The sequence below is a fragment of the Sorex araneus genome, chromosome 2 (genome assembly GCF_027595985.1).
Source record: "Sorex araneus isolate mSorAra2 chromosome 2, mSorAra2.pri, whole genome shotgun sequence".
Lineage (NCBI taxonomy): Eukaryota > Metazoa > Chordata > Mammalia > Eulipotyphla > Soricidae > Sorex > Sorex araneus.
This window is the reverse complement of record NC_073303.1, coordinates 21,970,676-22,114,854: the sequence shown is the minus strand read 5'-3', so window position 1 is coordinate 22,114,854 and position 144,179 is coordinate 21,970,676. Positions and strand designations below refer to the sequence as shown.

Sequence of the window (144,179 nt, the reverse complement as noted above, 5' to 3'; positions counted from 1 at the left end):
TCCTGCATGCAAAGCATGTTCACTGGCCCCTAGAGCCATTTCCCTGTGCCACGGAGAGCTTTTCATTAAGGCAAATCCAGGCACAAAACTAAAAAGAATTGGGGTTGGAGTGATAGCACAGCAGGTAGGGTGTTTGCCTTGCATGAGGCCGACCTGGGTTCAATTCCCAGCATCCCATATGGTCCCCTGAGCATCGCCAGGAGTAATTCCTGAGTGCAGAGCCAGGAGAAACCCCTGTGCATCGCCGGGTGTGACCCCAAAAAAGCAGACAAACAAACAAAAAAATTAAACGAATTGAGATAAAGGGTCTGTTGCCATTGAGTGGAAATCTTGAGACCAAATTCTCCACAAACTGAGTTATTTTATTCATCATAATCAGGGAATGTCAGAAGGGATGTTTAGTGTGTGTGTGAGCCTCAGAGAGCCCTGCTACAAGGATCATCCAAATGGTCTCTTTGCCCCTTTGATTGAACAAACATGGCTCACCAACCACCTGGAACCTATATGGACTCCGATAGGAAGGCCTTGACCATGTCTTCATAACCATTTGAGATTAAAAAAAAAGTCTTGCTATGTTCCCAAGTGACTTTGAGTCTGGTACTTGTTTAGTTGTCATGGAAACTTCTAGCCTTTTAGCACCAGCTCTGCCTTGATTTCCCTTTTGGGTGATTGAATGGTTTAAGGGGGCATCAATTATTTTGTGACGAGCTGTTTGTTAATAACAGCTGTTGGGCTTTTTTGTTTGTTTTGTTTTTGGGTCAATCTACCAGGGTTCAGATATTACTCCTGGCTTTGTGCTCAGGCATTATACAAGTAATGTACTCCTGGCGGGGCTCCAGGAACCATATGGGGCGGTTGGCCACATGCAAGTACCCTACCCTATGTACTATCACTCGGGCCCTATAACAGCCAGTTCTATCTGCTTTGTGCCAGCAATCTGTGTAGCCCTTGTTCATTGATAGATTGATTTTTGAGTTTTGGAGCCACCCCTGGGTATGTTCAGGGGTTACTTCTGGCTCTGTGCTCAGTGATGTGTCTGGGAGACCATGTGGTGCCAGGGATTAAACCAGGGTCAGGGTGCAATGCAAGGCAAGTGCCTTGTCTCTTTTCCTCAGTAGTTTTTTAAATTATGAATCCAAATTTGGATTGACAAATTATGCTACAATGGCTTTAGCCAAAACATATGCTAGAGCTAAAGTACTTAGAATTGTGTAGTCAAGGGGCTGGAGCAATAGCACAGCGGGTAGGGCATTTGCCTTGCATGCGGCCGACCTGTGTTCGAATCCCAGCATCCCATATGGTCCCCTGAGCACCACCAGGGGTGATTCCTGAGTGCATGAGCCAGGAGTGACCCCTGTGCATTGCCGGGTGTGACCCAAAAAAAAAAAGAATTGTGTAGTCAAATGGTGCCTGAATGAAACTGTCCTTGGCCAATAAAGAAAAACACAGGAGTGGTGGGTTGTTTTTTAATTTTTTAAAATTTATTTTGTTTTACTAGTTTAGTTTTTATTGAATCCTTGTGGACCAGAGAGTTTTACTGGTGATTTCTACCAAACATTTAAAAAAGAATTGCATTCTTGATATTGGGTTTTCACTGTGGGTTTTGTTACAGAGAATATAATGCACAACAGACTTTGGGAGAGGTGTGCTTCCAGTGTGCCCCTCTACGTCCAAAGAAAGACCTGGTTGAGCCCCAATGAAACCAGTGAAAGCACCACTGCCAAATCTTGCCAACAAATGATGGGCTAATATCCCGAAGCCTGTGACTGTTCATAGGGTTGAGGCCAGAAAAACACCATGACCCACCAGAAGGGCCAACGTCTGGGCTTCGCTAAGTGCAAAGGGACTGACAATGCCTGGACGCCTGAGAAGGTAATCTGATTGAGGACCGTGGGAACTCTGCTCAGGGGATACTGTGAATCAGGTTCAGAGAGATAGTGCACCAGGCAAGCACTTGCCAAGCACCACCAGGAGTGATCCCTGAGCAGAGAACCAGGACTAAGCCCTGAGCATAGCTGGGAGTGGTCCCCAAACCAAAATAAATACTTGTATCACTAGTATCACTTTGTCATCTCGTTGCTCATTGATTTGCTCGACCGGGCGCCAGTAACGTCTTCATTCGTCCCTGTCACATACCAGTGCAGCCCAATGACGTCTGCTCGCTCCAGGAACACAAACAGCCTCAAACCATTCGTTCAGGGTCTTGATGAAGAAGTCTGACCATCTTGTAGGTGGGCGGCCAGGCAGTCTTTTGATGTCCTGTAGAATCCAGTCGGTAACAGCTTTAGTCCAGTGGTATTCTTCAAATTGCATTACATATCCGGCCCATCTGATTTTTGACATCTTGGCAAACGAGACAGCATCCCTGATACTTGATCATTGATGAAGGTTGGAACTCTGGATTCCTTCTCTCACTTGAGTGAAACATGATATTCCAAGCATAGCTCTTTCGATTCCTCTCTGGGAGACCCGAATAGCATTCTCATCCTGTTTTCATAGGGCCCAGGTCTGAGGTGTATGTTAGTGCAGGAAAAATGGTGGAGTTGAAAATATGTGCTTCTTCGATGCTCTTGAAGGCGTTCTACGCTGCTCTCTTCCTCCTGTGCAGCTCAGGTGCCAAGTCATTTGTCATGTTGAGTTCTCGACCTAGGTAGACATAACTGCTGCATTCAGAGATGTTTGTTCCATTGAGAGCAAATGGAATGTCAGGAAATAGTTCACTTCTCATGAACATTGTCTTCATGAGATTCAGCTGCAGTCTGACCTTTCCACACTCACGGTCGAAGTCGGCCAGCATTCATGTTGCTTCGCTAATGTTTGGTGTTATTAGAACGATGTCATTAGCGAAGCGGAGGTGGTGTAGTTGTCGACTGCCTATCTTCACTCCCATTCCTTCCCATTCCAGTCATCGCATGATGTTGTTGAGGGTGGCACTGAAGAGTTTTGGTGAAATGGTATCGCCCTGATAAGCCTCTCTTTTACGTCGATGATCCCTTCCTTGTGGAATGGTGAGATCCTGGTGGTGAATCTAATACAGCTCATGGAGGATCATGATGTACTGAGTTTGAACGCCTTGGTTGGCTAGGGCTTCGATGACTACTTCAGACTTAACAGAATCAAAGGCCTTCTTTAAATCAATGAATGTTAGACAGAGCAGCATCTTTTTTTTAAAAAATTTTTTATTTTTTAAGTTTTTATTTTATTGAATCACCATGAAAAAAATTACAAAGCTTTCAAGTTTAAGTCTCAGTCATATACTGATTAAACCCCCATCCCTTCACCAGTTCACATGTTCTACCACCAAGAACCCCAATATACCCCCCTCCTGCCCACCCCCATCTAAGTAGCTAATGATCTTAACTTTATTCTCTCTATACTTTGAATACATTCAATATTTCAATAGAGAACTCACTAGTATTGTCTGCAATTTCCCCCCAACAATCAGACCTGCTGAAAAGGCATCATTTAATAATTTCTTTTCATTGCTGAGAATGAAGACTCTATGAGCTTGTGCAGCCACTGTCACGGCCACAAGATTTCTGATATTTTAGCTCAGTTCACAGTCTAGATGCATTTCTGTAAGAAGCGGCAGAGCAGCATCTTGAACTCTCTCGAAACCTTAATGAGCTTGGTCACTGTGTGGATATGGTCAATCATGCTGAATCTTTTTTGGAACCTGGCTTGCTCGAGTGATTATCCTTTGTCTAGTGTTCTGCCAATCCTAATCAGGATGATTCAAGCGAATAACTTGTAGATGATGGACAACAGGCAGATTGTGTGATAGTTGCCAATGTCATGGATGTCTCCTTTCTTGTACAACAGAATGGTCCTGCTGGTCTTCCATTGGGATTGAACCTTGCATTCAGACATGTAGGGTGTGAAGAGCCGAGCCAGTGTATTGATGAGTATTGGCGGCAGATTCTTCAGGTGTTCGGGTCAAATAACAACTGAAATAAATAAAATTTCATAAAATAAGATGCTGTGAATCCAAGGAGATTGACCACCATATGTACTTCAAAGTAAAGGAAAATTGTTCAAAATTGTGCAATACTCATAGAACACATCTACAGGCTGAAGGTGGACCAGGTTCACAGAAGGTTCTGACTGACGTAAAGACAGACCCAAGGAAGCGGAAGTCATCAAGAATCTGTTTGTATCTTGGCTGTTGTATTAAGAGTGCTGATGAACAGAGGTATGCATATATCCCTTTGATTTAATGTTTTTGTGTTTTAGGAATTATGTGCATAAGAAACCATTATTAGTAGCATTGCTAACCACAGAGTTTTAAGAAATAATAATTAGAAACCCATTTCTAATAGCATCATTAACTACAGAATCTCATTAAGTAATAAGAAGAAAATAAAAGCGAAAAAGAAGAAAAATCATTTAAAGAAGACAAAAAAAAATGAGTCTGTCTAAGGAGGAAGAAACCAAGAAGACACCCCTCTCTTGTTCGTAGAAAGCGGCTTGGAGAGTCTCTTGACTCCTCATTGAATAAAACAAGACTTTGCCCAAACGAAGAAAAAATAATAAAACAAAGAAGAATTAACACCAATACTACTTAAAGTCTTCCAAAAATTTGAGGAGGTAATAACACTCACAATCTCAATATACACAAAGGCCGAAACCAAACTCAACTTATAAGACCAAGCCACTTACAATTTACAAACTTATTTACAAGGCAACACCATCTACTTCCACCCACTCCTGGGGCAGAGACCAAGTAGAGAGGAGATTCACTGCCCAGTACCACATGCTGGTGGTGAGTGGACTGTAGCCAGTTCCCCTCCCAGCGACTGACCCGTATCAGGTTGCTCCACATCCTTCTCCAATTGTAGGGCACCAAATTCTGTCAAATATGCCAATGTTTTGCCAAATGGTTCATCCCATTTGTCTGAGTCTGGCACTTAGGCAACCTGAAGCAAGGGACTGCAGGGGTCTCTGACATGTTTTATTTCACAGGGCTCACGCTAGACCCTCTCTCCTTAGATCTGCTCTCTGCAGTCACCCTGGAAGTTCCTCTACACAGTCTGAGGGAGGAGGGTCTCTTTCAGAAAGCAGAACAAAGCCAGCGCAGTGCCCAAGGTCACGTAACACCCCTGAGATACAAAGAAAGTGAGCAGTCACATAGGCAGTGCCCAAAGTCTTATTCCCTCCTTGAGATCAGGTTATGCCGATACACTGAGCCAAAGGCCGACTGCAGTGGGAGAAGCCTAAAGTATATTTCCTACACATGGCCTTGAATTGGAAGGATTAAAATTGTTAAAATGTTTATGCTACCAAAACCATTCATTTAAGTCTTTTTTTTTTTTGCTTTTTTTTTTGGGGGGGAGTCACACCTGGTGATGTACAGGAGTTACTCCTGGCTCTGCACTCAGGAATTACTCCTGGTGGTGCTTAGGGGACCGTATGGGATGCTGGGAATCAAACCCAGGTTGGCCACGTGTACAATGCAAACAACCTACCCGCTGTGCTACTGCTCCAGCCACTTGTTTAAGTCTTTTTTTTTTTTTTTTGCGAATCAAATCCAGAGTTTCACATATGAAGGCCAACTCTCTATCCCTGAGCCAGATCCCTGACTACTACTACTTCTTCTTCTTCTTCTTCTTCTTTTTCTTCTTCTTCTTCTTCTTCTTCTTCTTCTTCTTCTTCTTCTTCTTCTTCTTCTTCTTCTTCTTCTTCTTCTTCTTCTTCTTCTTCTTCTTCTTCTTCTTCTTCTTCTTCTTCTTCTTCTTCTTCTTCTTCTTCTTCTTCTTCTTCTTCTTCTTCTTCTTCTTCTTCTTCTTCTTCTTCTTCTTCTTCTTCTTCTTCTCCTCCTCCTCCTCCTCCTCCTCCTCCTCCTCCTCCTCCTCCTCCTCCTCCTCCTCCTCTTCTTCTTCTTCTTCTTCTTCTTCTTCTTCTTCTTCTTCTTCTTCTTCTTCTTCTTCTTCTTCTTCTCTTCTTCTTCTTCTTCTTCTTCTTCTTCTTCTCTTCTTCTTCTTCTTCTTCTTCTTCTTCTTCTTCTTCTTCTTATTATTATTATTATTATTATTTTCAAGAGAGTCTCTTGCCCATGCACCTAGCTGTCTTTCCCGGGTCTCCTCGGAGGAGATGGGCTCCAGCTTCCCTCCCCGCCCCGACCAGAGCTCCCGATGGCCGAAGACCTTCGGAACCTGGCCACAGCCATGCTCAAGACCCCTCTCCACATGTTTGGACAAGCCTCACGCATGAAGGTACCGGTGGCAGAGGAACCCAGGTGTGTATAATCCCATCAACGGTCAACATCCAGAGACTTAAAAGCAAGCTCCCAGAAGGTATATGGAAGACAAGGTTGGCAAACCCCTCCACAACATTGAAGCTAAAGGTTTACTTTCACTTACAACCTACTTCTCCCTCTGGGAGAAACTGGCAAGTTACTGAGAGTTTCCTGCCCACATGGGAGAGCCTCACAGGCTTCCCATGGTGTATTCATATGCTAAAACCAGTAACAAGCTGGGTCTCATTCCCCTGACCCTGAAAGAGCCTCCAATGCGGCATTATTGGGAAGGCCGAGTAGAGAGAGGCTTCTAAAATCTCAGGGATAGGACAAATGGAGAGGTTACTGAGACCGCTCCAGAAATTCAATGATCAATGGGATGATGATGATGATGATGATAATTATTTTCAGTACTGGGGCTTGAATGCAGGGCCTCACACACACAGGTATGTACTCTACGACTGAGCTTCATCTGCACCCTATAGACAGATTCAATATAATCCCTATCAAAATTGCAATGACATCTTTTCATATACATAGAAGAAACGGGCCTGAAATGTGTGTGGAACCACAAAGGACAACAAAGAATCAAAACAATCTTTAGCAAAAAGAGTGAAAATGGAAGCATCATATATTCTGATTTTAAACACTACTACAAGGCTATAGTACTGTGTGGTACAGACCCCACACCAGGCTGGCTGTCTTCACCGGGGTACCTTGGAGGGGGGTGGGTTGAGTTTCCTTCCCCACCCCAAGCAGAATCCCAGTAGCTGAAAACCTCCAGAACCCAACCACTGCCATGCTCAAGGCCACCCTCCACACGCTCAGGCGAGCCTCACCCAAGTGGGAACTGGCAGAAAAACCCAGGTATGTGGCCCCGTGCCTGAGATCTCCAAGCCAAAATCAGTCACTGCCAAGACCAGTGTCAGGGAGATTTTTGCTGTTTATTCCGACTCTTAAGGGTTCAGATTTTACATTTAATAGGCTAATTGCATTTTGAGATAAAATTTGTAAGTTGTATAAGAAAGAGATCTAGTGTCACTCCCTTGCAAATGAAATTACTTTCTTTTCCCCATTGACTATTCTTGGCTGCCTTGTCAAAAATTAATTGATATTGTGTGATTGGGTTTATTTCTAGGCTCCCATTTCTGTCCCATTGGTCTGTGTGTCTGGTGGGATTTTTAAAAAATAGTTCATATTTATTCTTATTTTGTGATGGGATATAGAATTCACTGGTGGCTGTGACTGTGAATGGGAGTCTCATGAGATCAGGACACATTATATGTCCAAAGGGTATGAGAGAATGTATGTTGCCCTGCAGTCTTGGAGGAACACTTTACAACCATCCTGTCTTCAAATTCATCAACATTCCACTTGGCAAAGCCTCACTTCTGGGGAGATGTGGCTCTCTTGGCACCAGGCCCTTCTGACTTGGCCCTGAGTAATTAATTACATAGTCCATTTTTTTTTTCTTTCTACACCATGATGCAATTAGACATTGTGACTTAGCCAGTTTCGGGTGCTGACCACAGGCTATGGGACTTTCCAAGGAAATCTGGCATCTATCTAAAGACTTGGATCAAGGGAAGAGCATAAAGTCAGAGGTAAAGGTGCACCAGAGAGGGCTTTCTCCAAGGTCACATAGGGGAACCCACACAACAATAGGCTACATATGGCACCAAGAAGGATGCTGTTTGCAACCATCACGTACTGGGTCCCGTAGAGGGAAGAACCCAGTTGACTAAATTGCCTGCAAGTACTTGTGGTGTCTTTTTTTTTTTTCAATTTTTAGGTATTTTATTTTCATAAAGTAGTTCACAATAGATCATTGCAGACAATATTCAAACACCAACCCCACCACCGAGCACCTTCCCACCACAAGAGGGAAGTGTGTAAAGGTTATTGTATTTCATTCTGGAGCTATTTAAGCCCATATAAAAGAGAATACAGCAAATTTGTCAAAACCAAACAAATATGTGCTACTTTGGGTACGTGAGCGGGCTAAGTATAAGTATAAGCACATTGGCTATGAGGTCAAAAGCACAAGCAATAAAAGCAATAGAACACGAGTAACCGCGGAAAACGGTAGGCGAGGTCATATATATGATAATATTAAGTGCCTGGCTTATCATTGTCCGGGTGAAAATGTTAACTTGATATTCCTTTATATTTCCAAGTCCATTGGATTCCTCTCATCCGTTGACTGAGCTTCAGAATCGCTTTTCTGACAATGATACCTCTGATACCGATTCCTTTGGGCACACGTGACTAGGAATACCTTCGGCTACAAATACCATGACGCTGGCGGAAAGTAGCTCAAGTAATAAAGTATTTAATTATCTCAAACAACAAGAAATTCAGGACTGGGCAATCCCAAATTTCATACAGAAGTTCAATAGTGTCTTTTTGTTTGTTTGTTTGTTAGTTTGGGGGCCGCACCTGGCACTGCTTGGAGTTCCTTCCTGGCTGTGCTCAGGGGACCATGTGTGGTGTTGGGAGTTGAACTGTGTTGGCCACCTGCAAGGCAAGTGTCCTAGCTGCTGTACTGTCTCTCCAGCCCTCACTAGTGCCTTCACTCTTTGCCATCAACTTCCTGCCCTCAACTTCCTCAATAGCTCTCAACTTCCTGCCATCCCTTGCTCTGCTTTCTTCTACCTGTGGCTTTTTCGGGCTACGCTACATTGCTCCCACTGGCAGGTCAGAGTCCCCAACAGCTGCAGACGTTGTGACTACACCTGAAAGTCAAAAACAGATGGTGCAGGGCACGGATGGACAGGGAGCAAAGGTCTTTGTTTTATGAGTAGTTCATTATCAGGGAGATAAAATATATCTCCTATAATTCCTGCTCCCCCAAGGAGATTTCTCTTACACACCTTTGACCACAACTGGATTGTTCAACTACCCTCACTGCGAGGTAGGTGGATGAAGCATGTTTCTGAGGTCACTGGGGGTAGCTGCATTCTTTAACCTTTACCCATGTGCACTGGGGAAAATAGGAGAAATATTTTGTCAATTCACAGAAGTGCTTGTCCTTTTTGACCTACAGCAAGGTGGTCCCAGAATCAGTGGCACCAGCAAAACCACTGCTATATGATTAGGGGAAATTTTACCAGTCTTCCAAGATATTTCTATGTACCAGGAACAGGTCAGCAAACATCAGGTTGAAGAACAAGGCTCTCAAGTTTGACTTCAGTAAGGGACAAGTAGGCAGTGAGCAATTCTGAATGAGTTAACAAAGCAACAGAGTACTGCTTACAAAGAGATATGGGACAGAGTTCCAGCTTGGAGATTATGTGCTGTTTTTCAACTAAATGCTTGGGGGGAAATTCCCTTTTTCTTCTACTATTTTAAATTCTCATCCATGATTCAGACTTGCAAATAAATCTTGGAAGAGATCAACAAGCTTCAGTGTTCCCTGATTCTCTCCCTGCCTCTTGTTTCTCCCACCCAAGCCCCGGCCAACCTTCTCTCCCCAGGAGTCTCTCTGCTCCCCCACTTTCTGGAATCATCGCTGCTTCCATTTCTCACACCCCAGGGCCAGGCAGGGCTGGAGGAGGAGAAGAGTCTGGTCCTGTCCGGTCGCTGTTCTGGGTCACTGCCAAGCCCTGGAGTCCAGAGCTTCTCAAACATGGTGCCTCTAATGCCTTGCTCAAACATAGGTGTTGGGGGGTAGTTTTTCCCCAAGGTGCCCGGACACATTGTGCACCGGGTCCAGGAAGACAGTGGGTGAAGGATGACGGGCACATGGAGAAAACAACCTCCAGGAGCAGCTGGTGACTGTTTACTTTATTGCCAAATATACACATGTTTTATAGCGGGTCTCTGCTTTATAGGAAGGTCCAATCACATAGAGTTGAGCATATTGGCCTATTACCTTTCCAACTCCGCTTTGCCTCGGTCCAATCCCAATCAAGGTTAGATGTTGCAGTTAGGAGGACTTGCTAACAGTTTCTGTGTTTTGAACTCAGGTGAGTAGGAGGTCGAGGCTCAAGGCTGGACACCTGGTACTGACACCCCGTTCTGGCCATTTTTCCCCAGATACTCCCTTCTGCAGAGCCTCCCGTCTAGGCTGCTTTGCGAGGTCGGGTCTTATCTGCTCCAGTGCCCGTAGCCATGCTCCACACATAGAAAATTCTAAGTGTAAAATTCGGATTCTAACCTAGCAGTTATGTTACAACTTGAAAAGGCCCAGAAACAGAGAAATGAAAGAGCTGGCAGAAAGAATGTTCACTTATGAGTCAGACCTGTAACAGGACAATACTGACCTGACACAGGACAGCAAATAGTTGTGAGACTTAAAAAAGATTCACTGTTAGTGGCTTCAGAAAAGAATCACTGGATCAGAAAGGCAGTATAGGAGTAAGTTGCCTGCTTTGCATGAGGCTGACTGGGGTTTGATTCGTTTTTTTTTTTTTTTGGGGGGGGGAGCGGGGAGACACCTGGCGATGCACAGGAGTTACTCCTGGCCCTGCACTCAGAAATTACTCCTGGCGGTGATCAGGGGACCACATGGGATGCTGTGAATGGAACCCGGGTCCATGTGCAAGACAAACGCCCTACCTGCTGTATTATCACTCCAGCCCCTGGAGGTTGATTCTTGATTCCTGACACCACATATAGTTCCCTGAGCATGACTAGGGTGATCCTTGAGAATCACAGGGTGTAGGGTTGTGGGTCCCACCCACCACCCTCCTTCAAAACACTCCAAACTAAAACCTATAGACCCAAAAGAATCACTGTAGTATGGAAGAGAGAAAGAAATGGATTTTTTAGTCAAAATATAAGGGCATAAGGGATGCTTGAAGGAAGAGTGAGAGAGTGAATGAGTGAGTGAGTGAGTGAAAAAGAGAGAGATCAGCCTTTTCCTTTGTCTCTTCTCTTCTACCAAAGATTCCAACTTACATAGAGTTGGAAGAAGCTAAGTATTGCTAATAGAGAAGAAAACTCCACAAAAACTGGACATTCAAGTGCTCCTGTCACGGTGCAGAAACAGTTGAGTTAAGTGTCGTGTGATACTTGGCTGACGTCTGGGCAGAACAGGAAATGAATCCTTGCACTCGGGTCACAGTCTCTGGAGCAGATGCAGGTAAGTGTGAGTAAATGCAAACTAAGGCAAACGTCAGCCAAAGATTCTCTCTTGGTCTTGTGAACACCTAACTTAGGTCTTCAAGGCTGCTTGGTAGCTCTCTTCATGCTGCCCCACCTCCTCTGTGTGTGTGTGTGTGTGTGTGTGTGTGTGTGTATGTTGCAAGCAGGGGAGGGGGAGGTGATTGATGTAGCTGGTCAAGGAGCTCTGAGACACATCCTGTACCACTCAAGCCTCTAGTTCGTGTCCCTGAACCGGTTTTGGATACATCTCACAGCTTAATTAGGAGACTAGATGATCTTTTCTTCTTTTTTTAAACAAATTATCCAATTTCCCAATTAGCCTGATATAGTGCTCTGCTTTTGTAATTACTTTGTGCAGTTGTTGTGGTTTTGCTCTAAAGCATCAAAACGTATGCTTGGCAGCAATGGATCAGAATCTGATATTTCTTTAAAATCACATAAGCTGAGACTAACACCCACGGACAGTAGAGACAAGGGCGAGGAAGACTGCTCCACAGTTGGAAGCCTGTCTTATGAGCTGGGGGAGAAAGCACCTGGAATAGAGAAGGGATCACTAAGTCAATGATGGTTGGAGGGATTGCTCGGGATGGGAGATGTGTGCTGAAAGTAGACTAAGGACCAAACATGATGGCCTCTCAGTATCTGTACTGCAAACCACAATGCCCAAAAGCAGAGAGAGAGAGAGTAAAAAAGAAGCTGTCTGCCATAGAGGTGGGGGTGATATCGGGTGGGAGTGGTAGGAGGGATACTGGGGAGAGTGATGGATGTTTGATCATTGTATGATTAAAACTCAATCATGAAAACTTTGTAACTGGATCCTACAGTAATTCAATTAAAAAAAAACCCTGATATTCCTTAAATCAAGGATTGCTGAAAGTGAAAGAAAAACATGCACAAATTCATACACTAGCCTAGTGACAGAGAACATTGTGATCTTTAATATTCCATCAACAACAGTATTTGCATCATTCTTATTATAAATGAAGAAGGTGATTAATTAGAAAATATGAAAATGTAAACGGAAAAAACCTTTGGAGTGTCACCATTCTAATAGTCCTTTTAATGCTGGTAATAGGCTATTTCATTTTTCATTGAGAAGCCTTACTAACACGTTTGAATATATAATTTTATATCTTTGCACTTACCCAAAACGTTGCACTATAAGGACCTCATTTTATAGTCTCAACACTTCCTTTTATTAAATGGCTACATAATCTTTTATTGAGAATGGAAGTTTATTTAACTATTCCTCTGTTAACCACTCAGGTTTTCCAGTTTCCAGTTTTCTGCTATCACAATAGAATTGTAATGAACATCTTCATGAATAAAGATTTTCTTTATTTAAGATTATTGTTCTGAAGAATAGAAACACATGCAATGCTGTTGTCATAAAACTCCCCAGGACATTATTTGGTTTACATATAAACTATCACTTTAAACTTTTTTGGTTGTTGTTTCTGGGTCACACCTGATGATGCACAGGGGCTAATCCTGGCTCATGTACTCAGGAATTACTCCTGGCGGTGCTCAGGGGACCATATAGGATGCTGGGATTCGAACCAGGGTCAGCCTCATGCAAGGTAAGCACCCTACCTGCTGTGCTATTGCTCCAGCCCCAAATTTAAACTTTAAAATGACCAATACACTTAAAATTAAAATCTTAATCTGTGGGAATTTGTTCCCCTAACTAAAATGCAAACCCAAGGATAGGATATCCTCCTAAATAAAACAGTTTAGATCTTTGTCAAGAAAGCAAAGGGTTTGCAAAAGTGCACCCAGGAAAGAGTAGAATAGATAATAGGATAAGCAAAATTGTGTTCAGGAAGGAATGGACAATTTAGGGTCTCTTAGATTCCTGCTGATTTGCTCTGTGAAATCCCGCAGCGTCTGATCTTCATGTACCTCTTGAATGCCGTTGTGCTCACTAATTGCCTTCAAAGTCTCTGTCAGCAATGATTTACCTTTTTGGAATCTGGTGGAGTGGTGGGGGAGCAATAGCACAGGACCTGTGCGCCGCTGATAGCTGCCTAGGACAGGCTCAAGCTTGGGCAGCCCACGTGTTTGTCTTCCTAAATTTGTCTCCTATACTTGTCTCATTCTCTGCGACCTACCCCTGATGGATGCGGATCAAAAGTGCCAATCCAATGGCTTTAGACATTCATTTATTTATTGGGCTTATTTACATTTAAAATAAAATCAAGGAAGGATTTTTAAAAGAAATAATCAATATGCAAAGGATGTAAATATTTTTGCAAGATGCTGAGTTGCATAGAACTGAAAGATGAAATTAGTCCATAACGTCATTTCTTAGAGTAGTTGTTGTCCATAGTTTATTGTATGTTCTCCCAGATGTTCTGACATGTGTACATTGTTGGTGGCTGCCATTGTTAGAAGCCATTCTTCTGATGCTGCTAGTATTAGAAGCAAGCATAGACTTCTGCATCTTGCTTATTTTCACTGATTGATACATGCTAAATATCTTGTCACGTGGCACGCACAGATCAACTTCATCTTTTAATAACTGCATGATATGAACACAAGACAATTTCTTGATCCTGTCTCCTTTGACAGACATTTGGGCTCGTTTCAAGTTTTCTTCTCCTCTTACTAACAATGCTGCAGTGAAAGTTCTTGTATCCAGAGTTTATTTTTAGTGAGCGTTTATAACTGTGAAAAATGGGAGTTGAAAATAATGGTTGACAAGAACATTCTCTCTCAGTGTGTGGCAACATACAATATTTAAACACCATTTAAAATTTAATTTTGAATTGAGTCATTTCCATTAAAACCAGGTTAAAATCACAACAATCTTTATACTGGATATAAGAAAAGAAGCATCTTGCTCCAGATGGCACATAAAGCTCCTTAGAATGAAATTCATTGTTCTGGGGCTCTGATGGCCCTCAGCAGATGGAAGAACAATCTCATTTCGATGGTTCTGTGCTTCACTGGTTCTCTCAGAGCCCTTCAGACAGTAGCAGACAGAAGGCGGACAGAGGAGGCTCAGGGGCAACGCCAGTGAGAAGCTATCGGCTCACACTGCTTCTTTCTTTGTGTTTACTTATTTGCTAGTGTCAATAAGCCCGGAATCTGAGAGCTGAACACTACAGCGTGGTCTGGGCTAATCTCGGGATCTTGGAAGTCAAACATCTGGATGCCAGTTGGAATTGAGATGGCTTCTAGTTAAGGGAACTTGGGAGATCATTGCACTTTAAGAGAGGGGTTGGGCCTGGACCAGCAGTAATTGAGGACTTCCCTGGCTGGCTCTGAGCTGGCTGTTCTCAGGGAACCATGTGATGTTAGAGGTTGAGCCATGGTTGGCTGCATGCCAGGCAAGTGCCTTAATGCTTCTACTACCTTTCAGATTCCGATTACATCTTCTGAAGGAATCACTTCCACCAGTAGGCTAAGTAATGTGACTCATAAAAAGGTATGATATTAATTTGAATTTATAGATATTTACTGGTCACTGTCAAGACCTGTTCTAGGGGTTATGACTAAGTCCTAAGAAGCATGCACACACACACACACACACACACACACACACACACACACTGATGATAATATACTTTTTCCCCTTCAAAGGTGATGTTATATCTTCCTTAGCTGGAATAGTCAAGTGATCTACTTGAGTCTGGTCAACATACACCATGAAAGTTTGGTCTTTGTGCATTACATTTTCTTAGTAATGCAAGTTTATATGGTGCCAAACTTATTGGTCAAATCAAGTGACCTAGTCTGAATTTATTGATTCAGTTTATACCATTTCTCCTGCCTTCATCCTTCTTTCTTCCCCTTTCTACCTCCCTCCATCCCCCTTCCTTCCTCTCTTCTTTCCTCCCTCCTTTCTTTTCTCCTTCCCTCCCTCCCTTCTTCCCTCCATCCTTCTCTTCTTCCCTCCCTCCCTTCCTTCTTTCCTTATTACTCTAAAGGCACTCAGAGCACCTTGAGAGTAGGTGCAAAGTAAACTTTTGACTGGATATATTCATTGTCCAAACATTAGGCACTAGGAATAACTTTGGAATATTCAAGGATAAAGAAAATAAAACTAATCAGTGACTAGGCATATGAACTACATGTGAGATGAATGATTTCACATGTATTAGGTGCATTATACCATGTCAGCCTCCTCTGTCCACCCCGAACTAAGATTGCCATAGCCTATTTCCCTGTTCTGTTTTCCAATCCCTCATAATTTTTAAATTTGCCCCAAATCAGCAGACCAAGAAAGAGAAAAAAAAGATTGGGAAGGGCTAATCAGAGAGACTTGATTTTTGATCCTATTCAGGAATGTGTTTGGAGATAGCACTGGTAAATGTTTTATATTTATTTGCAGAGCTGGTATAAATATTTTAGGACACAATTGAGATATTCTCATTAAAACCTATTCTCCTCTCTCTGTACCAAGGGTTTCTAACTGTGGAGAGAAGGTACTAAAATATTTTAATAGAATTGTGAAGCTTTCAATTCCATGCCAACCATGGCAAATAGACCATTGCCACAATACGTCTTGATGAGCTTATTTTTTAAGTTTTTTTAATTAGTGAGTCACCGTGAGGTACAGTTACAAATTTACCCATCTTCATGCTTGTGTTTCCCTCATACAATGTTCGAGAACCCATCTCTCCACCAGTGTCCATTCTCCACCACCAATGAATCCAGTATCCCTCCCACCCTCCAATCCTGTCCCCCTACCTCACCCCACCCCGCCTCTGTTGCAGGGTATTTTGTTTTGTTCTCTCTCTCCTTTTGGGTGTTGTGGTTTGCGATAGGGGTACTGAGTGGCCATTGTGTTCAGTCTCTAGTCTACTTTCAGCACGCATCTCCCTTCCCGTGCGGGATCTTGATGAGCTTATTTTTACTTAGAACAATGAAAGTACTTTGTTATTAAAAATTACCTAAGAGTAGTGTAATCCCTGTGTGTTTCTTTTTACAACTTTTCCCATTTAAAGCTTGGAGTGAACTAGAACCAATTTGTCTTGCAAACCAATAACATCATCTATGAATCACTGCTCTGAGATGGGTTTGATGATACTTATTTTAGGGATGCTAGAAATATTAGACCCCTCTTCTTCTATCTCTGCCTATTCGGAAAACAAATAGATTTGTAACAAATGTCTTTTGGTCCTTCCTGGAGAATTAATTGCATTTACTCAGCGGTCCTGGAGGTGAGGAATTTCCTTTTCCCTTGGGCCACTTTTAATGTCTGCCGATAGATGGCAGCAAGTGACCACTCTCGTACTGCTGCGGTCCTCTGCTTAAGCCCAGGCAAAGGGAGACAAGACATCACAGCTGGGAGGACACTTAATTCCCCAGTAGGACTCTTCAGAGCCAGGAACTTTGCTCTGGGTCATTTTCCCTTCTCTGAGTCGTTTCTCCCCTCCCCTCCCCTCCCCTCCCCTCCCCTCCCCTCCCCTCCCCTCCCCTCCCCTCCCCTCCCCTCCCCTCCCCTCCCCTCCCCTCCCCTCCCCTCCCCTCCCCTCCCCTCCCCTCCCCTCCCCTCCCCTCCCCTCCCCTTCCCTTCCCTTCCCTTCCCTTCCCTTCCCTTCCCTTCCCTTCCCTTCCCTTCCCTTCCCTTCCCTTCCCTTCCCTTCCCTTCCCTTCCCTTCCCTTCCCTTCCCTTCCCTTCCCTTCCCTTCCCTTCCCTTCCCTTCCCTTCCCTTCCCTTCCCTTCCCTTCCCTTCCCTTCCCTTCCCTTCCCTTCCCTTCCCTTCCCTTCCCTAAGACAATCCTGTATGCATTAAATCGGTAGGCACATTTTACCCAAACAGCCTGTGCTCTCTTCCTTTCATTGTGCCACATTTTGTCAATTCTCACAATATTTTAATTTTGGGCGGGGGTACACCGGGGCTATTGGGGAATCATGAGATGCTGGGAATATAACTCGAGGCTCCTGCGTGGCATATATGCGTTCCAGTGCTTTGTGACACCTCCTTGGCACAATACTTTACATTTGCTATGATTTATTGTTTCTGTTCTGGTGAGGTGTGATAGTGATCTTGCACGTTACTTTGAAACTGTGTCAGGGGCCACACATATGCCCCGATAAGATGATGAGCTAAAACTGGAATAATGTATTTTGCCATCCTTCGGCTCCTCGCCACCTCTAATTTCTCCTCTTCTCAGGATTCCCTATTCCCCAAGACCAGGTGATATTGAAATGAGGGGAGTGAGAACCCCTACAATGCCTCTAAGTGTCCAAGTGAAAGAATGACTGGCATGTAGCAGCACTTGAAACAGAAAGCTTAGCGAGGAAAGCATGTCAAAAGCGAAGACAGGCTGAAGGCTGCGGCTCATGTGCCAAAGGAAGCCAAGCTCTTCATGGAAAGGAAAAGTTTCTGAGGGCAATGATACAGTTACTTCAGGAGACACAGACGTGAAAAGGGAGTGAAACAGCCTTATTGCCGACAAGGAGCATGTTTCGGTGGTCTGGGTAAAAGATAAAATCAGCGATCACATTCCCTCAAACCCAAACCTAATCTGAGTCCTATTGTTTCCCAGTTTTGTGAAGGCTCAGACAAATGAGGAAGATGCAGAAGTCAAATCCCAATGAGCCCAGATGGCTCCAGATGTTTAATGAAGAAGCTGGTGTCGAACATCAAAGGGGCAGTGAAAGAGCAAGTGCTGGTGGAGAAGCTGGAGCCATGGTCAGAAGACCTAGCTAAGCCAGTCGCACAGGAGGCCGCCCTGAATAACAGCTTCTCAGTTCAGACAAAACTGCCTTCTACTGGAAGAAGATGCTCTCTAAGGCTTGGATAGTTAGAGAGAAGGCAACGCCTGGCTTCAGAGCTTCAGTGCCCAGACCGACACTCTTGTTAGGGGCCAACACAGCTGGTGACTTAAATGTTGAAGCCAATAATCAACTTTCTAATTGGACAACCCTGGGACCCGGAAGAATTATGTTAAATCTACCTTTCCTGTGCTCTATAAAGGGAACCACAAAGCCTGAAAGATAGCGTATCTGTTTATACCATGATTTAGTGAGTGCTTTAAACCCACTCTTGAGACCTGATTTTTAGAAAAAAATATTGTTAAAAAATATATATATATACATATATATATATATATATTTTTTTTTTTGCTGACTGACGATGCATCTGAAAGTGGCCTGGAGCATGGCAACGGTTGGGTAGTGGAAGTCGGCTGCCAGGACTGGGTCCCTTGGGGCAGGGAGGGTTCTCACCCACCCCCTCTGGGGGTCCCCGAGTGAAAACAGCCTGGCGCGGAGTCCTGTGGCATGGCTATGGGGGTCTCATTTTTATAGTCCCATCTGGGAGGAGCAGCTGATGAGATCTGGAGGGTGGCCAATGAGGAGGCAGGGTGTGGCAGGGTGGGGCTTATGGGGGTGATCCCTGGGTTACTGGAGATTGGGGGATAGCAGGCAGAGGATCTCTGCTTCTGGGTCCCGTTGAGTCCAGAGTCCAAGGTCACAAAGTTCCGCATTATCTGAGTTCCATGGGACTTCATTCATGTGTGAGGCTTGGCCAGAGTGTCCAGACTCCCCGCCAGGCTGTTTTAACTTGGGGTGCCCCAGAGCGGGGTGGGTGAGAACCCTCCCTGCCCCAAGGAACCCAGCCCGGGCACTGACCTCCACTACCCAATTGCTGCCACGCTCCAGGCCACTTTATAAGACACTTCCGACCCATTTTTCATAATTAGCATACCACAGTTCAGAAGTAGGCAACAAATCATAGAGAGGAATATATATCTGCATACACACACACACGCACACACACACACACACACACACACACACACACACACACACACCCCTCTTGGAGAGCCTGGCAAGCTACCAAGAGCACCCTGCCCACACAGGCAGAGCCTGACAAGCTACCCATGGTGTATTCGATATGCCAAGAACAGTAATGATAGGTCTCATCCTCTGACCTTGGAAGGGCCTCCAATTGTTGGGAAAGATAAATCTAAAGATAAAGCTAAAATCTCAGGGCTGGGAGGAGTAGAGATGTTACTGGTGCCCGCTCAAGTAAATCGATGGACAACGGGATGACAGTGATACAGTGATACAGTGACGATGCATCTGGTCACCTAACAGCTCCAGTGGAGATGTACAGAGATGAACACAGGTCTCATGCCTACCACACAGCGTTCATTCTGCACCCTGTGGGTGAAAGAGTCATTGCACTTGCAATTCTTATTAGTTCCAATACATTTAATCAAGTCGCAGCTGCCAAGGATGGTGATTCCTATGGCAGTGCTGAGTAATTTCAACTATATACATTTTGGGCTGTAGTCACCTTTCTAGATGTCATTAAGGACATTCATGATTCATGGGAGAAACCCTCATTCACAGGAGTTTGGAGGAAGTCGACTTTAAGGAGGAAGTCACTGCAGATGTGGTGGAAGCAGAGAGAGAGAGAGAGAGAGAGAGAGAGAGAGACAGAGACAGAGACAGAGACAGAGACAGAGACAGAGACAGAGACAGAGACAGAGAGAGAATTATATCTGTAGCCTGATGATGTGACCAAATCACTACAATCCCATGACCAAACTGGAATGGATGAGGAGTTGCTTTTTTATGGATGAGCTAAGAAAGTGGTTTGGGGTTGCAGTCTGTTTGAGATGGGATCTACTGGTGAAGAAGCTGTAAATTTGCTGAACTGATAAGGATTTATATTATTATATAACCTCTGTTGATAAAGCAGTGAAGGGTTTGAGAGGAACTATCAAACAGCATCACTGTCTATAGAGAAATCTTTTATGAATGGAAGAGTCAGTATGGCCAACAAAACAAAACAAAACAAAACAAAACAAAACCGGTTTGCTTTGTTTTTGGGCTAATCCAGCGGAGTTTAGGCTTACTCCTGGCTCTGTGTTCAGAAATCACTCCTGGTGGGCTCAGGGGACTACACAGGAGTACTGGGGACCTCACCTGGGTCAGCCTAGTGCAGGGCAAGTGCCTTACCCATTGTGTTATTGCTCCAGCCCCCATGGCTCTTATTTTGTTTGAAGAAACTGCCACCTCAGCCTCAGTGACCACCTCCCTGTTCAGTTAGCAGCTGGTAATACTGAGACAGCACCTTTCTCCAACACAATGCTATGGCGTGTTGAAGGCTAAGAGGATGGTTGGTGTTTTCTAGTGCCAGCAATTATTTTAAATTGAAGTACCTAAGTATTTATTAGTATATGCACACTTTGGGCTACGTTAAAGTATAAATGTTGTTTCCATCAGAGCTTAGGGCTAACTCCTGGCTTTATGCTTAGGGATTACTCTTGACAGGGCTAGGGGATGCTGTGAGAACTAGACATGGGTCAGCCACATGCAAGGCCTTACCTGCTGCACTGCACTATCTCTCTAACTCTGTGTAAGTGTAACTTTTTTTGGAGTTTTTTTCTTTTTTCTTTTTTTCTTTTTTTGGGGGGGTTTTTGGGTCACACCCAGTAATGTGAGTACTTCTGGCTCTGCACTCATAATTTACTCCTGGTGGTGCTCAGGGATGCTGGGGATCAAATCTGGGTTGGCTGTGTGCAAAGCTACCCACTGTACTATCACTCCGGCCCCTAAATGTAACTCTTATGTGTCCTCCAGAAATCAAAAAGTTCATGTGACTTATTTCATAGTGATTCTCACTTTATTTCTGAGTTTTGGGGCATCCCCAATATTTCTGAGTTGAGTCTATAAATCTCATTTGACTAATGAGGAAATAGAAGTGAACTAACTTCATGAAACCAAATCCAGGGTGGGGGGTGAGGGAGGGAAATTGGGGACACTGGTGCTGGGAAATGTACACTGGTGGAGGGATACAGTTGGAGCTGTATGTATGACTGAAACCTAATCATGAACAGTTTTGTCAGGCTCTATCTCCCAGTGATTCAATAAAAATAAATAAATAAATAAAATAAATTTTAAAAAAGAAGTAAAATTAATTAAGGAAAAAAAAAAGAAACCAAATCCAAGTTTAAGGCGACTCCTTCTAGGAACATAATAAGATTTCTTTCTTTTTTTTCTCTTTTTGGGTCATACCCATTGATACACAGCGGTCACTCCTGGCTCTGCACTCAGGAATTACCCCTGACAGTGCTCAGGGGACCATATGGGATGCTGGGAATTGAACCCAGGTCGGCCGCGTGCAAGGAAAATGCCCTACCTGTTGTGCTATCACTCCAGCCCCCATAATAAGATTTCTTAGTGTGAAAAGAGTACTTCCATGTGTGGTATGAAAGATACAAATGCCCCAAACCCTGAAGATTTTTACAGAGTAGACAATACTCCCATAAAAGACATCCTGGGAGAAGAATTTCAGAATGCTTAAATTATTGACATTGGGATTTTTGGAAGACAAACAGTGGAAGAATTTTCCTAGAAATAAGAGGCCTAAGTAGAAATGAAATCGGAACAGAGGCTTTTTCAAACTCGAAACATGTTCTAGTCTTTCTGTTTCCCTTGATTAGACCTAGTATGGAAAGTAGCTAAGGTCTGCCCCATGTAAGGGCCACAGTCTGTGAACTGGGTCCTCAGAATCTCAGGAAACAAGAGTCTGGGTCTGCACTTAGACCATCTCTGGTAAGTGTGAGGTGTTCTGAAGCATAAGCAGTATTTGCAGGACTCCATAGCTGACCAGAGGTCAACAAGCGCAAGATAAGATACTCAACCCCATTAGTTATTAGGGAAATGGAAATCAAAGCCATGGTGAGGTACCACCACACACAGGCAAGGACGGCCAGAATGAAGAAGTGGGAAAATAACCCATGCTAGTGGTGATGTGGAGAATTTAGAGTTTTCATAGGGTAATGGTTGAGACTGGAAATGATGTTGCAGCTTTGGAAAAATCTGGTGGTTCTTTAATGATAAAGCATGAAATTATGTAGGGAGGACTTGGCAACCCCACCCCAATACTTACACACATGAGAGCTGAGACGCATGACCATAGTAAAAATGTGTGCAGGACTCATTTGTGGAGTATAAAATAACATAACACAAGACTACCACCCAAGGACAGTAGATATAAGGGTCAGGAAGATTGCTCCACAGTTGGAAGCCTGCCTCATGAGTGGGCAGGGAGAGGACAGCTGGAATAGAGAAGGGATCACTAAGAAAATGATGGTTGGATGAATCAGTCAGGATGGGAGTGTGTGCCGAAAGTAGATAAAGGGCCAAACAAGATAACCTCTTAGTATCTGCATTGCAAACCATAATGCCCCAAAGTAGAGAGAGAGAAGGGGGAATATTGTCTGCTATGGAGGCAGGGGAAGGGTGGAAAAGGTGGGGGTACACTGGGGAGATTGGTGGTGGGGAATGTGCACTGGTGGAGGGATGGGTGATTGTAACTCAGACATGAAAGCTTGTAACTATATCTCACGGTGAATCAATAAATTTTTAAAAAATATGTGTGTAGGAATGTGGATTACAACACTGCTCATGGTAACCAAAATGTGGAAACAACCAACGAATGGGTCTAGTCATACAATGAAATATTATTCAGAAATGACAAAGGATGAAGCACTGTTTTGTGCTCCAACCCAGATAAACCTTGAGAACACTAAGCTAATTGAAACACAACAGAGCACAGAGTCTGTGATCCACTTACATGAGATGAGCAGAGGGGGTCCCTTCATAGAAGCTAAAGGTAGATTTACGGTGCTGAAGGCTGCTGGTATTAGAGGATAAGGGCAATAATCAAAGAATATGGATTTTCTTTTTTGCTGTATGTGATAAAACATTCTAAAATGCATTCTAGTGATGCTTGAATAATTCTACAAGTATGCAGAATTCTAGACACAGAATCAGTGGATTGTTCATATGTGAATTGTTAAAAAGCTGTTTAAAAAGTGCATAGTTTGCTACTGGTCCCACATAGCACTTACTTGCCAGGTTCTGCATGAGCACTTTACATATTAGTTTTCAACCTTTACAACAAAGTCATGAAGGAGACCATTCAGTCTTCCCTATTTTGAAGGTCAGAAAAATCTCACTGTCCACCTTGGGGATGTCAGATTTTGTCCAAGGTTACCTGGCATGGGGTTGCACCAGCATCTCAAGGTAAAGCCAGGAGAGCTGAAATCTTTGCTCTTAACCATGGGCCCTACTGCTGCTGGGAGAGGAAGCCTCTGTGTGGAATCGTCCTCTCTCAGCTCAACCCTGTCTTATCTTATATCTGGGACTAAAGGGCTGACTTGGGGGTTGGGGGTGGCTGACATAGAAGTCAGGTCTCCTGCTTCCTGGCTGGGACTGGCCACCAAGTCACACTACCCAGGTGCCAGAGGGTTAGCAGGGACAAAGTGTGGACCCCCTGTGGCATCAAACTAGAAAGCTTCTCTTATATTTTATTATGATCATGTTTGGAGACTATGCTGCCCACACGGCAGAGCCTGGTAAGCTCCCCATGGCATATTCGATATGCCCAAAACAGTCACAAGAAGTCTTACAATGGAGACATTACTGGTGCCCGCTCGAGTAAATCAATGAACAATGGGACGACAGTGCTACAGTGCTACTTGTTTGGATATGGAGTGAAGAAAAGGCAGGTCAAAAAGTGTTGATGGTGATGGAAGGATATCTAAAAGAGTACAATAAAACTACAGGCCATAAAATTGCTTGGGGATTAGGGAGATTCTGAGAGGTAAAGTAAAATACCATGCAAGTGTGTTGATGAAATATTGCCCATTTCGTTCTTCATTATGTATTATCAGAAGATTTCAATGAGCTTTGCAGGAAGATCTTGCCTGAAGTTAGAATGATTCTTTTGTAGATGAGAAACGATTAGGGATTCCATATTTCACTTCTGCGCCGCTGTTGAATCTAGTGAGGGGGTGGGTGGATAACAGCAGTCAAGGGAGAAAGGTGGGGGAAGCAGACGCAAACCTTGATGCTCTACTAAATGGCTCAGAGTTGCAGAATATTAAAGAAAGTCTTCCGGATTAGTCTGTGATCAAATTCCTCACGGTTGTTTCTCCTTCTATTTATCTCTCATGCATCATTGGCCTCCCTACAGAAAGCAGCCTGCTAAAAAGAGTTCTAGAACAGCTTTTGCGCCCCGCCTGTCTCTTTACAGGATTGGCAGCCCGTCTGGTCCACAGTCGGTGGAGTTTTCTTTGAGGCTGAACTACCTTTCTGTTGCCTGGCATGGTAGCCCCGCATCTGAAACTGCTCCTGGCTCTGCGCAGCCTCACCGCCCCCTCACCCTCCTCCACGCACACACACCTGCTCCTCCTGCTGCTGGGTCTTGGGCAGATCCTAGGGGAGCACAGCCTCAAAGCACAGTCTGGTATTTGTAGCCTTACGTTGGATGTATAACCTTGAAGCTTTCCCAAGGGGAGGGGTGTTATCTGTGAGATTGCACCGGTTCCAAAGAACATTGCAGCGGATGGATGTGTGAATGCAAGGCACGAAGGGAAAGCGCAATGCATGTAAAAATAAAGGAAATACATTTGAAAGGAGGAAGAACAATAGGGGGAGTAAGACTACATGAGGCATGTTACAAAGCAGAGAGACCTTAGAAAGGGTAGCTTGGGACTGGAGCCACAGCACAGCGGGTAGGGCGTTTGCCTTGCATGCGGCCGACCTGGGTTCGATTCCCAGCATCCCATTCCTTGAGCACTGCCAGGGGTAATTCCTGAGTGCAGAGCCAGGAGTAACCCCTGTGCATTGCTGGGTGTGACCCAAAAAGAAAAAAGAAAAAGAAAGGTCAGCTTTCCCGAGGCCAGTGAGAAAGATTGGGTGCCTCGGGCTGAGTGAAGCTATGGGTATGAAGAGTTTGGGAGAAGCTTCCCTTGAGTAGGATAAGCCTCCTGCTCTATACAAGCCCCTATATAATTTAGCAATTAACATGAGAAGAGTAAATAGTCTTTCCACTTAATATGAGTAAACTTAAGATCAACAATTTTGGTAATGGTATAAACACATGGAGGACCATAACAAAGCCAGCAACAGCTTGAATTCCGGAGACAGACTTTGTTCTCTTGATTCACCCTGTTTGCCTCAGCATCCCTCTGGTTCAGCGACTACAACAGTAACAACAACAACAGCAATAATGACAGTGAGAAGGTTGGGGTGGGTGGGGGCTCATGCATCCCTTTGTCCACTCCTATCAGGACAGATTTATGCTTTATGTTTTAATTTAATTTAATTTAGTTGTATTAGTGAATCACTTTGAGACAAAGTTACAGACTTACAGGTTTTCATGCTTACGTTTTAGTCATACAATGTTCAAGAGCCCATCCCTCCACCAGTGCCCATTTTCCGCCGCCAATGGTCCCAGCATCCCTCCCACCACCCCCACCCTGTCCCCTTCACCCCACCCTGCCTCTCTGGCAGGGCATTCCCATTTGCTCACTCTCTTTTTGGGTGTTATGGTTTGCTACAGAGGTATTAAGTAGGCATCTTGTTCGGTCTATAGTCTATTTTCAGCCCGTATCTCCCAGATTTATGCTTTAAAGAGGCTTCTCAATGTTCAACTAACTGGAGGGGTCTGCGGGTCTTGGTAGGCTGTGGCAGCTCACCAGGAATCTTTTCTCCCTTTTTCTACTCTCAGCACCCCAGTTCTCCCTCCACCTTGCATTGTATATGACATGGACTCCTGCCAGTGACAACTGAAAACATCTGTTGATGGCCAGGCAGAGTAGAGAGGGGGAAAGTTCTTGCCTTGCGTACAGTCCACGGGTTTGATCCCTGACACCACAGTCTCTGAGCCCGGCGAGAAATGATCCCTGAACACAGAGCCAGGATTAAGGTGTCTTAATCACCCAGGTGTCTTTATCACCCACCCACCTCTGCCCCCTCTTGCTTTTCCTTTGACAGCACGTGGTCCAGAGAGGAGCATGTGACGTATTCTTCCAGAAGCCTTTCCAGCTGAGACAATCTGGGGGACACGTGCCTCTGATTAGGTGCAGGCTGATATAGCAGACCTTCAACACGTCCTTTCTTCCCAAAGGAGGACATGGTGTCTGATCCCACCAGCTATTCTGCCACAATGGGAGGGAGTTCTGGGACTGGCAGGAGGGAGCACAGACACTCAAGAGCCTTTTCTTGCAGATTTTTGAGCTGCAGGAATTGATTTCTCTTAGTCCTGGCTTCTTTGTACATGTGTGTCTTTGTTTGTTTGTAGGGGTCACCTCTGACAGTGCTCAGAGCTTAGTGCTGGTTTTGCTTGCAGGGATCACTCCTCGAAAGACTCAGGGGACCCTATGGAGTGCCGGGGATCAAACCGGGGTTGGCCATGTGCAAGGTAAGTGACCTCCCTCCCCACTGTACTATTTCTCTCCAGCTCTGGCTTCTTAAACTGCAGAACTTCACCCCATATGGGGTTGAATAACCGAGTGAGGGAATGGCGGGAAATGTGGCCACTGGTTTCTGAACAAGAGCGATGACCAAACCCTTAATTTAAAGTGAACCCCAGACACTTCTGGCAGCTCTCACCTGTGTTCCACAAGGGGGTTGAGACTGCAAAAAGTTGAAGCCCTGGGCTTACCGGCTTACTACCTGCAGTGTAAGAAGGTGCCTTGTTTTCTCTTACTTTCTTTTTTAAAAATTGAATCACCTGGAGATGCAGTTACAAAGCTTTCATGTTTGAATTTCAATCATACAATGATCAAAAACCCATCCCACCATCAGTGCACATTCTCCACCACCAGTGTCCCCAGTAGACCCCCCTTTCCAAACCTCCCCCTGCCTCCATGGCAGACAATTTCTCCCATACTCTCTACTTTGGGGCATTATGGTTTGCAATCCAGATACTGAGCAGTTATCACGTTTGGTCTTTTATCTACTTTCAGCACATATCTCCTATCCCAAACTATCCCTCCAACCATCATTGTCTTAGTGATCCCTTCTCTATTCCAGCTGCCTTCTCCCCCAGCTCCTGAGGTAGGCTTCCAACTGTGGAGCAATATTCCTGGAAGGTGCCTTGTTTTTGTGAAAGAAATGTCCATTATTTGGAGCTGTTCACTCAGTTTCACTTGCTTGGGGTTGAAAACATCCTTCCTGAAATGAATGGCTGCGACTGAGTCTCACCTCCAGGCCCTCAGTATTCATGTATTGAAACCTGGTGTCCGGTGTGATGGAGGTGGGGCTTTAGAGGAGAAAGAACTGTGGTCCTGAGCATGGAGTCCTTAGGGAGGGGACTGACACTCTCATAAAAGTGCTAAGAGAGAGCCCTGTCATTCCTGCCTTGTGAGATTGGAACAAGACCATTTTGAGGAATTGGACCCTCTAGCACTTCACCTCTCAGCCCCCTAGCGAGGCAAGGAAGAAGCATGTGTGGAGTAAGACCCTACCTAGCGCATGGTCCTTTTGTGAAGACAACTTCATGACAAAGGTACTTGAATAATGGAACATTTTGCAGCCACCAGCAAGAAGCAGCTATGACGTCCATGCCCATTTGGGATATTGGGATATGTCCACTTGGGATATGTCCACTTAGGACACACCTGCCCTCCCCCCCACCAATTTTCCCTCCCTCACCCCCCACCCTGAAGCTTTCTTTCTACTCTCTGGCATTTCAATCTCCTCCATCATCTGATTTTTCTGAGAGGACAACAACAGCAAATAAATAAAAAGTTTGCTTAAACAAATCACTGTATCACCGTCATCCCGTTGCTCATCGAGTTCCTCGAGCGGGCACCAGTAACGTCTCCATTGTGAGACTTGTTGTTACTGTTTTTGGCATATCGAATAGATCCCATAAAGTCCAGGCGGCAGGAATCAAGGTGTTTGGGTCACACTCGGCAGCTGTGAAGCCCAGGAACGAGCAAACTTCCAACCAAAGAGGCCCAGAGGAAGGGAAGCCGAGGGGACAGTGCGGAAGGAACGCCTTGGGGCCGGGAAGAACACCCTTGGGGCCAGGGCACAAGCTGCTTCTCAGGGCACAGCTAACAAATTGGCCCCTTTTCTGCCCAGCCTTCATCTCCAACCCCACAACCAGCCACCACCTCCCGCACAAGGCAAGCCTTTGATGTGCACTCCTGTCCGACAGCTAAACAGCGGGTCACAGCGATGATTCGGATGGAAGCTTCCCCCAGGCAGGAACTTCTATAGCGGATGAAATAGTTCATTAATTAGCTCAACAAGCAGATTGAAGCACAAGGACACGGCCTTGCTCTGGAAGGGCAGGGACTGCACTGGGGACTACGTGTGGTTCTGACACCAAGCTTGGTGGGTCTGGAGAGCTGGTTCCTGACATGTTTCCAATATAGCTGCCTTTTCATTGAGCGGGAAGTGGGAAGTTATTCAGAAGGGGCTCATGTCAGGTGACTTGGATGATACGAGGTGGGAGAAATTCTCTCCCACCAAAAGGATGAGGGGTTGCTTCACCAAGGAATGGTGTCTGAGTGGATGGCATTTGAACTTGGGGAGAGTTGGGGGGCCAACGGGCTTTCAGTATAGGTCCCTATGGAAGGACTTCACACTGCATTGAGCTAGCACCTCCCGCAATGTAGAAAGCATGAGAATGAGAGAAGGAAGCTCGTGACAGCTCCCTGGAAGCCAGGAGTAGGGGAGGCTGCCATTCTGGCCGCCACAGATATGCGGAGTGCCGAGGAGCAGGACAGGGCTCGTTCAGAGCTGTACTATGGGAAAATCCGGGCGCATCTATGAGTGTGAAGGGACTGAAGGAGTTGGAGACTGGAGAACACAGTGCTTATCGCTGGCTATCAGAAAAAGATGAAATCATGCAATTTGCTGCTACATGAATGCATCAACAGAGTATCACGCGGAGTGAGGTGAGTCAGAAGACAAGGGACAGACACAGAGTAGTTATTCTCATTGGTGGAATCTAGAGGAACATCTAAGGAAATAACAAATGGCCAAGGTCAGCAGAAGCTGAGAACAGGTCTACTGAACTGAGCTTAACACAGTGGGGACACGGTGGAGGGGGGACACTGGCAGAAGGTGTGGTGCAGGAACGTTGTGTGCATGAAACCTTATCATAATAGTTAAATCTCCGTGCCTAAAATTGGGGCTGGAGCAATAGCACAGCGGGTAGGGCGTTTGCCTTGTACTCGGCCGACCCGGGTTTGATTCCCAGCATCCCATATGGTCCCCTGAGCACCACCAGGAGTGATTCCTGAGTGCATGAGCCAGGAGTAACCCCTGTGCATCGCCAGGTGTGACCCAAAAAGAAAAAAAAAGTAAAATTTAAAAATTTTTAAAAAATAGTCTATTCTGGTGGCTGGAGCCAAAGTACAGTGGGTAGAGCACTTGCCTTGCATGCAGGTGACCCAGATTCAATCTTTGGCATCCCATATGGTCTTGCCAGGAGTAATTTATTTATTTATTTATTATTTATAAATAACTCTTATATTTATATAAATTTTAATATACTATATAATATAACAGTATATAATATTATTTATATATTTATTATTTATAACCAATATTTATATCTATATAAATAAATTGATATATTTATAAATTTATTTTTAAAATTGAATCACTGTGAGATAGACCCTTACAAAACTGTTCATGATTAGGTTTCCCTATCCCATCCCTTCACCCATCCCTTCACCATTGTACATTTTCCAGCACCAGTGTTTCCAGTTTCCTTCCCACCCCCCTACCCCACTCTCAGCCTACCTCTATAGAAGGCACCCCCTCCCTCTTCCTCTCTCTCTCTCTCTCTCTCTTCTCTCTCTCTCTCTCTCTCTCTCTCTCTCTCTCTCTCTCTCTCTTTCACATTTGGGGTATTGTAGTTTGCAATACAGATACTGAAAAGTTGTCATGTTATTTCCCTTTACCTATTTTTTTTAACACAGCTCTTGTCTAGCCTGATCATTGACAACTATTATTGTCATACTCGTCCCTTCTCTCTCTGTCTTACCTATCCGAGGAGTAATTTCTGAGCATAGGGCCAGGAGTAAACCCTAGCATTGTTGGGTGTGGTTCAAAAACCAAAAAACAAACAAACAAACAAACAAAACAAAAAAATCAAAACCCTAAGAAAAATTAAGAGTCTTTTGTGATATTTCAGGGATAGTGTAGTAACAGCCTTACTAGGTAAGGGAAGTGAGCGGCAGGGGAGATTTAAAATATGCAGTTAGAGGCTGGCACGGACAGAAAGTGGCGAGTGGCCAGAAGCTAGCGGATAACATTCACCCAGGATTTCCTGTATAATAATTTCTAAAGAGTCTCCTCCTAGCTTAGGGATTCTGTTTTCATTCCAATTAAATGGCCCTAATGAATGTCTTTTCTGTTAGACGAGTTAACTGAAGCCCCTTGTGAGTCCATGAGCCCCACACAAGAGGCAGCTTCGGAGGATGCCTGGCTCCAGGCCTCTCCCTGACAGGCTGTCGCCGGCGAGGCTACTCACGGCCCTGGGCTCGGGGGCCCAGGATGACCGTCACGGACGCCTGGTTGGGACCGGTGGGGCTCTTCCCTCCATCACACTCCGTTGTTAATCTCCTTCCGCTTCCATGTTTGCTAAGTCCACTTGAAGGTGTGCTTGGAACCAATCCCAGAGGTCACGGAAGAAGGGGTGCAGGTAAGCGTGTGTGTGTTTGCTCGCAGAAGCCAGGCACGAGCGTTTGTGGTCACCTAGAATCACCCAGCTCCTTGACCCCAAGGACACGGGTCCCCCTGCAGTCTGTGAATTTTATCATGGCAGTGTCAGAGGGAATGATAGCATCAAGGTGGGAACAGAGACAGGCTCCGTGAGGTCCTATTTGCTAGGAAAACCTCTTTTCTAGGCCAGGTTTTGTTACTCGGGCTCTAACTTTATGACAGAAGGTGAAAACATTTCCATACATGGGCCTGTACAGTCTGGTCCTGGCGACTGTCTCAATATCGCTTCCGGCCACTAGCTCAGAATTCTGGCTCAGTGAAATTGAGGCTCCAACCTCGACGCACTGACTCAGCGTCTCAGCTCCCGGAATCTGTTACCTGCGGTGACCTTTGTGGCCCCGGCAGTCCCTGGGAAAATTCTCTCGTGGGTGGCTCTCTGGACACAAAGCCCAATCTGCAGGCTACTCTGAGAAACTCATCAAGTGTGACTGGTCATCAGCCTCCCCTGGCCGGGCTCCAGACTGAGGGGGCGGGCCCCTGCTGCATCTCTTGATCTTCAGCCTTGCCCAGAGGTTGGACCTGTAAGGAAGGCGGCAGGAAAGAAGAAAGATCTCTGCATTGCTGAATGTTCCTGAACATTAGCCGTTGGGGCAGTAGGTTAGCCTCTGAGTCAGTGAATATTCTTTATCTTGGTGTATCTGCTCCAACTGTCACAAAGCTGGGGCTCCTCTCTCTGTTAGAGGGGAACTGCTAGGCATACTCCGAGCCTTTATCCAGTTCCTTTACTAACTAAGATTCCTGCCTAGGTTCTGTGATTACCCCTTTCTTGGGAGGGAAAATCTCTTCAGCCGAGATCAAGGCAAATAGGACCAAGATTCTTCTAAAGGTATGACCACTTTATAGCCGCCCAGAGCAGAAAACTTAGCTATGGTCACTCCCTGGGGACCAGAAGCTGAATCACAGAAATCATTCCTTCAAAGCCCCCTCTAAGTGCTGGCTGCTCAAGTCCCACGATTCTAGGGCCTGGGGCGTCTGCAGGAGGAGACAGGTAAATCTAGAAGCTTGATTCTGGAGAAAGGGTGTGGACAATATACATACATGCAAATTTCTGAGTTTCTGGAGTGATGATGTCTGAAAGTAGTAAAAGAGGGTGATAAGTTCATGAGAAACTGGGGGCTGTTTCAGACTGGGGGTGAAGGTCAGGAAAGTGTTCTTTTGAATGGAAGGCACTAGAAAAGGAGACAGAAGACACCAGGGAGTTTGATCTGGGGAAAGAACATTCCAGGTTAGGAAACACCAGAGCACGGGCTGAGACAGGAAGGCAGTTGATGCTATCACAGAACTGAAGGAGGCGGGCGAAGCTGCCCTTTATGGCTCCCGGGGCCAGAGCAATTCTTGTTGGCCTGACTGTTGACTATGTTCCTCTCCAGGACTCAGTGGCCACCACACTCAGCTCTCAGCCACGCCACTCCCAGTCACAGGCCTCCATTCAGTCATCCCAGAGAGAGAATTGAATAGGCCCAGCTCTGTTCCTGACCCAGAATCCTCCTGGCAGGCCAGCGAGCTTGTGGGGGAGGGTCTTCTTGGCACTTTCTCCTGGCTTGTGTCCTAAGGAACCTCTTGGCAAAGACTTCTCTCTTTCTCCTCCCAATGCCTCTTTAATCTTTGCGATTCTTTCCCATCTCCATTGCTACCACGACCCCCTGCCAATACCCCAGTATGTAACTCAACACAACCTCTTACTTCATCTGTGGAACTAGAGAAATCCAGGTTTCTTGTCATGTCCTAATTCTTCCATAAGAGTGTGATCTTCAAGCGTTTGCTAAAGGGAAACGATGGGACACCCCCTCCCCTGCCACACACACACACACACACACACACACACACACACACTTTGGTGGTGGTGGTGAGCATGTTTGAAGCTTGGGGATTTTCAGACCCTGCCCTCTTTGGGGAATTTGGTAGCACCTGAGGAATTGTTAAGGAGGGTATTACTGATTGGAGGGTTTGGCTGTGTGCGTGGATGTAGCTGTATTAGGAAGCATCCCTCTAACCCAATATTTGGGACTCAGTGTCAGTTTCAGCTTGTTAATATGACGTTGGTCCAGATCTAACTTTCGTTCTTTCTTTCCCTCAACCTACCCAGGTCTGACTCCACTGATTGCAGGGCGGCACCACCCAATACTGGCCACTGCTGATCTGCTGATGCCTAGAGATCTAGCTGGTTCTACAAGAACCCAAACGCATCTTCCTCGAAGCTCTGTTAACTTCTTGATGTCCTGTTCTGGGATGGCCTGATGTAGCAGATAAAAATTAGTGGATACCCACTTGAATTTGATGATCAGATCAAGCACAAGAAATAGGCATTTTAGTATTTCCATGTCCCAAATAATGGACCTCTCAGGGAGGTGTGGGTGGGGCATTTCCTAGGTAATTTCAATTTATATAACAGAACCTCAGTAAAAAAAAAAAAAGAAAAATCTCAGACATGGGCCCTCGGGATGACAGATTTTTCAAACCAAGAGATTAATTTTTCATAAATGCCTGCTTATAGACAAAGCCTTCCAGACATACAAGAGATGGTCCAGGGAGGTCTGGTATGAAGTGACTGGGTTGGGCTCTCTTTGTAGGGTTGGACAGGCTTTGTTAATGTGGGGGGATTTTGTAAGGCTGGCCTCTGCTTATTTTGTGTTTTAACAGAGTCTAACTCTTTGCCTGTCCTGAAATGCAGCCAAATGTCCCAAAGCCTCAAGAGATTCTTCCCTAACTGTCTGCACTTTGCATGTCCCAAATTGCAATTCCTCTGCTCAAACGGAATGCACTAAATTTCTTGACAATTTCGAGCTTGTGGCAGCTGACCTCTTTATATAGGCTGACACCACTGAGTAGAGCTATTCCACGTCTCCACCCGTGCTCCAAAGCCACATCTGGCTGACTTGGAGTCTCTGATCCATGGATCTTATCCTGTGACCTGAGCTACCTAGCAAAGCAGGGTCAATTCTCAAACTCGTCATGGGGCACCAGCGCAATGTGGCTGAGCGTCTTTCCTTTGACATGCTGCGTCCCTCATGGACAGAGTCTGTCTGGTCACGACACCCTGCCCTTGGCCTTTGATGGAGCAGAAGTCTCCCTTTATGGACGTTCAAAGGATTGAGTCACAAAGAGAGCCTTTGAAAGAATTTTACAATTATAATGATGTGTACAGTACGTGGTTGCCTCTGATCACTCTTTTTGTCTCTTGTTCCAATAGGATTATGGCATTGGCATCTCCTAGAACATTTGATCAATGAGCTTACTGAATGATCTAATTCAAACTTAGGGCACCCTTTACTGGGGATACACACAGGCTTCAATACCCTCGTTTTATAGATGAGGAAATGAGAGGCAACTCATTTCTATTCTGCAGAGACCTCATTTGCAGCTGTGTCAGGGATCAATAAGTAAATGAGCTCTGAATTGAAAGCAGACAGCATTGGAACTAGTTTAAATTCGGACACTTCTTTTTTTCCCCCCCACTGAAATGAGGTAAGCCGTGAGGGCAGAGCAGTTTGCTGCCAGGAAGCCTTGAAAAGAGATGTGAGTCTCTGCTTAATGACCCAGGAAAGGGAAATCAGGTCTCTACACTAACTCTCTGAGCACAACATTTGTGAACCCAGTCCAAAGGTAATTTGTTTACAACAACACGGATGCAAACCAGATTAAAGCAGACCCAATGTTGAAAATCATCAAATCGCGATCAAATTGGACTTTTGGCTGAGCCACAATGTTGGAACTCTTATTAAGGGGCTCTTGGCAAAAAAAACTGGGATGCATTTGTTCGTTGTTTGATGACTGGCAGTTTGCATTCTTTCTTTTTCCTCCTGATCCCCCTTCTTTTTATTTTTGTTGTGGTTACAGGGTTACTCATGCCTCGATGGGGGTGCTCACACTTTTTTCTTTTTTTTTTTTTAGCTGTGGTGATCCGTGGGGGAACCCACTTGCAAAGCTCTCGTGCTCACTAGCATTTCCCTGCTTCTCTGTGTGGTGTCTGGGTGTGTGTTTTGTCTCGAAGATGACACTTCGCTGAGCATGTCAGTTATGGTTGCTGTGCTTAGCGGGAGGTCGTACCCCTGTGTGGTGGTGCTTATCTACATACCGTGGCTGCGGTATGGCTGGAAGTTTCTTGCAGTGTCAGTCGTCAGCTGAGCTTTCAGCTCCAAGTGCAGAACTGCCAAGATTGTGCTTTGCACTTACGGGACACCGGGGATTTGACAATCCACTTGCAAGGCCGGGGTTCTCAGCCTCATGCTATTCCTGGAGGCTCTATGTATTTGTTTCTTTAATTCTCTTTTTCCCCTTTCCCCTTCCCATTTGACAAATAATACGTATTTTTTTTTTAACGGATGGTGAAGTAGACATAAAATGTTCGGATTAGGGAATAAGGGAGAGAAATGACAGATAAGACAGTGCTTCCTTAGTGTCTGTCCTTTGAGCTCGATTCCCCAGGGTTCTACAAGGTCACATTTCTCTCAGTAGCAGCCACTTTTCTCCACACTGATAATCAGAGAGCTTGGTGGTTAAAATATATCATTGCATCTACCTTTTGACAATATATTTCTTTTGCAATAGTGGTTCAATAGATAGGTCAATCTCAACATTTCCTTTGTCTTTGTGAAATGGGTTACAGAGTAGAGCTAATGTCTTCTAGTTCTACAAGCAATTGTGGAAGTGTTTGGCATAGTTAAGAAAGTTCCATTTATTTTTTATTCATTTCCTGTTAAGGTTATTAAGGCAGAGCATAGCCTTACAAAAACAACACATTATACACAAAGCATTTTCAAAATTAGGTGTCATTTGGCCAAATCTCTTATTTCTCCAAGGGCTCATTATGATGGAGGAATTAAAAATGCAAACCGGGCATCCCATAGAGCCTTTGAAACAAATATAATTTAATGAAACAAATATGATTGAATCTCTCTTGTATGAGATTTAATTTAATCTCCCTTACATGTGAAAAAAAAAACCCATAGGAATTTTAGTTGAAGGGATCAGAAGTGCTTTGAACAAGGTTTTCCTTATTGTACAGAGGCATTATCTAAAGTAGCATCTCTCATGTAGGGGCCATATGGATCCCATAATATGCCAATTTCCATAGGTGAAAATCATATAAATGGGGGAGGGTATGGTTTGAAACTGGGGTCAACTGGTAAACAAGGGGGAGGCACATAAGGGAACCAGGTCAGAAGGGTGCTGAACTAATGCACTGTTTTTCTGTCCTTGCAAGTATCTGTCTGATGTTCAGTGCTGGCCTTGTAGAGATTTGCCAAGTGTCCTGGGGAAACTATTGGGAGGAGAATAATTTGGGAGTTTTGAAATCTCAACTGCTATAAACTCAGCAGGCTATTTGTTATCTTTTTTAAGCAGGCTAAAATGTTGGGGCTAGGGTTTTCCCATCAAGTTTTTTTTTTGGGGGGGGGGCAATACACCCAGAAGTGGTCAAGGCTTATTTATGGCTTAGCATTCAGGAATCACTCCTGATGGTGCCCAGGGAACTCTATGGGGTGTGGGAGATTCAACCCCAGTTGGCTGCATACAAGGCAAACACCCTACTTTCTGTACAGTCTCTCCAGCCCCTCTCATCAAATTGTAAAATTCGTTATAAAGAAACTATTCGAAGTTATAGTTTTCTCACATATTTTGAATCTGTTGCTTTAACCTCATTAAAGAACGCTGGAAGTGGATGTGGCTGGAAGGCAGGGGTCAAAGGGATTATTGCTTAATGAGGCTATAATTAAAAAAGAAAGAAATTTGCTTGTTTTCTTGGATCTTCTCATTCCCAAACTCATAGTTTAAAGGAATAAAACATATTTGAGGATCCAGATCAATAGTATAGAGGGTGGGGCAGTTTTTCTCGAACCCGGCCAACCCGAGTTCGATCCCTGACATCCCATTTGGTCCTCCAAGCACCACCAGGAGTAATTCCTGAGTGCAGAGCCAGGAGTAACTCCTGAGCATTTCCGGTTATGACCCCAAAAGAAAAATAAAAGCCCCACCCCCTAAAAAAAACCTCTAAACCATATTTAAATTAAAGCTCTCAAATAATTCAAAGATCTCTCCAAGTGTGCAGTGGCTAAAATTTTAGCAACTTTTTAAAAGAGCTTTTGTTTTGTTTTATTTTTATTTTTTTATTTGTGGGGTCATATCTCTCAATGCTTAGGGCTTTCTCCTGGCTCTGAACTCATAAATTGCTCTTGGTGGTGCTCAGGTATCCTTCTGGGATGCTGGAACTCAAACCTGAGTTGGCTTCATACAAGACAAGCACCCTACTTGCTTTGCTAACACTCCGGCTCCAAATTTTAGTAATTCTGCTACTAACTAGTTGTGCAGCCTTTGAACATAATGTGCAATAAATTCTATAGATTATTATGATTTACATTGAGGAAAAAAATAAGGATTTGGGAAGACAAATCTCAATTGTAGAACAGGACAGTTTTCAAACACACAATTCAGTGGCATTTATCTTATTTAGTTTACACATTTAAGGATGTGAGGATAATAAAAAAGTGCTAACAGTTTGAGGATCATGTTGCATTTTGAAATTTTATTTATTGATTGATTTATTTGATTTTTGGGTCACATCCAGCGATGCTCAGGGGTTACTCCTGGCTCTGCACTCAGGAATTACTCCTGACGGTGCTTGGGGGACCATATGGGATGTCGGGGAACTGAACTTGGATCGTTCATGTGCAAGGCAAATGCACTATTGCTCTGGCCCAACATTTTGAAACTTTTATAAATTTCAACCCTGTGATAACGAGTTCAGGAATGAAGAGACCAAAGTTTAATTACTTAGTTACAATGACATTCAGCTCATTTAAAGGAAGATAAAGCTGGCTTTTCAATCTTGTCCTCTCCCTTGAACATGTATCTTTCTATGTCTCTTTGCTTGCTTTTTTCCAATCTTTCTTCTTGTAATTTTGTTCAATACAAACTTTAGAGTTGGAAATCAGGCCCAGGTAGTTGAACTTTTCTGTTTCTGATAATTTTTTTTTAAATATAAGCAAATCAGCCAGTCCATAGAGCTCTTTTTTCCCTAATATTTTATAATTACTTTATATAGTTTGCTATATTAGGGCACAGCTATGCATTGAGTAGCATTCATTGCTGACATAATTCCATTTTTAGTTTTTATGTTAATGAGTACCAAGTTTGGATTTCTTTATGGTATTTTAAATAAATAGTAATTCTAAAACAACAGCATACAATATGTCACATATACAGTGGACTATTTTCTAACTATATTAAAATGAAAAGAAATGAACACAACTATTTTGGTTGCATATTTTATTTAACACAATATGATTCCAGACAGAAACTAGTATAAATATTAATGAAACAGTGTACTTTGGGGAGGGGTACACTGTCCCACGTCCTTGAACTCTGCTGTGTGATTTATACTTACTGTGCTTGAATATTTGGACTGGCTCCACTGGGCAACATGTAGACCATGGTGACTCAACTGGACCTTCTGCTCTAAAAGATCTTTCCAGAAAAGTGAAAGCATGATTTTGCATAAATCAAAACTCTGGAGAATAAGAAAGGCCTGCCATGCAATAATGTTCCAGTTTTAATCTTCCATTTATTTTCAACTCAACTAGTTGGATGAGCAGCTGTCACTGGCCTGTCCAAATGATATGCCCATGACAGGAAAGGCAGCCTATTTCTGAACCAAGGTTTCCTTATAATCTGTATACTGTTAACAAAGAGAACGCAAGTGGGCCTCAAGAACTAAATCTCTTTGGGAAACGTGAATGAATGCACAGATGTCTCAGCATATGGCAGAACCAGGTCATGAAGACATTCACTCTTGAAGACTGATGTGGCTTCTTGCAAGAGCTTCAGCATCTGAGGGAGATGGCCACGTCCACAGCCCTTCTCTGCTTGGTATTCAGTTCTCAGCCAGCCACAGAGGCACAGTAGTCAAGAAATAGTAAGAATCTTTGTTTTGGCTGCTTTCCGCCTCTTCCTCCTCTTTCTCCTCCTCCTTCTCCTCCTTCTCTGCTTCCTCCTCCTCTTCCTTCTCTTCTTTATCTTCTCCTTCTCTGCTTTCTCCTCCTCTTCCTCCTCTTCTTTATCTCATCCTTCTCTGCTTCCTCCTTCTCTTCCTCCTCTTCTTTATCTCCTCCTTCTCTGCTTCCTCCTCCTCTTCCTCCTTCTCTTCTTTATCTCCTCCTTCTCCTCCTCCTCCTCCTCCTCCTCCTTTCTTTTTGGCTTTTGGACCACACCCAACTGTGCTCTGGGTTTGCTCCTGGCTCTGTGCTCAGGGATCACTTTTGGCAGGACTTGAAGGACCACATAGAGTGCCAGCGATTGAACTCAGGCTGGCCACAAGCAAGGCAAGCATCTTTTTCACTGTACTATTTTCCTGGCTCCTGATTTGAATTCTTAATCTCAAAATTACTCATACTTGCTTATCAATTTAAAAAAAAACCAAAATAAGCAATGCCAAACTTATAATAACAAGCAATGCCAAACAAATAATAACAAGAACTACTGCTTTTAATTCTTATTCTTGTGTCAGATATACCCACTGTTAAAGCGATTAGGTGTGTATTCTTCCAGACCTTTATAATAGTATGTCTAGGTTTCTATTTAGGTTTTTTTCACAGAAATGGAATTGTTCCATACATATTCTTCACTAGTCCCTCTTTTCAATTTACTAGGAAACCAATCTTTTATACATTTTATTGATTTTGTTCATTTTAATGACTTCATTGTACTCTATAGTATGAACACGTCAGATTTATTTAACCATAGTGATGGACATACAAGCTGCTCCAAGTTTTGTTCTTTCCAAACTGCCATAATGCACAGTCTCATACATCTATTTTGCACACTGGTGTATTACAGCAAGACAGATTTCTAAGAATTGGGATAGCTGGATGGAAGCTATGTATGTATGAAATTTTGACAAATCTTGCCAATCTGCTTTCACAGCCTGTGAAAGACCTTGATCTGGACTTCATTTGGAATTACCAACTGCAGTCGAGTGGCCGACCTTCCTGAGGAATAAGCTGTTTCTATTTTCACCACAAAACGGATCTTATATTTTCATTACTTAATACGCACGGCATCAATGTGTAATAACATTGTTCTGCTACATGGTCGTCCAAATAGATAGGCGACTCATCCTGCATTCGCTATCACGGGTTTGATGCTAGGTTATTGACATTCCTTTGGTGATTCACAAATGCCAGAAACGAAATGCCATGCTCCCCAGGGTCTAATGAAGACACTGTAGGTTTGGATCCGGTAACTGATCTTTCAAGAGAACAGCGTTGGGTGATGACTCACGCACCCCGGGCCACTGTCCTCTGTCCCTGTCCTTTAGAGGAACGCGTCCTGAGGGTCTGCCAGTACTTTTCCCTCCCTCTCCAAGAAATTCCTTGAGAGGGTGTCTGTCTTAGCAGGTGCCAAGGTTAGCGTCGTGCCCTCCTCTGCTCCAGAGCGCCATGCCCTGCAGCTCTTGGCAGGTCCTGGGCACCCGGGGAAGTCAGAGCTCATGGAAGATACTTAGCAGTCAGCGCCAGTCGCTGAGTTAGTGCCTCGCAGCTGAGATTCACAATGCGGCCCCAAAGTTGTGTCTTTGCTTGCGAGGCGACAAGTGCATTGCGTGTTTACAATTTTCCATTTTCCAAAGGGGTGTGTGTGTGTGGGGGGGGGTTGTTGCTGGTGTGTGTGTGTGTGTGTGTGTGTGTGTGTGTTGCGGGGGGAGGAGGGTGCCCCTTCCTGCACTGTCGGAAGCCCGGGGAGCCCGGCCCGGGAGGAGCGAGCGCAGCCGGCGGCGGGGCGCGGGGAGGCGGCGGCGGCGGCGGCGGGGGAGGACCATGTCCCTTGGCAGCTGGGCTCAGGCTGCGGCAGTGGCAACAGGAGCGCCGAGGACCAGTTGCTCAACACTTGAGCACTTTGCACGGCTCTTTCTTCTCCCTTCGGTGGATTTCCAGCTCCGGAGCTGCAAGGTGTGCGGCGGGGGTGCCGGTGGCTGGGAAGCGGGTGGGGGGGGGGGCGGGGAGGGTGTCCGGCGTGGGAAAGCTCGGGAGTGACTGCTGGGACGCGGGCACCCCACGGGACCGGGGGGCTCGGCTGCACCCGGGGCTCCCTATCCCCTCCCGCGGCGGGTCACACCGACCCTCTGGAGGGGGGAGGCGGCCAGGAGGAGGGTGTGCTGGTGCGGCTCCTCGCAGCGAGGTGCTCCTGTCGAAGGGGGCAGGGTCCCCGTGTCCTCGGAGAACCCCCTCCTTGTCCCCCCCACCCACCCTCCCCGGAGAGGAGCGCTAGCCCAGCCGCGCGGCTCGGACCCTCGGCGCACCCGGGTCCCGACTGGGTCCCCGCCGGGCCCGGGGGCCCCCGGGCGGTTGCCATGGTGACGCAGGGTCGGCGGCGCGGCGCCGAGGAAACAAAGCGGCCCGCCCGCCCGCTCCTCGCCGAGCTCCTCCTCCGCGGGCGCCTCCCTCGGCTCCCCCGCGCCGCCGCCGCCGCCGCCGCCGCCGCCGCCGCCGCCCGAGCCGCCCGGGCCCCGCGCCCCGCGCCCGCCGCCGCCCGGGCCAGGTAAGGCGAGCGCGCCGCCGCCGGGAGGGGCCGCTGGCCGGGGCGCGGGACTCGGGGGGCGCGACGGCCGCTGCACCCGCCGCCCCGAGGGGGCGTCCCCGCCGGCCTCCGCGCCCACCCGAGAGGCCGCCGGAGCGCGCCGGCGCCCGGGCTGCAAACTTCGCGGCCAGCAGCGGCGCGAGCGGACGCGGCGGAGCCCGGTCCCGGTCCCCCCAGCCCCGCGCCCGCCGTCGGCGCCGGACTGAGCGACCCGCGCGGGGAGCACCGGGCGGGGGGCGTGTGAGGGCAAGGGGGCGGGGTGGCACCTCCTTTCCGTGCTCGCTTCTTTCTTGTGCCTCTTTCTCTCTTTTGCATTTTATCCAAAGACACGCAGAGATTCTCCCCCCACCCCGCCTTGATGCTTCGTAGTTTCCTCTCTTGCAGACCGGCTGGTGGGAGGGTCATCAAGAGGGGGGTGGGGGGGACCCACGGAACCTCTGTCTAGTCTCCCAAAAGTGAGCCCGTTGGGAGTGCCCGGGACCGACGCCTTTTCGAGGGGCCAGTGAAGTTCGGGAGCGATGGGAGCATCCTTTCTCTTTGCAAGGTGTCATTGCACCTGTCCCTACCTGGGAAGGGCGGTCCCGGGGCCTCCGCATCTGGCAGCACCGGAGTTAAGGGCAGGACCGGGGCGTACTTTGCTGATCAGGTCCCTGGCACCGAGGCCCTGGCTATTGTTTCTGGCAGGTGTTGTGTTTAGGCTTTAAAGAACTGGTGCCCCGCTTTTATGTGGAAGGAAGGAATCCAGAGCGCCTCTGAAGGCAGGTAGCAGGAGGCATGTTTACGGGTGTGACGACGCCAAGGATTACACAGCCGTTGCCAAGGGTGTGGGGTACTGGATGGGGAATTGCTCAAGTGATGGGGCCACCCCCTTTCTCAGTAGCTCCCAGCCTTGCCCTCATTCACTGACATTTGTTTTCTCGCGGACACAAAGGGGAGCAAAAATGTGAAGACGCTTTTATTCGCTGCTTACGAATCATGTGTCATAAGGTGACAGAGAATCAGTATTCATTTTCCCAAGGATCAACTCAAAAAGGAGACAATATGTTTATTGATGTGGTGTGCTTTACGGGGGAGAGCCGCCACCCTGATGATGATTGGAAAATGATTCCATTAATTCTGTGGTGTACCCAACTTAGTGAAATGATTTGTAAGTTGTAATAGGTCAGCTCGAGAACATTTTATGAAATGCAAGAAATGCTCTCTTTTCTAAATGGCAGTTAATGAAAAGAATCCATGGACACGGACGGATCATTTTGAATTGCAGTTGATTGCAACGTGGATAGTGAGGCTACTTGCGGTGTCAGGCATTTGTGACAGACTATTCCTCTCCCTTACGTGGGAATTTCGACACCTGTTAGCTCCCTGATTACTAGATTTCTATGTTCATATTTGCTAGCAATTTTAACTAATGCCCCCTCATTAGAAGACTGTCTTGGAAATGGATTCATTTGCAACAGCAGTTTGCAGATTATTCCACAATTGAGTTTGTTTTGAAACCAAATCCTACCTGTGCAGTCACTCACAAATGCTCTGCTAACCATCCTCTGATGATTGGTAATGAAAAGGTACATTGATTAAAATGAAGTGGATCTGTTTTGAGAGCATCGCCAAAAGAGAAAATAATCTTTTTGTCTCATTTACTCACAAAAGGCAATCAGGCTCCTGAAGCTTAGGCATAAGGATACTGAAGCTTATGCATATTACATAAACATGGAATGTGTAGTTTCATGTTTAAAAATAATTATTTTTGTGTTCTTTCTAAGGTACCAAGGGTATAGCTTTAGTCAGATCTTTGTCAGCAAATCAACAATGCAAATGCAAGAACTCTGCACTTGTTTTGCAACCAGATGGAAGCCTCTCTGAGTCCTACCCTCAATATTTACCTTTAATATATTTGTCTTTATAAATATATTTTATTATATATAATAAAGAAGAACAGAGAAAGCCAGTGGTCATACAGCCCAGTGCGGGCTCATGTTTTGGCTTTTGCCGTTACATTATATAGGGCACAAGATTCACTAGAACTTGGCATCCTTAAAGCTGTATTCTTTATGCCAAAAAAGAAAATCAGTAAATAGCAGAAATAACCAGTCATGTAAGCACCACATGGTCGGAATGGTTTCTTTATACAAGCTCTGAAGCGTGAAACAAAACTTTAGGTGAAAAGCAGCAACTTGCCATGTCTGTTTGTGGTACTGACGTCCTGAGATGTGTGTCCTGTTAGATCATGAAGAAAACCACTCCTGTAGCAGGCTAAGGATCTCCTGAGGAAACACAGATGAGAAATGTTGTAGATTCAGATTCTCATTAGCTGCCTGGTGGAAGCAAAAGCAGTGGAGATGAATCCTCAGGTGTGAAATGCAACTTGCTTGTGACTCTTGCTCTTGCTTTTCTTTTTTTTTTTTTTCTTTTTGGGTCACACCTGGCAATGCTCAGGGGCTACTCCTGGCTCTGCACTCAGAAATCACTCCTGGCGGTGCTCAGGGGACCATATGGGATGCTGGGAATCGAACCTGGGTCGGCCGCGTGCAAGGCAAATGCCCTACCTGCTGTGCTATCACTCCAGCCCTCTTGCTCTTGCTTTTCATGGGGGGTGGGGGCGTGGGAGAAGCAGTTCACGAGTCTTCTCTGGCATTTCTAGGCAAACACGTCTTCATCTCATGCTGCAAAACGAATCTAAATATTTGTTCTAAGTTGTCAAATATGGTGTGATTGTTTTAACCACGCTATTGCTCTAGCTGAAGAATTCTGTAACTTACCATCAGCATGGACCGGAGCGATAGCATTCCAGCCCTCTTGGAGAGCCCGGCAAGCTACCGAGAGTATCAACCGCACGATAGAACCTGGTAAGCTCCCCGTGGTGTATTTGATATGCCAAAAACAGTAACAACAAGTCTCACAATGGAGATGTTAGTGGTGCCCGCTCGAGCAAATTGACGAACAATGGTATGACAGTGACAGTGACCATCAGCATGTCCAAAGATCGAGAAATGCTCTTGCTCGAGTAGGATCTCTCAATATATAGGTATCTTTGGACGTTGCTCGTCACTGCTGGAGTTTTCTTGTGCAAATAAGATCCACAGAAGCTTTTGTGGCTCTCTCTGGGTCAATGTTCTTTTCCATTTACTAGTCACACTGTGATAACATGGAGGCCGGTGGGTGATTTGGTATCTAGTCTGATGTGTGGTGGTGTTTATCAAACCCTCAGTGGGAAGGACGATCATTTTAAAATGATTTCTTCTTTGCCCAAACTCTTAAGGTTTAGATTTGTGACTAATGGGGTAGGGCTGGGGTGGGGGCCATGTAGCCTCGGTATCTCCAGGAAAAGGGCTGCAAATATAAGATAGTGTTAGCTGACCTGCCTGTTTATGGGTATTGATCTTAACTCCTGAGCTGAGGAAAGGCCTGATATTTGTGAAATCCAAGGGATTTTTTTTTTGTGTGTGAAATGCATACATTTATCCTGTCTGGCATATAATTAGAGTAATACAAATATTGATTCTTCAAGGTCAGTGATTGATTTCCTTATGTATCAATTGTAGCAATTGATATAGTATTACGTAGCATATACACTTGCTAACTGATCTTGGATATCAGTCAACAAAAATTCAACATGTTTCTTTCTATATAGTCCAGATTGCTTGATGAAACTCATTTGAGCTTTTTTTGGTTGAGAATGACTTGTTTTTCAACTATTATGATGATTTATTTGATTTTATGTGTAATTCATTATGTCTGACACCCAACCACTATTCTTCTTGGCCTCCTGCTTAATCTTTCTTAGGGGAAAAGTTACCAGTGAATTTCTTAACACTTTGTTTTGCTTGTTTGCCTCTTATTTTTAGGCCACAACTGGCTGTACTCAGAGCTAACTCCTAGCTCTGTGCTTAGTGGACCATATGAGGTGCTGGGGATTGAACCCGGGTTGACTGCACGCAAGTGCGTGCCTTATCTGATGTAACTCTCTGGCTCTTCTTAATACTTTTAAAACAATTATATACCTTCAAGACTTTTTAGAAAAGTAGGATTTGCTTAATTTGTCACTCAATTGGAAAAATACTAGAAACTTAGTTTATAACGGTAATGGCATAAAGATATGCCATTATAATGGCATCACTGTATCACTGTCATCCGGTTGTTCGTTGATTTACTCAAGCGGGCACCAGTAACATCTCTATCCCCCCCCCCCAGCCCTGAGATTTTTAGCAGCCTTTCCTTACTCATCTTTCCCAATGATTGGAGGCTCTTTCAGGGTCAGGGGAATGAGACCTATAGTTACTGTTTTTGGCATATCGAATATGCCATGGGTAGCTTGCCAGGCTCTGTCCATGCAGGCGGGATACTCTTGGTAACTTGCTGGGCTCTCCTATATATATATATACATATATATACACATGTATATATATTGTATATGTATATATAACTCTATGATTTGTTGCCTACTGTCTGAACTCCATCAAATATGGTGTGGCAATTATGGAAAATGGGTAGGAAGTGTCTTATCATGTGTCCAGAAAGCAGCCTGGAGCGTGTCGGCAGTTGGGTAGTGGAGGTCAGCTGGGTTCCTTGGGGCGGGAGGGTTCTCACCCACTCTCCTCTGGGGCACCCCGAGTGGAAACGCCTGGTGCAGAGTTCTGTGGCATGGCTATGGGGGGGGGGCTCATTTTATACTCCCGTCTGGGAGGAGCAGCCGTTGAGATAACGGCATAAAGATAACATATACTATACTCAGCCTCGCATCCTAGATACATGTAGCATGGCTGGGGAACTTCTGAATCTGTTAATTAGTGATTGCCCATTTCCGGAGGCATCTCCCACTGGGTCCCTGCTTCTTTGTCTAAAAATCAGTTGAAGTCAAAGTCAAAGAAGTATCAGGTGAAGGCTTCTGTGATAGAAAAACGTGTTGAAAGGGAAGATGATTATGCACAGAGAGCCTGAGAGCGGGCGGGACCTGGATGGAGGTGAGGGGGAGGGGAGGACCAAACAACAAGGACTCGAAGCTTCTCTCAACCTCCCGATGATTTCAAGAGCTGCTCTCCGGTTTCCAGAGGAAGGGCCCTGGCCTGCCTTCTGGCTTGCCTAAAAAGTGACTCCCTAGAGCTGAGACCTGCGTGCACCTGGGTTATTATAAGCCACGAGGTAGGATGCAGGAGCAAAGGTTTCCCACATGAGCATGTTGCATAAGCTAATTGGCCAGGTACACCAGGTAGAGAATCCAGAGAGCAAGGGGACCACAAATGAAACCCTGCCAGACTAACCTATTCTGGGTTTGAGTGAGAGGTGTGTTTCTGGTATCCGTACCTCTCTCAGTGGTAGTCCCCAGTCAGTCATTCAAGGCCCTTTACACAAGTCAATCCCTATCTAACATCAGACATAGTTTTAGGGTGTTTGCTCCAATCCTTGACATATGAATCTGCCATGGAAGGCTTCTGTGTGGACTTCTCTGGCGCTTTCTCATGCTACATACAGTTTCCTTGGATGTTATTTAATGCAACTGTAGTTCTATCCTTCTGCTATCCATTATTCAAACCCTTCCTGATGGCTCCCACGGGCCAAACACTGTTGGAAGCACCTCAACTGAGTAACTTGTTTAATTCCCACAAAAACTTTCTTAAGGCATTGGGGGTGGGGGACTATTACCATTCCCAGTTTATGAAGGAGGAAACTGTTGTGATTTCTCTGTTATATCAACTTTAAAGGTACACAAAGTAAACCAGAATTCTGACTGGTGAAGGGCGACTTTGCTTTAATTCACTGATATCTGTGAAGTACAGAACTAATGACACTAATTGTGATGGAACGGCATTTATTTTTGCTTATTGTAATAAAAATCAGTGAGATCAAATGTCACGAAACAAGAAGTGTTTCTTTGGGGCATATTGTGACTACACTTTTTGTACATGGAAACTAGGATAATGTATACAAAAGATGGCTTCTGAAGGTAGTTGTTCCCTCATAACTTCCATCCATATAGTAAAAGAATATGTCTTTTCTTTGATACTTGCTTTGCTTTAGACTTATAAATACAACACTTAAATGCTTATCTAATTCGCATTGCTCTTGGAAGCAAGTATCAATCTGGGCTCACTTGTTCTCCCTGTGTGAATTCTAACATGTTCTGAGGACAAAGTGATACTGCTTCATTCTTCCAAGAGAACTCTGTGTATACCTTTTAAAAAATGAAGTTTTGGAACATTGTGTTGGAAAAATTACATGTGTATATGGATTTTTGGTATATATCTGAATTTCTGTGCGTGTGTGTGCTAGACTGTAAGTCTCTGAAGAACAAGAACTATTTTTATTCATCTCCAAAGATGAGGTAGGTACAAGTATGTTTTTCTTAACTAAACTCTGAAATGATATATATATATATATTTGTTATACAGACTGATTGGTGTTTAAATCTCATTCCAGAGTTAGTATTGATGACCCTAAAGAGTCCTTGTTAGGACCTGGGAGAAGGAATCAAATACCTTGTAGTAGTATATTTGCTTCTGTTTCCTCACTTTCAAGTGTCTCATCAGGGCAGGTCAAATTTAGTTATTTGAAATAGAGAAGTAATCAAAGATCATTATTCCAATTTTAATTTATTTGGATTCCCAAAGTTCACATATTGAAAGGTTTTTAGACAAAAAAGCACAAAAACTAGCTTTATGTATGGACCGTGTACGTGCTGATTTATTTAAGGTGCCCCCCAAGTGGGGGTGATCACCTGCCAGGGACCAGCCTCAGCGACTGGTTGGTAGTTCCGGTCTAGGGTCTGAGGATGTACTGATGACTCCTAGGCTCCCTTTGCAGTGCTCGGGATCCTCCATAGCTCGACCTGATGTGGTCGGCAGGGATCAAACCCAAATCACCGCCTCTCCCGTATACTATCTCCGGGTGTGCTGGCTTAATTTTACACTAACATTTACGGATAAGCGTTTGAGTATTCTGATCAAAGGAGAAAAAAAAAAGAAAAGAAAAAAGGGGATCTTTGGAACTGTTCGGTTTTGTATTTATAGTACGTTTACTGTTTGAACACCTAGCTCTTCTCCACTCTCTTAAGAAACATATCTTCTGGGGCTAGAGCGATAACGCAGCGGGTAGGGCATTTGCTTTGCACGAGGCCAACCTGGGTTGGATTCCCAGCATCCCTTATGGTCCCCTGAGCACTGCCAGGGGGTAATTCCTGAGCTCAGAGCCAGGAGTAACCCCTGTGCTTCCCCGGGTGTGACCCAAAACCAAAACAAAACAACTAAAAAAAAAAAGAAAAAAGAAACACCTTCTCCCTGCATAGAGAAGTGATTAGCATTCATTTGCAGAAGGCAGGGGTGGGGTGGTCTGTAAAGGTAAGGCGAAATAACTGGAAGACATCCATAAAGACAGGAGGGCAGTGCCCCTCCCCCCATAACAAATACTGCAGTGCCAACCTTTCCTGGAGAACTGCTTGGTGCCAGCTAAGTTACCCAACCTGCCACACACACACACACACCACACACACACCCTCCCAGCATTTGTGTGCCTTAGCCAGTTTGAAGTGGACTATGCTTGCTTTGTGAATTACCAGCACCAAAGAATAGCTTCTTGCAGCCGTGGAGATGTTCAGGACGGCATGGCATCTTAGAGGGAAGCAGAGCTTCTTGGAAGCTAGTCAGGAAAACTACACCCCTCCGCATGCTGATTACTGCAGGATGGGGCTTGGGGGGTAGAAGGAGCAGAAGAATTCTATTTTTAGAATTAAAAGCAATTAAATGGAGTTTTCTTCTTGCCATATTAGTTGATACAGGGTGAAAAGGAGTAACTCAGTGGCCAGTGCCTCAGGCTGTGCTTGTGGGGGTAGGGGAAGTGGGGTGGGGGGCAGGAGCTGTGTCTGTGCTCTTGCAGGAGTTACTCACTTTCTGACCGGAGGAGTGAAGGTCCAAGCCTTGAAAATCATTCTCATTTGGGCCAGTCCTATCTATAACATGGCTGTTTTTTTTTTTCTTTTCCTTTTCTGGAATTCCTAACGCAAACTTTTCTTGATAAGGGGATTGGGGAGGGGAAGAACAAGAAACTTTCTGTTAAAATCATAACAGCATGAGGTGTGAACTGTGTTACAGTGGGTAGGGCGCTTGCCTTGTTTGGAGACTCCCCCGGAGGTTCAATTGATGGCACCTCTATGGTCCCCAAGCTCTGCCAGGAGGAATCTCTGAACCCAGGCAGAGCCAGGAAGAAGCCCTGAGTGCTGCTGGGTGTGCATTGTAAGAACATGGAAAAGCCTGCCCTGATTTCTGTCAGCGTGATTGCTATGCTTTTCATGTTTAAGAGAATATGACATTCAGTGTGGTTGTGTTTTTCTGTTTGTGGGTTTTTGGTTTTTGGTTCTTTTCATGTCCACATCAGCAGAGTGGGTAAGAACAGGCATTCTGAGGACAGAGAGCCTAAATTTGAATGCTGGTTCCGCTGCCTTCTAGATGTAGGACTTAGGGGCAGTCACTTAGTTTATCTGTCCCTTCATTCCATTCCCTGTAAAATGGGGTGGGACAAACCCTGCTGGGGTGCTGTGAGGAGTTAAGTGAACTTGGTCGGTTGCTACCATGGGCAAGTTTTGTAAACAGATAACACAACTCATACGTGATTTTTTTTTTAAAGTAAAACTAAAATTTTCTTTAACTTTCAAGTTCAACTTGCTTATTATTTCACTTAGAAATCTGGTAAATAAGAGCAACCCCTTTCTCTTTTTCTCTGCCTAAACTTTAATTCAAATGGAACAGATTGTATTTTTTAAGTTTCCCACTATCGTTTATAAAATTAGTTAAATGGAAACCCTTAAATATTTTCAATTGCACATACAGATTGCACATACTTGATTTTCCCTTTTAAATCAATCAAATGCTTGCTGGGAAAATTTATGACCCATATAAGTAAAACCTCCCCAACTACTTAACTCAGATTCCTTTTACTAACTCATCATTTAAAAAATCATTTTTCATAGACTTGTCAAGGTCTTTTCAATGTTCACTGTAAATAATCATACATCTATCACACATTTTTAAGCTGGAATCTCCAGGCTCATCTGTCAGTATTATGTCATATTCTCTTAAACATGAAAAGCATAGCAATCATGCACAAACTGTTCCAATTAATATAAAACATATCTCTAAACGTTTCTGAAAGTATTAATTGAGGCTGATTTTCTTCCATATTTCTATATTTAATTCTAAACCTTCTCTAGCTACAGGAGTCTCCAACTAGAGGTGTTGATTATTTCAGGTACATAGAAGGTACTATTCCAAATAAGCTCTAGTTCCATTCCATATTGATTTCAAGTTCTGTCTGGCAGTTTTTCATTAAAATATGGTTTTTATTGATCACAGATTGAAGGCTGAGATATTGCACCTGGGCTTCAGACAGCCCGGGTAATTCTTTTTTTGACATCGATGGACAGGCTTTGCCCTTTTTGAGTCACCATGACAACAGATGACTGTCAACCATACTTTTCAGACTGTGCTGGTATTTTTATCTATGGAACAGTGCAGTCTCAATGCAATTTTAAGGGGCCTGAGAGGAAGTACAGGGGTTAAGGCATTTGCCTTGCATGCTGTTGACTTGTTCAATAGAATTTTAGGGCACAGATAGCTGCGTGAAAACATGTAAAAAGTAAACAATTTATAAATACATTTAATCCAACATGATTAAGATAGCACAGTCTATATTTAATTGACATAAAATTATTAATGAGGCATTCAGTATTCTCTTTTGGTTTCAATGTGAAAGCTTTAAAATCTGGTATGTCCACTTCTGGGAATATATCCCGAGGATGCAAAAAAGCACAGTAGAAATGACACCTGCACCTATATATTCATTGCAGCACTGTTCACAATAGCCCAAATCTGGAAACAACCCAAGTGCCCTAGAACAGATGACTAGTTAAAGAAACTTTGGTACATCTACACAGTGGAATACTATGCAGCTGTTAGGAGAGATGAAGTCATGAAATTTGCTTATAAATGGATAGACATGGAGAGTATCATGCTAAGGGAAATGAGTCAGAAAGAGAGGACAGACATAGAGGGACTGCACTCATTTGTGGAGTGTAGGGTAGCATCACATGAGGCTGATGCCCAAGGACAGTAGATACAAGGGCCAGGAGTATTGCCCCATAGCTGGAAGCCTGCTTCATGAGCAGAGGGGAGAAGGCAGATGGAATAGAGAAGGGATCACTAAGAAAATGATGGCTGGAGAAACTAGTTGGGATGGGAGATGCATGCCGAAAGTAGATAATGGACCAAACATGATGACCTCTCAGTGTCTGTGTTGCAAGCCATAATGCCCAAAAGTAGAGAGAGAGTATGAGTAATATTGTCTGCCATGGAGGCAGGGGGAGGGTGGAAAAGGAGGGGGTATACCGGGATATTGGTGAGGAATGCGCACTGGTGGAGGGATGGGTGTTTGATCATTGTGTGATTGTAACCCAAGCATGAAAGCTTGTAACTATCTCACAGCAATTCAATAAAAATTTAAAAAAATTAAAAAATAAAATCTTGTATGTATTTTATACTTATAAGACATCTGAATTTAACATTGTCACTGTCACTGTTACTGTCATCCCATTGCTCATCGATTTCCTCAAGCGGGCACCAGTAATGTCTCCATCGTGAGACTTGTTGTTACTGTTTTTGGCATATTGAATATGCCACGGGGAGCTTGCCAGGCTTTGCCATGAGGGGGAGATACTCTCGGAAGCTTGCCGGTACCTCGGAGAGGGACAGAGGACTCAAACCTGGGTCGGCTGCGTGCAAGGCAAACGCCCTACCCGCTGTGCTATCGCTCCAGCCTCAGTAGTAGGTTTTTTTTTTACGTTATTTTTATTGTATTTGGAAAGCATGGTATGAGTTACAGTAGTATTTTGTGTTTACAGTGGCATTTACACAGTAGGAATTTCAGTAGCGTTATGTTATAGCAGTAATTTATGTCTATGTTTACAGTGTATGTAGTTACTGCCCCTTCGTACCACCAGAGTACCCAAAACACTTCCTCATGGTCCCAGTGTAATTTCTAATCTATTTTTTCCTCTTTATTCATTACCCCTCCCAAGACTGGGCTTAAACTCGGTTATGTATTCAAAGTCTAAGGGTTTGTTACTACTTTCCATTCTCTTGCTTTGCTTCTTTTTGTGAGAGATCAGCCAGGGTTTGTTTTCATTCCAACTGATTTCACTTAACATGACCCCCTCTAGTTCTATCCATGTTGTATCAAACTGCAAGGTACCATCTTTTCTTACAGGGGAGTATATCTTCCATTGTATATATACATTACTTCTTCTTTATCCACTCATCTGTTGTTGAACATTTAGGCCATTTTCCTATCATGGAAAGGAAGAATCATCCTCCTCCAAATGACCATACTATGCTAAGCATTACACAGTTTCAGTGTAATTTCTATCAAAATCCCAATGCCGTTCTTCAAGGACATAGAAGAAATGCTACTAAAATGTGTATGGGACTCTGGTGAAGAGACAGGTGATGGAACGTTGTATGACTGAAATCCAGTCATGAACAATTTTGTAACAGTGCATCTCACATTGATTCAATTAAAAAAAATTGCATGAAACCAAAAACTCTCCAAATATCCAACACCATTTTGAGGAAAAAAATATGGGAAACATTTACATCACATGACTTAAAACTGTATTGTAAAGCTACAGTTATAAAACTACGGCTATATCTGGTGATGGAATAAAACAAGACTTTTAGACTATTGGAATCGAACTGAGAGCCCAAAAATCAATCCTCAAATTAGACAGTTAATTAACTATAGTAGGTTTTTTTTTCTTTCAATTTTTGGGCCATACATGTCAGTGCTAAGGACTTACTCCTGGTTCTGTGCTCAGGGACCACTCCTGATAGTGCTCTGGGAACCATATGTGGTGCTAGGGATGGAATCTGGTTTAGTCACATGCAAGGCAAGTGTCTTACCCCCTGTACTATTTCTCCATCTCCATAACAAGTGGGGTTTTTTTTTGCTTTTTTTTTTGTCTGCTTTTTGGGTCCCACAAGGTGATGCACAGGGGTTACTCCTGGCTCGTGCACTTAGGAGTTACTCCTGGCGGTGCTCAGGGGACCATATGGGATGCTGGGAATCGAACCCAGGTCGGCCGCATGCAAGGCCCTACCCGCTGTGCTATCGCTCCAGCCCCCAGAACAAGTATTTTTAAAGGAGCTATTGTGGGTGAGCTTATGCAATTTCTGTCTTGTTGTAAGTAATTTGTCATTTGGGTAGAAGTGAGAAATCTATGTGTAACCTCAAGTCCTGACTGGCAACCTTTGTTGTTTTTCGTAGGCTACTCATAATCCTGCTATCATGGGTTTAATATTTCTTACCTTCTTTTCAGTTCTCGAATCTGTAACCACTCCTCCCTTTTTATCTTCTGCAGATAAAAACACCTTCAGATTTCAATCATTGCGTTTTGGGGTCCATCTGCTTCTGGATCCATGCACACAGCCGGTTCCCAGGGGATGTTAGGCGAATGGGCTCCTCTCATTCACTTTCCCTTTCATTCACTTGTGGATAATGATCATTCCCAGATAACCATCCTTCTCCCCCACCCCCGCTATTGAATAGTTTTCTATCAGCTTATTGGCTAATATTATAAGCTGTTATGTTACTTACCCTAAAAAACAAACAAACATGACACTCCTGTAACCCTACATTTTTCTTTAGTTTCTATACCATTTCTTTGTTCTGCTTCTTAGCGAAACTTTCCCAAACAGGTGTTGTATTGCTTTCTCCTGTTTCTTTCCTCCTGTTCAAGAACCTTCCTGCTTAGTCACTATAACCTACATTCTCCTAATGCTTCAGAGTGACTTTGCCAAATCCAGGCCGAGGTCTCAGTCTTAATCCAACCCTGCCTAAGCTCTGCCATCTGGCAGTTGTGACTTTCTTGCTTGGGTGTGTGTATTTCCTGCTGTTTCATAATTTTGCATCTAAAGCACCGTAGAACTTAGAAACTTGCATTTAGTCCTTTGTTTTTAGGTTTCCTTCATTGGCTGCCCTTTTTCTTGTTGTAAGATGGGTTGAGCTGGGTGACCTTGTTTCAGTCTAATGGATTAGTTCCAGATTTTCCACGTTTGTTTTATTTTGACTTATGCTAAAGGGTGGGACTGGAGTCATAGCACAGCGGGTATGGCGTTTGCCTTGCATGCGGCCAGCCTGGGTTTGATTCTTTCATCCCTCTCGGAGAGCCCGGCAAGCTACTGAGAGTATCCTGCCTGCACAACAGAGCCTGGCAAGCCCGTGGTGTATTGGATATGTCAAAAACAGTAACAAATCTCACAATGGAGACGTTACTGTTGCCCGCTCGAGCAAATCAATGAGCAATGGGATGACAATGCTATAACAATGCTATGCTAGAGAGAGCCTGCTTTTATGTAGATGATGGGCATCAAGAGTAAAGTCAAGCTATGCAAACAGACTGAAAGTTTCTTATTTTTGCTCACTAACTTTCTCACTGGGCAGAGAAATTCACAGCCCAAATTACTGGGTCAGTGTTGCACACTCAGTTCACAATAGGGAAGAGTAGGCCTGTGATTATTTCCTGAACAATAGTATTCCAAGTGGTCTTCACAGCACTTTTCTTCTTGATTTTGAGTCCATCTTCCTAGTGTTTCTGCTCAGTGTCCTCTGCGTAGAAATGGTGTCTTCAGACCTCTCCAAAATTGTGTACTCTGAATCTCTTTCTTTGTCTGTCGCTATTTCCTAGATATCTAATTCTATCTTGTGTGTTGGTGAATCTCAAATTCACATCTCCCTTTGAAAGTCCTCCCCTTAATTCCAAACATTCATAAATTCATTCTCTTGGATGTCTACAGAGTCACCTCATACTCATAAAAAAAAAACCTCAATTCCCCATGACGATATCTTTCTATCCTGCACCTTCCCTAGTTATTCCCAATTTAGTAAAAGATATCTTCATTATTTCAGTTGCCTTGGCCATATCTTTGTCTTTTTTTTTCTTTTTGGGTCATACTCGGTGATGCACAGGGGTTACTCCTGGCTTTGCACTCAGGAATCACTCCTGGCAGTGCTTGGAGGGACCATATGGGATGCTGATAATGGAACCTGGGTCAGCCATCCACAAGGCAAATGCCCTACCTGCTGTACTATTGCTCCAGCCCCAACTTTGAGTCATTCTTCACATACCCCTTCCCCCTGCCCCGACTATATATTGAACCCATTGGGAAAATTATTGACTCCATTGTCTAATTTGATTATTTCTCCTCACCTCTTACTCTAGCTTCATTGTGAGTTCATTGCCTTTTCTTTTGGTTTGTTGCAAGTGCCTTCTGTCTCCCAGCATCTACCCTTGATACCCCATCATCTGCTTCCTTGATGAGAATAACCTTCTACACATTATGTATGTCCCTGTCACTCCCCTGCTGCAAGACTCCAACGCCCAAACCAACATAACCTCCTCTGCCAAGTCCTTTCCCTCCTCAAGGCCCTACTACTCCGTCCCCTGCAGCCTGGGCCCTGCGTACCATGTTCCCTCGCTCGGTGCTCTCCAGGATTGCTTTTCTTAAAGTGCCAACCCAGCCTGCTCTGACGTCCAGATCTTAAAACTGCTGTCTCATTTGCTTGGGCTTCTCTCTTTCCAAATATTTGTCTGAGTCATTCTCTTGTTTCTTTCAGGTCTGTACTTGAGTGTTATCAGGATGGCCTTCCCTAAGCACTCTATAAAAAAAAAAATCGTAATCTCTCAGTCTTGTTCTCTTCTCTCACACCATGGCCACCTGGCACACCATGTAAATGAACTAAAAATATGTATTTGTTGGAGCTGGAGAGATAGTAAAGTGAGTGGGATGCTTGCCTTGCAGGTGGCCAACCTGGATTTGATCCCCAGCATCCCATATGGTCCCCCAACCACTGCAGGAGTAGTTCCTGAGGGCAGAGCCAGGAGGAACCCCTGAGCATCCCAAGCATGGTGCCAGTCCCCTCCCTTACCCCAGGGTATTTGTTGTCCTTTTTCTTTTTTGGGGGACACAATTCACTAAGATGGTTGCTTTATTTTTTGTTGTGTCAGGAACATAGTATTCAGTAAATATTTCTTGAGTGAACAACAGACAATTCTGTGGTACTTTGGGGATCTGTCTGCTTGATGCTACCAAATAATATTCTCTGTAGCTTAGCAAGTGATCCTTAAGAAGAACATAGAAATGCCACTTTATGTTCTAGTTAAATAGAGCACAATGATTTATTTCATGAAACTGGAGATCTCTGGGAAAGGAAAGAGAGTTCAAGGGGCTGAGCACATGCTTTGCATGACAGAGGCCTGGGTTTAATCTCCAGCACCACATGGTCCCTTGAACACTACCAGAAAGAAGGGTCTCCTAGCACAGAGCTGGAAGTAGCCTCTGAGCACTGCTGGATATGGGACTGAACCCAAAACCCATCATCACCACCACCAACTACAGCAAGACTGGAGTCCTTTGTAATTACTGAGACATAAGCATCTCCAAGGCAGAGATGTTTTCAGATGTGCGAGGAGTTTTAATAGAACCTTAAAATCTTAACACACTTTATTTTTATTTTTAAAAAGTGTTATATAGTTGTCCATTTTGTTGTAAGGCTTTGCAAAAGTGCTTTTAAACTATTTGAAGATAATTTAAAAATCCCTGATAATGTTCACACAGATTAGGAATTTTTTAAATGTAAAGGCCATTTTTGAGCCCGCAAGCTACCAAGAGTATTCCGTCCGCACGGCAGAGCCTGGCAAGCTATCCATGGCATATTTGATATGCCAAAAACAGTAACAAGTCTCAAGGTGGAGATGTTACTGGTGTCCGCTTGAGCAAATAGATGAACAACGGGAGGATAGTGCTACGGTGCCTCTTTTCAAATTAATTTTTATTTATCTGTAGCACTGTAGCACTGTCGTCTCACTGTTCATTGATTTGCTTGAGCGGGCACCAGTAATGTCTTCATTGTGAGACTTGTTGTTACTGTTTTTGGCATATCCAATAAACCATGGGTAGCTTGCCAGGCTCTGCTGTGCGGACGGGTTATTCTTGGTAGCTTGCTGGGCTCTCTGAGAGGGATGGAGGAATCAAACCCGGGTCAGCTGCGTGTCAGGCAAATGCCCTACCCACTGTGCTATTGTTCCAGTCATTTATTTGTCTATTTATTTTTAAATGTTATTTAATCCCTGTGGTTTACAAAGTTGTTCATAGTATAGCTGCCTCAGACATTCAATATTCCAGCACCGATCCTAACACGCTTTCCTCCACTATTGTCCCCAGTTTTCCACCCCCCAACCTCACCTAAAGACTTGCCAGGCACAAAATAACTTATTTTATATTGCTTGTTACAATAAAATAATAACTGGAATTATTGAGAATTTTTTATATCTCACAGTGGTGTTACTACCAGCATTGTCTGAGGATTTCCTGAGTTGTTTATTACCTGGTGAGCCTTCGGTGTTATTGTTTTTGCTTATTGAACTTAGTAGGCTTCTATGCTACTTTCCCCTCTAATTTGCTGTGCTACTGTTGGTTTCTCGGTAGTGTGGACTTTGGAGGTGTCACATAGCTGCATATGTGGCCGCATGCTCCAGAAGCTCTGGAATTTGTAGAACTAAGATGATCCTTGGCCTGCCTCTCTCTTGAGGAGGCCCCAGAGTTTTCAGCCCCAAAACTGGTATCCATGGGAATTTAACCAGCTTGGCGTCTCTTCTGAGATTAGTTATGGAGCTGTGAAACTGGCCCTGTGTTTGGCAGAAGTTGTGGGATGTGGGTGTGGCTCCTGGAAGTGTGGGGGTTGGGGAGGGAGGCTGCCTGCCCCCGAATTAGAATTTTTTTATGCAGAACTGTAGGGTTAAGAAGCAGAATGAGGGGCTGGAGCAATAGCACAGCGGGTAGGGCATTTGCCTTGCACGTGGCTGACCTGGGTTCAATTCCCAGCATCCCATATGGTCCCCTGAGCACCGCCAGGAGTCATTTCTGAGTGCAGAGCCAGGAGTAACCCCTGAGCATTGCCGGGTGTGACCCAAAAAGAAAAAAAAAAGAAGCAGAATGAATACACATACAAAACCTTCTCCCTTTCCCCACCATTAGCTTGATTTAGCAGTTCACTTGGAAATATTTAAGTATTCACAGTAGCAACACATACTTTAAAAAACATGATGTCCCAAGAGCTAGAGGCAGCAAAATCAAATATGCCTAATAGTTCTCTGATATCTGACTTTTAAAATGATGTAAATGTATCTTTGTGGAAAGGGGTTGGAGAATGGTGCTTTTGCAAAGGTTTTAATGATTTCTTAAGCACTGAAATGTGAAGGGGTTATCTAAAACACAAACACATTCCCACTCCCGACCTATGAATTTTTAAAGAATTCTGCTCATTATTGGATACATATGCCTTTTTATAAGCTGTTTTTGAGCTATGTCCAGGTTTCCTGAAAATGTGAATAGACTTCTTTAAAATGATTAAATTGGCACTAATAGATAGAAATTAAAATAAGAGCCTTCGTTGACTTGCGGGTTCACTGAACCTACGTTCTTTGGATGTGAAAAGTCTGGGCTTTTAGGCAATCCTGATCAGGATCTGATCTCTGGCTTTTGCCTCTTTATATAGGGCATGAAGTCGACCAAAGACCTAATTCCCGAAACATTTCAGTTTTCTCAGCACTGAGTGGGATTCTAATGGAGCCTAGCAGAGTCACATTATTCACTTTATCTACAGGGTATGGGACTAGACATGCATATATATGATCTTTTTAATTTTTTGTCTTTTTGGGTCACACCCAGAGATGCTCAGGGGTTACTCCTGGCTCTGCACTTGGGAATTACTCCTGGCTTTGCTAGAGGGACCATATGGTATGCCGGAGATTGAACCCAGGTCAGTCACATGCATGGCAAACGCCCTGCCCACTGTACTATTACTTCAGTCCCTATATTTCAATTTAATTTATATTTTTTAGCAGGTAGGGCGTTTGCCTTGCACGCGGCCGACTAAGTTTGATTCCTCCTTCCCTCTCGGAGAGCCTGGCAATGCTACCGAGAGTATCCCGCCCTCATGCAGAGCCTGGCAAGCTACCCGTGGTGTATTCGATATGCCAAAAACAGTAACAAGTCTCACAATGGAGACATTACTGGTGCCTGCTCGAAACAGTAACAAGTCTCACAATGGAGACATTACTGGTGCCTGCTCGAGCAAATCGATGAGCAACGGGATGACAGTGACAGTTATATTTTAATTTTTTCTATTTAATTTCAGTTAATTTAATCTTTCTTATCAGCTGTACAATGTTACTGTCTTGGGGAGGTTATAATAGAAATGACTTGTAATGATTAAAGATGTGACCTTGGACATAAACTTTGCTCATAGTGGAAATTGATTTGTATTCATTTAATTTTCTTCTTTTTTGTTGTTTAGCTCCCTTGTAAGTGCTGGCACTTCTGTTGGAGTGAGGAAGGCCCAGAATTAGAATATGTGCTGCTTCAGCTGCTACCAGTCTGTAGGTGGGAGTGATAAGGTTTAGCGCTACCTCTGCAGAGAGGGTGGAGGGTAAATAATCTGGAGAGTCCCTTGGGAACAAATATGTTTGTTAGAATAAGATAGGAATTTCTTCCTATGACAAATGTTTATCATATGAACTTTTGAAGAGCAGGGAAATAGCTCTTGCTGTTAAATCTTTTGATGGTCTAGTTACGAAGGTGTCAATCTTGCATGCAGACCATGGATTTTCTGTTCTTTTTTTTTTCAAAGAGAAGGCATTTGTTTATATAGTCCATTTACACAGGTAAAACAAATTCTACACATCCAATGAAGAGAACAGGAGTCTGTGGACACTGGATTGTAAAGTGGGCTTTATGCTCTTAACTTTAAGGGTTATGAAGATGAATGATGGAGAGAAGTCAGTAGGAATTGGTGGGTGAAAGGAGGGAAGGAGTAATAGAGGGAGGAAGTAATAAATGGATGGCAGTATGGAGCATTGGGTGAAGGGATGGAGGGAGGAAGGGTGGATGGACGGGTGGATTGAGTGGGTGGATGGAAGGACGGAGCAATGAATGATGGATAGAGGCACTAGTGGATGAATAGTCACAAATATATAAAGATAAAAAGGGCCTATTAATGGCAGAGTTCTATCTTGCATCTTTTCTCTCAGTCATGTACCTTTATACCTAAAAGGGATGTGTTTGTTTGTTTATTTATTTATTTATTTTTGTGTTTTTAGGCCACACCTGACGATGCTCAGTACTTACTCCTGACTCAGGAATCACTCCTAGTGGTGCTCACGGGACCACGTGGGATGCTGGAAATCAAACCTGGGTCTTCTGCTTGTGATGCAAAAGTTCCCTACTGTACTATCTCTTAGGCCCCTATGAGAAATCGATTTCTGGAGATTCTTTTAAATCAGTCTTTTAAAAAATTTTATACCTTCTTCTCCTTTTTTTAAAAGGTCTTTATAGTTTTTAGTCTTATTGTGCCTTTAAAAAAATGTGGAGTTCTGTATAACTTAAGAATGACATTGTGAATGTGAATCTACCTTCAAACAATTAATAGTGTAACATTCAAATGACATTATTGTAGCATCCATACTATCTCATTGTGTAAAATCAGGGTTTCTTATTAAACTTGATTTATAAGTAAAGTTTTAAGTTTCATCAATTGATGTTATATAAAAATGTTTTTATATAGCAGGATTGTTTTAAAAGATAAAGCAGAGCCAGAGCAATCGCTCAAGCAGGTAGGGCTTTTGCCTAGCATGCGGTCCAACCCGGGTTCTATCTCCAGCATCCTGTGTCATCCCCTGAGCAGCACCAGGAGGACTCCCTGAGTACAGAGCTAGGAGTGACTGCTGAGCATTGCCAGGTATGACCCAAAAAAGCAAAAAATAAAATAAAAAAAATGGAATAATGTTTATTGAGAATCAGGATGGAAAACATAGAAGAGATTGTTAAACTGTGGGATTTAGGTTAACAACTCGTAGTCTCTCTTTTCCAAATAATTACTAACAGAGCCCGAGGAAGCTTCATGTTGCCGAGTGAATGATTCTCACGTGGGAACTGGTGAGTTTGATCCTGGCACATCTTGGTCTCATAAGCACTGCTGGGAATGCCCTCTGAGCACAGAACTAAATAAGTAAAATAGAAGCATTGCTTATTGCAATACATTTTATCTTGTTTTTAACTTTCATTTCTTTATTATTATTTATAATTTTGGCCAGCCCACCTGGCGGTGCTCAGGGGTTGCTCCTGATGGTGCTTGGGGGAACAGATGGTATGCTGTGAGTCACCCCCGGGATGGCCACTTGCAAGGCGAGTGCCGTACCTGCTGCACTATCACTCTAACCCCAATTTATAGTCTTTGGACCACATCCAGTGCTCACAGACTGTTCTTGGCTCTGTGCTCAGGGAACCATATGAGGTGCCAGGGATTTGAACTGGGGTCAACAGTATGCAAGTGCCCTCCCCCTTGCCCTGGTTCTGTCTTTTAATCCTCATCTTCTTTTTAAAAAAAATTGATTTGGGGGCTGGATCGATAGTACATCGAGTAGGGTGTTTGTCTTGCACACAGACGACCCGGGTTTGATTCCCAGCATCCCATATGGTCCCTTGAGCATCACCAGGAGTTAATTCCTGAATGCATGAGCCAGGAGTAACCCCCGTGCATCGCCGGGTGTGACCCAAAAAGAAAAAAAATTTTGATTTTGTTTTTCAATGATGTAATAATTCTGCAGGGTTTTTCCCCATTTACTCTTGCTTTCTCTTAAACCAGACAAATAGATTGTTAATTTAATTGTGCAAGACACAATTGAATTAAACCATAGATGGTTCAGTCAGCTAGTGGATCTCTCCTGCATCTTTCTCAGCTCAGCCTCTTAACTCTAGTTTATGGATCTTCTACCTCTTCCTTTGTACCCTGCTTCCTTCTCCCCCCTGGCCTTTGCACTGGCTGCTTCTCTTCACTCAGTAACTCCCTCATGCTTGTTTTTTTTAGAAATCATCTTAGTTATTGCTTCTATAGGGACAACTTCCCTCACTTTCTGCCTAGGCCAGACACCATGGCTCATTTAACAGATATTTACTGCTCAGCCAGGCAGAGATCCAACATTGTCTTTCTGTGGTGCTTACATTCGAGCAAGGAGACAGGTTTTCTTTTCTTTTCTTTCTTTTTTTTAAAAAAAAAACAACCCTAGATCCATATAAGTGAGAAATCAAGCAGAGACAAATTCAGGCAAATAATTTAAATGCAGTGAGTGAGTGGATGGCTAAATTAGATCAGGAGGGAAGGTAACGTTGAAGCTGAGATTTGAGGGACAAAATGGGAGCCTTGAACAGGAGCCACAACATTCCTGAGGGAAGGCGTTAGTGCAGAGTTCCTGGACAGGGAAGGCAAAAGGCCATGAGAGGTGAGAGGAGAGGGGGGGAAGCAGTGCTCGATTGCTCACCGCTTTGTAGTTCAGGTTTTATTCTCTAGAGAGGGAATCCATTAGAGAGCGTTTTGCAGAGGGGAGTTTGCGGCTACAAAAATCATTCAGTCTGTAGTTTAGAAATCCCTTTCCACTGTTGACATGTCAGCAGTGGATCATGAGGGAGCAGGAGTAATGGAGAGTCCTGTCAGGATTCCCTGAGAATGGTAGACTTCTTACAGTACTTGTTTTGTACTTCCAGGATGACTATCGTCTCCATGTGAGGGCAGATGCAATAACTTTTAATTTTTTTTTCCACTTAAAGTTGTATTCCTAGTGTTTGGGATGGGTACTCAGTTACTTCAAACCCGACTGACTAGGTAAGCTGTCTAAGGTAAGCAGTGAGGGGTGGGAGCGACAGTACAGCAGGTAGGGTGTTTGCCTTGTGTGTGGCAGACCCTGGTTCAATCCCTGGCATCCATATGGTCCCCCAGACACCACCAGGAGTAACCCCTGAGCATCGCTGAGTGTGACCCAAAAAGCGGTAAATAAATAAATAAATAAATAAATGCAATTTAAAAAATAAATAAAAAACAGCAGTGAGTAAGGAGCAATTCACGTGGGCTGATTTCTTTACTTTCCCTTTGCGACACATGGAGGCAAGTGTATCAGTGAGAATCAAAGAAATCATTATGTTACCAAGAAGGAAAATTCAAAGTTAGAGTTTCAGGACTTTATTTAATAATCACTGTCACTGTCATCCTGTTGCTCATCGATTTGCTCGAGTGGGCACCAGTAAGGTTCCCATTGTGAGACTTGTTACTGTTTTCGGCATATCGAATATGCACGGGTTGCTTGCCAGGCTCTGCTGTGCAGGCAAGATACTCTCGGTAGCTTGCTGGGGAGTCTGAGAGGGGTGAAGGAATCGAACCTGGGTCGGCCATGTGCAAGGCAAATGCCCTACCCACTGTACTATCACTCTGGCCCATTATTATTTAAGAGTAAAGATAACAAATAAAGGTTTTGCTCACATATTTTTATTAAAATCACAAGTCCTCTATGCTTGCTTGGACCAGGGACCCTCGGTAAGCCGCATTGGTAAGCTTGGGGAATCTGGCAAAACCCAACAGTCAGAAGGGATGGGGGCTAGTGTGCAGACTTTGCATGTATGAAATCCGGATTCGGTCTCTGAGACACACATACAAGGATAGTACTTTACTTGTAACCATCTGATACCACTGAAACTCGTAAGGTTTCTGATCATGATGCTAGTAATGATGGTAGAACAGTTGCTTAGCATATGGTATGTTATATATGCAGGAGACGTTTTGAAATGCTTAGGTTTAAAAAGATAAGACATTTTCCTGTAACTCACTTAATACCCCTCATTCCCCTTGTGGGACTTACCAATGGATCACACTGTAATTTGGGTTTGGAGCTAACTGGTAACAAGCTAATAATTTCCCCTTTCCCTGCCTTTATAGACTAATGGAAGAGTTTGAACCCTTTATGAAGCAATTTTACTCAAACAATGGGATATATAGCTAGGAGGGACTTTAAAGCATTTTGGAACTTAAAAAATTGTATCTAGAGTGAGCTTCAATTATTCTTTGATCTGTGCTAAATTTCAAATGGTTTCATTATTAACTTCTAGGTCATGGTCAATTGGTCTATAAATGATAGATTTGTTTTTCTGCCAGAAAAAATCAGCTTTATAAAAAAGACAGAGATGTGAAGAGGGTTGGTGTAAAAAATCTTGCAGCATATAAAGGAGAAAAATACTCAGAGTAAACACAGAGAAGGATTCAACTGTCTTTTGTTTTTTCATATTTCCAGACAATTTCCTTATCTTTTAAGGAACCAAGCTCTTGGTTATTTATTTGGGAAAATTAAAAAGAAATATATAGGAGAAAACAGCATTGTACAAAGATGTTGCCTTTTAAATATGTTTTAATAGGGAAGTTTCTTTATAATCCACATCAATAAATAAGAAAATATTTATTTATTTATTTTTTAATCTTTGAGAATTTATATTTAAATTTAATAATGAAAGACAAGACATTTAGGGATTCAACTGTCTTGATGGATTTTTTTTTTTCTCTTCTCAGTAAGTACTTGTTGAATATCCCAGGTGTAAGGGACTGTGAGGGGCACTGTGGCTCAGAGATAAACTCCTTTCTGGAACTTAACTACTCATGACACAGGGCAGACATCCAAATGAGACTTGGAAAAAATTCATATTTATGTGGAAGGAAGGCCAGTCCCACCCCAGCGGGTGGGTGTCAGCCTCGTTAGAGAGGTGGAAAGAGATGAAGTAGCTGGGAAGAACCTATTCTGGAGAATGTAGAGTTTATAGGAGAGCTGGGGAGGGGTGGTATAAGGTAAGATATATGGCTAGTGAGGTCAATATTAGGAAGATGTTAAAATAGAATGGAGTCAATTTGATTAGGGTTCTAGAAAAATCTCTCTGGGTAGACTTTAAAACCATCTCATTCTTTTACCTGTTTTTTGTTATAGGGATCCTATCTATAAACAAAATAAAGTATCATTCTCTTCCTCCTCCTCCTCCTCATCCTCCTCCTCCTCCTCTGCCTCCTCCTCTTCCTTCTTCCTCATTCTTTGTTGTTTTAGGGCTACACCCACCAGTGTTCAGGGCTTACTCCAGGCTCTATGCTCAGGGATCACTCTTGGCAGTGTTTGGGAGACCATATGAGGTACCAGGGGACTGAACTCTGGTTCAATGTGTGCAAGGCAAAGAAGCACCTGAATCCTTGTACTATCTCCCCAGTCTAGGAAACATTATTTTATTCTTTAAGTAATTCTTGTTAACCTGGCCATGTCATAAGTTTGCATATCTGTGCATTTTCATAGTGGAAACCACCTGTGTGACCTCTGTCCTCAACACAGACATACATTTTGTTGTTATTGTTGTTAAATGGTATTAAATGATACTTTATTTATTACAAAGTTATTCAGAGTTGAACTTTATTTAAAAATTTTTTAAATTGAATCACCATGAAATGCATAGTTACAAAGTTGCTTATGATTGGATTTTAGTAATACAATGTTCCAAGACCCCTCCCTTCACCAGTGTACATTCCCCACCACCAATGTCCTCAGTTTCCCTCCTGCCTCCCTACCCCCACCTGCCTCTATGGCAGGAACTTTTCCTCTCTTTCTCTCTCTAACACAAAATACAATATTATCATCAGCCCCACAATTCTTCTTGGCCTCATGTGTTCTAAATGTGGACACTAAGTTGTTTTACTTCTTCACTTTTGCCTATTTAAAAATTTTATGAAAATATAATCATGTTGTATATATATACACATATATATGTAGTAATCAAAAACCTTTTGCTAAAATCTCAGGGCTGAGTGTAATAGAGATGTTACTGGTGCCCACTCGAGTAAATCGACAAACAACAGGATGACAGTGATACAGTGAATTTTTTGTAATTTTTTTCTGCTCCTGGAGTTAATAATATTATTTCTTACCCCACATTCTAGCATTCCATCATTTTATATACCACTTAAAGCCCATTTCTGTTTATGGACATTGGGAACGGTTTCCTATATTTTCCTCTTACAAATAGACCTTCCATGGGTTTATGTGGATATTTCTGTGGTGTGTAGACTCAGAGCAGGATGGGTTATAGTTGTATGTATGACTTACCTTTGATAACTGCCAGGTGTCTGAAACAGTTGCACCAGTTTACATTCCTGAATATCAGAGCAAGAAAATCCTGGTTGTTTTTTACTCTTGCTCACACCTTGTTATTGACAATCACAGTGGTGAATGAAAAGTGATATCTTATTGTAGTTTCTGTTTGTGCTTTTCCAATAAGTGGCGTTGGGCCCTTTTTCATATATATTTTTTGAATATTTGGATTAGCTGCTTCTGTTAGATGCCAGTTGAAGTTTTGAGCCCATGAAGAAAGTTTTTTTCTCATTGACTTTTATAGAACTCCTTTATGTATAGTGCAGGTATTATCTACAGATGACACTTTTAATTCTTAAAAAATATTTTATCCAATTAATGCGGTTTTAATTGAAATGAATTCCAATTTGTACATATTTTAGGGTTTTTTTTAATCTTTTTAAACAAATGTTTACATACATCAGGTACCATCATAAGAGACTATTCTAAATGATTATATGCAAATAAATTTGATAATCTAGAATTAGATCCAATTTTGTATCATTTTATATATCAAAACTGAACCAAAGAACAAATATAAAAATAGGAACAATCACAGGTATGAAAACTTAAATACCAATAAAAGAATTTCATAAAAATGCAAAGCATGGGACCAGAAGGCTTTACCTGTGAATTTCAATAAGTCTTCAAAGACTATTTGCTTCCTCTTCTCAAAAATTTCCAAAAATCAAAGAAAGGGGAATACTTCCTAATATATTATATATTTGTGTGATTTTTTTTTATCCCTTCCTTCCCTTTGTTGATGTTGTGATGACTGGTGTGGCATCCACACCTGGCTGTGGTGTTCACACAGTTAGTTGCATCCTTGCACACACACTCACCAGAGGTTGTATGCTTTCATTGTGGTGCCCATGGGTATTCTGACTACAGTGCTTGATGGGGGTGCCATGGCTCTCATACAGTTGTAAGCCTGGGCTTACACTTCCCCGCTGTGGATTGCTTGGTGCCTGGCTGTATGCGTGCAGCCTGCAGTTGCTTGAGATGCCAGAGATGGCCAACAGCAGAGAGGCTAGGACCGTATCGGTGCATATGGTGGCACCAGGGATTGGGATCAGACATTCTAAGACACTGAGGCATTTATTATTTTTTTATATAGGAGTACTGCTATTTATTCAGCCACTGATTAAGCTGACTGAAACAGGCATGAACTCTGTATTACTATTTATTTTTAATTTTTTTTAAGTTTTAAAAATTTTCATAAGGTTGTCCACAATAATTGTTTACATTCAATATTTCAACACCAATCCCACCACCATTGCACCTTCCCACCACCGTTACTTTGAATCTCCCCAACCCCACCTAGCCTGCCCCTTAAGCAGATGCTAAATAATTTATTTTGTATTGTTTGCCATGAATAGTACGAGGTGTCATGTGACCGCCAAAGTGGCTGCATGCTCCTGGAATTCTAAAATTTTTAAATATTTGTGGACTGGACGCATCTCTGTGGCATGCTGCTCTCTTCCGAGATTAATTTATGAGTCTCTGAATCATGGCTGTTAATACCCTTAAATGACGCCCAGAGGCAGTTCTTGTGCGTAATTGCCAGGAAACTGGAAAGGCAGGGAGATGGGGGGAGATCACCCATCCCTGACTCCGTAAAGCCTGGAGTTTTCAGTCACTGGTCCTGCATACCTGGGTTTTTCAGTGGGTTCATTCTCATGTATCAGAGGCTCTGGATGAGCTTTAGGAGCTTGGCTGTGAGTATGGTGGAGATTAGGTTCTGGAGGTTTGAGGCCGCTGGGGTTCATTTGGGGCACGTGGAGAGATACACTTATAGCCCTCTAATGTGCCACAGTGAAATCAGCCTCGTGTAGGGTGGGGAGACATCTCTGTGGTGTGCTGCTCTCCTCCAAGATTCAGTTTTGAGTCTCTGAATCATGGCCCTTAATGCACTTAAATGGCCTGATTTTGATCTCTTTTGAGACTTATCTATGGGTCTCTGAAGCAAGGCCAGTAAATGAACTTGTATAGCTGAGACGGAGGTGGTTTGTGGGTGTGACTCCCACATACCTAACTTTAGGCTGTTTTAATTTCTCGGGAAACTTGGCCCCAAATTGTTGGGGGTTTGGCCAGAGGCATAGCGTCAATGTTGGGTTATCAGGAAGCCTGAAGGCACCACAGGCAGCTGATACACTCGCCCCACAGGTACAGGCTGACCTGTTGGCAGCACCATACTTCACTCTCCCCCAACTACATTTTGTGAGGTTAATACTAACTTTGTATATGGGTCAGAGATAAAGTGACACTGGATAATTTTATAACTCTGCATACAAAAATATATTCAAAATAGATGGCAAGATCTCAAACCATAACATTTGTGCAAGATGACATAAATGGAAGTTGCACGCCACCAGCACCAGTGTTAGAGGTGTACTTGCACATCAACATGATGATAAAGGCTAAATATCCAAGGTAAATAAATACTTTATAAAACTCAACAGCAAAACAATCTTATAAAAAAATTAGAAGATTCAGATAGATACTTCTCTACAGAGGTCATACAGATGTCCAATAGGCATATGAAAAGACGTCATCATCACTTATTAGAGAACTGGAAATCAAAATGCAAACCAAAACCACAAAGAGCTATCACCTCACACCTGTGAGAATGGCTTCTATCAGGATGAACAATAAAATTTTAATCTGTCTTTTAGTTCTTTGATTAGTCTGAGATATCGAATTTGTTTTTAAAATAATTTTATTTTGAGTTTTTTGTTATTTAATTTTAATTCATTATTTTGTGTTTTGTTATTTAATTTTAATACATTATTTTGTTGCTTTGTTATTTAATTTTAATTTGATTTTGATTTTTTGTTTATTTCTTAATTCATTATTTGCTGTTCTTGGTTTATAATTTCCTTTCTTTTTGTTTTTAGTTGTTCTTTTCTAATTTTGTAAGGGTAGTTAAATAATGGATTTCAGTTTGTTGTTCTAGTATATGCTTTCAAAGCTCTGTGTATTCCTTGAAGCTATGTATTTAATAATGCACTACAAAATTTGATGTCATATTTAAGTTTTCTGTTCAAAATGTTTAAAAGCAGCTACTGTACTTTTTTCAAACCTATAGATCATTTTTATTATTATTTAAGGGTTGTTGCAAGCAGTGTTCAGGGGACTCTGGGACCACCACTTAGCTACCTATAGGGGCCAGATGGTTCAGTGCTAGGCAGGGGATATTGTCTGGGGGCCACCAAGGCCACCCTGATGGTGCTCAGGCCCTTGAGGTCCTCACTCAGCCCTGCTGGTCTTCCATGAGGTACCAGAGTTCAAACTTGGGTCTCCACATGCAAAACATGTTCTTATTCCTTTGAGCTATCTCCCTGACTCCTGACTTATAAATTATTTAGATACTGTTGCTTACTTTTAAATTGTTTGGTATATGCTAATGATTTTTCAAATTGATGTGTAGCTTGATCCTATCATTATCAAATAGCATGCAGTCTTTTGATATTTTTATCTTATTTCATTGGCATGTTAGTTATGGTTACATTTGCTAAATTATCCTGTGAAATATATTCTGCAGTTATTGGTGCAACTTTCTTTATATATAAATAGTTTATTTAATATATTATTCAAAGTCTCTAAATGTAGATTTGTCGATCTACTTCTGTCTACTGTTGAGAAAGATGAGATAAATTTCACACTACAAGGATTTTTCTTTCTCCCTTTAATCCTATCATTTTTTCGCAAATATGTTTTCAGGATATGTAAGTCAGTACATTCTAATTTATAATTGCTGGGGCTGGAACGATAGTACAGCGGGTAGGGTGTTTGCCTTGCACGTGGCTGACCCGGGTTTGATTCCAGCATCCCATATGGTCCCCCAAGCACCACCAGGAGTAGCTCCTGAGTGCATGAGCAAGGAGTAACCTCTGTGCATCTCCGGGTGTGACCCACCCCCCAAATAAATAAATAAACAAAAACAGAAAAAATTTTAAAAATTTTATAATTGCTGTATCTTCTCATTGGATTAAACCTCTTAATTACTAAATGCCTCCTTTTAACTCAAACAGTGGATCTTGACTTAGAGTCCAGTTGTCTAAAAATCAGTATGCAAAGTCAGTTGAAAAACTGTTGGAATTGTACCAGTCCACTTATATATGTATTTTTAAACTGCTCCCCTGGATTTGTTGTTTATGGGTTGACCAAACAATGTGCTTGTTGCATAGTTAAATTCCTGGGTGCAGAGATGAGGAATCGCTATGAGGGACTCGCATCCGCCAATTTTGACTTACTAAATCCAGTTCCTTCTTGATACCCAGGGTGACTATAGCTAAATTACAGGGCAAGGTGGGGAGTGGCAGCTAGAAGTTACTGGGGTGGGGTGGTGTAGATGCTCCCAAGCCCCAAGTTGTTCAGGAATTAGCATTATAAGCTTCCCTTTGCTGAGGGAGCATGTGGTTTTTGTCCTCAATCTAATTTGTCAGACTGTAATCTTTGCATTGTTTCTTTTGTAAACAGCCTGTATTTGATTTTTTTGGGGGTCACACCCGGCGATGCACAGGGGTCACTCCTGGCTCATGCACTTAGGAATCACCCTTGGTGGTGCTCAGGGGACCATATGGGATGCTGGGATTCGAACCCGGGTCGGCCGGGTGCAATGCATACGCACTACCCGCTGTGCTATCACTCCAGCCCCTGTATTTGGATTTTGCGTACTTACCTCAGTTAACAGTCTTTGGGTATGAAAGCTTGTATTTAAACTAATTGGTAATAGATTAGGGGACTTGAGTTTACCATTTTTCTCTGTGTGTGTGTGTTGTGTGTGTTTAAATAACCTTTATCCCCTTTCTCCTTTTCTTGCCACTTCCTTTGGAGGAGGAAGTTTCATATTCAATTTTTTCTCTATTTGCTAATTAATTATATTGCTGTGTGTTGCTTTGGACATTAAGACATTACAACATTAATCATTCGCTTATAAACTTTCTCTAAGGTTTTCTACCAATTACTTCTCTCACAATGAGGATTAGAGGAATACTCTAGTCCCTGTTATTTTGAACCACTGTTGTCATTCATTCTCATTTTGTATATGAATAAAACTATACAGCATGTTATTATTATGTTTTATACAGTTAATATTTATACTTGTTATTTCTCTTTATTTTTTCTATATTTCCCCCTAGGATTATTTTATTTCTGTTGGAAGAACTCCCTTTAGTAATTCTTTGTTTCTTTGCTTGCTAGAAGCTGAATTCTTTTCTTAATTTTTGATATGTATTTCTGCTTACATCTACAATTTAGATTGTGAGTTTCCTTTAGTGCTTCAAACAGGTGATTTCATTGTCTCTGTGTTCTGTGATTTTTTATTCAACAAATCAACTGTCAGCCTTTCTGGTTCTTTGAAGGTTCTATGCGCCCTTTCTCTGCATTAAATTTCTTTCTTTGTCTTTGATATTGAGGAGTTTCATTATAATGTGCTTAGGCAATTTCCCTTACTATTTATTTATCCTGCTTGGGGATCAGAGAGTTTCTTGAATCAGTTTTAGAATATTATTTGCAATGATACCATCAAATACTGCTTCTAATTTAGTCTCTTGTCTCTCCTTCCGAAAGTACACATTACATATTAGACCTTTTTACTATGTCTTCTTTGACCCTTAAGCTTAAAAAATTTTTTTCATTGTCTTTTTTTCTCCTTTCTGATTTTGAAATTGCTAGTCTGTCTTCCAGCTCTTTTCAGAGTGTTTAATCTGCTCACATTCAATTGCATTTTAACTTTGTTGCAGCCTTATTAAAGTATAATTTACATGCCATAAAATTCAGCCACTGTAACCTTAGCTAAATGTACAGAATGCAGGAACCAATCTTACAATGCTGTTTTAGAACATCTCATTCCATCTGCACCCGTTTCCTACCCCGTGACATACACACCACCATCACCCAGTTCTCCTGAGCCCGTTTGCATTCTCTGCTCTTTTTTGGAAAGAAAATTGTTTCTTCCTTTCAAATCTTAACATCTTCCCCACCCCCCCACCCCCTCTTTCTCTGGCTCTTCTCCTTCCATTTATCCTTCCTTGTTTCATTTCTTTCTCTTTTTTCCTACCTTCTTGTTGTGTAGCCAGAACTTCCATTGTCTTGTTGAGTAAAAGGAGTAAAATTGGTGCCAGGGATATAGCTCGGGGGCATCCTGGTTTGATCCCTGGGCCCCACAAGGTCCCCTGGGTACTGCTGTGTATATAGCCCCAGAGGTCCTGGCACAACTGGCGCAGGGCAGCGACTGTCCTCAGACCTGTCGTTGAACCATCTAGCTGGTAGTCTGACTGTTGCAGGAGTGGCCCCATGGCCCCTGAGTGCCAAGTGAACCCCTCCACCCCCTCCCGCCATGTCACATAAATGAGATGCTTTTTTGTTAGGCTGAGGAATCCTTTTCTGTGCTCAAGAGTTCTGTTTTGAAAATTATCAGTGTGTGATGGATTTTTATAAATATTTTGATGCAAATATAGAGATGATCATATATTTTTACCACTATTAATATTACTTAGTTCCCTGTTAAATATTATATTTAATAATATAAATTACTTTTAGATGAGTCTTAAAAATTATTATTTTTTTTTCGGGGCAGTGCTCAGGGGTTACTCCTGGCTCTACACTCAGGAATTACTCCTGGCGGTGCTCAGGGGACCATATGGGATGCTGGGAATTGAACCCGGGTTGGCCGCGTGCAAGGCAAACGCTGTACTATAGCTCCAGCTCTGGGTCTTAAAGTTTATGCCAAACTTGTTTGCTTGAGTTGTCCCAGTTTTCCCGAGCAGTTGAATTCACTCTGCTGGAACTTTTAATAAGCAAATGTGTCTTTTGTGTCTTTTGTGCCTCTTATCCTGAAGAGAGTATTGATGTGAGTTTTATTCTTATTATGATTATCTTCCCTGGGTTTGCTATCGAGATAATCCTAGCATCTTAGAATGAATTGGGAAGTGTTCTTTCCTTTATTTTCTGAAGGAGTTTGAGGAGAATGTGCTATATCTTTTCCTTAAATTTTGATAGACTTTCCCAGTTGACCAACCCATTTGAACTTCGGTCTTTCTTTGATGGAAGATTTTTATTTACCAATTCAATTTCTTTCACGTAGGCCAATGTAGATTTTCTACTTTTCTCTAGCCCATTTTTGTTGTTTGGATGTTTTTGTCTTTAATTTGTCCATTTTATTTAAGTGATCTAATTTTTTGGACACAAAACCATAATATTCTTTTATATGCCTTTAATTTAATTAAATTTTTAATTGAAGTAACATTCATTTCCCATTAAGCCTCTACACCTCCTTTATGGTAACCTAGTTCTGCTGCCAGAGTCTAACTAAGGTTTTAATGCCATTTGACTTTGTTCCCTTGCTTTGTTTCTTTATATACCACATACAAGGGACACCATCTACTGTTTGTCTTTTTTTTCTGGCTTATTTTGTTTCACATGAGACCCTCCATCCATTCATGTTCTAGAAAAAGGCAAGATTTCATCTCTTCTTATAGCTGAATTGTTTTCTTGTTTTTGTTTGTGTTTTTTTATTTTTGTGCCCTACCCAGACATGCCTAGTTCTTACTCCTGGCTCTGTGCTCAGGGTCACAGTGGTGATCACTATATGGGATGCCAGAGATTGAACCTGGGCCAACCACGTGCAGGGCAAGTGCCCTATCCAAAGTACTATCATCACTCTGGCCCCAACTGTGTAGTGTTCTATTGTGTATATGGACCACAGCTTCCTTTGGTGGTGGGGAACTAGGGTCCTACTTGGTGATACACTGGGACTGCTCCCAGCTCTGTACTCAGAGGTCAATCTTTGCAGTGTTCAAGGGACCAAGCAATGTCAGGGATTGAACCTGGGACTTCCTGCAGGCCAAACATGCACTTAGCCCTTTGACTATCTCTCGAAGACCAACCTGACATAATCTTAATCCATTTATCTGTTGTTGGGCATTTTGGGTTGTTTCCAGATCTTTACTCCTGTAAATGGTGCTTCGGTGAATATTGATGTCCATATGTTTTTTCAAATTAAGTTTTGTGGGTTTGAAAATAAATCTTTAATTTTCAAAGGGATCAATAGCTGTCTTTCTGTACATATTTTGATGACTTATAACTTCTGTTTAGAAGAAATTTATCTTAGTGTGACTAAGTTCACTTATTAATTTTTTTAATCGAGGTAGGCTTTTTTATTATTATTTTCCCATACATTGACTTTTAAATCTTTATTATTTTCTTCTTTCCACTAGCTTTGGGCTAGTTTATTCTTTACTTCGTTTCTCAAGGCTTATGTTGTTATTTAAGACCTTTTCCTCCTTTCTGGTATAAACTTATAGCTATGAAATTTCATCTAAGCTTACTTTCAGCACATACCTGGCCATACTGATATTGTCCTTTTATTTTCACTCAGTTTAAGGAGTTTTTAAAAGTTTTCTCTTTTTCTGTTGGTCTTGGGACTTGAACAATATGTGTTGTTTGATTTTCAACTTTCAATGACATTAGATAGCTAATGTCATTTCATTGTGATCAGAAACTATATGGATTTTACTATGAACTTACTGAAACTTGTTTTGTGGCCCTGCTTGTATTTTATCCCAGAAGATGTTTCACAAGTACTTGAAAAGAGTGTGTATCTTATAGACACTAAGTAGTGATTTCTCCTCCCTCCTCCTTCTCCTCCTTCTCCTCCTCCTCCTCCTCCTTCCTCCTCCTCCTCCTTCCTCCTCCTCCTTCTCCTCCTCCCCTCCTCCTCCTCCTCCTCCTCCTCCTCCTCCTCCTCCTCCTCCTCCTCCTCCTCCTCCTCCTCCTCCTCCTCCTCCTCCTCCTCCTCCTCTTCTTCTTCTTCTTCTTCTTCTTCTTCTTCTTCTTCTTCTTCTTCTTCTTCTTCTTCTTCTTCTTCTTCTTCTTCTTCTTCTTCTTCTTCTTCTTCTTCTTCTGTTTGAGTTTTGGTCACACAACGATCAAACACCCATCTTTTCACCAGTGCACATTTTCGACCACCAAAATCTCCAGTAAACCCCCCACCCCCGCCCATCCCAACCCTTCCCCTACCTGTGTGGCAGATAGTTTCCACAATACTCTCTACTTTGATCTTTGATTACATTCGATATTTTGACACCAGTCCCACCATTATTATTTTGGAATAGTCCCGCCACACTCAAACCTGCTAAAAAGGCAATGCTAGACAATTTATTTTGTATTGCTTGTTTTGAATAGCAGAAGATGTTGCATGGCCACTCTTGCAGCCTCATGCTCCTGGAATTCTAAAATTTTACATAATTAGGGTCTGCAGCAAGATCTCTGCATCCAGCTGCTTGGTTTTGAGACTCTTTTGTGTGTCTGTAGATCATGGCCGTCAAGAAGCTTAAACAGTAGCTAGAAGCAGTTCGTGGGCATCATCTCAGGGTCCCATTGGGGCGGGGGGGGGGGCAAGAGGGACCAGCCCATCCCCTACCCTGTGAGGCCAGCGTTTGCCGTTACTGCGCCTGCATACCTGGACTTCTCACTGGGTTCTGGAAGATGGTGGCCTCGGGGATTCCTAGGGGGCAGGCGGAGGGACGGCACCTGCTCCTGACTGGAGTAGCCAGGTGAAAGCAGCCTGGGGCAAGTCTGGAGGCATCTCTGCAGTGAGCTGCTCGGTTCCAAGATTCTTTTGTGTGTCCAAGTTGTGATTTCTTCTAATAACGCAATCAGATCAAATTGCTAGATAGGGTTTTTGTTTGTTTGGTTTTTAGTAGATGTTCTACCAATTATTCAGAATGAGGTAATGAAACTTTTAGATGTTATTGTTGAATGTTTTATTCTATTATTAAATACATATGCACTTGTAATCCTGTCTTCATGATATGTTAACAGGTTTATCATGATGTCTTGCTTCTCTTTGACTCCTGATACTATTCCTTATCCTCTATTTTGGTGTTAATTTAATCATTTTAACTCATATCTGTTTACTGTATGTGAAGCTGAGGTGTCTTATAGATACCGAGTCTGGTTAAGTTCTTTTTAAATTTATCATCTAATCATACTTGAGTTGGTACATTTGATACTGTTTCACAGTTCTCTGGTTAAAAATGTTTTCTCTTTCAAAAAAATGTTTTCTCTTTCTCTTCTTTTGATTGCATCATATCTTTTTAATCTTAGTAATTTTATTTTTTTTGTTATGTCTAATGCTCCATTGTGCTTCTCTGTTGATTTTTTTTATTTCACTTACTGAGTACTGAGACATTCAATTTCTGTTTTTATTTGTTTTTTTTTTCTTTAAAAAGTCTCTGTTGATATCCTCTATTTGTTTTTTTTTTTTAGAATTTTAATTTTTTTATTTTTAATATATATATATTTTTTTATTGAATCACCAAGTGGAGGGTTACAAAGTTCTCAGGATTATGTCAGTTATACAATATTCAAACACCCCTCCCTTCACCAGTGCCCATCTTCCATCCCCAACCCCCCCAGTATATCTGCCGCCCCCTCCCACCTCCCTAGTCCCCACCCTTGTACGTGATAAGTTTCACTTCATTTGCGCTTATCTCGATTACATTCCATGTTTCAACACACAACTCACTACCGTTGCTGGGGTTTCCCCCCAAAAAGAAAAAGACAGTCCTATTGCCAACGAGGCATTTGATAATTCTCCATTACTAAGCATATAGAGATATTAAGTTCTGCTGTTTGTTACATAACTTTTCTTTTTCCCCCTTGCCCCGCGCCACCGAGTTCACGCCTGTTTAGTAATCGCCATGCTGTCTGACAAAGGGAAAAAAACCGAAGAGGATGGTTATTTCCCGTCATCAGCCGGCGTGGGGCTCTGGCTTAGTTGATAGTCTAGTAGAGTGTCTGGAAGCAGTTTCTGGAACCAAAGCTCTTGCGCTGATATCGGCTCCGGCTCGAGATACCCCCAGCGTCCCGCTGGTCCATGTACCTAATTTTTCCCCTTATTTCCCATTCCCACGCCACCAGGTCTGTTTGCTTAATGGACATCACACTATGTTTGACACCACGCCACGTTTCTTCCCGAGAAAGAAGGATATTTCTTTTCAGCCGGCGTGGGGATATAGCTTAGTTCAGTCTAGAGAGATGGCTACCATTTTGATTGCCTTCAATATTTCAACAAAATACTTACTATTCTTGCTAGGATCACCCACAAAAGTCCGACCCATACTGCTGATACTAAGATGACATTAGGACGCGCGGCCGCAGCAGCGGCCGCGCGGTTCTGGGTTTCTGTCTAAAGTCCAGGGAAAAAGTTGAAGGAGAGAGAGAGAGAGATTTCCGCACGGGGGACCTGGCGGAAACTCTCAAGTCACATACTGCAGGTTGCTGGTGGGCTGCCGGTGTCCCAAGCAGCTCCATCCTCTTCGTCAGTCATTCTGGGGGTGCGGGCGCGGAGAAATGGGAAAGCCCACGTGGCTGCACTCTCTTTAAGTGTCCGATGTGGGCGGAGACCAGTACTTCCCCGCCCTCGATCCCCCGCCAGCCGCGCCGCGCACTTGGGTGCGTCTCTCCATTTTGTGCTCAGAAGTGGGGTAGATGCTGTGCTGTGCCCAGAGGTTGAGGGGAAGAGAGATAGATTAAAGAAAAAAAAGAGAGAAACGCCAGGCCCCCGCTCGGGGGACCTGGCGGAAACTCTCAAGTCACATACTGCAGGTTGCTGGTGGGCTGCCGGTGTCCCAAGCAGCTCCATCCTCTTCGTCAGTCATTCTGGGGGTGCGGGCGCGGAGAAATGGCTCCTCTATTTGTTGAATCACTGCTGTCATACTTTCCTTTAATTCCATTTTTTTAAAGTTCCACAGGTGCAGTTGTTTTGTTTTTATTTAAAATTGTTGTTGTTGTTGTTTTAGAGCTACACCTGGCAGTGCTCAGAGCTTACTCCTGGCTCTGCATTCAGGAATTGCTCCTGTCAGGACTCAGTGGACCATATAGGGTGCTGGGGATTGAACCCAGTTTTGTCACATGCAAGGCAAACATCTTACTACTGTACTATCTCTCCAGCTCCCCACAGATGCATTTGTTATAGTGACATGAGCTCTGCAAATCCAAATCTAGGGTCATTTAGAGCCAATTTTTAATGGCTACTTTTCCCATTCTAAGTATGACTTACACTGTCTTATATCTTTATATTAACTTTTGGTTCAATACTAACTACTCTGAATAATATATCATAGTAATTGTGGTTTGTGATTTGTTTTTCCATATAGTGGTTATTGGTGTTGGTATTTCATTTTTCTCATGGTCCATGACTAAACTTGTGATGCTTTTCTCCTATATATGTAGCTAATGTCTGTCCTCCCTCCTTCCCTCCCTCCCTCCCTCCCTCCCTCCCTCCCTCCCTCCCTCCCTCCCTTCCATCCTTCCTTCTCCCTCCCTCCCTCCCTCCCTCCCTCCCTCCCTCCCTCCCTCCCTCCCTCCCTCCCTTCCATCCTTCCTTCCTTCCTTCCTTCCTTCCTTCCTTCCTTCCTTCCTTCCTTCCTTCCTTCCTTCCTTCCTTCCTTCCTTCCTTCCCTCCCTCCCTCCCTTCCTCCCTCCCTCCCTTCCTTCCCTCCTTCCCTTCCTTCCTTTCTTCCTTCCTTCCTCCCTCACTTCCTTCCTTCCTTCCCTCCTTCCTTCCTTCCTTCCTTCCTTCCTTCCTTCCTTCCTTCCTTCCTTCCTTCCTTCCTTCCTTCCTTCCTTCCTTCCTTCCTTCCCTCCTTCCTTCCTCCCTCCCTCCCTTCCCCCTCCCTTCCTCTTTCTATCTTCCTTCACTTCTGGAAGTGCTCAGGGCTTACTCCTGGCTTTCTGCATAGGAATCACTCCTGGCAGAGCTCAGGGGACCATAAGTGGTGCTGGGGAATCTGACCTGGCTTGACTGTGTGCTTAACTAACTTTCATTTTTTAAACCTGAATTTCTAGGGTTCTTTTCTGTGTCTGCATAGTTGGAGGTTGAGCCAAAGATTAGTCAGAGAGTATCTCCAATATTTCAAGCTGGTTAGACTTCCCCTCCCTGTAGATGGATCTGCATGTGGGCTGAGGCTTCCACTCTAGTCCAGGCTGTTTCAAGTCTCTGCACTCAGGGATCACTCCTGGCAGGGCTCAGTGGACCAGGGGGCACCGGGATTGAACCCAGTTTGGTCACATGCAAGGCAAACACCTTACCTTGCTATCTGTCCAGTACTATCTCTCCAGTTCCCCATTACCTCTCCAGTTTTCATGTCTATTCTGCACCCTTCCATCTTCCGTAGACATGTATTCAGGTTCTGTTGACCACGAAAGTGCTAGAGTATCAGGTTCTAGGTTCTACTATGCATGAGCTCGGATCCCAGTCAACCCAGGCCATATGGGAAACTTTCCAGGCCTCTTTTGTCTTTCCACTTCTGGACATGCTATTTGGGCAGTCCGCTAGTGGGTGGCTGCCCCAAGGGAACTGTTCTGTCAGGTGAGTGGAACCACTCTGTCCGGTCTCCCTGAGCTCACCCCTCAGAGCAGCACTTCCACAGCAGTCTCTGTGAAGGTGGCAGTGACGTTGTCACTTCTCATGGTTGGTTATGGCCTGGAAGAAGCAGTCCACTGCGTGTTCTGGGGGGTGCTGGGTAAATGGGAGTACCTGTAGGCAAGAGGACTGTGTGATCCTCACCCAAACTTCATTTTCACGAGTAAATGTTGCTCAGGTTATTTCATGCCCAAGTTTACAGAGTGCCGAGATGATTATTTCTGAGGTTTTGAGCAACTTTATAATTGTTTTGGGGGGAGAGGCTTTATCTACCTCTCGACTCCATCTTAACCAAAGTGAATCCATTCCAGTTATGACGTCTTTGAGATAAACTTATTTGGTTCTTTCTTGTTTGAGTCTTTCTTTTTTATTTTTAAAGTGTTTTCTAGTTCTCTGGGGAATTTCTCCTGTTGTCTGCTTTCTTGAAAGTATTAATCATTCTTTGAATGTCCATATGCTGTCATTCAGCATCTGGGTCACCAGGGAGTGGGTCACTTTCTTTAGTGCCCCCCCACCATGTTTTAGTCATTTAATCTTGTCCCCTGTCATCTGTAGGTTTTTGATTAAATGTCAGACAGTGCATTTGAGAAACAGGAGATGCTGTTCTCTTGTCAGAATGCACTAAATTCTCTTCTGGAAGAGCAGAGGGTTGCCCTATTTTGATTCAGGAAAGGATTACAAATGCCTGGCATTGGGGCCTTTGAGATGTTTCAGTGGACTAGAGCACACGCATTGCTTGCCACATCAGGTTCAACCCCTAGCACCACTGGGCTCCCTGAGCACCACTGGGAGCCACCCCCTGAGCACTGGACTAGGAGTAGCTCCCTGGCCACCATTAAAGAGACTGGCTTAGTAGTGTTGCTTTGAGAGGTGATCTCAGTGAGACTGAACAGAGAGCAGTTCCACTACATCTAGCGTCACTCGATGTGCCTCTACCTCCCCATTCCCAAACCCTGCAAATTTGATTTTGAGTTTCATTCTCTATGAGGAATAGCTCACTTCTGATTTTCTGAGGAATAGATACTTAGCGGTCCCAGCTGAAAACCTGAGCTTTCAAGTTCCTTGGTGAACTTGAACTCTGACTTTTGAGCAAATTGTGCCCTGAGCTAAAGTTTCTGAGCTTCTGCTTTCTTCTTAGAGCGTCGGGAATGGCAAGGACCCGGGGAGCAGTGTGACAGAGACGGGATGTTATTCCAGGCCCCTCCTCTCCTGGCAGCCTCGAGGGGCGGGTGCTTTGGCTTCTAGGGCTTTTCTGTTGTACTCAATAGTCTTTCTGGGAAAGATGGTCTGACGGATGCTAATTTACTGTAAGGAACTTCAGAAGTGTTTATTGGTGTCATGACCTCAGTGGACAAAAAGATGTGTGTTTTCTGGATCACAGTATTTTCTTGGAGTAAACAAAGAATCTTTAAGATAGGGAGGGTTCACACTGTTCTGGGGCCGCCTACATCTCAGTTTGGAGCACAGAAGTTCTCTTCACTTTATGGGTGTCTCTCCCTCTCTCTTCTCTCGCTCTCTCTCTCTGTCTCTGTGCCTGATCTCTATCCTTTCTCCTCTCTCACTTTTCTCTTCTCTGTCTGAGCACTTTCTCTGCTCATCTCTTTCTGCCCTTCACTTTCTCGTTTCCTCTCTCTCTCTCTCTCCCCTTTCTCTATCTTCTCTCTGTCTCTTCTCTCTTCCTCTCTGCCTCTGTTTCTCTCCCTTTCCTCTCCCCTCTGTCGTAGTCTCTTTCATATTTCCTATTTACATCACTATCAAAAAATACAAGAAGAGTTAAAGAAGTTACACTGAAAAAATTGGACGTAAGAAATTCTCCTCAATATGTATTGATGGGCTGGAGTGATAGCACAGCGGTAGGGCGTTCACCTTTCACGCAGTCGACCCCTGTTCGATTCCTCCGCCCCTCTCGGAGAGGCTGCAAGCTACCGAGAGTATCGTGTTCACACGTCAGAGCCTGGCAAGCTACCCGTGGTGTATCCGATATGCCAAAAACCTGTAATAATAAGTCTCACAATGAGAGATGTTACTGGTGCCTGCTCGAAATTGATGTATTGATAGCTAAGAGCTGAAACTGTTTTTGTAGAAGAGGACAAACTGATCTATAAGGATTTTTATATTATTTGTCTTATAGATACTTTTTGGGAGGAGGGGCCCTTGTCAGTGCTCATGGACTACTCCTGGCTCTGTGCTCAGGGGTCACTCTTGGCGGTGCTGGGGAAGGGGACCACAGGGCTAGGGATCAAACCAGGACGGGCCTCCTGCACCGCAACTGCCTTAACCCTTGCACTTTTTCTTCAGTTCCAGGACATGTTTTTTAGAAACAGTGATTTTTGTTCACAGTAAAATCACTGTAAGGCAATTTTACAAAAATTTGATGCCAACATTTATTTTTTTCCCCCACTTGTCTGAAAGTTTGTATTTGGGGAAAAAACCCTCACCAACAAACTAACTGCATCATCAAATTTCTATATAGATATCGAACAGAATATAGCTCTTTTCTAAGAACATAAATGTCACCTGATTTGGCAAAGGAAGTGAGCAGGTATTCCCATGCCTTATATGTCCCTTAGTTGCTTCCTTTTCCTTCCTTGCCTTATTGTTGCAGTGACCAAGGCTCGCCACACGCCAGGCTGCGGTGCTCCCACAGACTTAGTCTGCAGTGCTCGCTGGGGGCTGCACACTTGATCTTGGCACTCCTCTACTTTAGTTGAAGAGTTTGTACACATGTGGCTGCAGTGCTGAGGGGCCCCACCCTGGTTGCCACACGGGTGCAACAGAAGTGCTCCACCCTGCAACACTGGTGCTCCACCCTGCCTTTCCCCAGGCCCCTGTACTTCCTGTTTCTTTAGTCTGCGTCACCAGATTTGAAGTCAAATTGGAAACTCTCTAAGGCTACAATCCACCTGCAGAAACTGGTTAATCACTCTCAGTGAAGGTCTTGATGTGTCACTTGTCGGCTGTTAAGACCCACCATATTTCTTGTTAGGGAAAACGCATCTAATTTGCTCACATAAAAGTGTTTTATTAATTTCTTTGTGAAATGACACCGAGTGCTTATTTTTCATACTAATTTCTTGAGGGCGTAATGCTTTTAATAGTAGAAACACTTTTCTGGAGAGCTAGTACCGGGGGTAAGGTGCTTTCCCTACATGCAGGTGACCCTGGCTTGATCCCTGGCTCTGCATGTGGTTCACCGAATCCACCAGGAGTAATCCCTGAGCACAGAATCAGCAGTAAGAACTTAATATAAATACTTTAATATTTAAAAATTAGAAATCAATCAAAATAGCTTTAGCTAAAGCCAGTCAGTTCTTTTTTTTTTTTAAATTTCTTTATTTTTTAATTAGTGAGTCACAGTGAGGGTACAGTTACAGATTCACACATTTTCATGCTTGTTTTAACCTCACGCAATGTTCGAGAGCCCATCCCTCCACCAGTGTCCATTCTCCACCACCAATTAACCCAGTATCCCTCCCACCCCCCAATCCCATCCCCCCACCCCACCCCGCCTCTGTGGCAGGTCATTCCAATTTGTTCTCTCTTTCTCCTTTTGGGTATTGTGATTTGCAATAGGGGTATTGAGTGGCCATCCTGTTCAGTCTCTAGTCTACTTTCAGCACGCATCTCCCTTCCCGAGAAGCCAGTCAGTTCTAACAGGTGCACCATTCTGCTAAGTGTTGTTGATCTTGTGGGAGGCTATGCCTGTGAGGGGAGGGAGTATATTAAAAAATTTATAACTTTCTCTTAAGTTTTGTGTGTGTGTGTGTGTGTGTGTGTGTGTGTACACAAATTGAACTTAAGTCGCTTGCATGCAAAGCAGGTACTTTACCACTGAGCCATAACCAAACTCCACCTTTCTCTTAATCTTGCTGTAATCCTAAATCTGACACTGATACAGTACTGTTTTTTTGCTTTGTTTTGTTTTTGGGTCACACCCGGTGATGCACAGGGGTTACTCATGGCTTTGCACTCAGGAATTACTCCTGGTGGTGCTCAGGGGACTCTATGGGATGCTGGGAATTGAACCTGGATCGGCCTCGTGCAAGGCAAACACCCCACCCGCTGTACTATCGCTCCAGCCCTACAATACTTTTTAAAGACACTGATACAGTCTTGTTTTTTCAAAAAATAATGCAATTATTAGATTCACAAAAATTATATTAACCTACTCTGACATACAAGTATTATTCTGGCATACACTGAGGAAACCTTCTAGTTATTAACCCTATTTTCTAAAAAAAAATTGGGTTTAATTATACTTTGAGAGAACATTGCCCAAAGGGTTGTTTCACTAAAATGTTTAGTTTTTCATACCATCTATGAATATTAAATGGCAAACTATGTGTGCCAGCTTCAAATTCCCTTGATATCCACCGTTCCCTCAAAAGTAAAAAAAATATCATTTTGAAAAATTAAAGTTAACCCTAAGTTATCAAACTAAATGTGTTTGATATGTTTTTATAAGCCAATAGAGTAAACCAATATTCTTATCAGCAATAATGATCTTTCTGTACATTATTGATAGGCAATTGATTTTGAGTTCATGTTTTTCTCAATATATTAACTTTGTGAATACTTACAGTATATTAAGGAGTTAGAAAGGAAATGAGTGACTTTTCTGGTCTGAAGAGAAAATACAGGAACTTAGGGTCTTGGGAAAACTCCTGTTTGGTCCTTGACTCCACTTATGGCCCTCTAAGCACTATGAGGAATGACCCCTTAGCATGTGTCCTGAGCAGAGCCAGGTGTGCCTGCCACCAGCCAACCAACCAACAAAAAGAAAATCAAAATTATAAATCTGTTTTAAAAAATAATTTAAAAAATATTTCCTGCCATTTTCTGAGATATTTATTTTTGTAGTTTAGTAAATATAACATAACCTTGCTAGAACCATATTTCATTGTGTGGAGAGGACCCTCTAGATGTGGAAATAGTGAAACTTCTTTCTTTTTTTCTTTTCTCTTTTGTTTTGCTTTTTGAGTCACACCGGGGGATGCACAGGGGTTACTCCTGGCTCTGTACTCAGGAATCACTCCTGGCGGTGCTCGGGGGACCATATGGGATGCTGGGAATCGAACCAGGTGGGCCAGTGCAAGGCAAATGCCCTACCCGTTGTGCTATCGCTCCAGCCCCTGAAACTTCTTTCTGATCATAAGATACTGTATTGTTTTGTTGCTGATGCAGGTTCCCTGGGTGCCTAATGTGAAGTGGGGAGGAGAGAGGCAGCAGCAGCCTTGAGAAGGAAAACTACTGCTTTCTCTCCATGCACCTCTGTCACCCTGGGAACCACCTGGGAGGCTCAGGACTGATAACAGTCTTCGAGTGATGAGTCCGTGCACCGTACAGATGCATGTCCACAAGGCAGCGGCCAAGCTGCACCTCTAGAGGGCCACTTGTACTGCCACTCCATTTTGGGGGGGGAGCCGTGGACTCATGCTAGACTGAGGAATTGCTCTTTGCAGGAAGGAAACGTCAGTCCCTGGGGCTGGAGCGATAGCACAGCGGGTAGGGCGTTTGCCTTGCACGAGGCCGACCTGGATTCTATTCCCAGCATCCTATATGGTCCCCCGAGCACCGCCAGGAGTAACTCCTGAGTGCAGAGCCAGGAGTAATCCCTTTGCATCGACGGGTGTGACTCCCCCCCCACAAAAAAAAGTCAGTCCTAGACCCCACCCAGGTTTTTCAGGCCTCTCATCATGTCCTCACAGAAAAGAATTTCAGGAGTAGAGGAATAGTTTATTAGGGAAGTCAAGGCAGGTTAGGAGAGATGAGATACGTGCCTGAGAGAGTAGAGAGCTGAGGGACTCGTGTCCAGAGGGGAGATGTGGGCAGCACGAGTGGGCAGCATGGGCTAGCAGCACCCGTGTGCTCTTTCTGTATCCACATTAGTGTTTCTGTGCACTTTTCCCAAACTGCCCTCACATGGGGCTTGCTTTCTTTTCTTTATGTAGATTTTATTTTTCATTTTAACCATTTTAATTTTCTTTTTTTAATTGAGCTTTATTTTTATAAAGGAGTTCACAATGTTTGATTATACTTAATATTCAAACACCAACCCCACCACCACGATGCCTTCCTACTACCATACTTTGGATGTTTCCATCCTGGATGCCAACCCCCTGCCCCAAAGCAGAACCGAAATAATTTATTTTGTGTTGCTTGTTATGAATAAACGGTTGAAAATGCTCCAAAAAATTTTCCCTAGGGGAAGAATTTGTGAGGAATCACAAAAATATATCTGTTAAAAATATGTTTTCCTCTAAGATGGGTTGCCTTCTACTTTAAACCCCTAACGCGGGGTCTAATGTGGTGCCCTCCTCTTGAAATATGAGTGGTGTGAGGTATGAGATGGGGCTTTCTACCTAGTTAAGAGTTCGTTGCTATGGTGTTGTCAAGGAAGAGTTTGAAATGTCTGATGGTGCTGTCCCACATCCTTATCACGACACTTGGTTTCTGCCGGAGCTTCTCTGGAACTGTCCCGTGTCCACAGAGTGGGTGGGTCCTGCCAATGCTTTCAGGGCTGCCGAGAGAGTAACTACTTCAAATCCCAAATTCCTTTCGGGTTGCATTGTGTCCAAAGGATTCGTCGCCAGCAGCCCCTCCCCCCAACTACCTGCCTGCCTGCTTCAGTTTCATGCACCAGAATGAGAAGGACTGTCCAGCAATGGGCTAGCTATCAAAGCAACTGATAGAGACAATAAACTGCTGCCTTATTATTCTCAGCCCGCAGAGTTTGCTTCTGCTTTGCAGCCCATGGGTTTTCAGTGCTGATGGGAAGTAGGATTTTTATTTTTGGTTGTGGTTCTAGGGATTGAACAGAGGCCTCCCGCATGCAAAACATTGACCTAGGTATCTGGCTCAGAGAAATGGAACTTTTACAATAAATTATTTTTTGCGACAGGAATATTGATTCTTTTTTTTTCCCTTTTCTTTCTTTCTCTTTTTTTTTATTGAATCACCATGTGAAAGTTGCAAAGCTTTCGGGCTTAAGCCTCAGTTACACAATGCTCAAACAGCCATCCCTTCACCAGTGCACATAAGCCACCACCAAGAACCACAGTAAACCTCCCCTCCCACCCCCCTACCCCCTTGCCCCCCCAGCCCCCTGTGTAGCTGATAAATTTCACTTTACTTTCACTTTACTTTGATTGCATTCAAGGAATATTGACTCTTGAGATGCATTTCTACAGGTGTCTTACAAACACTTGTCTCCCTGCCTTCAAACTGTTGCGTTCTGTGTATACGCCTGTCCCTGTCACTGGACTGTATGGAGAACTCTGTAGAAAAGGTTAAAGTGTGTGTTTGTTCATCATTAGAGATCAGGTACCTGGCCCATGGGAAGTGTTCAAGAAAGACTGGTTACTAAGTCAATAATGTTTAAGGAAGATGTTGCACTGGGGGAAAATGACAGAGCAGATTTTCTTCAATGCTACCACATGGGAGAGAGTGTTCTTGAGAGAGCTCAAGAGCATGAAACAAGAGCGGGAGGACTGTCAAGTGATGGGGTGCGCTAAAGAGACTGTGACGAAGGCTGGAGCGATCGTACACTGGGGAAGGCACTTGCCTTGTGCCTTGCATGCGGCCAACCTGGGTTCTATTCTTGGCACCACATCTGGTCCCCGGACCCCCACCAGGAGTGATTCCCGAGTGCAGAAACAGGAGTAAGCTCTTTGCACAATCAGCCACCCTCTCTTAAAATTAATTTTTTTTAAGTTTTATTATTATTATTTTTTTAAATTGAGGCACTGTGATTTACATAGTTATTCATGATTGAGTCTCAGGCAAAGTGTTTCAGCACCAAGCCCTTCACCTGAAGAGGAGCGGGTCTGTAATCGCTGGGCGTTTGGGTCTGTTTATAGTGTCTCTCTGGAGGAGATGCATATCTTGACTTTCTGTTAACGTGGGACACAGTGCAGATGGGGTCAGGCCTAAAAGCGGGGGTGCCCTCTCCCACCGGAACTTCGGAGGAGAGAATGCCCTTCTGGGTGTTAGTTCCACAGAGGGGGCTCCCGGGCCCTCAAGAGACTTCGTGGGTGGGAAATATTTACATTTCAGAGGGGTCAGTTGCTCATTTTTTAAAAATGTAATTCTGAGAAAAGGGAGGCGGTGGCCTGTAGGTGAGGCTTTGACTGGGACAAAGGGTAACTTCCTTTGTCGGGGGGGGGGGGGGGGATGCTTTCTCTGGTGGGCATGATACAGTTCAGTTCCTTATTAGGGACTCCAGGCTGGTCAGAACCTTGCTCATGTTTGTTAATGTGTGTGAAAGAGTTTGTGGTAAACCTTGTGATTCCCCTGGGCCCAGCGGAGGCCTGGCTGAGCAGAGTTCTCTGAGGAGCCTGCTCAGTCACGGGGTGTCTGTCTGTGAGAAGTACAAGGAGAGACGTGGGTATTTTGCGAACGGGAAACTGGGAACTTAAAAAATGTGCAAAAGCACGTAGCAGAGCAGGGAGGAATGTTTGGTGAAAGAGGCCGTGGCATCTGCTGTTTCAAATCAGCCCGGCAACCCTGCAAGGTCTGACTGTCTCCAGGCTCGAACGGGAAGTCCTGGCCCAGGCATTTGAAACAACTTGATCAAGATCGTGTAGTGAGTGACTGGTGCGTTGGCCTCCAAACCCAGATTATTTTATTTTCTTATTCTGTTGGTGATGCCGGGGTTAAACCCAGAGGCCCACTCAGGCAAGGCCTGTGCTGTGCCACTGGGCCACATCCCAGCCCTTGCATCCCCAGTTGTTTTTTTTTTTTTTTTCACAATGGCATGCTCAGGGCTGGAGCAATAGCACAGCGGCCTTGCTTGCAGCCGACCCGGGTTCGATTCCCAGCATCCTATATGGTCCCCTGAGCACTACCAGGAGTAATTCCTGAGTGCATGAGCCAGGAGTAACCCCTGTGCATTGCTCAGTGTGACAACCCCCCCCCCCCCAAAAAAAAAAAAAAGCAAAACGGCATGCTCTGATCATCAGCATCTATGTCAATATTGGCGTGTAGCAGTTTGCTCTTTTGAGACGTCGTCACACTGCATAGTTGGCATTGAGAAAGCTGCCGACTGTGTGCGGGATCCAGGAGGAAAACTAACCAAGTCTTAATAAACGTTGTGAGAGTCAGCCTCACCTGTGAATCCGGGGACCGAGCAGCTCGCTGCAGGGATGGCTCCTGGCCATGCGCCGGGCTGATTTCACCTGGGCACCTCGTATAGGCGTCCTCTCTCTGTGCCTGCACCAGACGAACCCTGGGAGCCCCAAACTCTCCAGAAACCAATTGCCACCGCCCTGACGGCTGATCTTCACAGACCTGTCCTGGGCCCCCAACGCAAGAGATTAAATCCGCTGAAAAATGCAGGTATGCGGGACCACTGGCTGAAAACACCAGGCCTCACCGGATTGGGACTGGACCGGCCCTTCCCATCTCTCTGCCTTTCAACTGGGGTCCTGGCTGTCACGCCCACAAGCTGCCTCCAGCTGTTATTTAAGGGCATTAACTCAGGCCATGATCCAGAGACTCACATATGAATCTCAGAACCCAGCAGCTCGCTGTAGGGATGGCTTCGGACCCCAATTATTTAAATTTTTAGGATCCCAGGAGCATGGGCCACTTTTGAGGCCCTGTGATATATTATACATTTGTTGTTGTTGTTGTTATTGAATCACTGTGAGATAGACCCTTACAAACATCTCACACTGTTCATAACAAGCAGTTCAGAATAAATTATCTAGCGTCTGCTTGTGTGGCAGACTTGAGTGGTGGCAGAGAACTTCAAAATACTAGTGGTGGGAAGATGGAATGGTGCTGGAATTGGTGTGGAAATATTGAATGTAATCAATTATTTTGAACAACTTTATGAAAATAAAATTTAAAAAATAATTTTAAAATAAAATTAAAATAATAATAAAAAAACCATGTGAGTGTGTTCCAGGAGCTTTGCTTTGTTGGGTAAATGCTCTCAGCTGGCACCTGAGTTAATGCCAAGAACCCCATTCCTACGGAAAGGCACCCCTGATCACAGGCGGCTGGAATGTTAAAGCAGGAAGGTCTTTAGCCCTCAATCCCATAATCTTCATTTCTCAGATGAAAATTCATGACCCAGAAAGGCCGAGTGATTTCTGCCAGTGATTTACTCACCCACCCTCGAGCCAGCTTACATGAGAGGAGTAGGATTGGTTTATCCAAAATTTAGTGTGGCCCAGTGTGGGGATTTGACTTCAGATGCCATTATCATGGACTTTACTTGTCAAATGTCAGAGTATCGCTAATGCGTTCATTTTAAAAAATCACTTTAGGGGCTCAGTGATTCTTTTGCACATGCAAAGTCCCAGGTTTGATCCCCGGGGTCGCCTCAGTGACCTGGTTTGAGCCCTGCCTCTGTCGTTATCCACTCCACCACTGCCTCCAACCAAATTCAGGTGACGCTGCCCAGAGTTGGGCATGATGGCGATTCAGAAGTGTCCATACATAGGTGATTTGGCAAAGCTCTGTACACTTGTGCCAGAATCTACCAAATCCACCAAATTTCTGAGTGACCCCAAACACAGTTGTTTAGGCAAAAATAGTTTCAGCAAGATGACAGAAACAAAACTAGCAACACATGTATACAAACAAACAAACAAAAAAGCTTTAACGTTTCTTTGCTTAAACATAGTCACTACGGTGTTTCAAAGTTTCAAAAATTGACCGACACTCCTTCTGTCACTTATTTTAAACCCGTTCATTTATGCTGTCTGTGGGATTAAATAGTAAGCTGTTTTTTTTCTTCAATGTTGTTTTTCCTCTATTGTTGCTCTGTCTGAATGGTGTCGTGAGAGTTTTCCTCTGCTTTATTTCCTTTGTACTAAAAGTCACTTAAAAACATTTAGTAAGAACATTTAACATGGGATCGTTTTTTCTTTTCTTTTTTTTTTCTTTTTGGACAACACCCAGCTATGCTCAGGGGTAACTCCTGGCTCTGCACTCAGGAATTACTCCTGGCGGTGCTTGGGGAACCATGTGGGATGCCGGGGATTGAACCCAGGTCGACCGCATGCAAGGCAAACCCCCTACCCGCTGTGCTATTGCTCCGGCCCCAGGGGTTATCTCTCTTAAACATGTTTTTAATGTACAATATTGTGTTATTGACTGTAAAAAACTATGCACGCCGAGGGGCGTGTGCACTTGTGGGCTCTCCGAGCGGCTCTGTCTCACCGCCTGTGTTTGGTGCTCTGTAACTGCTGTGTGTGGCTGTTGGTCAAGGTCAGGTAACGGAAGGAAGAGGACCAAGCTAGTTACTGATTAGTTACCATTTATTCAATCTTCCATCTTTCTCATCTCCCACACTCCTAGCTCCGTCCTCTCTCTGGATCTATCGCAGCTCTGGATTCTCCTCCTTCACTAGTCTCTCCCCATGCTTGTCTCCCTTCACCTTGCCCTCTAGGCTGCACACAACTGGGTAGCAAAATCAACATAAGGAAGCCGGGTATTCCAAAGCCCTTCCTGACTGCCAGCAGGTAAAATATCTCTTAAGGGTTTCCTCCTTTCCTTAGTCCAAGAACTTATTCACATCTGAATACTAGTTATTTTTGTATGGACAAAGCAAGAGATACATTGAGGCTTGCAAGGCCGCTCTCCTGGCAACATCTTGCCACAGACTCAGACTATAGCACTCAGGCCAGATTAATCATTCCTAACCCTAGCAGGTCCGAATCTAGTTATTACTTTTTGGATCATGACAGCATTTGTCCATGACCAAGCTCTTAACTTACAGTTAAGCATTAGGCACTTTGGCCAGGCCCATCTCGATGCCAGGGTAGCACACACCTCACTGCTTGCCCTGGGTCCGTTTCGTCCCTCGTCGGGACCCTGCTTTTGGGGGTGCTAGGAAGTAAGGGCAGCTGAGGCTTAGGTCGAGAGAACAGATGCCCAGGAGGAAAATATCATGTAGAGTCAAATGACTCCGAGGTTACAAAAGCATAGCATTTGCTAAGTCTTCCTGTGTCCATACAAAAAGGACATGGCTCTGAATAAACTATGCAAAGGACTCAAGGAGAAGAGAAAAACAATATTCACAAGTCAACAGAACTCAAAGAAAGAAGTTACAAATAAACACAGAGGAATGGGAGCACTGTGATGGGAGTTACCCAATAAACCTAAACTATCAGAGGCTATGTTATCCTACAATTGACTCTAATTCAAGCATGTTCGGTACAATCCTGGAACTTACTCATCTTTCTTGATTGAAATGTTCTGCCTGTTGCTTTTTCTTTCCCCCCTCCTATCGACCTCTGGTAAACTCTATTCCATTGAACCTATGATTGAGATTAGATTTCACTCTGTGAATTGGAATTTATAATTTTATTCTATGAATTATACTATTTTTAGATGCTTCATCTATGCAAAACCAAGACAATATTTCTGTGACCACCTACTGTATTTGGAATAATTTTCCTCTTTCTGTGACTTTTTTCACTTAGTTTAATGCAATCAGAGTTTAATCCATGATGTCAAAAATAGCATGGTTTTCATCTCTTTTTAATGATGGAATAATGTGTGTGTGTATGTGTGTGTGTGTGTGTGTCTGTGTGGGTGTAGACATATAGACACCACATTTTCTTTCTTAATTTTTTATTACTATCAAGGAACCATGATTTACAAAGGTATTCATAGTAAACTTCCAGTCATACAGTTTTCCAACACCAATCCTACACCCATGTCAACCAATAATCCTACCACCCATGTCAACTTCTCTCCCCTTAGCCTCCCAGGTCCCCTCCTACCCTTCAGCCTGCCTCCTCACATTTTCTTTATCCATTCACCCATCACTGGGACTTAGGGTTGTTGGTACATTTTGGTTAATGTGAATAGTGCTGCCGTGAACATGGCAGTGATGATATTTCTTTAAGATTTTGATCTCATTTCCTTTGGTTAAGTACCCTGAAGTAGGATTGCGAGATCATATGGTAGTTCTATTTTTAACTTTCTGAGGAACTTTCATGTTTCTCATAAGTGGCTGTACCATTTTGCATTCTCACTATTAATATATGGGGGTTCTAATTGTCCATATCCTTGGCAACACTTAGAATATTCCAATTCTTTTAAATAACAATCCTGATAGGTGTGAACTACGGATCTCATCATGACTTTGATTTGTGTTGAGCATTTTTTTTCATGCACATATTACCTATTTGTATGCCTTCTTTGGAGAAATATTTATTTAGATCCTTAGCCTATTTTTAATTTGTTTGTTTGTTTTCTGCAGTGCCAAAGATTTAACTCCAAGTCTCACAGATACATTTCATGTACTTTACCATTGAGCCGTATGCCTAGCCCCTGAGCCTATTTTTAAATATAGGGTTATTAATTTTCTACTGCAGATTTTAGCTCTTAATGTATTTTGAATATTAACCTCCTATCTAGTAGATGGTTTGCCAGTATTTTCTTCCATATTGTAGGCTAGACTTTGACTTTGATGCTTCTTTTGCTGTATAGAAGCTTCTTAGTTTGATGTAGCTCACTTTTTCCTCTGCCTTTTTGGTATCCCTTTGATTCTGGCCTTAGCGATGTGAAAACATTGCCAGGAACTGGGGTGTGGAAACATCGCAGGAGACTTCCCCCACCCCAGTTCAGCCACACGGTGGACACAGAGTTAGATATGAAGATGGGGAGCAGAGTGAGGATGTGGGGCTAGAGAGCATATGTGGTTGTTAGCAGTTAGTGAGCCTGAGTGAGGAGGAGCGTGCCCAGTGAGATAGATAGAAGTTTAGGGCTGCCAGGTAGGTCATGACAGAGCAGAGAGACTGTGGTGAAATGGTAGCAGAATCTGGTGGCTCCTATTTATGAAATGATGGAAAAGGTATTCGGCAACCTCTGTGTTACAAACTGGGTAAGTTAGGGCACTTACTCGTTCCTTTTTTTTTTTCCATACCCAGTGGTACTCAGGGCTGATTCCTGGCTCTGTGTTTAGGAATAACTCCTGGTGGGAGTTGATGGACCATATGGGGATTGAACCTGGGTTGGTGCATGCAAGGCAAGTGTCTTACCCTGCTGTTCAAGTCCCAATTAGGGTCACTGTCACTGTCACTGTTCATCCCGTTGTTCATCGATTTACTGGAGTGGGCACCAGTAACATCTCTATTCCTCCCAGCCCTGAGATTTTAGCAGCCTCTCCTTATTCGTCTTTCCCAACGATTGGAAGCTCTTTCAGGGTGAGAAGAATGAGACCTATCGTTACTGTTTTTGGCATATCGAATACACCATGGGTAGCTTGCCAGGCTCTGCCTGTGCGGGTGGGATACTCTCAGTAGCTTGCCGGACTCTCTGAGAGGTATGTCTGAACTCCATCAGATATGGTATGGTAATTATGGAAAATGGGCAGGAAGTATCTTATAATATGTTGCGTGGCCGAGAAGCAGAAGCAAGGTATGGAGAGTGGCCTGGAGTCTGGCAGCGGTTGGGTAGTGGAGGTCGGCTGCCGTGGCTGGGTCTTGTGGGGTGGGGAGAGTTCTCATCCGTCACCCTGTGGGTCGCCCCGAGAGAAAACCACCTGGTGCGGAGTCCCCAGTTAGGGTAATTAGAGGAAAATTGGTTTTGCAGGAGAGAAAGTAGAAAATCAACATTATACTATGAAGGATGGCTCCTAAGAGGAGGGCAGCCTGTAATTCCTGCTGTCTGCATTCTCTTAGTACCCTTTAAATCTGCCTTTGCAGTGTTTATCTCAGTGGCTTTAATAGCTAAGATACTTACTGGACTCCTCCTTTTGCCTCTGTATTCCTTTAAGATAAGATCATGTAGCTCAAGCTTTGTGATATAATAAATATTTAGATGTTCAAGAAATAGTCGGTTGTTTTTATAACACTGTTAGAGATAGTTTCACGACTTTTAAAGTGTCTGTTGAATTGATGAGATGGCTCAATGGTTTGAGCACATGATTTCCTTGCAGGAGGGCCAGGTTCATACCCCATTACCTCATGATCCCCTATAAGCGACCCCTGAGCACAGAGTTGGGAGTAGCCCTCAAGCACCACTGGTGTAGCCAAAAAAATGACAACAACAAGTGTATGTCACCACACTACACCTACCCTCTATCTCTTTATCCCTCCCTCTCTTTAATATCAGTTCTGTGGTACTGGTCTTAGCATAGGTTGCCATTGATATTTGTCTCTGTTTCTTTGTTTCTCGATATCCCACACATGAGACGATCATTCAGTATTTGTTCCTCCTTCTGATTTACTTTGCTTTTAGTTTAGGTCTCGCCAGTTCCATGCATGCAGTCTCAGTGGTCAAGATCTCCTCTTTTCCTATGGCTGAGTGGTATATCACATCTCTACCCACTCCTGTCATTGGGTTATTTCCACATGTTGGCTATTGTAAATAGTGCTGCAGTGAACACTGCTGTGCAATGTGTAAGGATTTCTTTCCTCTGTCCTCTTCAGCACTATTGTTTCTATCTTTTATATATTGGCCATTATCACTGGTGTGAAGTCCCATCACATCATTTTGCATTTCCCTGATTATCATTGATAACAAATACTTCCCGCCCGCCCCCCCCCCCCCCCGACCTCAATGTACCTTTTGGCCACCTCTTGCTTGGTCTTGCTTGGTAAAATGTCTCAGCAACATCTCCATTCATCTTATCCCTGAGATTTTAGAAACCTCTCTCTACTCGACCTTCCCAATGATGCCACATTGGCGGCTCTTTCAGGGTCAGGGGAATGAGACCCAGCTTGCTACTGGCTTTGGCATATGAATACACCATGGGAAGCTTGCGAGGCTCTCCCGTGTGGGCAGGAAACTCTCAGTAGCTTGCCAGTTTCTCCCAGAGGGAGAAGTAGGTTATAAAATATCTTTGCGGCCACACGCTTCTGGGAACTTGCTTCTGGGAAGTCTCTGGATGTTGGCCATTGATGGGATTACACACACCTGGGTTCCTCTGCTGGTACCTTCATGCGTGAGGCTTGTCCGAATGTGTGGAGAGGGGCCTTGAGCATGGCTGTGGCTAGGTTCCAGAGGTCTTTGGCTGCAGGGAGCTCTGCTCGGGGCCGGGAGGGAAGCTGGAGCCCATCCCCTCCGAGGGGCCCTGGGGAAGACAGCAAGGCACACAGGCAAGAGACTCTCTGCCATAATGTAATAATTCATAGATATTTGAAATTATTTTTATCTTTATGAATTTATTTGTTTTGGGCTTGGGGCCACACCAGGCAATGCTCAGGTGTTACTCCTGGCACTGCACTCAGGAATCACTTCTGGCAGTATTCTGAGGACCACATGGGATGCCGGGGATTGAACCCGGCTCAGTTGCATAGCACCTGACGAGCTATACTATTGCCCTGGCCCCAAATCTTAATGAATTTATTGACCTTGTTTTCTTTTCTTTTTTTTTTTTTTGATGAAACTTGAAGAATGTGTGTCTATTTTTATTTATTTTTATTTTTTTTGGTGTTTTATTTTTTTAATTTTTTTATTTTTTTTAATTAATAGTTTATTTTTAATTAGTGAGTCAACGTGAGGGTACAGTTACAGATTTATACATTTTTGTGCTCATGTTTCTCCCTTACAAAGTTTGATAACCCATCCCTTCACCAGTGCCCATTCTCCACCACCAGTAAATCCAACATCCCTCCCCCCCTCCCCAGTCCCGTCTCCCCCCCTTGTTTTATTTTCTGATATGGGATTTACCTTTAAGAATGTTTCATATGCACTTGAGAAGAATGCGTTTTTAGATTTTAGTGGAAAATGGGCCCTTTTAGATGTCTAATAAGCCCTTCTGTCCAAATTCTTGTTGTTAGTTTATTGTTGATTTTCTATCAGATTGATCTCTCTATTGGAAAGAGTGGAGTGTTAAAAGTTTTGAAGTTTCTCTGTAGATCAGGTAATAGTTGCTTTATATATTGTGATGTTCCTTTGCTCAGTGCACAAATATTTAGTGCTTTTAGGTCATCTTGAAGAATTGATCCCTTCATCATTCTATATTGTCCAGGATGTCTTTTGTTACATTGTTTTTCAGTTTGAAGTCTCTTTCATCTGGTGTAAGTGTATGATTGTTCCTGCCTTTTGTAGGTTGTCATTGTCTGTTTGGTTCCTCTTCAGCCTTTACTTCAGTGCTCAAGTGGGTCTCTTATAGAGAGCAAAAATTTGGGGAAAAAAAAAAGATCCATCTTGCTATTTTGTGCCTTTAGATCGGTGAGTTCAGGCTGTTGATGTTTAGTAAAATTGATATAAAAGAAATTTTTCCCTTGTCCATGTGGATTTATGTGGGTATGATTGTAGTTTTTCTCCTTTTTTTGTGTTTCTTTCATTTTCTTTCTTGTGCTTGGCCATCTCCCCCCCTTTTTTTTTTTTTGCTGAGTGATCAGGTTCTATTTGCCTGATTTTGTTTGTTTATTCTAAGCATTATTGTTTTGAGGACATGGGATTTACCTGGGGCTGAGTTTATAGTTTATTTTAAATTGAGAGCAAGTTAATCTTGAATTTAATCGGAGTCCTCATTATTTCTCTTCTCATTTGCATATTATGTTTTTCCGTGTCTTATTACTTCCAAATCGGGTTTGTTCTCTTTTTATAGAAAGTACCTTGAATATTTCTTCTGCTCTTTTTTAAAATTGAATCACCATGAGTTACATGGTTACAAAGCTATTCATGGTGTGGGTTTCAGTCATACATTGTTCTAACACCCATCCCTCCACCAGTGCACATTTCTATCACCAGTGTCCCCAATTTCCCTCCTGCCACCCTCCACCCCAGCTTGTCCTTATTTATGCATGGACTTTGCTTCTCTCTGTCCCTCTGTCTGTCTCTGTCTCTGTCTCTGACTTTCTCTCTCTCTCTGTCTCTCTGTCTCTCTCCCACTTGGAGTTTGCAGTACAGATTCTAAGAGTTATCATGTTTGTTCCTTTACCTATTTTCAGCACACAGTTCTTATCCAGACTGATCATTTCCAACTGTCTTTGTCACAGTGGTCCCTTCTCTATCTCAGCTGCCTTCTTTCCCAGCACTTGAGGCTGGCTTCCAGCTGTGAACCAGTCAGGTACCTTGAATATTTCTTATTGGGCTACTTCAGTGACAATGAATTCCTCTTTAATTTGACTTTCTCCTTGTCCTTCTTCAAATCGAAGTGATAACCTAGCTGGATAGAATTCAGGATGGAGGTCATTTAGTTTTTTGACATGCCATTCCCTTTATGACCAGAGAGTTTCTGTGGAGAGATCTGCAGGTAGACTTCTGGGGATTCTCTTAAATGTGACTCTGCATTTCTTTCGGTGCTTTTAAGATTATCACTTCATCTTTAATTTCTGCCGACTTATTTGTAATGGGTCTTGGTGTGTGCTTCCTTGAATGATATTTTTCAGAACTTTGCTCTTTCTGGCTTTAGATTTTTGTGTCCTTCCTCAATTTGGGGAAGTTCTTGGAGAATATTTCTTCAACTAGGAATTCTGCCCCTTTCTCTCTCTTCTTCTGGAATTCCTGTGATACGTGCATTGTTCCTTTATGCTATTCTATAAATTTATAAAAATTGAATTTTAGGCACTGAGATTTACAATACTGCCATAAATGGGAGGGTTTCAGGCCTAAAACATTACAGCACCATATCCTGCACTAATGTTCCATATATAAATACATATATATGTACTGTCATCCCGTTGCTCATCGATTTGCTCAAGCGGGCACCAGTAACATCTCCATTGTGAGACTTGTTGTTACTGTTTTTGGCATATCGAATACGACACGACTATCTTGCCAGGCTGTGCCCATGCAGGCAGGATACTCTCGGTAGCTTGCCGGGCTCTCCGAGTGGGACGGAAGAATTGAAGCTGGCTCGGCCACGTGCAAAGCATACGCCCTACTTGCTCTCATCCTATATATATGTTACATTATACTCATTAATTTTTTTTCTTTTTTGCTGTCTATTTAAATGATTTAGCCACTTTCATCCAAAAATAACCACCTTATCTTTGAGCTTACTAATTAGATCTTTGGCTTCTGACATTTTTCTATTGAGTCTATTATATTTTTTTAGTTCAGTTGCTGGTTAGCTGTGGTATCTTTTAGGCTTTCCCTCCTACTTTCTCTATGCTTACTGATGTTCTTCTCCATTGATCTCCTTACGACTGCGAGCATCAGTCTGTTGCTTTCATGTGGCCGTTTGTGGTGTGCCTGGGGTCACTCCTGGCTGTGCAGAGGGAGCCAGTGGTGCTGGGAGTCTGCCCAAGGACATGCGTGCTCAGCTCTCCCCTCTCTGTCCCGAGAGTGAGGGCTGGGACGCTGTGTTGCATATGTGAGGCTGCGTCCACCCTCAGCACCCCAAAGCCCAAAATGAAACAGGCTGTCAAGGCAGTTCAGTAGACCCTGGCTGCCCCCACACTGTAGGGGTCCTCTCAGCCCCTGGGGATCGCCCCCAGGCACTGTGGACATGGCCCCAGCAAACCGAACCAAGCAAAGGTCCTCGGGTGCCTGTGTCAGGGAGGTGCCTGGGCGATCCCTAGCATCCACCGGGCGACCCCCAAACAGAACAAAGTCCATGGAATTACCTGTAGCTTTTGGAAAGGTGAGACTTCGTGCCAGGCTGTTTTCACTGGAGGCGCCCCAGAGGGGGGTGGGTGAGAACCCTCCCTGCCCCAAGGGACCCAGCCCCGCCAGCCGACCTCCATTACCCAACTGCTGCCACGCTCCAGGCTGCTTTCCGGACACATTATAAGACACTTCCTACCCATTTTCCATAATTACCACACCATATTTGATGGAGTTCAGATAGCATGCAACAGATCATATATATATATATATATATATATATATATATATATACACACATATGTATGTACACACACACACACACACATATATATATATGATATACACATACACACACATACATACATACCTCTCAGAGAGTCCGGCAAGCTACCAGGAGTATCCCGCCTGCATGGCAGAGCCTGGCAAGCTACCCGTGGCGTATTCGATATGCCAAAAACAGTAACGATAGGTTTCATTCCCCTGACCCTGGAAAGAGCCTCTAATCATTGGGAAAGACGAGTAAGAAGAGACTGCTAAAATCTCAGGGCTGGGAGGAATAGAGACATTACTGGTGCCCACTCGAGTAAATCGACAAACAATGAGATGACAGTGTCAGTTGCTTTCATGTATTTTTAATATTTTTTTGGTATTCATCTTGATCCATCAGTAGCAATGAGTTCCTTTGTTTCCTGATTGTGTCTTTTGTTTCACAAGGAACTGGGCAGGGGTCAAGGGTGAGTGTGTGCACCCAGGGATCATGCCCGGCAGGCTCAGGACACCAAAAGGTGCTGGGAATGAATCCTGATGGACTGGATACAAGACAAGTTTCTTACCTGCTGTACTATCTTTCCAGTCCCTCCAGGTTCTTTCTTTCTTTCTTTCTTTCTTTCTTTCTTTCTTTCTTTCTTTCTTTCTTTCTTTCTTTCTTTCTTTCTTTCTTTCTTTCTTTCTTTCTTTCTTTCTTTCTTTCTTTCTTTCTTCTCTCTTTTTTCTTTCTTTGTCTCTTTCTTTCTTTCTTTCTTTCTTTCTTTCTTTCTTTCTTTCTTTCTTTCTTTCTTTCTTTCTTTCTTCTTTCTTCTTTCTTTCTTTCTTTCTTTCTTTCTTCCCTCCCTCCCTCCCTCTCTCTCTCTTTCTCTCTCTCTTTCTTTCTCTCTTTCTTTCTTTCTTTCTTTCTTTCTTTCTTTCTTTCTTTCTTTCTTTCTTTCTTTCTTTCTTTCTTTCTTTCTTTCTTTCTTTCTTTCTTTCTTCTTTCTTTCTCTCTCCCTCTCTCCCTCCCTCTCTCCCTCCCTCCCTCCCTCTCTCCCTCCCTCTCTCCCTCCCTTCCTCCCTCCCTCCCTCCCTCCCTTCCTTCCTTCCTTCCTTCCTTCCTTCCTTCCTTCCTTCCTTCCTTCCTTCCTTCCTTCCTTCCTTCCTTCCTTCAAGGGGGCACACAGCTGGCAGTGCTCCAGAGCTACTTCTGATTTGGTGCTCAGGGAATCTTGCAGTGCCGAGGACTGAACTTGGGCCCCCATATAAAACATGTGTTCAGCTCATTGAATTATCTCTCTGACAACTGATTTGTACCCTGCATGGAATCTCTCTCTTGGCGAAGGTGTCTTTGTCTGTATCCACCTGGCTGATGTGATTTTGCCTTTGTGAAAGTTCTGTTTGTCAGCATTTCAGGTTACTGTCTGTGTAAATTATAGCAAATTTTGGTGCAGATTTGCTATGGTGACTACAGGAGATAAATACAAGGTTCTCGCTCTTTGGCCATCTTGGTCCCACCCCATCTATAAAGTCTTGATTTATGAAGGAAAGTATGTGGTAGCTATGAGGAAGAAAGAATGTTTGTGAATACCATCATTGAGAAGTGGATAATCACTAAAAGGCTTTTCAAATTGGCTTTATTTTTTTTACCATTTTATAGTGGAAAATTTTTACACATATTCATAAGTAGAGAAAATGCTGTGATAAATCCTTTTTCACCAATCACTCAGCCTTAACAATCATTAACATGTGGCCATTATGGCTTCATTTATATGTCCTTGTCTCCACTGGATTATTTTAAACAAAACCCAGATGTCATAGTATTTGATCTGCAAATGCATCTTTAAGACAATATAGAGACTCTTTTGAACTCAAGAAAAGAAAAATATCCTACCACTGTTAACATACTGGAAAATAGCGCAGCAATTCCTTTCTGTTCTCAAATACAAGATTAAGATTCAAATTTCTTGGTTGTCTTACAAACGGTGTTTTCAGTTGGTAGGTTAGAATTTGAATCCAAATAAAGGTTTCAAGCAGACAGCAAGCACATTTAGCTGATAAATCTCTTTGTCCTCTTTCAATCTATATTTCCCTCTTACCAACTCTTCCCTTCCTGTTTATTTATTGAAGAAACCACATCCTTTCCCTGCAGAATTTCCCACAGAGTGGAATTTTTCTGATTATCTCTCCATGATGTAGTTAAATTTTCTGTTCCATTTCCTTTAAGCTGGTCAGTCGAACCAAACGAGTGATCAGCTTTTCTGCACTCCGGCAGTAGGATGTCAGAGTTAATTTGTATAGTTAGACATCAGGGGCCCATGTAATAATTTGTCTCCTTGCTCTTTTAAGGTTGGCCAGTGATCAGAGGTGGGGTCAGCCTGATACATCCTATCTGAGCTTCTGCATCTTATTTTCAGCCGCCATTTCTAATCTGTCCAGATTAGGGGTTGGCAAACTTTTTCTGGAGAGAGTTGAATGAGTAAATATTTTTGGCTTTGTATGCCCATATAGTCTCTCTTATTGCAGCTTGAGATTCGCCCTAGGCAATATCTGAATGAATGGGCTTGGCCTGCTCCGCTAAAATTTTATAGACTGTATCTGATTCGGTTGGATTGTTATTTACCAATTCCCGACCTACGTTAGCTATTTTATTAGGGCTGGCAGAATAATATTATAATTCTTCCACTTACTGATTGATATGCTTTTATAATGAAGAATTTTGCCTCATATATTACTTGGTTACTTTAAGGAGCTGGCTTTTTTTTCCTTTTTGGGTCACACCGGCGATGCACAGGGGTTAGTCCTGGCTCTTCACTCAAGAATTACTACTGTTGGTGCTCAGGGGACCATATGGGATGCTGGGATTCCAACCCGGGTTGGCCACATGAAAGACAAATGCCCTACCCACTGTGCTATCACTCCAGTCCCTTTAAGGAGCTGTTTTAAAGGAAAAGTAGGATAATATTTGAATTCCCTTCATCTTAACAGACTCTCTAGAAAAATATTTTTTTCAGACCTCCCAAAATAACCTCCCAACTGATACTAAAGAGGAACAGATACTTACAGGGAAAGTCATTGAGCTTTACTTTCAGTTATAAGAAGAAAAAGTCTCCACTTAAACATCTTAGACCTTAGATTCGCTGTCACTGTATCACTGTCATCCCGTTATTCATCGATTTGCTCGGGCAGGCACCAGTAACGTCTCCATTCCTCCCTGTCCCATGTTAGTGTAGCCCGATGGTGTACTAGGGGCTCTTTCAGGATCAGGAGAATGAGGACCGTCATTGTTACAATGACCTTACAATAAAGACAGAAATGGAAAACATTAGAGTTCAGAATTAGAGAAGGGGTTCTCCAAGTAATTTGCTTTATCAGGAATAAACTGAAGCCATGAAAATATTCTGGGATACTAGAAGATTCTCAAGGAAGTTAAGAAAAGAAGAAGGAAAGAGAAATGTTGAGGATATAAAATAAGATTCTAGGACTTTGGAGGTAAAAAGAAGAGAACAAAAGAATCAAGAGGATAAGAAACAAACAAATATCATCTCGAATCCAGGGAAAGACAGGTGACAAGGTGTTGAAAGCAGCAAGTAGGTCCATGATTCAAACCACACTTCAACAACAGGGGAAATGTTGTCTATTGTCAGTGTTTAGGATGGAAATGTTTCCTGCACCTTCCACGGGTGTTCACTATTCTCCTAAGGCAATATCATCTTGTATCAGTATTTTTATTTTTTTTATTTATTTTTTTTTTTTTTTGCTTTTTTGGGTCACACCCGGCAATGCACAGGGCTTACTCCTGGCTTTGCACTCAGGAACCACACCTGGCAGTGCTCAGGGGACCATATGGGATGCTGGGAATCGAACCCGGGTCGACCGCGTGCAAGGCAGATGCCCTACCCGCTGTGCTATCACTCCAGCCCCTGTATCAGTATTTTTAAAACATTCTCTGCTGTTCCAGTCTTCTTCAGCTTAGGCCTCTGCGTCCTCAGGAGAGCCCTTGCACGGGGTCCGTGAGTCCTGCAGTGTAGTGGCGCCGTGAAGCTGGCAGTTCTAGGCAGTGTCCAGGCTGGACAGTTACTCTCTAAGAAACCTTCCTGCGTGAACTCTGCAGCTGTTTGAATCAAGGTGCAATTTTTTGCCTGCCTGCCTGCCTGCCTGCCACCCTCCCTCCCTCCCTCCCTCCCTCCCTTCTCCCTTCCTCCCTCCCTCCCTCCTCCCTTCCTCCCTCCCTCCCTCCCTCCCTCCCTCCCTCCCTTCCTTCCTTCCTTCCTTCCTTCCTTCCTTCCTTCCTTCCTTCCTTCCTTCCTTCCTTCCTTCCTTCCTCCCTCCCACCTCCCTTCCTTCCTCCCTCCCTCCCACCTCCCTTCCTTCCTCCCTCCCTCCCTTCCTTCCTTCCTTCCTCCCTCCTCCCCTCCCTCCCTCCCTCCCTCCTTCCTTCCTTCCTTCGTTTCTTCCTCCCTCCCTCCCTCCCTCCCTCCCTCCCTCCCTCCCTCCCTCCCTCCCTCCCTCCCTTCCTTCCTTCCTTCCTTCCTTCCTTCCTTCCTTCCTTCCTTCCTTCCTTCCTTCCTTCCTTCCTTCCTTCCTCCTTTTTATCCCCCTCCCACCCTCTTTCCTTTTCTTTTGTTTTCTTTTTCTTGGATAGAAAAACATTGACTGTATTTAAAATTTCAATCTTTCTTGCAGCTTTACCTAGTCCTTACCCATGTAAATGAGCACATTTGATTTTATCCTGACAGTGTCACTGTCCTTGAGCAGGTTAAGTGTTCAAAATGCAGCATTATTTAACTAGCCTACAATCTGGAATTTAGTACCATTGGCACTTCCCTAGTGCCAAGTGGGGGGAAATGAACGTTTCGTTTTCTTTTCTTCTCTCTTTTGTTTTTTGTTCTTTGGCTTTTTTGGTCACACCTGGAGATGCACAGGGGTTACTTCTGGCTCTGCAGTCAGGAATTACTCCTGGCGGTGCTCAGGGGGCCATATGGGATGCTGGGAATTGAACCCGGGTTAGCCACATGCAAGGCAAATGCCCTACCCGCTGTGCTATCACGCCAGCCCTGAGGAATGAACATTTTTAAAGCACTCAAACTTAATGTTAATGTATAAATCAAAATGCTCTCTTTTGGTTTAATATCCACATTTCACTTAAGTCAATGAACTATGTTAGTGCTTCTCCTAGTTTCTTTTTCTCTGTAGTTTTGGCTGTTCTGATGCTTGTCTGCAGAACAAAAACAAACAAACAAATAGATTCACTGTCTGCATTTTATTGAACATGGTGAAACTTTATTTTTTTATATGAGTGTTTGTAATGCGCTCATTGGCTGTATCCTAGAAACAAGATGGGGATGGGGGAGAAAGATTGATGTGCAGTTCCATCTTTAATGAGCTGAAAAGATGAGAGAACTCTTTGAAAGTGCCATGCACAATTTATGGAAAGAAACATACGTGAGGGAGTGTGAGCTTGTCCTTTCCATCCAAAATCACTATTTATTGCTTTTCTCTTAATGTATCCAGTAACTTCACTGTCACTGTCACTGTCATCCCGTTGCTCATCGATTTGTTCGAGCGGGCACCAGTAACGTCTCTCAGTGTGAAACTTATTGTTACTGTTTTTGGCATATCGAATTCGCCACGGGTAGCTTGCCAGGCTCTGCCGTATGGGCGTGATACTCTCGGTAGCTTGCCGGGCTCTCTGAGAGGGGTGGAGGAATCGAACACGGGTCGGACGCATGAAGCCCTACTGCTGTGCTATCACTACAGCCCATCCAGTAACTTACTATTATTTATTTACTTTTGCCTTTTGGGTCACAACCAGCGATGCTCAGGGGTTACTCCTGGCTTTGCACTCAGGAATTACTCCTGGCGGTGCTCGGGGGACCATATGGGATGCCGGGGATCGAACCCGGGTCGGCCGCGTGCAAGGCAAATACCCTACCCGCTGTGCTATCGCTCCGACCCCACTATTATTTATTTTAAATAACATTTTTATTAATTTAGGGTTGATTTAAAATACCATATTCGTTAAAGGAGTACAACTTCAAACTCCAATCAAGTAATATTTTTAACAACGATAAGAAAAATCAACAGTTTAACTTTAAGACCTATGTTCGTCATACTATGCAAATTTTTAATTAATGTTTTAAAACTAATTTTAATTAAAAGCACTGTGATTTACAAAGTCGTTCACTATACAGTTGTTTTAAGCCTTTAGTGTTCCAGCACCACCGTGTGATCCTCCCTCCACCAGTGTCTCCAGTTTTCCTCCCAACCCCAGTCTACCCATGTAGGCATACAACAAATTTACTGTATATTGTTTATTCCAATAGAACTCTTTGAAATGGCAAGTAGAATGATCAGAAAATAAATCAGCAAGAGCCTGATTTATTTGTGACTTGTGATTACTGTATGATTTGGGCCTATGTAAATAAGAAAATTAAAATCACTGAATGCAATGTAATAAAATGTCTATTCTCATTTATATATACAATTTTTCAACTCTGGAATCTAAAGTACACTACATTTTATTTAATAGTTGGATCTCATTATGGTAATAATCATATCTCACCTGTCAAATAAAGCTTTGAAAGCAATTCTTTGTTAGCATATTGTATAAATGAAATAGATAAGGCCATACGTAAATTTCCCCCCTACATTTTATACAAACACTGTGGTTTACAAAGTTGTCCATGATGATTTGTTACAAGCATTCAATGCTCTAACACCAATACCACCACCATTATATGTTCCCTCCACCATTGTCTCCTATTTTCCCAATCACCCGTTAAGCCTGTCCCATTAGGCCCTCAATAATTTATGTTCTGACTTTAATTCAAAACCATTGTAGTCTGTCTGTCCCTCAGGTATTTATTTGTATAGCTGGGTGTGGTTTGAGTCATAGATTTACTTGCTGCATTCAACACCTCCTTGTCACCTGTCTTTCCCTGGATTCAAAGATAACTTCTCCATTTTTCTTATCCTCTTGATTCTTTTATTCTCTTCTTTTTACCCCCTAAGTCCTAGAATCTTGTTTTACATCCTCAACATTTCTCTTTCCTTCTAATTTTTTTAAACTTCCTTGAGAATCTTCTAGTACCCCAGAATATTTTCTTGGCTTCAGCAAATTCCCCATAAAGCAAATTACACGGAGAACCTCTTCTCTAAGTCTGAACTCTGATGTTTTTCCTTTTCTGTCTTTGTTGTAAGGTCTATGATGTTTAAATGGAGACTTTTTCTTCTTATGACTAAAAGTCCCAGAAGAGTATGTTCCATTTTCTTGAGGTATGTTTTAAGTGTATTTATTTCGCTCGTGGAGCTATGATTGCTTACTGAGTAAAGAGAAAACTTTGGAGATTTGTTAAGCCTTTGAAAGTTATCTCCCAGCTGCTGTCTATTTTCATTCTCTGCTGCCCCTATTTATCCTTTAACTCAGTGTCTCCTGGCTGTCCCTGCTTTTATTGCTTTGTCACAGGCTTTCTCAAAGACATCTTGTTCCACTACAGGTTTCTCTTCTCTCCATGAATTTTCTAGACTATAATTCTGGCATCTCCAGGGATACTTGGCAAGTGAGCTCTTTTTTCACTCAACTGTAACACTTACCAGAGGGAATTTTTTTTTTCATAACCTAAAAGCTTCCCAGAGAACCGTTACTTTCTGGGTTGATAAGAAGGGAAGCAATTCTCTTCTCAGTTTGCCTTTTGAGGACACGGGTGTGTAATGTGTTTTATCACATAACAAAATCATTTAGCCTTAATATGTAATAAATACAAAGCTATCTCTTCTAATGGTGTTCTTATGAAAATATCATTCTATTTATTAAAAGACATGGCAGCTTCTAAGTTTATCCCCGTCTTCACAGTTGAGTACTTGTCAATCAATAATGACACATGTAGCTGTGTTGCAAAGTGACATATTCATTAAGATTGAATGTGAAATGCCCGTTGAGAAAAGCCAGTCGGGGCAAATCTATTTAGTACAATTGAACCTATATATCCATGTCTTCTTGTCATGGTTGGATTAAGGCATGTAGTAAATGTGGTAGAGATTCGAAAGTGACTTCTTTAAAAATCCTTTTGCCTGTTATTAATTGAAGCATTTCATTAATTGGATTGGTCCCATTTTGCTGAGTTCATGTTTACTGCGTTGGACTTTGGCAAGTATAAATGTGTTCTAGTCCCTGAGCTGTTGAGTCATTTATATTAATGCTGTAGAAAAGGTGATAAATTTTTCAGAGCTGAGGGGAGTGAGCCAAACTTTGCATCTTTGGGGAAAGATGAAAAGGAAAATAATTTTGTTTGTGAATTTGTTTTAGAATAATGTAAAAATAAATTGCTTTATTTTGTATTTGCAATTTTGAGAATTCTGTGAATGTTGAAATAAAACAGTAACAACTGTTTTACTTGTATGTAAGAAAACATTTAGGGAAGATTTTTAATATATTCTGTGAATTCATGAATACATCTTTGATAAGCCTCTATCTGAAACTTATGGAGAATTAGCTGTACAAATTGGATACTCTCAAGGGTGAATATTAGGAAAAAATTTATTCTTTTTATTTTAGCAGGTATTAATAACTCCCTATATGCTCTGTTTTATGAATCTTCTCACATATTTTATCTTTTGATTAAAGTGTTTTTTTTTTTTTTTTTGCTTTTTAGTTCACATTCAGCAATGCTCAGGGGTTACTTCTGGCTCTGCACTCAGGAATTACTCCTGGTGGTGCTCTGGGGACCATATGGGATGCTGGGCATCGAACCTGGGTCAGCTGCATGCAAGGCAAATGCCCTACCCGCTGTGCTATTGTTCCAGCCACTCTGATTAAAGACTTTTTGAGACCTTCATTCAATCACTATTTCTTTTTAGAAAATCTGAATTTTTAATTAGAGTCCAAATACTGAAAATATACATCAAGAGAAAGTGCCGACTCAATCACTTAGAAGGGTGTGGTGTACCATCTAGACTGGTGGAGATAGAAATCTCAGAGACAATTCAATATTTTTATTTATGTGACAATATTTGCGGACTATTTATTCTATGCTAGCTTATGTGCTTGTGCTATATTAGTAAACTGTACCTGTGGCTCTTGGTATAATTAGAATTTTCCAGTGCTAGTAGTGCAAATTGAGAGCAAACAAACGAGTTAGACTGAGCTTCTGAAATTTTGTTGAAAGAAGCAAATAGGGTGCTGTGATCAGAAATAAAGGATAAAGTATTTTTAAAATAAGCTAATTAGGGCATCAACTCCTTGAGGGTTAATTTTGAAGTATGGAAGTCATGGACTCAGAAAAGACATTTCACACGGAGGAATCAGTCTAAAGGAGGAAAACACGGTTTGGAAACACTGATCCTGGAGTTATCAAAGGCCTGTGTGAAGCCACACTGAGCCTTGCTGCGTTGACCCTGGACTTCAATCTCTATGAAGTGGAAAACTATTAAATAGACAGCAGGCACAATTTAATATATTTTTAGAAGCTCACTCTTTGCCTGTCACAAAGAAAATAGTTTGCACTGAGGCAAAAGAAGCAGGAAGATCAATTCATATCCCACGCCTGCCAGGAATGATCCCTAAGCAAAGAACCAGGAGTAAGCCCTGAGCACAGTCAAATGTGGTCTCAAAACAACCACCTCAACGTGTAACATTAATAATAATAACAATAATTAAGGAATTATTTTTTGTGGCCAGGGCGACAGTTCAGAAGGCTGGAGCTTATGCTCTGTTTGTGGGAAGCCTAGTTTTGATCCCCAGCGCAGCACTGAGGTCCCTCACGCACCTCTGGGGGTGACCCCTGAGCACAGAACCAGGGGCAGCCCCCAGCACTGCTGGGTGCGACCTCCCCAAAACCAACAAGACAGCAACAACAATAGTCAAGACCGAGAAAGTTTCGAGATTTGGAGATGTGCTTTGAAGGATGTGGAGGTGGATTGCAGTGTAGAATCAGGATGGCTAGTTTGAGAGAAGCTGTGATAGGGACTAACCACATTGCATGGCAGTTAAAGTTGAGGGTCAAGATTCAAGTTACATTTACAATGATTGTAAGAATGAAAATGGAGGTGTCCAGTGTGCAGTCCAGAACTCAGAGAAAGGGTACCAATTGCAGACACTGAACTGGGAGGTGTAGTCAGATGGTATGCGAGACTGTTGGAGTAGATGAGATAATCTGAAGGGAAAAAAAAAGAAAACAGAGAAGAAACGGTGGTTCCAAATCAACCGCCTGGGTGCTCGCCCATTTAGAGATTTAGTGTAGGAGGAGCTGGCAAAAAACACCGAGAAAGTGGTCAGGAAGAGGACAGAAGAGCAGAGCTTGCAAAGCTTATAACTATCTGGCAGTGAGTTAATAAAATTTAAAAAAATTAAAAAAATAAAACCGAGGAGAAGTGATGATTCCAGGCGCAACAACAGGTGGGGTGGGGTGAGAGGGAATCTCCTGAGAGATGATGTAAGATGAGGGTAGCACAGGATCCGTTTACTGTCATAATCAGCTCCTATCTTCAGATACCTCATCTTCTTTGTCATTGAATTCCCAGGATCTAGCACGTAACCCGACACATATGGGCACTAAGTAAACAGTTACTGAGTGATTGAATGTAGATAGTATCAGGAGAGGTTGAACGTCGAGAGTCTCTCAAGTATTAAAGTCAGACCACTGCTCCTTTGAGAGAGTGTCTGTGGTGGTTAATGGTGACTTTACTATACGTATTGAATATCTTGATGAATATGTTGAAAGTCTTACTTTTAACCATGATGTCAGGGTAAGACTATGACTGCTTTGGCCAATAAATTAATTAACTCTGTTCTTTTTAAAGAAAGGTGATAATATTAGTTCTAAAAAAGAGGGAACCTTTGTGTGCGCACACACACTTGTTTGTGTCTGTGGTGTTCACTTCATTTAGTAAAATCGGTATAGAAATATAGAAACTATTATCTAAAGTAAGATACAACAATCTCCATACACTTTCCTCTAAGGAAAACTTTGTTGGATCATTTTTTGTGGATTATTCATAACAAGCAACAGGAAATAAATTATTTAGGATCTGCCTTTGGGGCAGGTTTTGTGGCGGTGAGAAAACTCGAAAATTCAAAAATAAAAATAAACAAATAAAAAGAAATATTTAGCCTATTTCTACCAAAATTGGAAATTGTAGAAATAATGCTAAGCACCAATTAGTTCACTGTTCACTGTCATCCCGTTGCTCATCGATTTGTTCGAGCGGGCATCAGTAACGTCTCTCATTGAGAGACTTATTGTTACTGCTTTTGGCATATCCAGTATGCATGGGTAGCTTGCCAGGCTCTGCCGTGCAGGCTCCATACTCTGGGTAGCTTGCCAGGCTCTCTGAGAGGGGCAGAAGAATCGAACTCCGGTCGGCCATGTGAAAGGCGAATGCCCAACCGCTGTGCTATCGTTCTAGCCCAAGCACCAATTAGCTCCTTTAAATATTTTATTTTTCATTGATATGGTTAGAAAATTTTGTTGAAGATTGGCCAAGAAAAATTATGGAGGAAGGAATTAATAGCAGAGAGATTTGTCTCCTAGTAATGGACGTGGTCACTTTTAGTATCTAAATTTCCCTGTGTTTCAATTACCCCATGATATTCTTAAATTTAATCTTTAAATTATGATGAATTATTGTCATTATAATATTATAACTCAAATTATATCTTACTGGCTTCTTCAAAATAGAGTATGTCACCAAACAATTTAAACTTACAAGACTTTTTATTATTAGTGTCTCATGTAGATAGAGTGGGCAAGAAAAACAATAATAAAATTTTCCTATCAATTTATGGGTAATGGAGATATTGGAATACTATAGATTAAGCTTTATTTGTTGGGTGCTGTGCAGACAGAAAAATTTGTGTATCCTTTGAATGTGTTCAATACATATTTGTATATCTGCTACTGATTTAGTGTGCAGTAGTACCGTAAATTATCAATGGATACATTATTTCTAAATTTCTAACAACATCCACATAGTATATATTTTTTTCAAAATATTTTTGCCGATATGACTTCATGGAATCTTCTCATCAGCCTTATGATACAGGTACCTTGTACCTTTTAGTGACTGGATGATAAAAGCCACCCAGTCAGCGTCAGAGCCAGGTGCTAACCTTAGGTTTCCTCTCTCCAGGCCAGTGTCAATGAGGACAACATCACTGATGTCCTTTAAGATGGCCATGCTCCGGCTGCCCACCCAGGGTCCTGAGGTTCCAAACCAGGCAGTGGTTGTCTGAACATGGGGTGAGGGGTGCCTGTTTCTTTCTCCCTTATCACTAGGCATCCATTGGTATAAAACCACAGGCAATAGGCCAGAGAGATAGTACAGGGAGTATTGTGCTTGCCCTGCACGTGGCTGATCTCGGTTCAATCCCCGGCATCCCTTACAGTCCCCAAGCACTACCAAGAGTAATTCCTGAGTTGTAGAGCCAGGAGTAACTCCTGAGCTTTGCCAACGTGGCCCCTAAACAGAACAAAACAAACAAAAACATAAATACCACAGTCAAGATTATGTACTAGATAGGATGATACTCTTAGATTGATCTTCTTTATATAAAAATAATAACCTCTTCATAGCTATCTTCTCTTTATATTGAGACCCTCATTCCAAATCAATAGTCTAGAATTCCAACCAGATCAATGACTTGACCTGTCCTAATAAAAAGAGAGTGATTCCTCATCACATTCAATCAGTCAGTCTTGGAGGAGGGGTGAGTAAGTTTCCATCTCCAAAGGAAGCTTTCTGGGGTTTTCCATATACTGCCAAGTAGCCATCAGGTGTTATTGGTGTCGCTAAGTCAGTTCCTTAAGATCAGCTGCTGATCCTTCAAGATCGAATGCTTGGCATCTGTCAGGCCTTATTCTTTTAAGGTTTTCCAAGTTAGAACCTTCTGTTGGAGTAGGAAGGATTCTTTCTAGTGAAAGGGCATGACAAATTAACTTCAGTTCTTGTCCTCTCACCCTTGTAAGTGTCTGATATTATGGATCTCTTGGGGAGATCTATGATCACTTTTGGCCAAAATCAGCATTTTTTTTGGTAAATAGTAATTACTAATGGTGATGTGTCTTTCTAACTAAAAACCAGCTTTTGAATTTCTAGATGACAAAACAATTGTACTATTCTTAGGGTAGAGTTATGCATAATTTGAGAGTCAATTGTCACAAATGTCAAGATTTTGAGCCGAGGATTTTGTGAATAAGAGAATTGGCATTTGAGGGGTAGCAAATCTCTGACATTATAAAGTAGCTTGGCTTAAAAAAAAAACAAAACAAAAAACCAATGTTCTGCCTCGGTGGCCCACAAAGAATTGTGTTGCAAGTGACAGAATCTTCATATATGGTGGGGGTGGGGCATAGAACGAATGGTCAAAGAATTTAAGGTGTCATTAAAAACTGATGATCAAGAGTCATGCTTCATTTTGTACAATAAAACATTCAAGATGTCTTTAGCATCATCTCCAAATACAGAGCCATAGCTAATGAAAGTGACATTTCCTTAATTGTATCAGCTGTTTTGTTTGAGAACTCCTTAAAATATATTGTCTCAGCCATGGAGAGAGTGTTATTAATAATGCTTATGTATCAAGAGGCAAGGAGGATCCAGGAAGTGAGGGTTGAAACTTGACAATTAGTGCAGTTTTATAAAGGGGAAAAAAAAAAGACATCCTGTTTTAGCGCAAAGTTAAAATGGTTGATGGACTGTGTGAGCATGAGTCAGGCGAAATGAAACTCGTGGAGGAAAGCACACTCACTCTGAGACCCAGGGAATTAATTCCGACAGACAGGGGAGTGCCACACCGCACAGAGACCTGGAAAAGCAAGAAAATAAGATCTCAGTGACAGTTCGTGTTTTACACGACTTCTGTCCCGACTTCTGTGTAATCTCAGGAAAACGTCTTACCTTTGGGGTTTTCTTTTGCTTTTTGATTATTTTTGGTTTTCTGGACACATCTGACAGTGCCGAGGGCTCACTCCTGTCTCTGTTCTCAGGAATCACGTGGGACTCTGGGGCTGGAGGCAAGGGGATGTGCATATGTGGTGCCAGGGACTGAACCTGTGTGACTGTGTGCAGGACAAGTACCCTACCTGCTGGACTATCACTCTTCGCTAAATGAGAATTATATTTGTTCTTCACTTTTGTTAAGATTATGTTTCCAAATTTTTTGAGCCTCTGAGAATTCCTTAATTAAAAGATGTTATTATACTAGTTGTGTGTGCTTATCTACAGCAGGATATACACAAATGTATTTTGACCAAGAATTTGCTAATTCAAACAAGTGTCTAAAACTCCAGAGTTGAATGGTTTCAAAGTACATAAAGATGCCTTGTAAGAAGAAATAATAGCCATGGATGAAAGAGGAAAATGATTTCCTTTGGCAGAAATGAGTCGGAATTAGTTTTAAAATGGAGAGTTTACCGGAATATGTTGATAATTCATGTTAAAGCAATCTATGTGGTATGGAAGACACTGTCACTGTCACTGTCATCTTGTTGCTCATCGATTTGTTCGAGCGGGCACCAGTAATGTCTCTTATTGAGAGACTTATTGTTACTGTTTTTGGCATATCCAGTACGCACAGGTAGTTTGCCAGGCTCTGCCGTGCGGGTTCCATACTCTCAGTACCTTGCCGGGCTCTCCGAGAGGGGCGGAGGAATCGAACACGGGCTGGCCACGTGAAAGGCGAAAGCCCAACCACACTACCTCAAAATTTCATGGCTTAAAACAAGTTGGTTTAGGGCCCAAGAAATTACAGAGGTTGCTTTGCCTGCAGCTGACCCTGGTTCAATACCTGGCATCCCATATGGTCCTTTGAGCATTGCCAGGAGTGATCCCTGAGCACAAAGCCACTCTGGGCATAGTTGGGTGTGCCAAAACAAGGAAAACCAATTAAAAAAATACTGCAAACCAAATCAGTTTCTTTCTTCACAATTCTACAAATGATCACTTTCTGCTGGGCTAAATCTTTTTGCTGGCCACTCCTGGGATCACTCATTCAACTGATAATGGTAGTTACTAATGGCTCAACTGAGGACTTGACTCTGTAATGGTCTCTCAAGTATGTGACTAATTGTGATGCGTCTTTTTACTAGGCTATCTGTGTGTGTGTGAGTGTGTGTGTGTGTATCTGTCCTTCTCTCTTTCTCTTTCATTCCTTTTCTCTTTTTCACCTTTATTTCTAATCCTCAGAGGCACTAGCTTGGAATGTTACACTTGACAGTCCAGTGTTCCAAGAGGACAAAAGAAAAAGTGGTAAGGCACCCAGTGGTCAGGATTCAGACCCCCACCAAGTCTCTTTCTTTAGCTGGTCCTATTCTTTAGTTTGTGGAATAAGATCAGAGGCTAGCTTAGACTAGAGGAAGTGGACCCCTTCACCTGTTGTTGATGGGATAAAAAGAAACCACACTGCAAAGACTGTGCAGGACTATGAAGAATTACTGCATCCTTATCTTCAATCAGTCAGTTAGTTACACTTGACATGGGAAGGGTACCTTTGCTGACTCAAATAAAATGATCTAGAAAATTTAATTTTAAATTTACCAGAAGAGCTATATCATGAAATACTGAGAAAGAAGGCTCCAAACTTCCTAGGACCTAAACAGCAGAGACCCAGGACAGTGTAAGAATATAAGTTGTATAGAAATATACATTAAATTTATAATATTTGTTGCATTAAATATTAAATTAAGTTAGGTTAAATTTTAAGAAATTATAGTTCTGGATTTAAAGACATCAAATCAAAAGAATAAAAATGTTTTTGAAATAGAAAAGTATGAAGAATAGTTATTATCTAATGGATTTTTTTCCTCATAACTTGTATGTGCGTATACAATTCTCCAAACTAAAATGTAGAACTTGAAGAAAATTTAACTTGGAAAAATAGAGGAAAGTAAAATTTCCCTTTTCCTTCGAAGTATCAAATTTGTGATTTCCTGTGGTCAGTTTGCTATTATAAAACGAAAACCCCCAAATGTACAGAACCAATTTTTTTTTATAGACAAATTTCAAAAATCTTCATGAACTCAGAGAGGAGAATATCAGTTTGATACATCTCTTTATGTCACAGCTTCTGAACAAGAGTAGGACTGTCAATATTTCTCCCCAGCTTAAGCTTTTATCACAAATCCCCAGGTTTCCCATCTGGGCAAATATTTGTACCAAAATCAAGAACTCTAGCTGGGAAGGATTCTGGAAAGCTTTAGCCAGATGAACATAGTAAGACTCACTGTCCTGATGCTCCCGGCTCTCTCTGCTTGGCTCTCCTACCCAGAGCATTCCTGGAGCCAGCAGTGCCTTGGGGTGCACAGAGCTGTGTGCTGGGGAAGTTGACAGCGTGGGGGAGGGGGGGTCTTCTTCTTCAGTGAGGTTGACACGGCAGACTGATATTCTTGGTAGAATGGTACTCACTGGATACTGAAAAGAACTTGACCTTCAGAGGTTGGGAGGGGTCTCATGAAAAGGAAATTAAAAACCTTCGTGTGTGTGTGTGTGTGTGTGTGTGTGTGTGTGTGTAGTGTGTCTGTCTGTCTGCCTGTCTGTCTGTCTGCCTGTCTGTCTGTCTGCCTGTCTGTGATGTTCCACAGAATACCTGGATGGAAAACTGAAAACCTTTTTCACCCCTCTTTGTCTCTGTGTGTGTCTGTGTGCACATGTGTCATCTGTGTAAATGTCCCACAAGAGACCTAGGAGAAGATGAAGAGTTGGAATGGTTCTTCCTGATCTTGGAGTCTGGGGAAGTGTGAGAAGACTTTGGAGCTGAATGTGATCCCACCTGGTGCCTTTGCAAGAACCTGGCACCTGCTCCCTGCTGCCGTGCTAGGCCAGAACTAGGGATCACTGTATGGCTTCCAGCCACTCCTGGGATGCAGACATGTGCATCCTCCAGCATCAGACCAATGACATGACAAGAAATATAATGCCACCACAGCTAAAGACTGTCTATCAGAACAGATAGAACACACGGTAGATGTGAGAGAGCGGCATCTTGAGACAGACGACAGACGGACTAAAAAATAGTAAGAGCACACAAGGAGATTTCAATGCGGTACCAGAAGATTTCCTAGAGATAAGATGCATGATTTTTCAAACAAATCATTCAGTATATGAATGAAGTTAAGATTTTTCTGGAAATTGGTTGGTCAAATGGAAGAATCTGAGGATAGAACAACAGGGCAGGAAATCAGGAGAGAAAATAGATCTAGGAAATATAATGTGTGACTATCAAGAGAGACAGAGAAGAAAAAGTAACAGATGGAGGGAAGGCAATAATTAAATATATAAAATAAGCAAATTTTCAGAACTTTGAAATCAAGACGGAGTCTGTAAATTCAAGTCCTTGTGTTGCAACCAAAATTTATGAAAATAAACTATCTGTATATATTGAGAAAAGTCTTGAACCTTAAGAATGAAAAGCAATCTCTTAGATGCCTCCAGAGGGGGGAAAATCTACCATTAATAATCTCAGGATATGAAAACACTCAAATATTCAATTACAGATGAGTGGATCAAGAAGTCACACACATATATGTTGGTGTGCACTCGCAATAGAATACAATGCAGCAGTAAGAAAAGATGGAGTCATGCAGTTTTCTGCAACATAGATGGAACTGGAGAGCATCATGTTAAGTGAAATAAATCAGAAGGAAAAGGACAAATACAGGATGATTGTACTCATCTGTGAAATACAGAGAGTCCAAGTAAGAACATAGATAATACTGAGCAATGATAAACCCTTGCCACTGGAAGACAAAACCAATTAAAAAAGCAAGGGGAGTGGGGCAGGGAGACTAAAAGAGGCAAAAGATATTGAAAAGAGGCTAAAATATAGGAAACTTGTGGGCAGTTTGCTTGTGGGGTTGGGACTAGTAGATTATACACCAAGACCATAAATTTTAACATTATTATAACCTCCTAAACTATATTTAAATATTGTCACTGTCATCCCACTGCTCATCTATTTGCTCAAGCGGGCACCAGTAATGTCTCCATTGTGACACTTGTTGCTACTGTTTTTGGCATATCGAATACACCACGAGTAGCTTGCCAGGCTCTGCCATGCAGGCGAGATACTCTCAGTAGCTTGCCAGGCTCTATAAAGAGGAAAATTAAACTAGCAGCAGATTTCTCTTGTCTGATGAGGCTAGTGGTAGTGGAGTAACTTCAGTAGACCACAGAGATAGGCTGCAACCTGGAAATTATGTATGGCCACCCTGTCATTAGTCTATCAGGCAAAAGAAACTTACCATCATTGAAGGATTCAGAGATGTCACCCTATACTTTCTAACAAAAATATTCGACAAGAGCATCAGACAAAAAGTGTCTGTAAGGGCACAAAAACAAATCATCCCACTTTCCCATGGGGTCATCAGAGGATGGACAAAGGCAAATACAGAAAAAGAGACGAGCAAGCTAAATTAGAATTAAAGTTAAAGGCATAAATAGAAAAAGGCTTTTTATGATTTAAGAGAAAAGTTAGATAAATAAAAATGTAGACCCCCCTGAGAGAGAAATTAGATGCATTAAAAAATTAAATTTAGTAGATGTCAGGATTATATCCCTTGATATAAGATATAAGATAGATACTCTTTCTACTTTTTTTTTTTTTTTGCCTTTTGAGTCACACCCGGCGATGCCCAGGGGTTACTCCTGGCTCATGCACTCAGGAATTACTCCTGGCGGTGCTTGGGGGACCATATGGGATGCTGGGATTCGAACCCGGGTCGGCCTCATGCAAGGCAAACACCCTACCTGCTGTGCTATTGCTCCAGCCCCGATATTCCTTCTACTTTTAAACTTGCTTATCTGGGGCTGAAGAGATAGTACAGCAGGTTTTGCACATTATCAGCCGGGTTTGATCCTCCGTATCCCTTATGATTCCTCCAGGCCCACCAGGCGTGATCACTGGGCACAGAGTCGGGAGTAAGCCCTGAGCACTGCTGAGTGTGCCCCGAAACAAAAACAAACAAAAAAACTTTCTCATATACTTTGCTACGAAGAAGACTTTCGATGTTCCCATTCGCAGGCTTTGATGCTCTCACCTCTTCTAGCTTCATGCTGCTGAAGGTGCTGAATGATGCCAGTTGTTAAATAGATTTCCAAATAATGTAGATAACAAAATCGTTCTCAGCATACAGCAGAAAACTAGCATGAAATATTGTTCCAGGCCCTGGGTTCTATGCGACACTTCTGAGGAATTGGGTTCAGTTTTGCTTTGTATTTTTGAGATGAGGAATCGGAATTCTTTCTTTTTCTTTCCTGGAAGTCAATGAGATAATAGTTCTCTAGCTAAGGAATAGATATTTCTTTGTTTGAAAATATTTTATACTTACAAATAGTTGGAAATGGGAGGAAATTGTTCTGAATAAGGATTTAAAATGTGGCAGCAATACCTATACAAAGACAATACCTTCATAAAATTTTTCAGACAAATAAAATTTTTGTAGTTGTTATTCTCTGATCATAATTTAGCAATATTACAAATAAATATCAGAAAGTAATAAAAAAAACTTTACTATTTGGAAATTTTGAACATTCTATATGAGTTTTTTTGTCAAAGGAGAAATAAAATCTTTTTGTATCAAGGAGTCAATAAAAGTAACTTGATTTATTTTAAAAAGCCTTGGAATAGAGTGAAAGCTCTAGTCAATGGAAATTTTACAGCCTTTTAGATGTTTTCTTAACTCCTTAAGAATAAATACAGAGGGGCTGGAGCAATAGCACAGTGGGTAGGGCGTTTGCCTTGCATGCGCAAGGCCAACCCCGGTGTGATTCCCAGCATCCCATATGGTCCCCTGGGTATTGCAAGGAGTGATTCCTGAGTGCAGAGCCAGGAGTAACCCTGTGCAGAGCCAGGTGTGACCTAAAAAGAAAAAATAATAATAATAATAAATAATAAAGACAGAACTGGAAAGGTAGTACACAAGGGAGAGTGCTTGCATGCAACCAACTCTTGTTTGATTCCGGGAATCCCATATGGTCTCCAGGCACTGCTAGGAGTGATCCCTGAGGACAAAACCAGGAGTACGCCATGAGTAAGCCCTGATATTTATTTGTTCCCAGGATTTACAAAACTGTTGACAGAGTTTTGCATATCTAATGTTCCAACTCCAAACAGCATCCAGTGTCAGTGATCCAAGGTTCCCTCCCTCTGCCCACCCTGTCTCCTTAGAAAATGTATTTTTTTAAAAACTTATTTTTGTAATTTGGATCATATGCTTACACTAGTGTTGATTCTTGTGTTTTTTAAAAAAAAATTCTATATCATACACCTGGCAGAGCCTGGCAGGCTACCCATGGCGTATTCGATATGCCAAAAACAGTAACAACAAGTCTCACAATGGAGACGTTACAGGTGCCCGCTCGAGCAAATCATTGAACAACGGGACGACAGTGCTACAGTCCTATATCATATATTTTTTTGGTTTTATCTATACCACATTTTATTTATCCAATGAAGAGGTGCATGTTTTATTTCTTTTTTAAAAAATTTAAAAATTATTGAGGTTCTGTAATTTACAGGATTGCTAATGATGGTTTCTCATGTACATAATTGCAACACCATACTCCCACCTATGTAACTTCCTCTCTCCTACAAGGACCCCAATGCCCGACCCCTTCAAACTCTCCACCCAAACTTGGATGTGTGGCTCAATTCTCCCATTGTGTTGCCTTTGGGCCTTTATTGTTGCCTTAGTGTATCTTTTAGTTGCACAGGTGAGGTGATTCTATCTGTATCCCTCCTTCTGACTGATTTCACTCTGTATGATACCTTTCAGTTTCATCTGTGTTGTGAAAATAGCATGACTTTTTTCTTTCTTAGGTACTCATAGTAGTCGATTTATATATATATATATACCACAACTTGATCCATTTGTTGCAACTGGACATTTGTGTTCTTTTCAGGTCTTGGCTATTATACTGCAATGAACATTAGGTGTGCATTTATCTTTTTTGAAAAATAAAGGTTTTTTGTTCATACACACACACATATATGAAAAGCAGGCCATAAAAAAACAAGTTATATGACACTCAAATTCAAATTAAAGTTCAGTAACATTTGTGGCCCTTAGAGGAATATTCATTCTCACATTACTTATTGAACTTGTTGAAAGTGTTAGTAGTGTTTTTTCTTTAAGTCTCAGTCATATAATGATTAAACCCCCATCCCTTCACCAGTGCACATGTTCCACCACCAAGAACCCCAATATACCCCCCTCCCACCCACTCCCCACCTAAGTAGCTAAATGATCTTCACTTTATTCTTTCTATACTTTGAATACATTCAATATTTGGATAGAGAACTCACTATTATTGTTTGGAATTTCCCCCCAACAATCAGGCCTGCTGAAAAGGCATCATTTAATAATTTCTTTTCATTGCTGAGAATGAAGACTCTATGAGCTTGTGCAGCCGCTGTTGCGGCTGCGCGGTTTTGGATTTCTGATATTTTAGCTCAGTTCACAGTCTAGATGCATTTCTGTAAGAAGCCGCTCTGGGTGCCAAAATGGGTTAGAAGACCTCTCGGATCATAGTCTTTAGGAGCAGAGGGTCCGTTTCTCTCGCGGCAGCTCCGGATCTTATTTAGGCGGAGAGCATGCCGGTAACACCCCCCTTCCATGATCGCCTGCGAGCCACGTCAAAAGTGTTAGTAGTGTTTTATAGTCTTTTTGTAAAGTGACCTGGGAGCATGTTAGAACTAATATCTGTTTGACCTAGGGATTCTACGCCTTTTCTCTTAAAGAAATATAGGGTACCCTCAATGTCACAGTATGTATGGCAACACTTTGTTCTGCAGCAGAGTCTGTGTTAGGGGAAAAAATGGAGATAAACAAACATTTCTTGGGAGAGGAAGTCACAGCAGCCAAATGGTAAAATAGTTTGCAGCCATTAAAAATAAAAATTGGGGGGCTGGAGCAATAGTACAGCAGGTGGTTAAAAAAAGGGCATTTTTTTTTTGCATTCGACCAACCCAGGTTTTATCTCCAGCATCCCATATGGTTTTCTGAGCACTGCTAGGAGTAATTCCTTGGTACAGAGCCAGGAGTAACTCCTGAGCATCGTGGGGTATGACCCCCAAAACAAAAAAAAAATTAAAATAGAGGCTCTCTCAGTTGAATTGATAAAGTTTTAAGAACCATCATGGAATGGAAAAGCATGATGCAGACAAATAATATGGTATAAATTATAAATATAATGAGCTGGAGTTATAGCACAGGGGTAGGGAGTTTGCCTTGCATGTGGCTGACCCGGGTTTGATTCCTCTTCCCCTCTCAGAGAGCCTGACAAGCTATCGGGAGTATCTCACCCTCGAGGCAGAGCCTGGCAAGCTACCTGTGGTGTATTCGATAAGCCAAAAACAGTAACAAGTCTCACAATAGAGACGTTACTGGTGCCCGCTCAAGCAAATCAATGAGCAATGGGATGACAGTGACAGTGATAAATATAATATGGGTATTATATAATAACGAAGAAACGATCATAAAATTATGCTCAGGTGTCTTCATACTTACATGTACATGGACAAATATGTTTGTAGTCATGCGTCACTTGACATGGATATGTCTGAAAAAAGCATCAAGTGATTCTGTCATTGTGCAAACACCAGGATTCTATAGGTGGTTAGTAGCAGAAGTTTAAGTAAGAAACCAGCATGAGCAAAAAAGGGTGTTTCATAGCTTGCAGGTGCCCTCATATTTGATTAGAAACTCAGTTTACCTTTTACTAGACATCTGTCCATTCTTTCTGTCTCTCTCTGCTTCCTTTCCCTTCCTTCTTTCCATTCATGGTTTTATTATCTCTTCTTTTCCATGTGAATGGCTTGGCTGTTCCTTGAAACAGTTCCTGTTCTTTGTACACGGTTATACCTCTCCTGGTCCGTGGTCTTCTTCTTGAGTTTCAAATCAGAGTCCCAAGAAAGTATCCTTGATGACCCAGCGTGGGACACATGCTCTCTGGGTTGTGGGGAGTGCTGGGACGGGCCAATACAGGGTGAAAAAAGTATACTTTGCACAATTAGGATTAGTGCACTAAAAACATTTGTGTCTCCCATGAGTGGGGGAATACATCCCAAAGAAGGGATGACAGCAGCTGGGAAGGAGAAAATAATTCTAGGTAGACAAAAACAGCAGATGTTTGCTGAAGGGACTCTGCTTCAAAATATAAGCTACATTTTAATCTTTAATATCCAAGGAATTGAGTAGCCCAAGAAATAGATTTGAGTCAATTAGTAATTGCTGTACTAGGGCAGTAAAAACAGTCATCTGTCCAATGCAAGTTCGAGCAGACGCAATCGTACAGTGGGTAGAGTTTGCCTTGCACACAGCTGACAGGAATTTGTTCCTTGCATCCCAAATGGTCCCCAGAGCCCTGCCAGGAACAGTTTCTGAATACAGAGCCAGGAGTAACCCCAAGCATTGCAGAGTGTGGCCCAAAGACCCTCACCCCAAATTATGCAAATAATCATCTATTTGTATATTCTTACCCCGGTGGTTTATAAAATGATTAAATTTAATCACTTCAGTGATTAATTAAAGATACTAGCTTCATATATTTGCATGCATATTTTTTTAGAAAAGGGAACCTTTTGTTTGTATTTTTATATTCATTTATTTTTTAACTTTATTGAGCTATAATTGAAATATAACATTGTATAATCTTAAAATGTACAATGTGATAATTTGATGCATGTGTGTATCACAAGACATTGACCACAGTAAGATTAGTTACTGCATTCATTCTTTATGTAATTACATGCATATGTTTTTAAGACACTTTGAGTATGGCGGATTCTTTCCTTGGTGCCTGGTTAGAAAGACTGTTAGTTGTTCTCATCAAGAAGCCCCCAGAGTCCATCTATCTTAATTCCATGCTCCTTAAAAGATTCCGTCCATTTTAACAGTGATTTACAGTAATGCCTGGATGTGATGGGCATCAATAAATGTGATATTTCAATTTGGGAGGTGGGGGGTAGAGAAAATAAAGGCATTTATAGGTCACGGGGGCCTGGGGGGACAAGAAGTCAATTCCCGAATGGCCATTGGCAGAAACAGCTGGGCTATACAAGCATCTACACTGTTTAGCCACAGATATTTTTAACTTGGACGGGGTAGGAGGACGCGCAGCGCACTACCTCATGGTGTGACTCCAGGCGCGCACCGGAATCTTGGACACGCCCCGCATCCCGCCCCTTCACCCCTCCTGACTCCACGGCGGGTACCTGCGCAGGCACCTGCGCTCCAGCCTCTCTCTCCACCTCCAGTAGCATCCCTAATCACAGCAGCCACAGTTTTGCCTTTTGAAAAAAAAAAATAGGAAGCTTCCCAGAAATAGAATCACTGTGTATGCTCTTTGGGGGCCTGGCTTTTTGTCCACTCCTCATCACATCGCAGTTGTTGTCCGCCACTTTGGGGAGGCTAGAGGGCCACGGACAGGGCTTCCAGGACCGGATATCAGCCATGACTAATTGTCATCTTGCTGTGCTTCTTCTTAGCTGGTTACTCAAGACTTGCGGGGGGTCTTAGGACCCCAAGGAGAGAGACAGTGTATTTACTGCTCAGAACTCAGTCATTGTTCGTCTTTTCCCATCCTCTCCCCGCCTCCCTTCCCCCTCTTCACCCCCCCCACACCTCCACCACCCCCAACCCTCTACCTGGAGGACCCATTATCCATCACCGTGTTGTTCTGTGTCATTCCAGGGAGCAACCGTGCAAGGCTTCTGCTGGGGATGCGTGCAGTGCCAGGCCACTCTCTCAACTGACCCAGAAGTGCCAGGCAGGAAAACTCTCTCGCTGGTGCAGTGGCCCTGCTGGAATTAAAGTAGGTATCTTTTTGATCGGATATTGGAACATTCAGCACTGTCTTTGTTTCCAAGAAGTTCCCCAGGTGGATGTTTGCAAGTATGAGCGCTGTGATCACAGACAACTATCTCTTAACAGCCTCAAAGTCCTGATGGTGTGTCTGTGACACAGAGAAGCTTTATTTCAAACCATAACTCAAAACTTGACAAAGTAGCAGTGGAGCGATAGCACAGTGAGTAGGGTGTTTATCCTGCAAGCATCTGACCTGGGTTTGATTCCCAGCATCCCATATGGTCCTCTGAGCACCACCAGGAATAATTCCTGAGTGCAGAGCCCGGAGTAACCCCTGTGCATCGTCAGGTGTGATCCAAAAAGGAAAAAAAAATGACAAAGCATATAATAGTTTAGAATTGCAAAATTATAAATGAGAAGTAGTGGCTGGCCCAAACCTCCAACATTCCTGCAACTCTTCAACTAGCTGGAACTTGGTACTGAAAGCACTGATGTAGCCAGTTGATTGTCAAATGCTAACAAATATACTATATTCTCACATACACAGAGCTTTTGCTGGTGTTCCTATATGTAGATGATAGCTTTCTGTGTTTTGGGATGTAATTTTTGCTTATATATTATCCCTGAATACTTAACATTTCTCCAATTCTGGTGTTTTCTATGCATATATTAATACAATTTTTCCCTTTCTCACATAATTTCAAATGGACTAGTCCTTGTGGTGTCAATGGAGCAATCATGATATCAAATTCCGCAGTTGCTATCTGCTCCAGTCATCTAGATGCTCAGAGGTGTTCAAGGGATATAGCTGCAGAGAGAATATCACATGAGCCGCCTGGATAGGGTTCTGTTCTGTGTGTTGTTGCTCTGAGGGGAGTCGGATACATCGGAGTTGCCAGCCTACATATCTCCAATGTCCTGCCCGGGATTAGGTTAGGGAAGGCAGCTACTTTAGGGAGTGGTGAGAGAGATACAATACTGACGTTGTTCTGGGGTCACTGCCCCATGGTGAGCTGAGAATCCCCTGGTGTGTTCCGGGCCAATCACCATCCCCCCCGGCTAGATGACAAAGGAAAAATGAGGAAACGAGGGTCACCAGACTGATTTGTGATCAGTGGACGTTTATTTAAGTCTCACAGCATTAGTTATAAAGAAATCGTGAAGGGCTAGGAGATAGCAATAACTCATAGGTGTGGTTGAACATTATCATAAAAAATGAACAGATGTGAAGCCCTTTCTTTTTTTTCTCTTCCTTTTAGGGTCACACCTGGCGATGCACAGGGGTTACTCCTGTTTCATGCACTCAGGAATTACTCCTGGCGGTGCTCAGGGGACCATATGGGATGCTGAGAATTGAACCCAGATTGGCCGATGCAAGGCAAACGCCCTACCCACTGTGCTATTGCTCCAGCCCCTCTTTTTTAAAAAATTTTTTTAAATTTTATAAATTAGTTCACAATGTTTGATTACATTCAATATTCAAACACCAATCCCACCACCATTACACCTTCTCACCACCAAATTTGGGATATTTCCATCCCAAACCCCAATCCCTGTCCCAAAATACAACCAAAATAATATATTTCATATTGTCTGTTATGAAGAACTGCTGAACATGCTCACAAAAAAGTGTTCATATAGGAAACAGTATGAGGATTATTCTATTTTGGCAGGAGCCATTAAGACATTCTACAGGATATTGCTAACATGTTGTTAAAGTTTGGGTGATGTGAGCTTTGATATATATCTATCTGAAAATGTGTATATATGCATATATATATATTTCCCTCTATGATTTGTTGTCTTCTATCTGAACCCCATCAAATGTGGTGTGGTAATTACGGAGAATGGGCAGGGAGTGTCTTATGATGTGTCTCACAGCCACAAAAGCCCAGGAATATGTTTACTCTTATGTGAGGCTTGGCCCTAGCACCTGGGGAGCAGCCTTGAGTGTGGCAGCGGTTGGGTTGTGGAGGTTTTTGGCTGTTGGAGGTGGGTCCCTTAGGGTGGGGAGGGCTCTCACCCGCCCTCCTCTGGGGCACCCTGTGTGAAACCGCCTGATGAGGAGTCTAGTGGCATGTTTATGGGGGCCTCATGTTATGCTCTTTTTCGGGAGAGAAGCACAGTGGCCGATGACGAGATTATCTGGTGCAGGCAGGCGGTGGCTTATGGGCTTGACCCCCGGATCACCGGAGACTGGGGAAAGCAGGCAGAGGGTCTCTGTTCCACATCCCATTGAGCCCAGAGTCCAAGGTCACATAGTTCTGCATTACCTGGGTTCCGTAGGACTTCATTCTTGTGTGAAACTCAGCCAGAGTACATTGGGAGCTGCCTTGAGCATGGTGACAGTTGGGTTGTGGAGGTTTCTGGCTACTGGAGCTGGGTCCTGTGGGGCAGGAAGGGGTCTCACCCGCCCCCCACCTCTGGGGCGCCCCTCTGAAGACAGCCTGACACGGGGTCAGGGCATTCTGCAGAGCTCTCTTTGTGGAGTTTTAGTTTATAGTCCCTGGGTCTTGGCCGTTGATGAGATTACATGATGCTGGGGGCAGTTTGTGGGTGTGACTGCCAAGCTACTGGAAAACTTGGGATCTGAGGGGAGGAGGCCCAGTCCTGATCCAAGCAGGCCTGGAGCTCTCAGTCACAGGTTCCCGCCTACCTTTGTGCTACCGGCCCTAACTGTGTCTTTTGATCTCTTGAGATTTATGGGTCTCTGAAATAAGGCCAATAAATGAGCTTATATAGCTGAGCCAGAGGTGGTTTGTGGGTGTGTCTTTCACATACCTAACTTTTGGCTATTTAATTTCTTGGTAAACTTGGCCCCAAGTTGTTGGGGTCTGGCCAAAGGCACAGCAGCAATTTTGGGGTATCTGGAAGTCTGAAGACACCATCAGGCTGCTGATGCACTCGCCCCACAGGTACAGGTTGACCTGCTGATGGCACCATACTCCCTTGTGAAGCCCTTTCTTCAGGAAAAGTTCTTCTAGAAGATTCATCCAAGGACAGAATCTCATCTAATGGTTCTAGCACTCTAGATTCCTAGTAGGAGATCCGTCCAAGGGTGAAATTCCTTCTAAGGGTGTATTTCTTTCTCTGTTCTTTTGCTACTAATCCATTTAAACAATATTAAAGTTACTTCTTAATATTATTTCTAGCAATTTTATATGAACACTGTCCTAAGAGATATATTAAGCTTAAAGGGTTGCTCTTCTTGGGACATCCCAGACTACAGTCCTCAGGCCAGGTTAGTTTTTCCTAACCCCCACAGGGTCCTTATTCAGTCACTTTTCTTTGGGTCATGTCAGAGTTTGCTCCATGATTATGCTCTTAACTTATACTTCTTATGGCACTTAGCCTGTCCCTTTTCCATGCCAGGGTAGCTTATAACTTGCCCTGGGTTCATCCTTGTCTGTTGATGTGCCTCTTCTGTGGGGTGGTAGGACATAAAGGCAATTGGGGCTTAAGAAATGTAAATATGATAGATGCCCAGGAGTCAATATTATTTGGAGTCAATTTACTCCCATGTTACAAAAACACAGCATTACCTATCTTACTGTGTCTATACACAAAGGACATTGCTCTAAAATAAAACTATAAAAAGGACAAAAAGGAAAAAGAAAAGCAATATTTCACTTACATATATAAAATTCAAAGCCCTCAGAAGATTTGACTTTACAGGTTACAGTGTCTGGTTTGGGGATATTTGTGATGAACAGATAGGGGAAGAAGAGCACAAAGGAAAGGTTAAAGATAAACACAGAACAGGGCTGGAGCGATAGCACAGCGAGTAGGGCATTTGCCTTGCACACAGCCGACCTGGGTTCGATTCCCAGCATCCCATATGGTTCCATGATCACCCCCAGGAGTAATTCCCAAGTGCCTGAGTCAGGAGTAACTCCTGTACAATGCTGGTGTGACACCCCCCCGCCCCCCCAAAAAAAAGCAAAAAAAATATATACACAGAAGATTGGGAGTGCCTGATGGAATTGGGTGTGCCTCGGGAGCACTGTGGTGGGTGTAATTCAGTAAAACTAAGCTCCCTGTCAGGGGACAGGGGGAGAGAAAGGACAGACCAATGTTACTTCTTAAAATGCTTAAAAGTATAATCCAACCCAGTACCTCCTTGTGTCTTGACAATAAGCCTGGGACTTGCTCATCTCACAGGAGGCCACAGAGCCGGATTGTGGGCAAGTTGCAGCCACATTTTACAGTGGCCTGAGCATAGTATGAGCGGGACAGTGAAGAAAATCTCTAAGACCTGTGAAAGGTAAAGGTATAGAAGTGTGTAAAACACAAAAATAAAAAGAAAAGCGCGGGCGAGGGAAGGGACGCCTCACCGCACCGAGCCAGGCACAGGGCCTTGGGCAGCAGCGCTGTCTCTCCCGCCACCTGAGTTTGGTAGCCTCTGGCCGCTTCCCAACCCCGGGGAGGTTGATGGCGATGATGTGGCAGGTGAAGGAAGGAACGGAGCCAAGATGGTTGGTCTCACTCACAGTTTATTCCAGTTCATCTCCATTCTCCTCTGATTCTCCTCCTGCTTCTTTCTCCCCCATCCTACTTCATTCTCTCTCTCTCTGCCTCTCTCCCGGCTCCCGGTCTCTCTCTCGATCTGTGGATCTGGCCCCTGTGGATCTGGCCCCCCAACCCACTCTTACAGCCTAGTTAAATCTCCACAGCATGAGGGGGTTGGGGCATACACATAGGTGTGGTCAGCAATAGGGTAAGATTCCTTTCCCTCAGGGGATGCTTCTCCTAGGACTTTTAATTCTCTTTCAGCAGGAGGATCCACCCAAGGGCGGAGTCCCATGAATGTGTTTCTCTTCTCCTCAGCTAGCAAACATATAAGAATTCATAATATTAATCATTTTGTATGGACACAATAAGAGATGCATTAAAGCTTATAGAATTGCTCTCCTGGGGCCATCTCAATCTCAGACTACAGTGCTCAGGCCAGATCAGTCTTTCCTATCCCTAGCAGGGTCCTAGTCTCATCATTACTTTTGGATCATGACAGCATTTGTATATGATCAAGCTCTTAACTTATAGTTAAGAATTAGGCACTTTGGCCAGGTCCATCTCGATGCCAGGGTAGCACATAACTCACCGCTTGCCCTGGATCCTTCCTGTCCCTCGTTGGGACCCCGCTTTTGGGGTGCTAGGAACTGAGGGCAACTGAGGCTTAAGTGGAGAAAGCAGATGCCCGGGAGGGAATAATATTCGAGGCCAATTAAGTCCCAAGTTATAAAAACATAATATTGTCTTCTTGTGTCTATACAAAAAAGGCATAGCCTTAAAGTAAATTATTCAAAAGGCATAAAGAGGAGAGAAAGGCAATGTTATAATATTCAGTGTCCTAGGAAGTTCTGGCCTTACCAATTAACAGAGTTTGACTAGAGGAAGAGCAGATAAACTGGTAGAAGTGGTTACAGATAAACAAAGGAATGGGAGTGACTCAGGAGCACTTTGATGGGTGTGACTGATAAACCTAAGCTCCTAGTGGCAAGGGGGAAAGGACAAACCAATGATATCCAACATAGAAGAGTTAATATTTGCATCTGTGTCTTTTTGTGTAAGCTAATTTCTACATAGAAATAAAGAAATTGGCTGCAGTAGCAATTTTGAAATATATTCATTCATATACAATCAATTTTATTTTTTTTATTGTATATTTGGGGGGGTGCAGTTTGTGCCACACCAGGTAGTTCTCAGGGGACCTGGCTCTATGTGGTGCTCAGGGCTTTCTCCTTACTCCTGGTGTGGTGCTCAGGGGACCATTTGTGGTGTCCGAGTCCAGCCAGGGTCCACTGTATGGAAGGCAGCTGTCTTCTCTGCTGAACTGTCCCTGGGGCCCCAACATGCATTTTTGGGCCAACACCAGAAACCCTATGATCGACTGACTTCCTTTTCCTACTAAGAATATTTTTCCACCAGTGTCTATTATAATTTTTGAACAATATGAAGTTGACTAGAAAATTAGCACAAGTCATAAATAAAGGGAAGATAATATGTATTTATAAGTCAGCTAGTCATATTTCAAAAAAACTCCAAGTTTTGCCACCCACTGCTGCTTTTCTATTAGGGCAATATGATCCACAGCAATTTTTAAATCCTAACATAGTGGCACTCTACTTTTCAGAATTATTATGGCAGCCTTCTGCCAGGATTGCTTCTGGGTGTGCTCAGAAATTCAAATACATTTTGATATTTTTCCAAGCAAAACATCATTTAAGACCAGTCTACTGCCAAATAAAACCCCACATATAATAAAGCAAAATAAAGATTATGTGCAGATTTTCCACAATTCTATTCCCTTCCATTAGTGCATTAATAGTTGAGAATTGGGGCTGGAGTGATATAGCACAGTGGGTAGGGTTTGCCTTGCACGTGGCCGACCCGGGTAGGTTCGAATCCTAGCATCCCATATGGTCCCCAGAGTACCGCTAGGAGTAATTCCTGAGTGCAGAGCCAGGAATAACCCCTGTGCAACGCCAGTTGTGAACCAAAAAGAAAAAAAATAGTTGAGAATTGGCTGTGCATGAAATCAGCTAAGAGCCACATGTCCAGGGGAAGTGCAATAGCACAAACTTAGGGTCACCATGAAGGCCTGTGGGTTATGTTACATTGTGTGTGTGTGTGTGTGTTCCCTATCAAAAGGGAATTCATGTGAAATGAAGAAGGCATGTAAGTGAACCTTTGAATGTTTACTGACTGCCACACGTCTGGTTCTGCATGTTTGGAAGTGTAACTCTGAGTAAGTTACCTGGGCTTGCTTCCCCTTTCTTGGGAATCAGACAAATGATCATGCTTATAAACCTGTCCAGTATCAGTAGCTTCATTCTGCCTTGAGTGTTGTTAGGTCTGCAGTGATGGCTTTCAAGACTCATGCTGAAACAGAGAGTTTGAAATTGAATAGACGAATTATAAAGGACACTTCTCTCAGACAATTTTACACAGGGAAGGTGAGACTAGTGTGTTTGTTGTAGTTAAGCATGCTAATCTCCACACCAGGGCTTTCTGGAAACTTGATTAAAACATTTATTCTTGGGGCAGGAGAGATAATACAGCAGGTAGGGTGTTTGCCTCGCACGTGGCCAACCCTGGTTTGATCCCTGGCATCCCATATGGTCCCCCAAGCACCACAAGTAGGAATTCCTGAGTGCAGAATCAGGAGTAACTCCTGAGCTTTGCTGGTGTGGCCCCAAAATCAAATGAATAAATAAATAAATAAAACATTTATTTTTAACTCTTCCTTTCTTTGATGTATTTCTTTGAACCATGGAGGGTATTTAGACAAGTAGTTTCTACCAGTGATATCTGAATTAGTTTGTCTATATTGAATGGATTTTATTGCAAAATATATATTTCTGGTACCTGTCCCATTCTGTTTACAAAAAGGCCAGAATATGATGTAAATTCCAGACTGAAAAATCTCTATATTTAGCCATAGTCACAGTGCTCTATAGCGGAGTTTCTCAGCTGTTTTCCAGCCATTGGCCCCTTCTGACCCGGTTTCCTTCCTGTGGTCTCCTGTCCACTGGTTGCCTCCCTAGTCTCCTTCCAAGGCCCCCCATTTATGTGATTTTCACCTATGGCCCCTTTGGAATATCCTGGGAGGCAGCCAACCAGGAACACCTGCGTGTGTTTATATTCAGATTATTCATACCTTTGTTATTTCTTATCCTTAAAAATAAAGCCCATCACCCTTTCTTACACCCTTCACCCCACCCCTTCCTCTCCGGGAACTCCTTTATCATCCTATTTGTGGACAGAATGTGCTAAGCCTGATGATTGCATTTCTGTTCCCCGGGGCACACAAGTGTGAAAAGCTGAAAAGATTTTTTTAATCTACCGATTCTAAAAATTGTTGAAGCTTGGGGCTGGAGAGATCGTGCAGGGGTTATGGTTCCTTGCCTTGCACATGACTGACCCTAGCTCCAGCCCTTGCTTCAGATCTGGTCCCCTGAGCCCCTTCCAGGAGCACAGGGCCAGGAGTAAGCCCTGAGCATCGCCAGGTGTGGTGGCCCGTTCCCCACCCCCCAGCCCCAGCCCCATCGTCAGAGCTCAGGAAACCCCAGATGGCACTTTGGGAAGTACCGTGCCCTGCCTCAGCACCTCCTCTTTCCCTCTGCAGACCTCACGGGCGGCCTTTCCGAATGGGGAGTCTGTGCCAAGGCTGAAGATGCCAGGAAGATTCCCGCTTCCACACGCCCCGCGGGCTGCCGTCAGCGCGTCTCTGCCCGACTCGGATGCTGTGATGCTCAGAGGGTCGCCTTAACCCACGCGGCCCTTCCTGGAGTGTCCCCACCCCCCGCCCCTGGCCTCCAGCCCCCAGCTCCACCCCACGCTGGAGATGGCCAGTCAACCTCTGGAGGACGGGGCCGAGTCGCAGGTGCCCGATGAGCTGGAGTGTAAGATCTGCTACAACCGCTACAACCTGAAGCAGCGGAAGCCCAAGGTGCTGGAGTGTTGCCACCGGGTGTGCGCCAAATGCCTCTACAAGATCCTGGACTTCGGGGACTCCCCGCCCGGCGTCATCGTCTGTCCCTTCTGCCGCTTCGAGACCTGCCTGCCGGATGACGAGGTCAGCAGCCTGCCCGACGACAACAACATCCTGGTCAACTTGACTTGCGGGGCCAAGGGCAAGAAGGGCCTGCCCGAGAACCCCACCGAGCTGCTGCTCACCCCCAAGCGGCTGGCCTCGCTGGTCAGCCCCTCGCACACGTCCTCCAACTGCCTGGTCATCACCATCATGGAGGTGCAGCGGGAGAGCTCCCCGTCCCTGAGCTCCACGCCCGTGGTGGAGTTCTACCGGCCGGCCAGCTTCGACTCGGTCACCACCGTGTCGCACAACTGGACCGTGTGGAACTGCACGTCGCTGCTCTTCCAGACGTCCCTCCGGGTGCTGGTGTGGCTGCTGGGCCTGCTCTACTTCAGCTCCCTGCCGCTGGGCATCTACCTGCTGGTGTCCAAGAAGGTCACCCTCGGGGTGGTCTTCGTCAGCCTCGTCCCTTCCAGCCTGGTGATCCTGATGGTCTACGGGTTCTGCCAGTGCGTGTGCCACGAGTTTCTGGACTGCATGGCGCCTTCTTCGTAGCCGGCAGGTGAACCAGGATGAGCTGGGTTTTGTTTTTTATTTTATTTTTCCTCGTGCAGTGGCCACGTTGGAAGTGAGCTCCCCCCCGAGGGCCACGGACTGTTTCTTTTCCATTCTCCACGGAGAGCATCCGTCCGGGGGGGACGTGCACCCAGCACATTTTTGTGCTCGGTTTTCCCTCCGAATAGCCACGCCACTGGTTTTCCTATGGGAAGCGAAAGGGTTCGTTTTCACCTAGGGATTAGCAAAAACAGCGCAATGTGGCCAAGTTAGGTAAGCCTGCCTGCAGCCGTCAGGGGGCTTCCCACGGCTGTGCTGCGGGAGGGTCTTTGTGGCAGATCAGGAAAGCAGTGATCTCTCTTCTCGGAACCATCTAGAGCCCGCCCCACCCCCCCCAAGGGTGGGCACCAGTAGGATGCAGTTCTAAGACACGGAATTGAAAAGGTGCGCACACATACACATACACACATACACACACACATACACACACACACTCACACATTGTGGGCATGAGAAGAAAGCAGTTCTAAGACAAGTTTGAAAAGGGCTCCCTCTTCCAACACTCTCATCCCCACTAGGGTGTCGTTGCTTATTAGCTGCCAAGAGGAAACCGCCTCATTCTCTCGCCTGGTTTCCAGTAAGTACCTGTTGTGCTACATGGCAGGAGAGAATGAGAAAGATGAAGACATTTGTTCCAAAGCAAACTTGGAGACAAGACGAGGCTGTGTGCTTTCGGGACACACCCTTTCCTCATCTTTAGTTTTCTCTCTCCCTGGTCGTCTGTGATCGTCTCACCCAGCAGTAGCCGGTGAGGGAGATCTTCCTCTGAGCCTTTCCTTAAAACATCTTAGGGTTTTTATTTGATTTTATTTTTGATGTTGGGGTTTTGAAGAACTTTGAAGTTTCTCACTCGGTCAGCCCACTCCCTTATCTTTCTTGAGATTCCATTTAAATTAGTTGCTCTCCGTTTTTTTGACGATTTCCTCTCCTTCCCATTTCCCATTGCATCCTGGTATTGAATTGTAATTCAGCGTTTCACCAGCTGTTCGAGTTCTCACCGTTTGAAGTGCGGGGAGCCTGTGCACTTGGCCGTGCCTTGCTGAGTCACTCGACAATGGCACGGTTCAGGGTTCTGTGTGAGGCTGACTGCAGGAGGGGAGAGGTGAGCTGGTCCTTTGCTTGCGAGGGCTCTGCAGGGTGGGGACAGAGCTGGCGGAGGGCGTGGACTCTGGTTCTCTCTGTCATGCTCAAGTCCACATTAGGTGATTTCAAGGGCTTATTTACTTCAAATAAAAAAAACTTAAGCTATGTGACTTGATTTAACAAACTTCTTTTCATGATCGGGGTGAAGTTGAATGTATATATTGACAGAAGAAATTTCTAGCTGATTTTAGGTTTCAGGGGATCGAGTGTCTGTTCAGAGAATAGTCTCCCCTGTACCCCCACCCAAGGAGGGAAAAAGAATTTCAGTCTCTAAAACGCACTTCCAGGCGGTTAACATTAAGAAAGTTCTGACTCTTAGGAAGGGGTATGACTGAAACGACTTTAACATGTCTGTGATGAAATATTTGTTGTGCAATATGGTTGCAGTGGGTCAGTTCCAGTCTTCTTATTCAGGAAAATTGACATTTATTTCTAGGGATAGAAGTTTGGTTTTATTGTATAACCATTAACTTTGAGAATATTTGTGCCCAGGATGAGTATGACAGAAAAGGGTATATGACCTGATGGATTTAAGTTCCAAGATAAAGCTAAATACACAATGATTTCACACAGTCTAGTTTAGATAGCCTATGAATGCAATTCCCAAACTTCCATTTGTACTTAGGTTGAATGTAATGTTTAGAAGATGTTTTGTGGTTTGGATTTATATATTTATAAGGTTTTTTAAAAAACATCAACTTTGTCTGAAATGTAACATCAAGTAAATGGGTGAGTATCAGATTTCTAGAAAGCTCTGCATATGGGTACTATGTATTTTGCTTGTTAGTATCTTGTCTGCAGTACTCAATTTATGTCTTTCTGTGTACTGTGATAGTCTTGGTTTTTTAAGTAAACTTGGTTTTAAAAAGTCTTAAGTATACAACAAAAACTTCATGCTATTGAATGGAAAAAAAGAAATGCTTCAATATTTTATTCACTGTGATAATGTTTTATTTGTCCATTAAATTGTTATTATTTCCAAACAGAAGTTTGATTTCTCTGAGTCATGACTGAGATTAACTTATTACACTGGGTTTCTGTTTACATTTGGTAACACTGAGCACGCACTTTCAGGGACATTGATTAAACTAATGTCTTTTTTACACATGAAGATTAAAAAAATTTTCAACAAAGTGGCCTTAAAACCATACCACTTTTAGGGTCTTGAGTGATAGCACAGCGGGTAGGGCATTTGCCTTGCACGTGGCCGACCTGGGTTTGAATCCCAGGATCCCATATGGTCCCCTGAGCACCACCAGGGGTGGTTCCTGAGTGCACAGCCAGGAGTAACCCCTGTGCATCGCTAGGTGCGACCCAAAAAGAAAAAAAAAACAATACCACTTTTAGAAGAACCTCATCTCTCTGTTTTTCAATGTAGGAGAGAAAAATAAGAAAGATAAAAAAATATTGCCTATATAAGTAAGCATTTGCATTTTAATGTGTTTGAGGTGGAGGCCAGCTTTTATCCAGCTCTTCAACAAAAGGGAATCTGTTGTCGATGCCAAATATCACCATCTCAACAAATCTAAAAAGAAAAAAGTTCTTATTTCTAAACATGGGCTATAAAAATAGAAATAATTTTGAAATATTGAGCAGTGATGATGGGTGAACCGGTACCGTCGGTGACTCCGGAGAAATGGCTTCATTTGCTTCTCCATGAATGAGCAGAGATCCTGTCGAAGGTAAGCCGTTGCCTGTGATGGAGATTCAGGCTTCTCTGCAGAGGGACTCTAAAATGAGAACCTTCTCCCCAGCTGCAAACAGATGCTAGGCTTCCACGACACCCAAGGTTGCAGAGGTTTCCTAACACGTCAATCAGACAGACATAGAAGACACAGGAGTCCTGCCTGGAGAGGTAAATTGACCTAGAAATTATAAATAAGCTCTGTGCCTATGGGAAGCCAGAGGTGGGGAAGGATTGGGGAGAGGGAGGGTCGCAAGGCTCACTGCTATTCAGCCAGTCGTTGCGTTGTTACCCTCAACGGTTTTGCATGGTCTTATTGGTAAGAAATCCAGACTTTCCTAGAATCTTTGGAAATACTACATAGGACTCGAGAGTTTTCCTGAGAGTCAATGAGAGGTGTGATGAAAGGGTAAGTCCTTGAAATGTTTTGTTAGGTGCTTGCTTCAAACTCTTCCTTAGATGTTTCCTACTCTCTGCACAAATTCTTTGTGCGTTATTGCTCTCTGTTGGCAACAAGAGACTTCGTATCACAAGCTTACTTTTACTTAAGAGATGAATGTAGATAACTCAACAACCATTAACGTTGACATCTGAGTAAATTCTAAGTGAGGCCAATTCAGTTGTTTCTGTCACTTGGATATGGACATAATCCAAATCCAAGCATACTCTATACTCATATTTATAGATCATACATGACTGTACTTTTGGAATAAGAAAAATGGAATTATATCCTCAATGTTTTATGTCCTAAGAGGGGATGTGCTTTAATGTATTTTTTTTAGTGCTTGAAACTTCATTTAATTAAAACATTCAATTATGTGGACCAGCCACCCTGCAAGCATTTTAATTAATCAGGAGTTTATTCCATTTGCAACACATGAACTTTTTCCCTTTAAATGGAAGTGGTTGGAATTTCACAGAGAAAAGGCTGGGTCCTAATTTTGTAGGTCATTTAGAACTTGGTTTTCCCATGAAAACTATTGCTTTTTGGACAAGGAGATTTTTTCAGGTCTATTTTCCTGAGATAATAAGTCTAACTTGAAACAGGGCTGGGGGGAAGCATTGCCGTTTCAATAGGAAGCGAATCCAGGCGTGGGGTGGGTGGGGGTGAGAAGAAGGTGGGATGGGGGGGTGTGAGGCAGGCACTGGAGGGTAACAGGCACTGGAGCTACTAGGGAAGGACACTGGGGCCTCTACAGTGGCCAGAGGCCAAGAAAGGGGAGAAAGGAAGCAGGAGAATGTCTGGTCCTTAGAGCAAGAGAAAAGAGGTGGACTTGGGATGATGAGGCGAACACAAACTGAAGCAGATTTCAGACTCATTTATTTCACTGTCATCCCGTTGCTCATTGATTTGTTCAAGTGGGCACCAGTAACTTCTCTCATTGAGAGACTTATTGTTACTGTTTTTGGCATATCCAGTACACACGGGTAGCTTGCCAGGCTCTGCCGCACGGGCTCAATACTCTCGGTATAGCTTTCCGGGCTCTCCGAGAGGGGCAGAGGAATTGAACTCGGGTCCGCTGCGTGAAAGGCAAACGCCCAACCTCTGTGCTATCGCTCCAGCCCACTCATTTATTTAAGGAACAAAATCTCTTCATGAAGATTTTGGAGATCACAGAAAAGTTGGAAGATTCCAGTCAGAACCACTGGGGCAGTTAGTTGCCTCTGTTTCTTTTGTGATAGTTGTTTTGCTCCTAAAAATAAATCTTTCACTGTCACTGTCATCCCATTGCTCATCGATTTGTTTGAGCAGGCACCAGTAACGTCTCTCATTGAGAGACTTATTGTTACTGTTTTTGGCATATCCAATACGCACAGGTAGCTTGCCAAGCTCTGCCTAGCGAGCTTGATACTCTCAAGTAGCTTGCCGGGCTCTCTGAGAGGGGCGGAGGAATCGAACTAGGGTTGGCCACGTGAAAGGCGAAAGCCCTATTGCTGTGCTATATCTGCCTCTAATTTCATAAAATTAATATTATATCTAAGACCATTTAAAATGCTTTACAGTATTATTTACTATTCAGTGTTCTTTTAAAAAGAGCCTTCGGGCTAGAGAGATAATACAGTGGACAGGGCACTTACCTTGAATGTGGCCAATCCGGGTTCTATCCCTAGTGCCTCATATGGTCTCCTGAATGCTGCCAGGAGTTATTCTTGAGCCAGGAGTAACTCCTGAGCACCCCCGGGTGTGGCCCAAACACGCCCCAAAAATTCATTCCTCAAATATTGTTTCCTATCCTAAAACAACACAAAGCAGGACCTCACATGTTGCCTTTGGTGGTTAGGTAGGTTATTCTCTTATTCTGGAGCACCTTGTTCCCCAGAACCCATGACAAAATATTGAAATATTTGCTGTTTAATTGACTACCTATTATGTCTAACATATATATATATATATTATATGTGTATATATATACGCAACTGGGTCTTGACTCTTTGACTTGTTCCCAGTGCAAGCTCCTCATTCAGAGAACACTAAGACAGCTGGGCTTTACAGCAGCTCTTCCAAAGTAGGTGCATGGCACGAGTCTGAGTCTGAAGCAAAGGGTCCAAGAAGGGAAGACTTCCTGACCTCGATGGTTAAGAATCTGGATTTTCCTCCAAGAGATCTCGCTGAGTAACAACACAACAAATGATCTGAGAAGATATTCAGTGAAAGACACCTGGGTAGCAGCTTAACCCACGGGTTCCTCAAACATCCACCCTTTTCCTCCCAACACCTAATAAAATTTGGTGGAATTCATGTTCCGTGCAGCACATTTTGAGAATTTCTCACAAGAGAGTTGAGAAAACAGCCGTGATCTAAAATCTGACTGCGTATGCAAATCACTGCAACAGAGTACCTATGAAAATAACAGTGTTGGGAAGCAAAGTTTTTGTTAGGCAGTAAATCCAAGTGATGACTCACCGAGGGGCAGGAAAGAACAGACTTCCCTTTTTTTTTCTTTTTGGGTCACACCCGGCAACGCTCAGGGGTTACTCCTGGCTCTGCACTCAGGAATTACCCCTGGTGATGCTCAGGGGACCATATGGGATGCTGGGAATCGAATCCAGGTCGGCCTCATGCAAGGCAAATGCCTTACCCGCTGTGCCATCACTCCAGCCCCCAGACTTCACCTTTAACAATCTGCAATCTTGTTAAAGTTTTATGGAATGGTACATTCCACTGACACCCCTAAACTCCACACAGTTTTAGGCTTCATATCAGCATCAGGGAGAGAGCCAGAAATGCAGAAGGAGGTCTCAAGAAAAAAAAAAAAAGAACTGATAATTTTTTTTTTCTCAGTTGAAGAAGCTTCCACAATTAATTCTCAAAGCATGGAACCCAATGTTCCCAATCTTGGGAAACATGCAACAGATTTAGAGTATTGAGCATCCAATGTTAGGATAAGGCTGGAAGGATTTGAGACATCACAATTCAACTGCTTGATTCCACAGGGAGTAAAACAGCTGCTCTGAGAACCCATGGAAGGAGTCCCAGTCCCAGTTTTAAGAAGGTCCTTGAAGTCCACATTTACTTTTTCATCCGCACTTCCCTGACTTAGTCAATGTCATCAACTTACCTTTTCCCAGTGGGTTATTAAGTTATGCACCAAAGATATGCCACTGAAAAGAGGTTATTTTATTCCCAGACACTATGACTAGCTACAATATGTAACGAAGACAGGAAATAACTATTGGAATTATTCAGCATGCTACTTTGTTCTGCACAAGTAAGAGAGATCAAAGCATTTGAGTACTGAAAACTTAGCCATAGAACAAACACAGAAAGGTTTATCACATGCAGGCAGACAGCTGGAGTCACTGAGAAAAGGAAGTAGGCTTATTGGTGGGAGGTTGGCATGTGTGATGAGTGGTCAGATCTGGAGACCCTCACATCTATTGTTTCTTTTCATGTTGTTAAAGAAAACATATTCTTCTAACTGCTAAAGAAAATACGTATTCTGGAGCTGGAGCAATATTACAGTGGGTAGGGCATTTCCCTTGCACACGGCCAACCTCAGTATAATTTCCAGCATCCCATATGTTTCCCCGAGCACTGCCAGGAGTAATTTCTGAGTGCAGAGCCAGGAGTAACCTCTGTGCATCGCCAGGTGTGACCCCCAAAAGCAATATATAGCACAGAGGTTGGGCGTTCACCTTTCACGCGGGCGACCCGAGTTCGATTTCTCTGCCCCTCTCGGAGAACCTGAGAGTATTGAGCCCTCTCGGCAGAGCCTGGCAAGCTACCCGTGAGTATTGGGTATGCCAAAAACAGTAACAATAAGTCTCTCAATGAGAGACGTTACTGGTGCCCGCTTGAACAAATCGATGAGCAAAGGGATGACAGTGACAGTGACATATATATACATATATTTGTGTGTGTGTGTATATATATATATATATATATATATATATATATATATATATTCAGAGATACATGCTACAGAATGGTAAAGCAGCCTTGACTTCTTGACTTAAGGGGGAGTTCCTGGAGGTAGAAGTCACCAAAGTGAGGATTTGCCGTGGAAGACAGTGATTACATTCACCTCTGACTCCAAACAGAAGTGGGGAATGAATCTAAGGAGCAGGGTGGGAGTCTAGAAAGAGAATGTTAGCAAGAGGAGAGAGGAATCAATTCTTCTTGGGACAATTCAAGAGAATTCTTGCTAGGCCTGGAAAGATAGGATAGCCAGGACTGGCAGGGTCGCGATTCAGCATCTCATCTAGTCCCCTGAGCCCTACCAAGAGTGATCCCTGAGCACAGAGCCAAGAGTAAGCCCAGCTGGGTGTGCCCCAGTGATGAAAAGAGGGCTGGGGTGGTGCCGGTGCTGGGATCAACCCCATGCCTCAGGCAAGCTGTGTATACACTCTACTACTTTGGATTTAGTGTTCTTAGTATCTGCCCTTAAAAACACACACACACAATTCTACGCTTTATGTCTTCCTATTTTTATATTGTCACTCTTTTATTGTAAAGTCAATACTTAGTGTTTAGGTTTTTAGGTAATTTTTTTCATAAGTGAAGATGTTTTATTTTTAAAAGACTTTATTTCATTTTTTTATTTGGACGCATATGCAGTGGTGCTCAGGAATTTCTCCCTGTTTTGGTGTTCAGGGACCCTGTGGAGTCAGGGATTGAATTCAGAGCTCCCGTGTGTAAACCAGGCAAACGCCCTACCCGCTGTGCTATTGCTCCAGCCCCTGAACTCAGCTCCTTAAACTCTTTCTGACTCTAAAAACAGTTTTCTTTAGGTAAAATTGTATATATTTAGGTATTACAATTTGCTGACCTTGGAGACAGAAACTCAGTCGTGAAACCAGTGCCACTCTCCTAAAAACAGCTTTCTTGAGGTAAAATTGATATATATTTAGGTATCACAATTTGTTAGCCTTGGATTCGGAAACTCAGCAGTGAAAACAGCACCACCATTAAAGTAAGAAAAATTACCCATCCCCAGTGAAAGGTTCCTCTTCTCCCCTTTCTTGGCGTGTGTATGTTAAAACCCTTCTTCTGAGCTCTACAGCAAGGCTCCAGAACTTTCTCGTCTTGTGTAATTGAGATTTGTGCCCATTGAACAACTCCACTTTCCCTATCACAGCCCTGCTCACCACCAGCAATGGTTAATTTTCCTTGAATTTAGACTTCTCACTTTAAAATTTACTTAGATTTCTCTGTACTCAGAACTGAGTGGTGCCCACGCTCATTGATCACCAAAAACCTTTCTTTCCTCTCCAACAGGACAGATTATCTGCCAGCCTGGCCCCAGAATCTTTCCTGGTCTCGATCCAGTCTAGATTAGCTGCTCTCTGCTCACCAGTCAGCCTTGACTTGCTTTCACCCTGCAAACTCTATTTTTTTCCCCCCATCACTGTGAGATACGCAGTTAGAAAGTTGTTCATGGCTGGGTTTCAGGCATACAATGTTACAGCATCAACCTTTTTCACCAGTGCACATTTCCCACCACCAATACCCCACCTCCCTGCAAAGCCTGTTTCTATGACAGAAACTCCTCTCTCTCTCTCTCTCTCTCTCTCTCTCTCTCTCTCTCTCTCTCCCTCTCTCTCTCCTTCTCTGCATCTGTCTCTGTCCCTCTCTGTCTTTGTCTCTCTCTGTTTCTGTCTCTCTCTGTCTCTGTCTCTCTCTCTCTTTCTCTCTCCCTCCCTCTCTTTCTCTCCCTCTCTCCCTCCCCTTCGTGGGCTTTATGGTTTGCAATACAGGTATTGAGAAGTTATCATGTTTGTCCCTTTACCTGCCTTCAGCACTCAGTTCTCGTCCAGAGTGATCATGTGATCATTTCCAACTGTCATTGTCCTAGTAGTCCCTGCTCTGTCCGAACTGCCCTCCGCCTACCACTGGTGGCAACCTTTCTACCATGAACCGTCCGCCTGGCCCTTGTTTCTACTGTCCTTGTGTATTAGTGTGTGTGCTTTTTTTATATCCCACAAATGAGTGCAGTCATTCTATGTCTGTCCCTCTCCTTCTGATTCATTTCACTCAGCGTGGTACTCTCTGTGTCCATCCATTTATAAGCCATATCATTTCTTCATTTTTCCTGAGAACTTTCTATTCTTGAATCTAACACCCCCTCTTTTTGGGGATAGTCATTTGACAGCACATTCTCCATAAAAAAAAAATAGAAGCATAAGACATAAAAAATGGTAAGATGTCTGAAAATATCTTTATTCTAGCCCTGAGGCTGAAGTGCCCGTTTGGGGAAAAGCCATTGTCCCCCATTGCCTCTTGCAGTCCTAACTTGCTGTGTCAGGTTTGGGGGCTTTCTGGGATCCAATCCTTTGTATGACATTTTATTTTTCTTCCACGTTTGGAAGCTACTAGGATCTTTTGTCGGCACTACTCTGAAATTTCACAGTTAAAGTTTTGACTTTTGTCTACTTATTTGGTGTTCAGTAGACACTTCCCATATGAAAATTCATGTCCTATGGCACTAGGGATGCTTTTGAATCCTTGCTATTATTATCAGTATTGTTGTTGCTATTACTATTTTAAAAAACCATCCTCTCCTTCACTTTTCTCTTCTAGTGTCTGGAACTCCTTGGGGGTACATGCCTGACAGTGCTTGGGGATACTCCCAGCTCTGTGCTTGGGTCAAGTCAGGGGCTTATTCCCAGCAGTGCTCAGAGAACCATGTGGTGACAGGGATTGAACCGTGGCCTCCTGCATGCAAAGCACGTGCTCAACCCATTGAGCTGTCTCTCTGGCCCTTGTTTATGGAACTTTTGGTGGTTAGCTTTTGAACCTTTTAGCCTTCTGATTTTTAAAAAATACTTACTCTAGGGCCCAAGGGACAGTAGAGCAGATAAGGTGCTCGCCTTGCTTGCAGCTGACCTGGATTCTATCCCTGGCACCCCATCTAGTCCCCGAGCACTGCCAGGAGGAATCCCTGAGTGCAAAGCCAGGAGTAAGCCCTGAGCACCACTGGGTGTGGCCCAAAACCAAAAATCAAAATTAAAAAAAATTCCTTTCCTAGTTCTAATTTTTTATTTTATCTAACGTTTGTTTATTATAACATTTATTATTTATTATATTTGTTTATTATTATAACATTTATTATTATTATTATAATGTTTATTATAACACCATGTTCGTTGGGACTGGAGCAATAGCACAGTGAGTAGGGCATTTGCCTTGCACGCAGCTGACCTGGGTTCGATTCCTTCGTCCCTTTCAGAGAGCTTGGCAAGCTACCCGTGGAATATTCAATATGCCAAAAACAGTAACAACAAGTCTCACAATGGAGATGTTCCTGGTGCCCG

General features: G+C 43.3%; 1 protein-coding gene and 1 non-coding gene across 4 annotated transcripts; one reads left to right on the top strand and one right to left on the bottom strand.

Annotated features, from left to right (window-relative positions):
* Nucleotides 1-7,858: 7,858 nt before the first annotated feature.
* LOC129402971 (small nucleolar RNA SNORA70) lies at nt 7,859-7,991 on the bottom strand. The gene has a single exon (XR_008628979.1). It is a non-coding gene; the product is annotated as a small nucleolar RNA SNORA70 (small nucleolar RNA).
* Nucleotides 7,992-40,630: 32,639 nt separating this feature from the next.
* Nucleotides 40,631-135,728, top strand: RNF182 (ring finger protein 182). 3 transcript variants are annotated; one of them, XM_055126582.1, is made up of 3 exons: nt 40,631-40,795; nt 124,333-124,453; nt 132,575-135,728. In XM_055126582.1, the coding sequence occupies exon 3, from the start codon at nt 132,794-132,796 to the stop codon at nt 133,535-133,537; it is 744 nt and encodes a 247-aa protein (XP_054982557.1). In that variant the 5' UTR covers nt 40,631-40,795; nt 124,333-124,453; nt 132,575-132,793; the 3' UTR covers nt 133,538-135,728. The 3 variants fall into 3 exon arrangements, with proteins under 3 accessions (XP_054982557.1, XP_054982558.1, XP_054982559.1); XM_055126583.1 differs by lacking the exon at nt 40,631-40,795 and adding an exon at nt 41,317-41,384; XM_055126584.1 differs by lacking the exon at nt 40,631-40,795 and adding an exon at nt 44,162-44,269.
* Nucleotides 135,729-144,179: the final 8,451 nt, after the last annotated feature.

Bases quoted from the DNA above. Each gene is read 5' to 3' on its own strand.
- RNF182 (XM_055126582.1), top strand. From the start codon at position 132,794: ATGGCCAGTCAACCTCTGGAGGACGGGGCCGAGTCGCAGGTGCCCGAT.